This window comes from Xiphophorus hellerii, chromosome 23, assembly GCF_003331165.1.
Source record: "Xiphophorus hellerii strain 12219 chromosome 23, Xiphophorus_hellerii-4.1, whole genome shotgun sequence".
Taxonomy (NCBI): Eukaryota; Metazoa; Chordata; class Actinopteri; order Cyprinodontiformes; family Poeciliidae; genus Xiphophorus; species Xiphophorus hellerii.
In genome coordinates, this window is record NC_045694.1 from 25268006 (window position 1) to 25408695 (window position 140690).

Below are 140690 nucleotides of genomic sequence, written 5' to 3' on the forward strand. Positions count from 1 at the left end.
TGAATTGTCACATGGCTGTGGACATGGTAGAGGCAGTTCCTCTGAAACGTTCCCTTTAGATTTCTGTGATGCACATCATGAAGCAAGGTGTGGTTTTGCCTCAGATGCAGAGATGAGAAGGTGGAGCTGTGCTTCCCTTTCACCAGTGGCTGAGACTGATTAGAGTAGCTGCAGGGCATTATTAGTTAGTCTCCTTCCACTTAGCAGGACGGCGCTGAAGCCCCAGACAGCAAGAGCACAAGGCAATGATGATGGCTGCCAGTTGGCCCCTTTTGTTTCCTCAAAAATACATTTTGGGTTAATTGTTGATACTTTTCCCCAGAAGGTATCAGAACGTCCATCCATTGGTGTTTTGGAAATTAGATAAATACCTAAGCATGCCACTGTTGCATACTGAAAAAAAAAAACTAAAAATGGCAGTCTGTGTATCATATCCTTTTAAAAATAAAAAGGTTAAGGCACATATAGAGTAACGGAGGACCAACTTTCACATCCTTATTCCCACAAATTTGTACAACCACACGCTGAGGGTGTATTCTTTAGTATTTTCTGGGCTATGCCAAGAGAAAGCAGTGCATTATTGCAAAATAGTGGAAAAAGGATAAATGGTTTTAAACTTTTCACAACTATAAAGTGTGGCGTTTGTTTGGATTCAGGACCTGTGCATCAAGTCTCCTTTGAAATGTATATACAAGTCAGGAGAATAAGCCTGCATCATTACATTCAGGTATAAACATAACATGTCAACATGGCCAATTTTTTTCCCAATAGAATAAAAAAAATAAGACAAAAAAAATTGTTTTAACTTTTCAAAGCTAAAATCCCAAGAAACAAAACTGATAACCCATAATCTATAAGGCAACTTCCAATGTTGGTCTTGCAGTAATTTTCTTAGTGGCAATGTTATATAAAAAAAATATAGAAAGGCATTTTAACTGCAAATTGAAAGATGTATTCATTAGTACCAACATCCTGTCCTCTGAAAGAACCTTAGGTTGATGTTTAACCTTTAGACCAGTTCCATTGAAAGTTAAGAGTTCAGCTCACCTTTAAAGGTATTGAAATCATTAAACGCCATTTTAATGGCCAATTTTAAAGAGAACCGCAAAAAAAATCCAAATCATTGAATGAGGGTCTAGGAATTAATTTGTGATTAACCTGATTTTATATTCATTTTGACACATTATGGAGATTTTCCCCCCCAGATTTGAGTAATTATACTTGTCTGCATTTTCCTGTGCACCTCTGGAAAAAGAGAAATTCCCCTTTAAGAATCACAAAAATTACTTTGTACTTTAGTTTTGAAGACTTTATTGAATAATTCAAGTCGTCTGCCTGGACCAGTCATCTGAAGAGAAACAAGGGTTAAGCCAAACTGTGTTTGCCATCTGCAATTGGGACTTGTAATCCATCCTTACCAGTTTCAGAATCACGTCCTCATCTGGTTAGACCTTCTGCTGGCCAGTTCCAGGGTTCTGGGCCATTTGTGGAGCATCAGAGCCATGTTCTTTCTGCTAGTGCCTGGTCTGTAGTAGTTTTTGCTTAAGGTAGTGTAGGTGCCAGGAGGGTACAGACCATAGAGGAGCCTGTAGTCAAAGTAAGGGTAGGGAAAAGGGCATTGATGGGGGTAGGGAGAAGAGTAGCCCCACAAGCCACCCGCACCAAGACTTTGTGTTGCAACAAGTGGAAGACTTTGGCCAGGCCCCATACGACCAGCTGGATAACCAAACTCCTCCGTCTGCTGCTGGTAGTTCCCAGGTTCAGCTTCCTTCACGACATTGGAGGTTTCTCCAGATTGAAGGGTCATTGGAGGCGGGAGAATGGCACCGGAACCCTGAGGTTGTGCACTTGGTGCTTGAGGAGCGATTGTCCACTTTGCTTCTGGATGTTGTGGAAATATGAAACGGATCACATTCAATTCAGCCACAGATTGGTTAAACCAAGTTTGAGACTCATTACCTGGGAGGGAAGACTGACCAGCTGCAGCCTGTGGAGAGCCAGCAGCAGAACCTGGTATGTAGGAAGCACCACTATAGTATCCTGCTGGAACAGAACCTGTAGCGTATCCAGCAGCAGGCATAGCTCTCACACCGACAAACACAGGCTGCACAGACTGGGGCTGTTGCACGAAGACACCTGCAGGATCACTGGAGCCAGAACCTGCTCCGCGAGAAGCAACATTCCCCCCTGCACTGGTGCCACCGCTGCTCTGGTGTTGGGATTGCAAACCTGGGTGCCCAGAAGACATTTTACAATTAGATTGAGTCGCTTTGTGCAAAGGAAAATCTATATTAAATACCTTTCACAGACAAGCCATGAACATCCAGAATCAGCCAGGCAAAGAGGGACACCCTGAAAACACAAGAAAACGTCACCAATCGATATTTAAAAAGCCGACAAGAAGCTGGAGAAACACAAGCACATGTCGTACCCCAGGAGGACCTGAGAAGTCATCATGGTGAAGAGTAGCAGTGAAGCTGTGACAGGATGAGGGTTTAAAACTGTCGGCAGGATCCAGCCCTGGCCAATCAGAGGCTAATGAGCTAACGACACACAGCTGGTGAAGAATCACTTCAAGAAAAGAAGATGAAACATTAGAGTTTAGCTTTTAGTAGACCGGATCTTTTATTAGAAATTCAGTTAATAACATATAGAATTCAAGCAATGGGGTTATTAGTTATATTTACATGGATACCATCACATATAGGAGTAAGAGGGAATGAGTTGGCTGATAAATATGCGAAACAAGCTTCAAAATATAATGATATTGATATATTAGTTCCATTTAGTAGAGAAGAAATCAAATCTATTATTAAACAAAAGGTTAAGGAAAGATGGCAGAGACAGTGGGAGGAAGATAGAACTGGTAGATGGCTGTACAGTATTCAAAGAAAAGTTGGTGCAATGAGGAGAACGGGACGAAATAGAAAAGAGGAAACAGTTATATCTAGGTTGCGGTTTGGACATACAAGGTTAAATAGTAATTTATTTAAAATAGGAAAACATCGAACTGGAAGTTGTGATTTTTGTGGTCAAGAAGAGACAGTAAAACATGTTTTGTTGTTCTGTACCAAATATTCTGTTGAGAGAAGGAAATTAGTTTGCCGGTTACAAGAAAATAAATTACAGTTAAATTTACAAGATATTTTGGGAAAAATTTCTAATTCTAAAGATATAAGTTATTTAATTAATTATCTTAAGAAAACAAAATTGATAGAAAAGATTTAAGTGTTGTTATTTTATTATTATTATTATTATTATTATTTTATTGTTTTGTTTGTATTGTTTTGTTTTGAGGGGGGTGTATATAGTTAGCGTCCCGATCCACACTCCATTCCAGTAGATGGCGGTAATGCACATCTAAAAGTTGCTTGCCAACCGCCATAAAAAAGGAAAAGAAGAAGAAGAAGAAGAAGAGTTTAGCTTGCACAGTTTATCTCTAACAATTCATTGTAGTCTTTTGAACTTAGAGAAGTGTGATGTGAAAGTTTTGCGTTAACAGACTGCAGTGCTGCTCTCTTGTTTCTTGGGCCGCTGGGACTTCCTGGACGTGTTTGATGACTTTCCACTTCCATGTTGGAATTGTGCTGCACATTTTCTCAGGTAACCTTCGCTTAAACCAGCTTTTGTAAAAATAAATAAATAAATAAATAAAATAAAAAAATGCCAGACAGACATTACCGGCTTAATGTAACGTTGTGTAATGAAAACTTTAAAATATTCCAAAATTTTGACCAACTTGCTTCTCCTCCAACCTTGCACATATAAATACAGATGCTCTCTGAAGGCAACATGTGTTGTGGGTATTTTTCCTTCCAAATTTTGATACCATTAATTTTTGGTGCATATAGTGATATCACACTCAAAAGTTATTTTTTGGCAAGCTGAAAAGCACAGCTATATTAACTACATTTGCAGCACTGGGACACATTTCAAGGTGACATGAAGGTCAGTATCAACATTTTCCTCCTGTCATTTAAAACTGAAACTTAAAGAATAATTACCACATTAATTGATTTAATTGTACAGCTTCAAAATTACACATTTCGTCATTCGAATCTTCACAGTTTTATTATTGAAATAAACAGGATTAGTTTTGAAAACCAGGTCAATTCTGGAGAAACAGAAATGGAGAGAGATTATGCATGAAGTCATATGAAACACGTGAAAGTTGCTATAAATGTATAGTTTATGGATTGAAAAGACACGCAGAGCGCTCCTTGTTCACCAGCTGGCTGGAGAGTGACCGTGGCCGGCTTGAAATGGAGACGCTAGCATTTGGGCCGAGTGGGTGGACGGCGGTACCTCGGTGCACGGATGAAGAGCAGTCTATGTAGCTTCCACATGGGTGCAGCGCGGTCATACGGCGCTCTGAACCCTCTTCCTCCCACACTTTGCAGAAGCAGGGGCCTCTGAGAGAGCAGCTTGGGAAGTCAGATGGTCTCCCTGAGCCTGTGATTAATATACTGGAGCTGCTCTCTACCACCTCCACACCACACTGTCCTCACCTCCAATTAGCATGCTAATGAACCTGCATATGTGTGACCATGTGCATAGAAATGTGTGTGTGGGTGTGTGTGTGTGTTGTTTCACCTGAGGGCTATTTCCAACTGTGCAGCATAAACAGAAATAGGCTGCCATTCAAAAAAGAAAAAAATAATAGCAGGCTGTTGCTTGGCTAACAGAGCTGTGTGTGTGTGTGTGTGTGTGTGGGTGTGTGTGTGTGTGTGTGTGGGTGTGTGGGTGTGTGTGTGTGTGAGAGAGTAGAGTTTGCTACTGGTATTATGACACAGGGAATATGAATGTTTTCTCTTGGCATAATCACCACAATGACTGTTTGTATGTGGACATGAGTTGCCACATATTGGGTGAAACGTGTTTGCTATGAACGAGCGCCGATATAAAGATGCTGGGAGCAAATGAAGGGAAATAATTTTAAAGGCACTCTTAAAGCTGCGAGATAAAACCTTAACAATTAATTAGAAATTTATTGAAGTTTTAAAAACTTTCATTTTTGGCACACATTTTCACAACACGAGTCTTTATGACCACAGCCCCGTTTAGTTTGTCTAGAAAGCTCCATTTATTTGTAGGCGTGGCTGAGCAATTGAATTCTGATGCGGAACCGCCTACTAACCAAGGTTTCGGTTCGGCTGACGTGAACTCTGGGAGAGAGAGACCGCCCCAAAAGCAGGAAGTGGATTACAGCGCAGGGCATTGTGGGCAAATACAGTCAAAACAAACACGTGTGTAGCGCTAGCGGGAGAAATGGCTCATGGTCTTTTGCCAAAGACATAAAAAAATAAATCCTACAGCCGCTAAAATCTGACGCTCCTCCATTTTTGCTTACATTTTGTGAAGAAGCAAGTTGCGCTCATGTCTTCTTTTGAGGCTTTTGTGTCGTTTCCTTCACTTGTTCTTGGTGCAGCGCCACCACAGGCAAGGAGAGGGAAAGCAGGTTTTTTGAAGGGTTTGGATCGTCTTCTTCTAAAGTTTTTGTGTTGTTTCTTTAAGTCAGTGGTTCCCAAAGTGTGGGGCACGCCCCCTAGGGGCGGGAGGGAGGCAGTGCCATTGCAGCCCCCCTGGGCGATGAATGAAAAAAAAAAAAAAACTCTCAGGAAGCTGTTCATGTTTTAACCCCATTTTGCACAGAGGCTTTTTAAAAAAAATGTATTTATGAAAGCAAAGTTGAATATTGTTACAAATAAAAAAAGAAATATGTTTGAAATAACACTGACAGCAAAGAATGCTCTACTACAGTATAGAGTAAAATAAAAACAGTTACACAAAAGTGTTTCACTGTAAAGATGGTTTGTGGTTTTGTTGCAACCTGAAGTGTGAAATAAACTTCAGTGGAGTTTGAAAACAAAATATGTGTAAAGGTTTATGTCTGGTTGAACGATGTGTGTGCCCAGTTGATTTTTTTTTCTTTTTTGGGGGGGATTTTATTGTAATCCATGGGGGAGCCCAGAAGAAAATCTTTGGGAGCCACTGCCTTAAGTAGTTATTTGGCGGCGCCTTAACCGGTTTATGTGTTCAGAAGTTTGATTGATAGGTGCTACATGTACCTACGTGTAATATGTAATTGAGCTGTAACTAGCTAGGGACTTTTAGCCAAAGAATTTAAAAAAAAATTTTTTATTTGTGTTATCATCAGTCTAGCAGTTCAAATGCATAGTAAAAAAGGCTCAAAAATAAATATGACATTGTGGCTATGATGAACGCAGGTCAGCTTCTGACTGAAACATGTTGCTTGAGTCACTATGTCTGTGTGACTAAGCACCATGATGAGTAATCACTTTCTAATAGACTGGATGAATCCACTCAGCACATTACTTTTCCACACTTTTCTATATTTTAACATTCAGAAAATGTTTTTTGTTTTTTTTTACACGCCCAAAGCGAGTGAAAACAAGCTCTTCTCACCTCAAAACAACCAAACCGAGGTTGATTTGATTCAGCTCCTGTTACATGACAAAAGCTCAAACCTCAGGGGGAACAATTAGAGCAAGCATTTTGAGATACAATACACCCAACAAACACAATTAATTAATTAAACAAGCACACTTTCCACAGGATCTTAATTATTAGTAAAAACAACAAACTTCGCTTGCAATCTCACAAAGCCCCTGAATTCACTAATCAGGACCAAAATAAAAGAAAGAGCACATGAAAGAGACCCGCTTTGCTTTGATACGAACATACAAGACGCTGACCGCGGGATTATGCGCCGCTGATAAGGTAATTAACAGACTATGATAGTGTAATTAAGCAACCTCGGAGAAGAAAGGCTGCTGCTGCTCATCCAAAGCCCATGGCGGCGCTTTAAAGGCACACCGTTTGGTCCGGTGCCTCTGCGCGGGAAGCGACGCGGGCCCGTGAAGAATTAGCTGACAAACACCAAATAGCTTCATTGTGATGGAAATAAAAGCGCATTTTGGTGTCTTTTTTTTTGATTGTAAAAAAGGCAAAGATCATATCGCAGAAACACAACGTGGATTCTTAGAGAGCCTCTCTCTCTCTTTTTCTCTCTCTCTCCATATGTCAGCGTACGGCCTCAACAGATTTCACCCTACAAATGGCGCCAACTTGAATTCACTTAGGTGTTTACCTTGCATCGCTTTATTGAGGATGCGTCTTCGTAGGGCCTCGCCGAGTGCACTTCCTCCAATCCTCCCCTCGCCTCCCCCCCCTTCTGTGAGCACTGAACCAGCACAAATTCTGTTTTATTCTATTTATTTGTTTATTTACTCTTATCTCTTTTCCATTTCAGAGGCTTGCTATCAGTGACCTGCAAACCTCAGAAGCCGAGTGGCACGGGGAGCCGGGTTTTTTTTTTTTCTTTCTGTGTGCGCGTACGTCTGTGCGCTGCAGGATGAAATTAAAATACAAATAGAAAAGGAAACAGAGGAATCATCACTTTTTGTTATCGTCCGCTGCACGCTTTTTTTTTTTTTTTTTTTTTAAACTTCCCTCTGTTCACAAACTCCTCCGGGGCGCCACAACAGAAAACGCTCAAAATGAACTCGCTTCGCGACTCACGGGATATCTTTTAAGTAATATTATAAACAGTTGGGGGGGCAGGAGGGATTTACTGCTGCAAAAACCAGTGGTAACGGTCAGGACACTTGCAGAACGGTGTGACATTATTCAGCCGAGTCAGAGCTGGAGGACCGTCAAGGCGGAGACATTTGTCTCACAGAAAAGCGACTCGTGATGAAACTGTTTGAAGATGGCGTGAAACTACACATAAAATCGCTGTCCTGCCTTCCTGTAGTAGAAATGCTTTTCACCCCCTTTTTTGCATTTTCTCTCAATAAAATTACAAACTTTTGCGTATTGTTGCTTTTGGTAGCTACAGGCTTGCAGTTGTGTCGTCCATTTCCAGATGACGGATTGTTGAAAAGGTTTTCCTTGTTCTGTCTTCCGTATTCTTTGGTCTTTCTACTGAGTTTTGCTCATTAATGTTTTCTGCCTGAATGCTGCACCTACCTGAGTGAAGTTGCCCACCACCACCTTCTTCAAATCAGACAAAAATAGTGTCAAACGTTTGTGCTGCAAAAATTTCCGTTTGTGCCGCTGCTATTTCAAAGATATGAAAAAAAATTTCTAGAGGTCACGAAAGGTCAACCAACCCCCGCTCCACATTCGGTGTTGATCAACTCAACTACGTTTGTACAGCAATAAAGATTTGTTTGTGCTGCTTTGGCTTTGGAGATATTGATGAAAGTTTAAAGTTCGTTTTGGTTTTGTAAAACTTTCATTAATATCTTCAAGAGCCAAAGCAGCACAAACATTTTTATTTATTTTTTTTGCTGCACAAACCAGCACAAACGTTTGACACCGTTTTTGCCTGGTTTGAAGGTGGCGGGGGTTCGGCTTCACTCAGCTGCTCCACCGCTGTGGGTGAGCATGAACTCAGGAAGCTGGTTGGAGAAATCATGAAACACAAATAGAACATGAGGATCTGAGTAACAACAACCAAACCAAACTAAACCTGAAAACCAAATCCACAATATGAGGTCAAACAAAACGGAGCGACTCCAGAATATGTTGGTGTGATTCTCCATCTGTTTTTGATGAACTGCTACTTCTCTCTCTGTACTCTCCTGGGGATGAATTGAATTGAGTCTTACAGGGAAACATTGGAGCTAAAGAGAACAGAGTCTGTAAGACCAAAAAAATTATCAAAATAAAACTGTACTCAAAACCGAACGCCCTTCAACTCAGGACAGGTTATTTATGTATAGCTTAAACTACAGGTGAGTAAACCCAACTTACTTATTCAGTTACTCTGGGCAATTCGGTCGACTGGATTGTTGTTGTTTTTTTACTGGATCTTTAAAAAAAAAACAACAACAAAAAAAACGCATTACTTGTATATTTTGAAACTTTCATAAATAAATTCTGCTGACTTTATGTATGTATCACATGGAAATAAAAGTAGTTTTACAGATATTCAGATTGTTTTTAGCCCAGTTTTTATATGGTGACTTTTAAAATAAATACGACCTTTTTTTTAACCCAAGCGTAGTGGTACAATAACCCTTGTGATGGGTTATAAGTTTCAACCCAATTTTGGGTCATTTTAGCTTTAAGCAGTGGCCAATTGAACCCAACCTTTGGTTAGTTGCCATAATATGTTGGGTCAAACCATCAACCCAACCCAGTTGAGTTAAATCGACCCGGCTTCGGGTCGGTCCAAATTTGACCCAGCACTGGGTTGCAGATTGGGTTGTTTTTAACCCCGCATCTTTTAGTGCGGGCAGGTATGAGATTTAAAGGGGCCAAACACATGCACGCCACACTTTTCAGAGTTTCATTGTTTAGAAAAAGACCAGTTTGTTGGTCTTTTTAAACAGTATTTCAGTAGAACATGTTGAAGGTTGAGCTTGTATGAAGGTAATAAATACTTTTGAGAGGTTTTGTAAAAAAAAAAATGCTCTGTGAACACAGATGTGTTTATTTTTCTCAATGAACTCATACAGAAAAGGATTCAAACTGTGCAGTAATAAACCATCAATCACTGCCTGATTAACTTGATCGTCCTCACCGATCGAACCCCCGGTGTGTGTGTGCGTGTGTGTGTGTGTGTGTGTGTGCGGGAGTCCGGTCCACTCAGGAGGAGAGCGCGAGCGATCTCACCCAGAATCTGAGGCGCCGCTTTTGATGTTGCCCAAGCCAAACAGGGAGAGAGACGCTCGCCCCTCACAGAGAGGATTAAATATCCCTGAGTCGGGACATCGCAGCTCTCTCTCACCGCACTCCTTCCCCTCCTTCCATCCCTCCTTCCTTCTCCCTTCCTCCAGCTCTGGTTATCACTGAGTCTCCAGAGAGGCTGGAGGGGAAAGGGAGAACTCCAGAGGATGAGAAGAAGGAGAAAAGAAAGTAAAAATGAGGCTTTTGGGGTTTTTAAAGCGAGGAGGACTTGAACTGTCTTACCCACGCAAAGTCACTGTTTGGATGTATCACGGTTCGGTCTTCTTTTTATGTGTGTGTGTGTGTGAGTTCAGAGAGGTATTGTCGAGGTCACAGAGGAATGACTGGGATCTCGCTTGAAGCAGGATTTATTTAAGAGTTAGTAGGTTGTCAGAGAGGAGAGGATTTGTTTAAGAGAGGAGGGATGTGGAAAGAGGCAGATGAAAGAGTGCAGGATGTCCGAGTTGTTGTGCTAACCCCCAGACTCTCAGAGGTGCCCCCTTTCTTCACTTCCGACTCACACAAAACTCTGGGAATCGCTTTTATTAAAAAAAAAAAAAAAAATCCTCTGTGACCACACGATAGTTTCGTTTGATCTGCGAGAAAAAGACGTTTCTTTTTTTTACACTGTAAGACTGTTTTTGTTTTTTTGTTTTTTCTCCCTCCACCTCATTTGTCACCGTTTCAGTGTCTGGGTTAGAATATTCTGGCAAGACGCCACAAACAGTGAGTCAGCGATGAAAGGTCTCCTTTCAGCCCGAGAGTAAGCCTTTTCAGAACGCCGCCGAGAGAACTGGAGCTCTTTAGCGAGGAACCAGCTGTTTGCTTCATGAGACAGGTGCAGGTTGAAGCCTGAAAGTGACGCAGAAAAAAACAAAAAAAACAAAAAGAAAAACACTACAGGGAGAAACTAAGCAGGTCCCGATGAAAATTAGACCTCATGTCTTTACCTGTGCAAATGAACGTCAAATACAAATTAGTTCAGATGAAGAATATCTCTACGAGTCTACGGAAGAGGATTAGGACCAAAACAACAAACAAACAAAAAAGGAATTCTGACTTTAATCTCACAATTCTGTCGTTTTCTGTCTTGTACAAAAATCACATAAATCCATCTTGTTGCTACAGAAAGTTAAAGTCAAAAATGTTTTTGGTTTTTTTTTTCCCGGTGGCACCAATAATCTTCCATAAGTGGAAGTAAAAAAATAAAGTCTCTAATTTACGGTAAAATACTGGAATTTTACAGAATTTGACCACATACCATATAAATATGGTTCTTGTAACCAGGTTGCTATGTATTGCAAATTTTCTTTGCCCAGGTCCCTCTTGAAAATGAGATCTAGATCTCAACGGGGTTTACCTGGCTAAATAAAGGAAAATAAAATAAAATAAATACGAATTCTACCATATTTTTTATATATTTAAATTCTGGCAACCAGACATGCTGGTATTTTACTATAAATTTTACAGATTTGTAAAACAGTCTGGCAGCCATTTTGACAAATTCTGTATCTATTGTCCAAAGATGAGTTTTCTTTTGCCTCTTGTTTAACCCAGATAACACTTCAAGAAAAGAAAAGACACTTGCGTCCATCAAAGCGATGTTCAGTCATTCTTAAAGCGTCTTAAGATTTAAGAAAATAAACATGGAGGCCAAAGGGTTTCGGGAGCAAGTACTTTATTTATTGTATTTCCTGAGGTTATTTTTCCTCGATGAGCTGAATGGTTTAAGCTTAACAAAAAAAAAAAAAAAGAACAGAATAAATCTCAGAAAGTGTAAAAACGTTTGTAAAAAATTTTCACAGCTTTGCAAAACTCTGATTTCTTGGTACAAAAAGAAAAGATCTTTGATGTAACGTTTTCTTTCCCACCTTCCTGACTGCCAATGTTCCTGTTTTGAAGTGAAAAAAAATCCTTTTGTCAAGTTAAATCTTTATTTGAACTAAACTCATGTAAAAAAAAAACTCTCTTTTTTACATTGTTACAAAACAAGAACGATTGTAAAACACTATTTTTGCCACAGACAACAAATCCTAACCTCACTTGACGCATCTCTTAAGTCCAATGAAGTTTATTTACAAGTTTTATGAGCCTGTATGTCAATTTTTATTAGCACAGATTGTAGTTGCATTACAGTCACGTAGCAAGTATGCTGTTTGCTGATTTCCTCAACAACTGTAAAACAAGTTGCCAAAGGAATTACAATTAAAAATGCACAAAATAAAGGGTAAATGTTTTCAGAATCGTACTCCGACGTGTCCTTCAGGTTAGCGGTTTGGACAAGATGGCGGCGGGACGTAAAGAGACCGTCCCCCGGTTTGAAACTGTCCGTCTTTCTGCCTGAATATCGTTCGTTGTCGGCTGGACATCCTCCCAGTTCATCGCCTTCGCTTCTCCTCGTTACAAGCTTGTTATTGTTAACTCATCAGCAGGGTCAAACTCTGGAAACGCACATTACAACACAGTCAAAGGATCACGTTACACAATTTGAATAAATACAAGGCAATTTGTCATTGTCATGTCAGAGCCGGCCCGTTTCTCTGTCTGCTTCGGCCCGCTCTCTCATCCTCCTCCTCCTCCTCTTCCTCCTGTGTCCCGGCCCAGCAGCAGGAAGCAGTAATGGTGATTGTATTAACCTCTCGTGGAAAACGCTGACCTTTGCTGCTGTTCAGCAGAAGGTAATGGTGGAGCAACACTAACCCAGACGTCACGTGTGTTCAGCCGAGGTCGATCGCTTTAGGGGGATTTTATCTCTAATGAAAGCAACAACATCGACGGATAACACGCTATTTTTAATTATTGGTAATACTGTTGTATATGTGTGTAACAGCCACACATTTAAAGTAAATCCGATTATGTCAAAAGTTGTAGGGGAGCACTTTTGTTCTTCACCCCAAATTCCTTGTGGCGTCCCACAAGGGTCCGTTTTGGTTCCTGCTTTGTTTTCATTGACTACGCCACCATTCGTTAAAATATTCAGGGAATACTATTTTTCCTGATGACATGTAATGAAATGAATTTCTCAGTCCCACTGCAGCTTCTCCTTTAACTGTCTGCAACATATCAAAGACTGGTTAATGTAGATATACAGTATGTATATATATATATTGGTTTAAACTCAATGAAAACACAATTGAACTGATCATATTTAGAAATCCCACTTCTTTGTGTAAGTACGCAGACACCCTGTGCCCTCTTGCTTTTCGTTGTCCTAATCTCGGAGAGGTTTCGTTTAATTGGAGAAGAAAGTGATCTTGTGAACGCAGCTGTCACTTTTCATCAGCCACGTCAAAGTGGCTGAAGCAACATATGATTATTATTCTTTCAAAAAGACCCTCAGATAACTTATTCATGCCTTCATCACCTCTAGATTGCACAACTGTAATTTACCGTCTCCCCACTGCGGTTTTAATGTTTTTTGGAAGACATGATGAAATCTCTCTGGCTTGAGCAATTTCTATTTTTGTATTGATTTTCCATCCATCCATTCATCTTCTATCACCCTTGTCCCCAGTGGGGTCAGGAGGTGCTGGTGTCTATCTCCAGCTACGTTCCAGGCGAGAGGCAGGGTACACCCTGGACAGGTCGCCAGTCTGTCGCAGGGCAACACAGAGACAGACAGGACAAACGCACACACACACACCTAGGGAGAATTTAGAGAGACCAATTCACCTGACAGTCATGTTTTTGGACTGTGGGAGGAAGCCGGAGTACCCAGAGAGAACCCACCATGCACAGGGAGAACATGCAGAAAGACCCCGGGCTGGGAATCGAACCCAGGACCTTCTTGCTGCAAGGCAACAGGGCTACCAACTGCGCCACTGTGCAGCCATGTATTGATTTTAATGTTCTTTATTCTTGTTTTGAAAGATTTAAATAGTTTGCTGTTAACTAATATAAATCCCTGAAGGTTCACAGAGATCATCCAGCCAGATGGCGTTTGAGCGCTCCCAGACTCTGGAGCAACCCGCTGCTGACTCTGAATAGTTTTTTACATTTTACATCAAAACTCACATCTTCAAACTGGATTTTAATTTGAGTTCAGTTTGGATGCCATCAGATTTTTTTTATTTTATTACATTTGTTTTTAGCTCATTTTTGGTCAGTTTCAACACATTTCATGTGGAATTTGATTCTCGTCCCCTTTTGCTTTTAACTAACTTTTCAAGACTTACTATCCGGCCCAGTTATGAAAACGTGCTGCAGAAGTTAAATGGGAATGAAATTGAGCCGCTGTAGGGAAAGGAAACGTTGCAAGTTTTGAGCTATAATGATGGAAGCTTAAAAAAGATATTTTAATTTATCTCCAATCAGCTCAAATCGGCTGTTACTGGTTGGACAGGAATGAAATAGTTGTGAGGTACTGTATGTTTTGCAGAGCCGGGTCATGGAGCAGCTACGTTATATCAGTGCGATATCAGTGAGGATTTTTGATTCTTTAAAATAAAACAGCTGAAGAAACAGCTCCAGGAAATATGATAACACGCTTTATTTTTTATTTTTTTACCATTTATACATATTTCTGGACAAAATTCAAGCAAGATTAAGTCAGAGGTTTTTTTCATGGCCAACCGGGATATTCTCAGTCTGAATGTTGATATTTTTCCATGTGGAAAATACACTTGAAACTCTATTCTGCGCATTCGATCAGATTCGGGCCAAAAGCGTTTAGGGAAAAATGCACAAAAGCCCAAACAGCTGGGTTTATAAATCAAACAAATGTGTGTTATTTTTGTTAATCCAGACCAAATAGACTGATTCAACCCTGGGTTTATTTATGTCAACACAGCAGGATTATTAGTTTGTTCCAGTTTGTGGGGAAATTAGCCTAACGTCACAGACTTGGCTAAAAGAACAACTTTTGTTAAACTACATATTTAAATATATTTGGGTTTCATTAAGTCATTTTCCTATTTAGATTAATTGTGCATTAAAAACAGTCATGACATCTAACAAGACTCTTATTGTCAAAGTGGATAAAAACATCTACAATAGCCTACAGCGCTACTGCTAATAAGTTGCTGAACTCCACTAGTTCAGTGCTTAAAACACCAAAATAATATAATTGTTCAATTAAACCAAAACACAAAATAGAAACAACAGCAAGAAAACTAAAAGTAGAAACCAATTCTTTAGTGAATGTGCGAATGTTAGCTAGCTAGCACTAACTTTTGCTAACTGTTTAGCAGCTAAACGGCTAATTGTTATCCTTAGTGATCAGATTCGTTCTCATGTGAACAAAAGTTAACACAACCTCCAGACGCCGTCATCATGATGCAGCATCATTTCTCCGTGCTATTAATACTTATTTCATGTTGTGGAATATTTTCAATGAAGTCTAATCAGCTTGTCCCAGAGTTCAAAATGGCGGACTGTGAAGAACAAGAGGCTCGTTTATTTTCAAAGCAAATTGGATCACAGTTTTGGACCTAGTTTTTCAGCCTGCGTCCCAACATGAACCCGTTTGGGTTAACATAATAACCCAGTGGGTTGTTTAGTTGTTTGCATGGATGTGCCGTAACTTTCTTCAGCTGAATAGAAAAAAAAAGTGAATTAATCGACGAAGAGCCAGCACACAGGTTCAGCTTTTTCAGCTGTAGTGAAATGTTTCTTCCTCGTTTTTCTTTTGTCGTGTAAAACACAATGAATTGCTCTGCTGCTGAAATATTCTTTTCAAATAAACGTGCCCTGCCTTGTTCATTTGTACATTATCTAAGATCTAAATAAGCCACAAACTAATCAGTTATATATTATTTCATATTTTCTTCACTTATTTTTTCCCCCGATTTTTCTATTAGTCACCAAAAGCAGAAACGAACGCCCCTTTAGAGGAATTTGTTGAATTACGTAAGCTTATCTTTATCATGGAGTGCAACAGGAAATCAAATCAATCTCGTTTTGAACATTGACCCAAAAAATATGGAGCTGAAGGCATCTAATCAACTACAGAAGACAGGAGTAATGTAGTCTATTAGTGTGAAATATTGCAGTTTTCTAAATCATGTCGCTATTTAGTCCATTGGCTCCACTTGTAAATGATCATCTCTAATGTAATAATAGCTAAGAATCGTTTTGCACAACCTCTAACACAGCTGATAAGTTAAGAAAACTAAAATATCTCCTGGTTTTCTTCCTGCTGCCCTCAGGACTGTTGACACATGGATGGATCTAGGAAGCCGACTCGTAAGGAGACACGGCCAACATGGAGGACAAACCCAACGCGCCGCCATGAGGAGCTGAGGTCAGTGATCAGGTCGGAAGACATTGGAAGAGAAAGGAAGCAGCGTGGAAGAATAAAAGTCACATCCTGTTCAAAGTGACCAGAAATGAACTGAAATTTAAATTTAAAAATGTGTAACATCAAATGGTCCGACTGGACTTTTCTACTGATTGATTTACAGATTTTAATAATTGCATTCGGGCATTTTATTTTATTCATAGTCGACGTTGAAGATTTCATCTGAAACCACAAGCTGCCACACTTCATCCACCAAACAGGAATCTGAGCTAAGATCAGTGAAAACAGGGTGTGACATAAAGTCTTAGGAAAAAAACATACAGTTCGTTTAAATTAAACCTGTTTTTGAATGTTTATCTGAAAGGTTTAGCAGAATACTTTGCTGTCCAGATAAATAAACTGACTGGTGACAGACACAGATACAAAATGGTTGGTTGAAGAGAAGAAAATGGTAGAAAGTTGAGCCAAAATGACCAAGCGTGGACACAGAGTCGAGGTATGAACTGCTGAAAGGGGATAAACACGGTAAAATCTGTATTTATAGAAACTTCTGGTAACTACAGCTGCTGGTATTTTACCATAAACTTTAAATTTGTTGTATTTTTTTTACAGTGCACAGTTAAAGGGCATTGGCCACCTGTTGGCCACTGGGACGATCTGCAGAGTTCGACTTCTTTAATTCTAGTAGAAAATACAACCAGTCTAAATGAAGGCAAGACATTTTAGCTCAGCGATTTAGGTGTAAATTCATTAGAAATTCTTCAGAAACGCCACATATCATGTGATGTATTTTTCCTTCTCGTTTGACTGGATATTTTCCCGTATTCTCTCCATCCGTCTCCTCTGAGTGAATCCTTATCAGTGCTTCAGGGACTGACTGACATTCACACGGACGCTAATGACACCGCAGGATGTCTCCCTCTCTACTCTCCCGTCTCGCCTCGCTCTGCCTATCTGTTTCTGTTTCTCATTTGTGCTACTTTTCCCCCCTTGTTCTCGCTTCCTGGGCAATTAGACAGAAGGAGAAGTCCCTGTTGGTTCGTGGTGGTAATCAAACATCTTTTTCTTGTCCATTTAACATTGGGATTAATTTCCTACAAGGTTAATTAAAGAGGCCCATCAGATAGAACTGATTACCGCAAAGGTTACTGTAGCACCGCTGGCTGCTCGGCGTCTGAACGTGAGGAACCGGTGGATTTAACAGGGCCGACCTACAGGAAGTACAGGAAGCTGGGTTTAGTTAATGTGTGTGTGCATTCCTTTACAGAAGCATTTTTATTTACTATCAGCCTGGAGAAATTGTTCTGTCATTTATTAATTTTTTTTTTGTCTTTTGCTGTGACTTTTTATTTATTTTATTAGTTGAGATGAATATGTTGACTGTTAATGCTTAACTATTGGCTTTCATATGTTAATTTAAAAGAAGATTTTGATTACCAATGTTAACCAAACCAACCTGTTCCTATGTCTTATGGACTTATGAAGAATTAAATCAACTAAAGTGAAGAATGCAATGTGTTTACGCATTATTACGTATTCTGCTGTGACCGCCTGGATGAACTCTTGAAGTAATTTTAGTTGGTCAGCCGCTCCTGGGAATGGTCGCCGGTGTTCCTGTTTCTTTAAATTGAGACAGGAAGTGCTGCTGTTTGATATTTCTTTTTAGCTTACTTCACTTTGCAAGTTCTGGTTCTGCTTAACTTATTTCTTGACTACAGTTCTGGGAGTAATCAGGCCTGGGTGCGGCTTGAGAAAGTCACATGGGGGGTTAGCTACATTCAGATAGAAACATGTTAGCTTGAAGACATGATGGAGGTTCTTGTTCTGTAACAAAAACACCACACACACTTTTATGGTCGATTTACTGAGCTTTCTACAATGATCACAGGACTCTGGGTTAGCAAGGTTAGCATATATTCATACTGTTGTAGTTTTAAACTTGCTAGTCCAGGTTAGAACCTCTCAAAACCATGCTAACACAGGTTAGCAAGGTTAGAGACATACTCTATGTGTGCATTATACCTGTGCCAGTTTTTGGATGTGTTATACATTCAGTAATGTTTCAAATTTTGTAAAACTTTGAATATTTTCCCCCCTTCTAGTTAGCTTAGCATAGCTAGCTAAAGAAACAATGTTTTTTTAGCGAATTTGCTGATTAGTTTGAGTTGTTAGGTGTTTAACCTAACAACTGGATTGCCAAACTCCATCCATCCATTTTCTGTTCACCCTTTGTCCCTAATGAGGTCGGGAGGGTTGCTGGTGCCTATCTCCAGCTACGTTCCGGGCGAGAGGCGGGGTTCACCCTGGACAGGTCGCCAGTCTGTCGCAGGGCAACACAGAGACAGACAGGACAAACAACCATGCGCACACTCAGGGAGAATTTAGAGAGACCAATTAACCTGACAGTCATGTTTTTGGACTGTGGGGGGAAGCCGGAGTACCCGGAGAGAACCCACGCATGCACAGGGAGAACATGCAAACTCCGTGCAGAAAGACCCCGGCCGGGAATCGAACCCAGGACCTTCTTGCTGCAAGGCACTGCGCCACTGTGCAGCCTGGATTGCCAAACTCTTTATGGAAATCCAAACCAGAGAAAAAAACTATATAAACTTTTCAATAGTTTTACTTTAAAACAGGCATGGTCTGTTACTAATGTCTTTGTTAGCCATTTAAGCTAACCAGTACGACAGCCTATTTCTATTACACTCTTTAATGATGGTTAAAACAACACAGAGCTCATGATGAGAAAATAAAATGTGTAGTTTCTATTTTAGTTTCACAGCTGCACCTGTCAGTAGCCCAGGTTTCTCTTTTGCGTTTCTTTAAGGCTGGAGTGAATTTCTCTGTTTTCCTCTCTCTGACTGGTCGCGTTCAGCTTTCGCTCACACGTGTCGATTCTTTCTCCCGCACTTTTTCGATCGCAGATTATAATGAAGAAATAATTTTGGCAGCCGTGGAGGTGTGAAAGATCCGCATCTAAATGTTAATTTCTCTCACAACGTGCGTGAACCTGCGCAGATGTTAACGCCGGCTCCGCGTTGGCTTCTTTTTTGTTTGTGCACCTCGGTGTTTTCCCGGCTCACATGTGTTCTCACCCTCGGCTCTGTTAGCAGCCCGCCGGATCTGTCAACTTGGGGAAAATTTCCATTTTGCAGCCAACTCTGCAGCCTTTTGATGGGTACGTCTTGCCTACTTTTATCTCTCGGTGCGTCTGCAAACTAATTAATATTTTTTCCTCTCCCTCTCGCTTGCTCTCCTTCAGGCAAATATTTGTTTCCTCAGAAGTGAGCGTGGGCAAACCTTCCTCACAGCTCCATATGCTGCCAGCTGCCAATCAAGTGGCCCAGAACCCTGAAACTAATCGCACAGCCCCCCTCCCTCTCTGCTCTGCCTCTCCTCTTCCTGTCGTTCAGCAGGAATAAGGGGGAGTGTGTGTGTGTGTGGGGGTGTGTGTGTGTGTGTGTTTGCATATGAATCAGTAAAGCAGAAATAACGACGGATGAGTCAAAGTTAAAGGAATATGTTCTGTCAGTTCGCTCCAAACTGTCTGTGTGTCGATTTTACCTAATAATTGTATTATTTGTATTAATACTAATATCAAAGGAACTGAATTGATTTGAATATATTTGGAAGCTTCATCAGTGTTTTTGTCTGCAGTATGTTTCTAATTGTCTTTTGCACAGTCGGTCAATGTTTTATACCAACATTTACAAGACAAATAAAGACATATTGCTAAAGTAGTCACTCCCCCGTTAACTCTTTCCACCAAAAACGTACAGTGTGTGTGTTTTATGTGTTTTTCACCAGCTAAATCAACACAAAGTAGAGCTCTTTTATTTTTGTGACGTTGAAGGAAATCGTTTTGAAAATGTATGCGAACAAAAATCTGAATAGTGTGGTGTGCCTTTTTTTATTCAGCCCTTCCGAATCAAGACTTTGCAGAATCCCGTTTATGCAGGAATCGCGGACGCACGTCTTTATGTCTCCACTGACTAGAACCTGGAAAAAAAAAAAATCTTAATCTCAGTCAGGGTTCACGAAGAACATCTGTAAAAAAAAAAAAAAAAAAAAAAAAATTTTTGCAAGTTTTGTCACAGACCTAGAGCAGTTAGATGTATATCTATTAACTGTTTCATTGTAGCTCTGGCTGTGTGGTTCTGGTCATTGTCCTGCCAGGAGACACACCTCCGACCCGGTCTCGTGTGGATTTGTTATGATTTGCATTTGCAACATAGAAGTTAGATTTTTGTCCTGTCTGACCTGCAGGGCTTCTGGCAAACTGTAAACAGAACTTCTTATATTTTTCTGGCTATTTCTCTAAATAATAATCTCGTTATCAGCTTGTTTTCAGATGACGGCTCGAACGAAGCTCTGTGTTCAAAGCCTGTTTTATAACCTTATTCTGCTTTAAACTTCTCCACTTCTTTCTCCCTGACCGGTCTGCTGCTTGTTCGCTAACGTTATTTAACAAACGGTGGAGGTCTTTCGTAGTTGGGTTACTTATGAACACAACCAGCTGATTTTCAAAGGGGTGGCCGAGCCAGGATGGCAAAAATTTAGTAACTAAGAAGAAACAACAACAAATATCTGAAAATAAACTGTCTTAATCTATATTAACAAATTTTTCTTATTTTATTTTGGATTTTAGAAAGTTATTTATTGAGTCTTATGACTCTGTCTTGATTGAAGAAATTGACTCTAGCCCTCTGATGAGCTAAACATGATTCTCTGGGAGGAGCATTGTGGTTGAGGAGAGGGCCGTGGCCCCCCCTGCCCCCCCACTTGGGGTTGTCCCTGCTGTTCTGGATTGTACTTGCATCAGAATTCAAATGGATCTTTTCTTCCAGATTTTTCCCTTCATAAGTACCAGTATAAACTAACTTGTGCATTGGCTAAAATCTCAATAAAACACACTGAGGTTTGTCGTAATTTCTCATTTTGAACGCTGGTGTTTAGATTATTGCTTCAATTGTTGGGACATTTCACTTCTTTTTATCGCCTCTATTTTCAGCAGCATGTGTTGCTGTATGTGAAGAATAAAAAAAAAAAAAATCTTCTCCAAAGACAGATGATATGACACGATGTCCTTCTCTAGTAAGTTCGCTGTTTTATCAGTCGTTGCCGTGTTGTAAAGGCTGCAACCACTTCCACACACACACACCCACACACACACACGGTCCTCAGTGTCTCCCTCCTGCTATCAGCATCATGAGCGTGTAAGTGATCCTGTCTTTGTGAGGTTAATTGAAGGCAGGAGCGCTGACTGTCTCAGACATAATCTGTCTGCGTGAACTGTGTGGGTTTGCCAGAGTGTGTGTGTGTGTGAAAGGAAGGAATGTGTTCAATGTGACTACACTGCTTCTTTATATATATATATATATATATATATATATATATATATATATATACTTATATATATATATATATATACACTGTATATATACAGTATGTGTGTGTGTACAATAATGCAAGAAGAAACCCACACAGCGACTCTTCTTTATCCCTCCACCTGCTCCTTCTCCACCTCAACTATAACCCCCAACAGAGATTAGCTCTCTCTCTCTCTGTCTGTCTTTCTGTGTGTGTGTGGGTGTGTGTGTTTGGTAAGAAGGGTGGGTGTGTTCCTGGGGATTTGGGGTTTACAAAAGAAACAAAAAAAAAGCAAGAGTGATGCCATAAGGCTTGCTTTTCTCCCATATCAGCTCTTATCAGGGCAGTCATTTTTGACAGGAGAAAAGGCTTTTATCTGCAAGAAACTGTGTCCGTCTGGCCTCAGCACGCAAACACACACACTCACACACACTCACACGGGGTCTGACAGACTGGAACTCAAACACGCGCACACACACAGAGCAGGTAATCGGCTCACTAGTGGAGTTAGGGGGTCGGAGAATGAGAAGAAAGTCCTCTCACCGAGTGTGTCCCCCCCTTTGACTGGATTAGAGCCCACCAGTATTCAGTCCAGGTGCTCCGGAGGGCCACAGGGCCCACGCAGGGTTAACTTTCCCTGCACAGCGAGTCCACATCCTGCTGCTTTGCTGTCTGACAGAAACGCAGAGGAGGGAACTTCAAACCCCAACCTGAAGGAAAAAGAATTAAAACACAAGCTACTTATATAGATATAAACTTTTTAAATAAAACAATTGTGTTTTTTTTATGTTTGTTTTTAATGTTAATCAGACAGGTGGACAAAGTGCCCTTCTGATTTTTTTTTTTTTTTTTAATGCAACGTGCAGCCATTTTTTTTTTTTTTTAATGCCCCCCCCTGTAAAACGTCTGTTCACGCCACTGCGTTACCATAATTGCTCCCACTTCAGACTCAGGATCCCGTCTTCCTCAAACGAAGGGAGTTTTACGTGTTTCTGTCGCTCAGGACGACAGAGGAGAGAGTTCATCAGCCGTGATCAGTAAAAGCCACAGTGAGCGAACAGAAAACCCATCTAGGCCATGTGATCTCTTCCTCTTCCCTTTCCGCGTGTTCACCTCACCGAGCAAAGCCATGCAGAGAGCGGGAGCGCCCTCTACTGGCTGGTCAGGGGCAGTGAATGGACAGATGCTTGTTTGTGGCGTAATTTTAGATCATTTCAACAGAAAATATCTGTTGTGATCGTTCCTTGAAATCCATTTTTATTCCCGAAGCAAAATGGACCTCTGTGGTTTTGTGGAAGCTGTAGAGATAAATGCTAAAAGCCTCAAATAAAGTAGTAAATAAACGAATAAATATGGCAGATTATTCATACCCTCTGCAGTTTTAGGAGTTTTGATGTTTTCATTTTACCAACATGTTTCTTCTGACTGGAAAAACACTGTTTAATATTTTTAGCGTGACCCTGACTGTTAATCTGATGGAAAATCTGTGCAGGAAGTTGAAGATTAGGGTGTTGGAAGGAGGCCAACACCCTAATGTTGTTGCCATGAAGACGTTTGAGCTTAGTGTCATAATAAAGTCTATTGGTTGCTTTTGTACAAACACCAAGAGGAAGGATTGTATTGTCGGCATTTTGCCGCCTTGAAATTATTTTACTGTAGCACAGTAAATATGTCTTTTAAAAAGCAGCTGGCATTTTGCCTCACCTCTGGTTTGATCTGGATTATCGTTCGTTCCCAGTGTCTCATAGACGTGCAGAGCAAACAGGAACCACTGCTGACGATCTACCGCGTAATATTAAATACAGTCTTTGACAGTCCCAGTGAGTGGTTTCCCTGGGATTTCTCTTCCTTCATTTGTTTTCCGTCTGTCTTGCTGTCACTCTGCATCCTCAGATCAGTGCTTGGTGGGTTTTCTTGCAGCTGCCAAGCTGTTTTTCTGTAACACCCTCTTTTCTGTCGGTAGAGTTGAATACCATCAATTTGTCATAGACAAAAAAAGCACCTTGAACGATGATGTTGAGGTCAAAGATTGATTTTATTGACAAAAAAATAGGCTTAAAACATAAATAAACATTATCCAGTTCATAAGGAGAAAGCTAACCAAGAAGATCAAAGGAGCCAAGAAAAACTAAAGCAAGAACCTAAAAAATGCATCTAAGTAAAAGAGCTCTACGCCAGGGTGCCGAAGCCCAGTCCCTGAGGTCTACCATCGTCTTCATATCTGCATAATGCAAACATGGCAGCAGCTTAAAAGGTTTTTGCTTTTAAAATGATGTTTGCATGAATCACTGTGAGATTGGAGAGGAGAAACACCCCGAGGTTTTCACCCCTTAGCTTGAGCCTTTCAGGAAACCGAACTGTATGTGTATTAAATAAAACACCGAGAGTTTTCCACTGCAGGTAGGAAATTAACTGCTTGTCAACCCATCCACACTTTGAAAATCCCGAACTGTCCCTTTAAGAACAAGATTTCACTACATCTGTGACAACAAAGACTTCCTGATAACTCGAGCGACTAAAACGTAAAATGCATTTTCCTTCATTGTTTTCTGTTTTGTTACTTTGACAGAAAAAAAAAATATGAACAAGAAAACACACAAAAAAATGAAAATAATTACAAAACAGATGATATCGCACCACATATAACATTTCTACTGAGATTTAACTTACACACACTTATTACAAATTAAGTGACTTCCAGATGAAAGTCGTTATAGTGGATTTAGTTGAGGAGCAACACAGACTGACACTTATTTGTAAAACATTAACAAATATAGAACCATATATATCATCTCCTTTCCACTACCTGAGAAACGTTGACCCCAGAATCACCTTCTTCAAAATAAACAGAACTGGTTTGGGTCGCTATGATTTTAACAATATTTAGAAATGTTTCCAGAGATCATAAAATTTAATATGGAGCCAACCAGCTGTGCTGCATTTGTGCAGCAAAAATTTCATTTGTGACATTTTAAATCTTTAAAAGATTTCAAAACAAAAGGTTTCCGGAGGTCACCAGAGATCAACCTGCTCTAAACACACACACACACACACACACACATTAAAAACGTGATTCAATCAATCAGTGTCGTTGCTTTTAACCTGTTTTGCAATCCGTTTTAAACTTGTGCGCATGTTTTCATTTGCTTTACTTTGGTGTGACCAGGTTGTTGTGTGTTGCAGATTTCTGCCCAGGTCTCTGTTGAAAATGAGATTTGGATCTCAGTGGTTTTACCCGGTTAAATAAAGCAAATAAAAATAAATTAGCAAACAAAACTGATAAAAATTAATCGTGCTATATTTCTAAAGAAATGTTGCAGTACAGCTGACTGACACCAAACTGTCTTGATTCTGTAAACGTGGGGGACTCGTTGACCTTTGATGACCTCTCTGGAAACACTGAATAATAAATGACAAAATGTTTAACGCCAATTTCATTTCATTTGAAGAAGGTGAAGGTCCGAAATCACAGCTAAATCAAAAAGTAGTTCCCAAATCCCAAATGACATACATCGAAGTTTGTGGCTGTAATGTGGGGGAAAAAGTGAAAAGGTGTGAAAACTTTTGCATGGCACTGCATGTTCCACGATAAAGTGTGCCCGTTCTCGTCTCTCCGGCCGGCCGGCCGCTCGCTCGGCTCATCTGCCGGCGCGCAGCGTGCTGCCCGCCAGCAGGAAGAGCAGCCCGGACAGGACCTCCAGGGGAACGCCGGCGGCGGCCGCCATGAAGGAGAGGCCGTAGTGTACGGAGACCTCGGCGTCCGGACACTCTCCCCTCGCCTCCTGCAGGACGTAGCTGCTCACGTCCACCGCCTCCATCCAGAGCACGAAGAGCAGCAGCAAGAGCAGGAGCAGGCCGGCTGCAGAGAGCGGGAGGAGGAGACAGAGAGAAACAGAAACGGAGACAATCGTCGCCGTCAGCGGCTGCGCAGGAACGCGCAGCGGTGTTTGCCGCCTGCTGTTGTCATGGAGACGACAAAAGCAGAGAGACATCTGCTGCTCTTGGTGTTTGGGTATGTTTCTTTTCTCTTTCTTTTTTTTTTTTTTATGTCACGTGACTCAAATGAACAGCTGACCGCAGGCGAAGCCGTAATGCGTCGAACAAGTCGGACACATGCGCACGCGTCACGGCTGTCTGTGTTTTACCCGCAGTGATGAGGAGCGCCCCGCCCAGCCGGTACAGTTTGCTGCTGATGAAGGGAACGCCGCAGACCAGCAGCAGGCCTCCGGTCAGAGCGGAGAGCAGCCCGACTACGATTAGGACGGTCCAGAACCCTCGGAACACTGCGGGGAACACAAACGCAAGGACTTTAAAAACGAGCTTCGTCTCTTAAAGATTTACTCTGCTTGTCTCGCGTTAGATTATCAAACAGACTCTAGATTTGGATTTAATTTGTAAAAGAAAGAAAGAAAAAGCTATTTGGGCTGAAACGATTAATCGGATTAATCGGCACAAATCAATTCTTGAAATAATCACCCGCCTCGAATTTTGTTAAAGTTCTGAAAGAAGTAAGCACCTTTTGCTGTCCAATTATTAGTTGGCTAATCAAAATAATAATAATCCAATAGATCAGCTCTACCTTGTATTGATTTTAAGTCAAGCAGAAATGGCTGAGCTTTTCACATGTGGATGTTAAAAGTGTTTTTTTTTCTTTAGGTGCAGATGTATCCTTTGCTACAAATGATCAAGCATTCACTAAAGGAATGCCAAGTTATTGCATGTTAAGTAATTTTTTTCTTGTTTAAGAATGAATTGAATTATTGGTGTATGTGCATCTTTTAATGTATTTAGGATCATCTGGTATAGCAAAACATCTTGAGAATGTGCCAGTTTTGATCAGATTAATTACAAAATATCAGATAAATCATCAAAAATAATCGATAGAATAATCACTTACTAGAAACAATTGTTAGTTGCAGCCCTAAAAGCTAACCTGCTTCTATTGCTGAAAAATCATGAAGTGTGAGAAAGTTCTCTTTTTTTTGTTCAATTGCACTTGCCACACCCAGACAGCTATTGATACAATTTAAAAATATTTTAAAAATGACTAGACACACCTTTAATAAATCCTATCAGGGAGAGTTGTTGCCAAAATGTGGAAATGTTCAACAGATGATTGTAAGAATGTTAGGATTGTGTAGCTAAAGTTCAATGTTAGTAATTACTTCAAATTCACTTATTGCACTACAACCCTGTTTAGGTGTCCATGCTTTATGTTTTATTATTCTGTACATCTGTATGGTAAACTTATTGTCAGTAAATTAGTTTTCATAGAGTTAAGAATAAATCATACATTCTCTATAATTTGCTTGTACTCGTGGGGTTTGTAATTGAAAGAAAAAAAAAAACTGTGGCTGGTGAAATGTCTGAGTGGAAATTAAAAATTTTCTCTACCAGCCTGGTAGAGAAAATTTTTAATTTCCACTCCTGGATGTAGGATGATTTGAAGAATGATTCAGAAGAAGTACACACCTTCAAGGGATAAGGTAAGATAAGGTAAGGTAAGATAAGATAAGGTAAGGTTTTTATGACCAGAGTGGAGAACAAACAGGATAGTTCTTTTTAACAGAACTTTGGCTATTGTATTGCTACAAAAACCATTGTGTTTAAGTGAATATTTATATAAGATATAAGTGGAGGGGGAAAGAAATATAAAAATAAAAGACAGAGAATTTTATAATTGCACACAAGGTGCCAGAATGGCACATTAGGAATGTCTGCATGGACTTTTATCAACCAATACCTTTCTAAAATTTATTAGCATCAATTTTTGGGGGGGATGTAACTTGGTACAGTAAATGTCCAGAGTCTGTACTGTGGATTGCAAGAGGTTCTGGATTGCAACCACATACGTTCACGGATAATCCACATCACAAAATGTATCCTATTAGAATACTTTTATTAATTTTTTATTTTACATTTTGCACTACATGTGTATTTGCTCTCACTCGATAATGTTGATTTTTTTTAGACCTCTCCAGAGTATTCTCCGGAGTGGTAGCTTTATTTTGACGCCAGAACCGTTCAAATACATCCTCTAGGTCCTGATATACTTCAAATTCAAATCTCCAAGAAAAAATGTCTATAAAGGGCTAAGTTTGGGGTCCAGTTGTGTTTTTATTTTCTTGTTACCTGCAGTAGCATCATAAACTGTCCCAGGAACGTCTCCGAGTGTGACTGGCAGCGGGAAGAGGTAACCACGGAAACACACCTTAGCCCCCGGCGGGTTTGCTGCAGTTTGAACAGGCGAAGCAAATGGCAAAGAGTCAACAAGTTTCTCTTCACGCGGCTGTCGTGGGGGCATGTTATCGCAACCCCCAATTTTAAAAAAAAAACAAACAAAGTTCAATATATTTTAGTGGAAAAACGGTCAGTCTCAACATACTGATGAATGTGGCCAGGAGCGCCGGCGTCGACGGCTCCACTAGAAACACACAGCGCCTGAAAAACCCCTCGTGGTGCAGAGTCACCCACGAAGGAGCAACAGCGGCGGCTTCACGTGGCTGGATCTGAGAGAGAAACGGGGACAGACATCACAAAAACAAACACTTACATGTATTTCTTTGATTTTTCTTTTGTCAGCTTTCGTCAAACGGACGTCTAGGAGAGCAGCTCCGCGTCGCTCCGTGTCTCGCGGCATCAAACCTGGTCCTGATTACGGCCCGCTGCTCTGAGGAAACTCATAAACGAGAGAAAACTCTCCACTCGCTTGACGGGAGCGTGGCTGGTGGCGCTGCGTAACACGACAACTTCAATCATCGTCCTTTTACTGAAAATGAAAGACTTTGTCGCCGTGGTGAGTTCAGGGGGGGATTAGCTTTCATAAATATGTCCGTCTCAATGAGCTTTGTGGATTTTCTTTTCTTTCTTTTTTCCACATGTGCTGCATGGAAGAATAAACTGGAAGATTAAAGGAGTACTTTAATGGTTTTTACTAAGGAGATCCGTTGATTTGATAGTTCTGGTTCCTCTAAAGCCATGAAATCAGCTGTGGATTGGCTTTTGATTTTTGTAAAGTGTGATCTGCTGCGCGGAGAGAAGGACGGCGTCGCATTTAAATTGAATTCCTCGAGGGATTCGTAACTGCATTCAGTTTCTCCGGCAATAACATATCAGTCGATATCGATTATTCTGACGATTAATCGACTGCGCTGGTCAACAGCCAAAAACACCGTCTGGGGTTTTTCAGCTGTTTTGGGGTCATTTTGACGAGATAAATCCAAAAATCACATTGGTTTTTGCTCAATCACTTCAACTTTCTGAACTATGGAGCAACATGAGCGTCAAAATGCGTCACTTGTTCTCACATATGAGTCGGTTTCCTGAGAATCTGGATCAATGACAGAAGAGCAGGAAGAGAGATTCAGTCAGGACTAACCCTAACCCTCTTATCAGTGTTTATTATTCAATTTACAAAAAATTCAAATTTGTAACATTTAATTAATACACTCTGTTAGAAAAAAAAAAGTTTTCTCCTAAAACCGTTGTTGGATGAGAAGTATCAACAGAAACGACGTGACAACGTCATAAAAATACCATCATGTTAGTCAGAAGATCGGATTTCTGTAAATCAAATTGGAATAAAAATCGGATTGAGACAAATGGATGTCATGTTTGGATTCAGCTGTGCAAAAATAATCCTAATTCAGTTGAAAAACCACAGACAACGTCTAAAAAAAATGTTTGCTGTAACCCAACGTTAATCGGATAAAAAAGAAATCGGCACATTTTTTATTGAAGTTTTTAAAGAAATATTTTAGTTAGATGCAAATAAACAACTCAATTCCTTTTTAAATACACACACACAAAAAGAAACAATTTTATTGCGTAAAATGCAATAACGTAGCATGTTGTAGCAAAGACACATCAGCAGCTAAAAAATACGTCTAACATGGACGTGTGAAAAGCCCAGCTGTTTCTGCTCGACCTAATCAATACAGTGTAGGGATAATATGTTATACTTTGAGTTAACTTATTAATAACTGGACAGCAAAAGCTGCTTAAGAACTGATTTGATTTTTATCGGAAATCAAAGGAGTCATTTGAGGAGTTCTGTGTGGAACCACTTAAAAATAAAGATGTTTTTTTTCCTTCGTCTTCAATGCAAAATGTTTGTATGTTTTAACAGTTTTGGCTTCATTGCTGCACTTTCTTACTGAGTGTTTTTGGCCTTCCAGCAAATTGCATGTTTCAGCGTCTGAATACTTGAGACGATGATTAATCGATTACTAAATTAGTTGACAATTATTTCAATAATCGATTCAACAAATTCAAATCTGGTTAATCATTTCAACTGTAATATAAATATAAAATTGACATTGTGACCCTTCAGACAGATGAGTATTCATGCCGTCTGTTTTCACAAACAGCATTTTATGCTACAACCACAAAACTTCAGTGTATTTATATATATATATATATATACATATGTATGTGTATATATATATATATATATATATATATATATATATATATATATATATATATAGTATATACTGTATATTTTGCCTTTGCAAAGAGCCTGCTAACATGAATTTAGAAGTTTCTCAGTTGGACTTTGTCTAGGCCATGGCAACCCAGCCCATTGTAGTTCCTGCTACATTTTTAATGTCGGGCCTCAGTTTCAAGTATTTTCCAGCCTCTAACATGTTTCATGTCTCTCACATCACTGCGCTGTTCTTCCCTTCCTCCCGTTGACCCGATCAGCTTCCCGATGCTGCCGCTGCTTCATGGTAGGGACCGTAACTTCAGGGCGATGCGGAGCGTCAGTCTTACCAGAGTTTTGAGAGTGCAGGGGCCTGAAATGTAAGCGTTTGCCATACTTTCCAGATTTTATTTATCAAAAATTTAAAAAATGTGTTGCTGTTCTTTGTTCACTTTGCAGTCATAGTAATGCACAACACTGAGTTTTTCTATCCCATAAAAATTACAACTCAATCTCCAAACTTTTTTTTTTCAGACACGTCGAGACGACTCGACACCACCTGCTGTGGGGATTGGAGTCCTGCGCCTCCATATTTATGGACGCGCAGCGCTACATAGCATCGCTGTGTCTTTAAATATCCTAACAGACGTGTCTAGCGCGCCACTGTTTACAAAACATCTGACTAGCTTCCATAGTAGTCTTTTTGTGGTCGTCATGTAATCCATCGCCATGAAAGCGAGCCGTGTCGTTCTTTTGTGACAGAGATCTTGAACTAGGCGTGGCAGAAAGAAGGTGGCCTACCTTTGTCCTGTTAGCGTCTTTGCCCCGTGTTGGGTGGGGTTTGGTGGGCTCATCTGAGTTACAATCTTCTACGGCTACCAGCCAGTAGTCTGTACTGAAGGCCACGAGGAAACACAGGGCACCCACCACCCCAAAAGTTCCCCCAGCCAAAGCTGCAGCTCCTATTTTCATGTTCCTAAACCTTCTTTGTCCCTTGTCCCGGAGCCTGAGGTCCTCAGGTCCTCATCAGCGTCCACCTAAACTAAATCCTCTGTCCCGGCCCCTAAGAAGTCCTGTCAGGCTGTTCCAGCGAGAGGAGGGTGAATGGGAGGGAGGGGGAGACACGAGTTATTTTGGGACGTAGTAATGTCTGTCCTCGTCAGATTACCAGCGAGTGTGCGAAGAGAAGGGTCTGTGGGCGAGGGGAATGTGGACAGAGTGTTAGTGTTTATGACGAAGAGGCGTTGGAAATAAATGAGACTGAAAGTGGGAATGAGCCTGAAAGCTCCACCTGATGCCGTCAAGTATGAGTAGAGCTTTATTGTTTGCTTGCGACACTCAAGAAGATACAACCATTTCCTTCATTTCAAGAGCTTTGTGTGGAATGTGTCCATAAACTGTTCACAGCAGCTTTACGTAGCAGCTACCGCTACGACCGATTCTTTATTAACGCTCCTTCTTCTTCCTCAGTAGCTGCGTTTCCATCCACCACATCATTTTGCAATTGGACATTTCAAAAATAAATGTGCTTATTGGAAACCTGCCAATTTGGGGGGGGGGGATCATTTTTCAATAAAGAAGTTGGTTTTCATGTGTATTGAAAATAGCGTATTTCTCAAAACAGCAATGGGAACATTATTTTTGCATCTCAGGAGCAACAACTGGACGTTACAACTAGTGGAAAAGACGAAGGAGAAGGCGACAGGAAGTGGTTGGAGGATCATGTGGAGGCATGTTTTTGAATGACTTATTGCGTGAACAAACGCATTCACCTGTGATTTCCATTGGCTTTCTTATTTAATGGAAGCACATTTAATGGAATGTGTTTCTTATTTAATGTGTGTGTTTTTTTTTGTTGTTTATTTTTTCGGACAACGGCCAAGTTCTGCGTATATTTGTAATGGAAACGCAGCCACTCTCTCCCTTTATTGACGTGTCTCCCTTTCCAGAACAAAGCTGAGTTGTTTCTTTGTTGCTCTCTCTACCGGCGCCCTGTGCAGCGGAGATTGCTGCTCCTCCGCAGCAGGTTCGGGATCCGATGGCTGAGTCGGAGTCAGAGCAGCCGGGTCTACAGAGTCGGGGGGGTCGGACCGTCTTGGGCTTGCTGAGCACACTGCAAGACGGAGAGAAATCACAGTTATTTTTCACAAGGACAATTGAGCAGACATTGGGACAGCTGGAGGAGTTTCGGCTAATCCAGACTGTCCAGTCAGATATTCAGCCAGATTTATGCAAAAAAAAAAGTTAGTTAAAGGCTACAAAAAATATGTACTTTAGCTGAAACTCATAATTATATGTTTATTTATAATCACTCTGAAGAAAACCCACATTGTGTGACAATCTGTGCAACATTTCAGATAGAAATAGAAGAAGGATCAACACTTTCTGATGCATTAAGCATCTTTTTGTGACCGTTACGTCGTCAGCGTTCTTCCTTACCTGTGTGAGATCTGCTGAGTCGTGCTCTCCCTCTGTAAGACTTGGAGAACTCTCCTTGCTCCCGCTGACATTGGGAATAACAGAGAAAGGAAGTAAAGATGTAGCTTACATCCCCGGAACCAGAACCAAACGTGCAGAAGCAGCATTCAGCTGGAAAGCACCAGAAATCTGGACTAAACTTCCAGAAAACAGCTGAGACACAGAATTCCTTTAAATAAAGACTAAAACCTTTTTAAGATTTGCTCTTGAGCCAAAATAAATGGATTATTGACCAACATATTCGACGTGTATTGATGATTTTGATGATGGCATTTGTCAAAACGTAATGTTAGTTACTTGGTTTCTCAATTGGTGACTGCGTGTTGTTTTTATGACTTTTTGTTTTTGTGATTTTATGGTGTAAAGCACTTTGAGCTGCCTTGTTGCTGAAATGGGCTGTACACATAGACGGGACTGGTTGATCTTCAAATTCTCCTAATTTCTAAATAAATTGCCACCACAAATTCTTTTGAACTAAATCAGCTTGTATTGACGGTCTAATTGAATCGTGTTTAAATTTCATTTCTACACATAAACAGATGTTTAAAGCACTCTGAAACTGAAATAGCTTCTCTCTGGATGTGTGTTTTTTTACCTGTTTGCAGAGCGTGCTTCTATTACAGGTGTGTCTCTCTGGAAGGCTCTGATGTCTGTGCAGGGCCGTCTTTGCTGAGACATCTTGGTGCAAGGTGTGTCTACTGTAGGCTGGAGTCTGCTGCGGTCAGATTTCACATACTGTCACGTTTATTCCCTCCAGTGGCTGGACGCAGGGAGTAACCTCAGAGGAGGGTTTGTAACCTACCTTCTTGTTAAAGTTTTGCAGGTTTCTGGACAGAATACGCCTGATGCTGTCCATTTCCTCCGGCAAGAGGGGACGGCCGCCAGGGCGGGGGTCCACTCTGAAAGGAAAGGTGTGAACGTTCATAAAGTGTTTTCTCCATCCATCCATTCATTCCTCCATTGTCTAACACCCTTGTCCCTAGTGGGGTCAGGAGGTGCTGGTGCCTATCTCCAGCTAACGTTTCGGGCGACAGGCGGGGTTCACCCTGGACGGGTCGCCAGTCTGTCGCAGAAAGTGTTTTCTTTCAGGCATGATTGAGGTTTTATGTGAGAATGGGGATGTTTGGTTTCTATTAGATGATAACACCAACGATGGCCACGAATACCGTAGTAATTGTAAATTTGCCTCACGTGGGTAAAATTTAAACCTGTTCAATAAGATACTTAAAAACCAGAAAAGTTGTATGTTAAACGTTCAGATGTTGGCAGTTCAAATGTGTCCTTAAGGTCCACAGTGCCAGACCGGGTCAGTTTAAAGAAAAGGCTTGGATCAGTTTGTTTTTTTTTCTAAATCTTGGTTTACACCAGGAATCCTTAATAGATCAACTTTCTGAACTCCCGTAGGAATATTGGGTGGGTTCTGCGGTTCTGTCCTCTTACGGCGGCGGTGCCTCCTCGCCCCCCTGCTGCTCCCTCCTCTCCAGCTCCTGGTAGACTCTCAGGATGCTGGAGCGAGCCTGGTGATGCTCGCCGATAAGGAAACGTCGAAGGTACCTCTTGTTGAACTGCTCAAACCTCACACAAACACAAACCACAGATGGAAAAAGTTCCACGTTATGAATTATTTGCTGCCACCTAGTGGCTGTTTTGCGTCACATGATCAGAAAAAACACCAACTTTCCAGAATTAAAAAAAGGGGGAAATGAGATAAACTAACCAGTCTTTCCAGTAATGTTGCCCCCAGTAGCCAACCACATCTTCTATTCCTGAGAGCAGATGGTCTAAGAGCTAAAAGCAGATGTTATATCTTCATTTCCAATCATCACACTTATTATTAAAATCCGCCTTTGCTCAACCTTGCACACACTTGTCTTAACATGGGACTAAACATGGTTTCCTTGTCAGTTGACATGCAATTTGGTTGGTTTAATGAACTTCATTTGAATTATATTGTACGTATTCAAAACAAAGGCAATCTTAAAGTACCTTTTAGGACAAAAAAACCCTAATTTTATATTCAGAAATATGATCAAATCTATGTCTAAGGGTGCCAAATCAATTTCATAGAGACACTGACTATGCAGAAATCCGTCCTCTTGGGTGAGCAATATGGGATAGAATGAACGACTCATTTTTACCAGGAACAAACATCCAGCAAAATCTGTCTCAGAGGATGGAGTAGAAACACACAAAACACAAACGGGTTGATGAGTACTTTCTGTTAAAGGAAAGGTAGTGTCATGGAGTTACTGATAGCAACCGCTACAAGAGGAAAAATAGCTAAACAAGAAGCTCTGAGTAGTAAAAATTATGAGATGAAAATCAGAGAACATGTACTGTAGATGGTGGCAACTATAGTATCATTAAGCTTATGTAGGAGAAAGTTAGGGTTAAACACAAAAAGACAGGGCCAAGTATGTCGTCAAACTGAACATGAAGCAGTTGTGGCTTCCATGAAAAGAGAATAGTAAAAGAAATGAAGTTATTGGCAGCAAAAAGTACAGATGATCCATAATTTTAGAGTAATAGGAAATAGTAGCACAATAATAAAAAGGGCTCAGTATGTCCTGCATCCCAAATATATGGCAACATAACCACAATGATAGCTCAGGGTGAACGTCTCTAGCTGTGAGCATTATCAAAAAGTGAAGCTTTTAGCTTCGTCTTGAAAGTAAACCGGGTTAGGGTTGTCCGACCCCGAGGCCCCTCATCCAAACCCTCAAAGAACTGCTGCCTGTTAAAGGCAAAGAAAGGACAGCATTATCCAGAGACACAGTCAGATGACCCATGGTAACTCTGGAAGAGCCACAGAGATCTATAGCTCCAGTGGGACAATCTGTTGACAGGGCTGCTGTCACTCATATGTTAAACAAATATCGCCGTTATGGAAGAAAAGCATTGATAAGAAGCCAAAATTGAAGTTTTTGGCAGACGTGTAAAATACTAATTGTGGTAGAAACTTATTACTGCATCACAACCCTGAACAAAATGTTCCACGATAAAACAAGGAGATGGCAGCATCATGCTGTGAGGATGCCTTACGTCAGCTGATACAGGAAACTGATCAGAACTGATGTGAAGGTGGAAGAAGCCAAGTAAGGGACAATACTGAAAGGAAACCTGTTAAAGATTTGAGTTAAGGAGAAGGTTCTCCTCCGGTTGTTGCAATAACCTTTAACAGCCAGAGCTGCAGTGAAGTGGATTAGGTCAAAGTACATTCATGTGTTGTGCATCTGAGAATCTGTGTAAGGTGTGAAAATGGCTATCTGCAGATGGAAACTGCAGTTAAGCAGCTGAGCTAGATGTTATGAAGTCTCACCCTGCTGTGGATCTCCTCGCTGACAGTAGGCAGAGCTCTCTTCTTCCTCTTCACGTCCAGCAGCTCCACCAGAGGCTTGATGGTCATCCCCTAATAACCAAGCACGGTGGGTAAAAATCTAAAATCACCCCTTCTGTTGATTGAGCTGTTGTGATGCACACTACATTTATTCCTCACCTGCACAAAGACGGTAAAGAGAATGACCACGATGGTGGTTGTGATGAAGAGCCTCTTCTTCGGGAAGTCATCAATGAGGAAGACCAGAGAAAAGCAGATTGCTCCTCTGAGGCCACCGTAGGCGATGATGAACTGGTCTCTAAAGGTCACGGCGTTCCTCCGAAGCTTGTTCACCACAGCAGTGAGCAAGAGAACTCCTTACACATAGGGGTGATGTTTGAGCAAGAGACGTTCTTTAAAGTCTGAAGTAATTTCGTACGTAAGAAATACCTGTGGCCCTCCAGACGAGGCAGAGCAGCAGGGTGGAGCAGACAAAGGGCCAGCTCCACATGTGAATGTCTTGTATGGCGGACACACCGAGGAAGACAAAGATCAAGGTCTCACTCACGCTACTCCACATCTTCAGGAAGTACTGGATGTTGGTGTTGCTGCGCTCTGACACGTTAGCCTCCACGTACTGTTTCATGGTCACAGCACAGGTCACAATGCTGCAGGATTGTGCCGAAAAACAATACTGATTAATGAAGTTAATATGGTAGGTTCAGGAGCAGGACCAAACCTCCACCAACCCTCTAATCACTCGTCTATAACTCAATTCACCTGGCACTCCACGGCCATAATGCTCTTTCAACACCCACCCTCACTCACCCTACCTGAGTGAGTGAGGGCCCCCTCATTACCCCCTCATACCTCCATCTTTTTATCCCTTCCTCCATCTTTCATCCCTTCCTCCATCCTTCATCCCTTCCTCTATCCTTCATCCCTTCCTCCATCCTTCATCCCTTCCTCCATCCTTCATCCCTTCCTCTATCCTTCACCCCTTCCTCCATCCTTCATCCCTTCCTCCATCTTTTATCCCTTCCTCCATCCTTCATCCCTTCCTCTATCCTTCATCCCTTCCTCTATCCTTCATCCCTTCCTCCATCCTTCATCCCTTCCTCTATACTTCATCCTTTCCTCCATCCTTCATCCCTTCCTCTATCCTTCATCCCTTCCTCTATCTTCAGCCCTTGCTCTATCCTTCATCCATTGATCCAACACCTCATCCCTTGCTCCATGCCTTCATGGCATGGAGCAAGGGACAAGGTTTCATAACCTTGTCCCTTGCCTTCAACTTCATCCCTTCCTGCAGATTGCCTCCTAACCTCTCTCTGTTTCAGGTTCCATCTTGAGGGTCCTTAACAGGCTCAGGAGAGAATAGTTTCTGAAGACTATGCCCCACACTGAGTCTCCATTCATGTCTCCCTACAGATGACTCATCACTCATCCAATTCATTCAACCCATCCATCCCTTCCTTCAGCCAACGTCCCGTCTTTAAAAAAAAAAATCCTTAAATTCGCATCATGGTGTGGCCCTTGCTAGTGCATTACAGTAGCCTTTATAAAGGGTTGGGATGACAGACATCAATACTCACGCCATGATTCCTGAGAAGTGAAGCATTTCTGAAGTCAGGTAGGACAGGTAGGAATACAGGAAGACAAAGAGGGGAGCGATGACCTGGGCTCTGGAGGTGAACCGTGAGGTGAGAGCTGCCACCAAGCCAAAGAACAGTCCCACAAAGAAGCCTCCCAAACCCACCACTATCAGCCTGAAACCTCCCACCAGTACATCCAATCCAGTCACCGAAGGCAGCCGCAGAAAGGACTCAAAGAGCTTGTAGAGCACCTAAGAGGTGGAGAAGTGCACTTCAGTAGGTTCTTCATGTAGAAAATAAACATCTCTGCAAACACCACTGACCACTGTGACAGCGTCGTTGAGCAGCGACTCTCCAAACACCAAGATGTGCAGCTGTTCATTCACTTGCATCTCTTGGAAGACGGAGAGCACGGCCACAGGATCGACGGCAGCGATCAACGAGCCAAACAGCAGGCAGTGGAGCAGAGAGATGTCGCCCAGAGTGTCTGGAACCAGCAGGCAAACACCGTACAGAGACAGGCCAATGCCCAGCACATTCCATAGGGTTCCCAGCACCGCATACCTGCAGGTGGAGCAACAGGAAGGTCTTCTTCTCTCCTGTTCGTGGCTTTTGCAACTTCTCAAGTTACATCTTGGGTAACATATTAACAATTTTATTCAAATCTAATCACAAGCAGATTTGTTTTAGTTTTCTTTTCTTAAAAGAAAACTAAGCAGTCGAGGTACGAACCAGAGGATGGTACCAAGGTTTTCAAAGAACAGCCTCCCAGGCAGGAAGTAACCTGCATCTAGAACGATGGGCGGGAGCAGGAAGAGGAAGAACGCGTCGGCACTCAGAGTAGGTGGAGCAGAGTGGCGGACCCCGTAGATCACCCCTCCCACAAGCAGGCCCACCATGATGAGGACGCAACTTTCTGGGACAACAGCTGGGACTCGACCGGACCAGTGGAAACCTGAGAGGACAACACCAAGAGGGGGAGACTCAGATGGGGTCAGCAGATTACTCTGACTTTCTATATTACCAAGTAAGAATATTCAAAATATGAAGTTTAAAAAGTTTGATTTACTCAGAGAATTTGTTAAACCACATTTTGTCTGATTTGGGCTATCAAGTCACAAGGTCTTATGTGACAGGGTATGTTTTTGTACTAAAAGGTTGGGATAAACTGACTTAGGTTGATCCTAGTTATCAACTCAGTTTATTATTCAAATTAATTAACATTTTTTCTATCTAGGGAAACCAGGGGACACAGTCAGAAAAAAGAAGGAAGGTCAGCGATAGTCTGGTAAGTCTACTCCACCAAATTATCGCGGAGGAGAATAATTTGGGACTTTTATCAGGTGTGGTCTTTGCAACAAAATAATGATCCAAAAATCAACAGAAAGTCTGCCTCTAAATGGCTGAAAGTAACAAAGAAACCACCTAAATGAATGTTTTTGAGTGGACTAGTTAAATAAAATTGTGACCTGAAACAGGCTTTTCCTGCTCAAAAACCAATCAATACATTCGGGAGGTAATTTAAAATTTTTCGTTTCAGAGGTTTGGATAGCTTTCTCCTTCTTGTTTGTCCTTCGGTTATTTCCATCTGGCATTAAAATTTCTATGTAACATTTAAGGGATAAAAACCATAAACGGAGGAAATCTGTCAGGTTCCAAACATGTTTTCTCAGCAGTCTGTCCTGCAGGTCTATGGATTCTGCATTTGGCTACATCTACAACCTTCCACAGTAAACACTGGACTGCTCCTTTTCTCGTTTATCTGAAACCTGGAGAGACGCTTGCCTGATTTTACCATAGTCCTTGACAAATGTTGTGAAATTTTAACAGAATTTCAGTAATTTGGCTGATTTGGCCAAATTGCTGACATTTTTCAGTTATACAATGTTCTGATGATTAATCAATAAATCAATCAAGTTTATTTGTTTAGCACATTTCAGCAACAAGGCAGTTCAAAGTCCTTTAAAGGCACTCTTGATCCAATACCCAATATTTACGAAAATAATGTTAAATTGTTGTTTCTATGTGTGTTTTAAATGTTTTGTTGTTTAACTAGGATCAGTTGGAGTGTATGTACAGATGAATTGAAACGACTGGAGATGACATTTGTTGTGAATTGGTCCTTTACATCCAAATCTGCCATCTTATGGACATTTGATAGTATTCCTGACATTTCACATTTCTCGCCCTGAATTTGAGCAAGTTTTTCTCCCCCCACCCAGTTTTCAACGCTCTGTCAGAGAGGCGCTGCTGTCGGCCTTACCCAGCTTGGCCAGTGAGGCCAGCATTATCCACAGCACAATCTCAAAGGGAGCCTGCACGTGGTGGTAGTCCAAGCTGAACACCCTCAGAGCACCGGGCAGATCCACAGATGGGCCGACGTGGCCGGCGTCGAAGCCCGCCGACGGGGGCCCGTCGTGAGGCTCCTCCGGGAGGGTCAGGGCCAAACAGGCCCAGAGACGCTGGGAGAGCAGCAGAGGGAGAGGCCAAAGCGCAGCCATCCTGCAGCCATGCTGGGACAACAGGAGAGAGGCAGAGAATAGGACGGGGGTCAGAGGGACGGAGGGCGGGCCAGCAGCTCGTGTACTTTCACCAAAACTGTTGAAGCCACGCAGACGCTAATGTGCACAGGAATCCCTGAGCTGGCAGCGACGTTCGGTCCAACGGCTCAGAGCGCAGGTGCGGCTGCTGTGTGCAAACGCTCTCTGTTTTGTTTCTGTCCCATCAGCGCAGTTTGAAATGTGTCCTCTGCAGTCACGGCATGTTGATTAGCAGTTACAATGGCAAATGATTCAGAGAACAGAGACGCTCTCTCCCAAAGGAAGCCAAAACCCAAACACTGGAGTTTCCTCAAACAGGGATGGTGACACCTTATGTAGAAAGAATTATTTGATTTGATTTTATTTAAATTTTAAACATGTTCTACCCAGCAGTCTGAATTTTTGTGTCAAGGTGCTGAGACCCAACAAGTGAAGAATTATGATTTTCGTCGTGATACTCCCCTTGATATTTATTTATTTATTGAAAAGGAACATTTATTTAAAAGCTGGACAGTGAGATGGAATGTTGCATATTTTTTAGCTGTAATTTACAAAAAGTGGTACATAATTGTGGTGCGGAGAGAAGAGCATTCGGGGTTTTTATTTACAATGAACATAAAATGCTAGCACAGTATTTTGTGGTATTTATTGGGATAACAATAAAAGTGCTACAGGAAAATATTTATAACTTCTTTTCTGTCTTTTCTAAGCCACTGTGTGACTACAACAGCATATCACAGCACCCATAGCCCCCCAGAAACACAAATAATAATCAATATTTGAAGATGTTTTCTCCAGTTTCTTCTCCTGTTACATAGAAAAGCCTGATTCCTTTCACTAAACTGGGCACAGTTACTGCATTTAATCCTAATTTTGAATTTAATCACATTTATCGACGTACACAGTATAGTAAAAGTAACTATGCTGACACTACAGACACCCTCAGGCGTTTTCAAACATCATGAATTGGATTTGTTGTCGTGTTAAATCCGGATTCTTATCATGATGAGACAAGAAGGATTATATATGGTATATTATCAACACCATAAATGCCTACACCTGGTTTCTCCCATCACTACAGCAATACACATGCTCAAATAAAGATAAACAAAGAAGAAAATAAATCTTTCGGTTTAATTTTATCTGTAGATACTTTATCAGTATTCAGTTGTTCATATTGTTTTCTAGATATTTTTCTTTTGGGGTTTATTTTGATACTCTGCTGCTGTAATTTCCCCCAAGGACTCTTCTATTCTATTCTATTCTATTCTATTCTATTCTATTCTATTCTATTCTATGTAATTAACTTATAAATATTTTTTTCCCACTTGTTTATGACTTAAACATCCAATACATTACACTAAGGTTTGTGATATAAATCACCAAAATGTGCAAAAGTGCGAAGACCTTGAATACCTTCAAGTCTGTGGATGACAGGTAGCTAAATTACTTTAAAAACTAGTTTTACTTGTTTGTAGATTATTCCTAATTAGTTAGCTTTCTTTCTAAGCGTGCTTCAGCCGGAAACATGGTTCCGTTGTTGGAATGATGGAGAAATGAAGGGAATATTGACGACTGAATTGTCTTTGATTTGGTGTAGCTACTTGAAAACATCCCTGCGAGCACAATTATATGAAAACGGCAACCAAGTGAGTTTATACTAAATTCAAACTGGTTCCTCGTGTTCTCGCTGTTCTTTAAAACTAGTTTTACTCTTGCTTGATTCCCTCCCTCCTTCCTTCCTCCCTCCCTCCCTCTTCTGGGCATCATCTCACTCCTACTCTTTGTCTTTGAATTTAATTTTTAGATTACCACAGATTTACCTGCCACAATCTCTGGAGAGACGTTGCACGATTAGACACGTCTAATCCGCTAATTACTGGCGAAACCTTGTCGAATCTCTGTTTTCCATCTCTGAGTGCAGTGGAGTAGAGCGCCTCAGGCTTTAACAGTGTTGCTGCATGCTAATGGATCACCATCTCCTTGACTGCAGAGAACCTGGCTGTGAGGATTTTCGGCTTCGCGGGTTACAAATCTAACTTAAGCAGCAGTCGAATCCGTGGTAAGTCTTGGTATAATTGCTCTCCTGGATGTGCGGCGTGCCTCACAGTCCTCTGCAGGTAGCTTTGATTCAGGCAGGCTGGGTGGAAGTGGAGCCTGCCAGGTTTCAGTGAACACAACCAACCATTTTTCTGTAGCTCACGCTAATCATGCACCGTTCGAGGCTTCGGAGAGATTTAGTTTGATTTCATGAGTCTGAGAAGTGCTTTACATTTACAATTTCAAACCAGCTGATTGGAGCTGTTGGCGGTTCAGATTTGAATGTTTCTGATGAGCAGGAAGAGAACATGAGGTCCCCAAAAAGCCGCTTGGCACTTATGTTGCATCACACCATACAGAGAAAACACACTGAAGTGGATTTAAAAGGAGCTACTTGATTGCTTTATTATTTAGAACTAGTTTTTTACTGGTTTTAATTAGTTTTCAACCTCTTTTTTGCATCATTTTTGAATCTCCCTGTGTCGATACTGTCAAATTCGTCTCTACCAGCTTTTAATAGTGGCATTTTATAACACAATCAAGTAACTATGGCAAATTCAGTTGTTATAATATAAAAAATACTATTTATATCAAACATGATTTAAAAGAAACATAACTTCGATATTTAACGCCATGAAATTGGGCCTCTGTCTCTTTAAGAAGTTCCTGCTCTTTCTGAAACTCTGCCTTCAGGAAGTCGTCACAACATGGCTCCTCTATTAACCCTTTAATGAAGTTTTCACCAGCGTTGCTCTGAGAAGTAGCTCCCATAATGAGCTCAACTGGTGTTTGCTAATTGCTGGTGGCTAGTCTGAAGGAGCACTTTAACATGATGCGAAGCTCAAAAAAGTAGATTTTACAGAACACTGTCCCTTTAACTTCTGGAAATTGAGTTTTTCACTCGTTCCTGTTTGCGAGTTCAGTCAGACTGGGTGGAGATCATCTACGACAGGAATATCAATCTCATTTTTCAATTTGTGACATATCAAGATTATAAATGTCCTCAAAGGGCCGGTTGACACAGAACGCGACAATAAAACCCATTAAAACTGTTTTTTAAAAATAAACTGTAATTTAATGAGGTATCCTTAAACTCAAACAATATGGAACATCTTTTCACACTGATGTAATCTGTCAATTTACAGGTAAAAACTAGTTTGATTTGATTGATAAAACAACATATAAAGTACACAGCTGTTTTTTGAGGTTGTGTTTATGCATCTTCCATAGGAAGCAGTGTCTTTCCTAGAAGGCTAATGTGTTGGTAGGGTTGCAGCTAAGCTGCACTCTTTTTCCTTTACAGATAATGGATTAAAAATGTAAACTAATCTTGTTTTACAGCCCAATTTCCTCCCTGAACTTCCTGGTAACTAATCTCGTAATCCTTGTAAATCTGTTTATTCACTCACTCCTTAAAACGGCCCATCTCACATATTTCAAACCTCTGAGGCCTCTGTAGGAAAGTGGTACTCAAAATGTGACCAAAATACACTCAGGTGGACTTCACTTACTAAATAGTCAACATGTGGAGTCAGTTTAATTGCTCTGGATTTTATCAGCGTAGAACAGGCTGTACTTTACAGTACATGTAAATGCTGTACTTTGTTTACTTTAAAGTGAAATCCAAGCAAAATTTTCCTTCAGATTCTAAGTCAAGTTCTACTCTGTGTTGGTCCATCTCAGGTTTGGAACCGACGCATCTGGAGCCATAAGTGGCTCTTTGGATCTTACGTAACGGTTACTAACTTTTGCTGAAAACAATTTTTTTTTTTAAATAACTGAAAATAAAAAACATATATACAAAATAACAAGTGCAGGTTTTAGCAAATTTTACGTGGAATTATTATATTGAAATTCCACAGCAGAATGAAACTAAATACACCAATTATGTTTATTTATTTCTATTTATGTTATTACATTTAAAACTGTGTGCAAATATCAACATCCCATAAAGGACATTATAGCCATCTTCTTTTTGCAAAAGTTTTTTTTGTTTTTCTTTGTTTTAAGCCTAAAAATAGAAATGAAATGGTTTCATATTGACAGTTTTTTTCAAAAGTTATTTTTTTATTTTATTTTTTTCCCTAAATGTCGGGTGACCTTTTCTTTTTTTGGCTCTAAACAAGTCTTATTTGGCTAATCAAAAATGACTCTTTAGGTTATAAAGGTTGCAGACCCCTGGTCTATCACATAAAAACCCAAAATGTATATTGAAATTTGTAATATTAATGTGATAAAACATGTAAACATAAGCTCAGTGTGTTGATCTATGATTGAATTAGTGAGTGGCTCCCTTTATACTTTCTTGTTCTCCACCACAATTTTTCCCCAAATATTCCTCTTCTTGGTGTATAAATAATTTCAATCAACAAAATATGTGCGGCTACTAAGATAAAGTTGAAAAGTGATTATTTATTCGTGTATAAAACAGTAAGCAATAACTGACTCTGAAATATCTCCTAATTTAATTTAGCAATGCCTGTGAAATTCAATTCATTCAATGTCTTGTAAGTTCATGTAGACGTAGTACCAGAATCAAACAGCAGATGGCGTGTGGAAGCTGCTCTGATCCAGGCATCGTTTCAGTGGGCAAGAAAAAGGCTTTGCATCATAAAACACACGTTTTACAATCATTTTACATATGGCGTAGGGGTTTAAAAAATCGAATGTCAGGCCCAGATATTAAAAAGAAATTGTGTATTATGATTTTTATTACTTTGATGGATTGTTCCCTTGAAGCTGAGGATTGTCCACCTCTGAAATCCTCAGTATAGGAGAGCTGAAGGTAGATGAGCAGGGCGCTAAGTTATGGGTGTTCAGATAACTAATTTTATCGCCACTGTCTCCCCCGGATCCTTCCTCCAGACTGGCCTCCAGTGAGTACGACCCGTGCGACTGGCAACCGGGCTGCGGTGGCGGCACCAGGCCGTGCAGGAGGCTGTGTCCGAAGTGGGAGTCGCATCGGGCCAAGTTGTCAGTCAGGTGTTGCATGTAAACCTCCTCCAGCTGTTTCTCCAGCAGCCCATTCAACACAGAGTTGGACATGGGCTCCAAGCCGGGCAGATCCAAGCTGATGTTTTCGCTTGCCCCCATCACCAGGTACCCCTGGTCTGGGATGGACTCCAGTTTGGCCTCCGTTTGGAGGCACGCCTCGTTAGGCTGAAAGTGAAAGTCCTCTTGGTTGGCCACGGCTCTGGGGAGGTTGTGTGAGATGCGGCCGGAGTCGGCCACCTGCAGGTCTGGGTAATGCTCCAGCAGGCTGCAATCTTCGACGCAGATGGGTGGGAGGGCGGCTGCTGGCGAACACCCAGGAATCAGGAGGCCTGGAAGCTCAGACACAACTCTCAGTCCCTGGGGTTTGTTGGGGTCCAGCTCTTCCTGGTTTGAGTCTGATCACAGAAAACACATTGAATGATTCCAGTCTAGCATTCACTTTCCCTTCACGTGTCCTTACCAAATTTCAAATGTAAAGCTTTAGACGCCTTAAATTTAGAGAGATGTGGAGTTTAAAAGTAAGGCGGACGTGGATATTGTCAGAAACAACAATATAAAGTAAATTTAAAACTGCTAGAGTTTGTTGGGAAGATCATATCTGGCAAAAGAGGAAGCACTACAGTCATACTGAAGCAGTGCAACTAGAAGAAAAAGTAACACAAGATGAAAGTGGTATAGTGCATTTTTAGATTGCTAGATTCTACTTCCAACAATGCTGCTAGAAAACCGTAGCAACGAGTCTACTCACCTTCTTCGGCCAAATGTATCTGTGGGTTGACAAAGTTCGGCTCAGAGGCAGAACAGATGAGCGGATCGGCACATCGCGTGCTCGTCTGATATCCTTTCCTTTTTAAAGCTGTGGCGAACTTTCTCTCCTCCCTGTAGCACATTAATCTGAGAAAACCTTCAGCCAACATGACTCCAGGAATATCCTCTCCTCTGCGCCGTCCTTTCGGCTTAATTCGAGCGATAATTTCAAATCTCAATGGCGGTGTTACGTTGCAAGTGTAATGATGCAGCTCTTTTGCCCTGTTTCACTTCTGCATTTGAGAACAGACAGCCCCCACCTCCCACTTCCTTTATTAATATCTCACCAAACATCACAGAGTTTAAAAAAAAAAAAAGATCAGTACATTTCTACTTAAGCAGGAATGGAGGCAAAGATTGGCAGTTTGTACACTTCAAGAGAGATTCCCTACTCTGTACAGGAACTGACTTCGTTCTTGGCTTAAAGCTTCAGCTCCATCTCCAGTCAGCTGAAGACTGGGTGGTCACCCCATGATCTCAATGAACTTCTTTGGTCAATGGTTTGTTAATTTAGCGCTGCTCTTTGGATCACTGAAATACTAGAAGTGTCTTTCGCAAACCTTTAATGTTCTGGCTGACAGAAGAAGGTTCTCGCCCAAGGTTTGATGGCACATTGGCCCGTCAGTATGGTAAAACTATCCTGTACTCGTCGCAGAAAAACTGTTTCAAATGTAAATCTTACACCTCCGTGTTTTACTGTAGAGACTTACCTAATATCAGTGTGTTGGGTCAATGCCAAAGAGCTTGTTGTTGAGCAGACCGCTTTGTCAAGGCCAGGGCATTGATGGCGACGGAGGTAGGAGTTTGTCATGTAATCAGTGGGTCACCGGTTTGATCCCGTCCATCTTTGTCGTTGTGTCTTTGATGCCGGAGGAGGGATATGGCATCCTTGCTTCTGACAGACTTATTTTGATCTGGTGTCTCAACTCCAGTCCTTGATGTCCTAAAACTTTAATAGCATCCCACGTCCAACACATCTCAATAAATTGGCTGAATTACCTCCTAAAGATACGACCAAGCTCTGCAGACACCTCTAAGTTAAGTGTGCGTCATAGTTTTAGGCACCATTTTCATGATCATCTTTACCCCGTGAGGCAATTTCTTGCAAGTCCATTATATTTCACGCTTTTCAAAGTCATCATAGGAACAGCTGTTAGCTCTAGCTAGTGGTCTTTTAGATCACTACAGCTCTATTAGATCATCCCTATTTAGTCAGTGACCTACTTTGACAGCTTTTTTATTAATACTCAGAAATAAAGAAGAGGTTGGAGTTGAAAAGATGATTCACACATGATGAGTGGAAAGCAGAAGTAGCTTTCATTGATAGATTAATCTGTGTGCCACTTTGTTGACATGGGAGACAAATACTTATTTAATTCAATGACATGAAAACTAGTTTATATATAGTATTTGCATTGCAAGAATTTATTTTTGATTATTTTGTCTGTACATCCTAAGTTTAGGGCTGCACAGTGGCGCAGTAGGTAGCACTGTTGCCTTGCAGCAAGAAGGTCCTGGGTTTGATTCCCGGCCTGTCAGGTTAATTGGTCTCTCTAAATTCTCCCTGTGTGTGTGTGTGTAGGGGTGTGTGTGTGTATGGGTGTGTGTGTGTGTGTGTGCATGGTTGTTTGTCCTGTCAGACTGACGACCTGTCCAGGGTGAACCCCGCCTCTCACCCGAAATGTTCGCTGGAGCGAGGCACCAGCACCTCCCGACCCCACTAGGGACAAAGGTGTAAGAAAATGGATGGATCCTAAATTTAAACCAAAGAAATATAATATGCAATTGATTTTATTTATTTATTTATTTTTATGCGAGGAAACATACAAATTCATCAGGGGATCCGATCATTATTTCTCCACTGTAAAGGTACATTTTAGCCTAGTTTCAACTATGAAAATGAAGGTTTTTGGATTTGGTTCCCATTCTGCATTTTTCAAAGAACGTGCCTCTTATGTAAATCTCTCTGCTGTTTCCACTAATTATTGTCACTGGATACAGCTGGTTAGTCAGTCTTTCTCAGATGACATACTTGTTCAATCATTAAGAATTATGTGTAATTCCTTAACCTAATATGTTGATCACCACTTATATGATGCAGTTTAATGGCTCAAAAAATAACAGATACTGTGATGCTGAGGGCAAGAGTTGCTTTTCTACATATTCATTGTGTTGCATCTGCAGTACGCTTCTAGAACGAACCCTAATCCTGCTGCTATGAAATATAATCTCTGCTGCCCAGATTTAGCATGTCATGACATTCATATATTGTCTTCAGTCAGAGGTTCCTTCCCATTTGTTGCAAGACTGACTGCTTCAGAGATCCTTCCTTCAACATCCAGAACGACTCTTTGAAGATATTTGGATGATATGCGCTACAATCAGGGCCGGATTTAGGAGGATGGGGGCCCCTGGGCTGGAGTCAGGATGGGGGCCCCTGGGCTAGAGTCAAAATATATATATATAAAAATAATTTAAAAAAAAATATATATATATATATATATATTTTTTTTTTTTGTATGTGTTTGTTTTGTTTTAGAGGATGAGCAGAAAATGACCGAACAGTAAGTTTTGACAACTTACAACTTTAATAAGCCAGTTGTCACAAACTACAAACAACTCTGAACTCTTTTCTAGAAAGACTAAACCACATGTTGGGGTTGAAACTAGAATATGATGCTTGCATCACAAAATAAAATCACTGAATAGTTATTGTTGCCTGGACTTCAACACAAACTATAAAACAGATTGAGTGCAAGAAAGTGCAATGCTCAAATATACTTTTACAAAGCAAAGCGAGTAAAACAATATTTATACAAATATCCCCAGCATTTACAAGTCCATATAAGTACAGCCTCCGGTTCTCAATAAAAGCAGAGGTGGGTGCAAATGAACAATTTTCATCTAGACCAAGGTTTTTACAGAGAACATCTTGAAAAATATGAAGAACAAAATACAGATTTCCATTTATTAATGACACTTTTGCATTCAACTTCTTTGTAGGAACTCGAACCACAAACACGACCTACATTTACTCAAACGCAAACCAAATAAGAAAACAATACTCAACCCTGAAAAGTTTGAAACTTTGAGACTGTCTTATAATGCAGACATGCACAATCTTTGTTTTGTATCTACAATCATTTAAATTTTTACTTTAATTTAGCAGATACACTTTAAAAAAGACCAAGTTTGTTTTCAAATTATTTTACAGCCCCAAAGTTCTTTTAACATAATTTTAACCCTCATGTCAAAAAGTTTGGACACCACTGCCCTAACCAGTAACACCAAGCCCTTTCAGTAATGAGTGAAAGGGTTATCAGACATTTAAGCCTTAGTCTGATATGAAATTTGAAAAGTTGCCCACTTTTCTGGATTTTTTTGCTGCAAATTCCTTGACAAGATCACTGAAGTCCAGCTTTCTCACTAGATCACTCTCAATAGACATGAGAGTCAAATGGTTCAGTCTTTCTTCTCCCATTGTGGATCTGAGTCTATTTTTAACTATTTTAAGCTTGGAGAATGATCGCTCACCACTTGCATTTGTGACAGGAAATGTCAGGTAAAGCCTGAAAGCAATATCCACATTTGGGAAGATGTCCTGCAGTTTCTTTTCCCTAATGAATTGTAAAAGCAATGGAGCAGATGTGATGCCTTTATCACGAATAAAATCTTTAAACTGGACAATTTCCTCCACAAAGTCCATCTCCAAGTCAGCTGAATATTTACTTTGGAGATGAGATGCTTTGTTTCTTAGCTCTGGAACAGTAACACCAGAAAAATTGTTCAGGAAGCCAAAAGTGTTGTTGAGGTTATCATATGCAATATACCTGCGATTGATTTCAGAAAGCAATCTGTCAACAACCACCAAAAATCACTGGTGGAGAACTTTTGTTGAGCTGATAAGTCAACCTCTGAGGTGGCGCTCTCTCCAAAAAATGGTTTTGGAGTCTTTGATCTTCGACCAGTAACTCTGTAAGCTTGTGAAACTGTTGGAGACAACTTCTTTGCTTGAGACTCAAACCTATCAAATTGATCTCTCAGACCTCCAATGTACTCCCGCAAGGATCCCACCAAATCCACAGCTGTACACAAGTCCAGTTCCACAGACTGCAAAGCTGCACTTGCTTTTTCAAAGCGCTGCAAAATGCTATGCCAAAATGTACACATAAAAGCTGTTTCAAGCTTGTCCATTTTTTTATGAAGTGATCTTGCTTCATTTCTTATTGCTGCGTTTTGGTTTGTGTCATTTACAATATTCTTCAATGATTTTTGAATGTTTGCATAGTTAATATGCACTGCCTGTGTGGCATCTGCATGTGCAGCCCATCTAGTGTTCGAAAGGGACTTCAATGTTTCAATGCGCTTGTTTGCATTAGGCTGCAGTCCATCTGTTACCACCTTCCACCTTGCTGTCGACTTGGAGCAAAAGTTAAATAAGTTTTGCACAAACTGGAAAAAATCAGCTGTCTCAAAACAGCAGTTAACACTATTAACTCCAACCAAATTCAGGGTATGTGCAGCACATGGAACCCATTCAACTAGTGGGTTGAGTTCTTTCATACGTGCTTGTAGTCCTTTATATACTCCTGACATGTTGGCAGCATTATCATAGCATTGCCCCCTGCAGTTTGCAATGTCAATCCCCATCTCTTCCAAAACCTTGAGTACAGACGCACATAAAGCTTCCCCAGTATGACTTTCAATTGGTAGAAACTTCAGAAAGCGTTCCTGCGAGTGTCCTTCAGGTGACACATATCTTAACACAAATGTTAACTGATCAACATGTGCCACATCTGGCGTGGAGTCAACAGAGATTGAGAAGTATTTTGCCATTTTTACTTCACTCACTATTTCTGATAGAACACGATCACCCATCAGCTGAATAAATTCCTCACATGTTTGGGAAGAAAGATATGAGGGTTTCCCTGAACCTGCATTTCCATATTTCTCTATGTGAGACTTCAGAAAAGGATCAAACTCGCTGATTAACTCCAGTATTCCCAGATAATTCTCATTATCAGTTCTTCCAAATTTGTCACTGGCTCCTCTCAGAGCCAGTCCCCTCTCTGCTAAAAACTTGACAACAGACACAACTCTTCTCAACACTTCAGTCCAATATGAACACTCAGATTCAAATTGTTTCTGCAGTTCTGTGTCTATCCTCCCGCTGGCTGCTGCAAGTGAAACATATGTCAGCATTGCTTTTCTATGATGTTCGCTGTTTTCGTGCTCTCTCATGCGTTCAGTTGCGTGCTTCCAGTCACTGAAACCAGTCTCAAAGTTTGACTGAGTATTAGCATTGCTGAAAATGCGGCATGCAAAACAAAATGCAGCTCCGGTGGATGGAGAGTAGAGCAGCCACGGTCTTTCGATGTACTCACCATTTAACATCTTGCGTTTAAAGTGAGATTTGGAGAAGTGACGCTTTTGATGCTTGTCCACCCGTTCTGATGCTTGAAAGCCAACATTCATATTTTGACAGCTCTCCGGTCCTCGCTCAGCCCAGTAAGCTCGCACGGACTCGTCAATTTCCCCCCAATGCGCCGGATCGGTACTGTACGGATCCACAGTCGTCTTTCCATCTGCGGAAGAAGATCCCGCTTCCACCGACTCTGACTCCACAGACGCCAGTCCAGCCATCGACTCAGTCACGGTTAAAGGTTCTGGCGGGATCTTAGTGCCAGTGTTAGCATAGCTAAGGGTTCGAGGAGCGGGGGATGACGATGTTTCTGCTCCATCTCCGCTAACAGGTTTAAAAAAGCCTGTCAGTTTAGGCATTTTGTTTGTCGCCTCTTTGGCGCGATGCTCTTTTTCTTTTCTCTTCCTTCTTTTCTGCGCTCCGCTGTCATATTTTCTGTTGTCCGCCATTGTAAACTAATATTCCCTTGACGCTCCTCCTCCCCAATGCGTAAGATGCGTCAAAAGTGGACCAATAACAAGCAAGCATTCAAGATGGACGTTTGCCTGAACAAATTGGAACATTTTTCATCGGTGCTGTCAAAATCATCGTAGTCATTGATTAAATTCTGACACTATCCATTCACAAAAATATAAAACATCCTTCGGGGCCCCTGAAATGCCGGGGCCCCGGGCTGCAGCCCCGGTAAGCCCCTGCTAAAATCCGGCCCAGGCTACAATTTATGTTTATGTTCTCAAATGAAAGGTCAGATTTCTCAAATTGCCTTCAGTGTAATTTTATGCCGTAAAAATGCTTGAATGTTCCTGTAGCTAGGTTTTTGATTTTGCATAACATTTACAAAAATGTATTTTCATTTAGTCACTGAAGGATATATACATTTAGAGTGCAAGAGAGGATATTCATTGAGAATTTATGACGTGAGAAACAGTAAATCATTTTAGTAAAAACAAAAATAGTGACATTCTAAAGCCTGGAAACTATTTGTTGTGCACAAAATATAGAAAAGTGTCAGAAAAAAGTGGAAAATATACATTACTGATTGACCAACAGTCTTTGTGTTTTATTTAAATTCGGGGGCATTATACAGAAATAAGAAACACAACAGGAAATATGATTCCAACTGCAGCTTTCTTAAAAATACAGACACATAATAATAATAAAAAAACCAATCCCTCATTTGGCCATTTTCAGGTATTCTTAAACATTGAAATACAAAAAAAAAAAGATTGCTAATAACCTACCATTAAGACAATACCAAGTAAGTAAAAATAGAGGCTAATAGACCATTTGTCCAGAAAGCAGCTGATGTTTTAATGACTGTCAAGTGCTAAATATTGGATTAGGTGTTTCCAGGATTGGTGGTGTAAATGATTATTGTGTGCTAATATTTAACAATGACATTGGTGGCACCCTGAACTCAGTTACATCACTTTCAGACGCTCGTTTGTGCCTGGTGATGTGGTTTTCACATTCATACTGATGGTAGATGGGCATTAGGCTAACGGGTTTAGCAAGGCTGAGGCTAACCGGAGTGCTCCGTGCTTTTACCTGCTGCTGGGAAGGCACGGCGGAAATATAAGAAAACACACTGAGTAAAGGTAAGAATGAACGAACGGTGCGCTTATAAGCCGAGTGGTGAATCGTTTCTCTTATTAGTTTTTTTGTTTGTTTGTTTTCTTTCGGGTCGGTTCCGGGTCGGTTCTGGGTCTTGGGAAGGCCTGAGGTTTAAGGTAGAAACGGTGATTGAAATGCTACTGCTGCGCCTTCTTCGCTTGAGCCTCTGCTTCCTAGTGACAAACAAGGAGGGAGACAGAAGAAGAGGAAAGGTATGTTACACTAAAATGGAGGATATCGGCTTAAATATCTGCCGTAGAGGACGGCTTTGTTTCTACGGCAACCGCTACGCCTGCAGTTCCTGCTGCGGCAGACAGGAGGTGCCAGTGAGCAAGAGAGTAGATACTGTGGAGTGAGGATGCGGTTTGTTGGACAGATGAATTGTGTGACGATTATAAACGTGTTTTCTGAGCCGGAATTAACACAGTTATATTTAGAGGTGTTCTGTATGGTTATACTGAAGCACTGCCAATTCACAGAAAGGACAAATGCTGATGTGTTTTTGTTTCATGAGCTCACCTTCGAACCTGGAGGAGCAGTCAGACCCAGAAATGCATACACAGCGTTGTCCTCTCTGGCGTCGAAGAAGGCCTCGTAGTTCTAAAGAAGAAAAAAAGATAAGCATCAACAGTTCAGTGGGTTCAGGGTTAGGGCTGTCAACTCATCTATATCTAAACAGCATCTTCTGAAATTAATGTTTCAAAGTCCACAACAATCCAAGGGTTTTCATTTTATTGAGATTTTATGTGATCGACTAATACCAAGTAGCATATAAATGGGGAAAAACAGAAATCTGAAATGTGTGGCATGTTTCTGTTCAGCCTACACTATGTAGAAGGATATTTTGGTGCAGTTATAGTCACAAGTAGTTAAGTGTATGGGAAGGTTTTGCTCATTCTTTTCCAAAGGCAGCTCTAACTCAGTCAGATTTGGTGGAGAGTGCATGACTAGTACTTTGACTAGGCCATGCTAACACGTTTTTGAACTAGGCTGGTCCAATGTCTCCCAGGCAGTATGTTAAATACTACTAATTTAGTTAACATAAATGTTAACTAACATAATGTTAGTTATGTTAGTTATTATGTTAACTAATAATCATTAGTTAATAATCATTAGTTAACATAATGATTATTTATGTTAACTAAATTAACATAAATACTTTATGTTAATTTAGTTAACATTGAAAAATCTGAGAGATTTTTACATTCAGAATAAAAAAAATCTCCCAGATTTTTAAGTTTCTATTTGTTTTCATTGATATTTTTTCTGCAGGTACTTTATTAATACACAGTTGTTTTGACCACAGTAAGGTTTGATTATATTTTTCTTTTATGAGTTTGACGCAGCTGGAATTCCTTGGAGATATGTTTTAGAAGAACATATAGGGGACATTATGATATTTTCATTTGATAATTTACTGTATCTATAAAAAGAAATAGACCCTTTTCACAGTGACGTCAGACAATGGCCGCCATAACTCAAAACTGGGTATCTTTACTTCCGGTGTGATTTTGCCTTGGGAACCAAGCTGAAAACTTCCCGCATTCTCATAATCTTAAGGATATAATAAAAGGTAAGTTTAATAATAACAGCATTTAAGTGTTAGATAGCTGTTACTAATCATTGTAAATTCACCATTCTCTATCTGTGTATAAAATAAACAGCCTCCGATCGGAGAGTAAACCACCTAGCAGCAGCTTTAGCCACATTTAGGAAAAATATACTCTCTGTCAGCGCTGTAACGTTTAGAGGTTCACTTTCTGTGTTTTATAAAACAGTGTTTACGTGCTAGATAACCGTTATAAGTCATTGTCAATTTACCATTCTCCAACTGTATTCAAAGGAACCAGCCTCTGATCATGAGTAAACCAGCTAGCAGCAGCTTTAGCCACAGTTAGGAAAGATATACACGGCCGCCTGTCAGCGCTGTAACGTTAGAGGTTCACTTTTTTATTACTTTTTTATAAGTTTAGAAAAAACAAGACAAAAGCCACAAATAACAGTTGGGCTTGACGACATTTCTGTTTTTCCAGCAACAAAATGCGCATCTCCATGCACTGTTCATGTTTCTGTCACTGCTAACTGTCACAGAGTCTCTCCCAAAGACGCAAAGAAGGAATAAAAATAAATACACAAGAAAATATTAATGTGCAATGATTTGGATAAATAACTTTAATCTGATTACTGGATTTGAAATACGAACTCGTTAGATTATTCGTTACCGAAAAAGTGGTCCGATTAAAGGCATTACAAAGCAGCGGCGGCACCGGACATCTCTGCTTATAACAAACAAATCCCTATTTTATGGGATGAGTGGCAACTCCAGTCTATAATTTAATAATCTGATCAAGATTAGAGCCTAAAACGTTATAGTTCAAAAACAGTAAAAAGTTCTGGTTAAGGAACAGTTATGTCACGTAGTTAGCTAGCTAACAAAATTCACTAATGCTAAGCTAACGGTTACGCAAAACAAAAATACCTACCTTCATAGTCAAACAGGTATTGTTCGGTGAAGAATTTGTAGCCTTTGTCTAATTTAGATTTTTTTGTCAGAGAGAACTGGTTTGCAAATCGTGATATATCTTCAAATCTTATTTTAGGCAAATGTTTTAGAGACTGTGTAAACTCCATGCTCCGGTGATCTGTCTGATCAACATATGCTGTCAGATTTATACCTCTCTCTCTCTCTCTCTCTCTCTCTCTCTATATATATATATATATATATATATATATATATATATATATATATATATATATATATATATATGACATATATATATATATGAAATAGACAACTTTATCATTACTTACTATGTACACCGGAACTAAGGATACACAGCTTCGAGCCAAAACGGAAGTTGTGTGACGTCATGTGAAAAGGGTCAATTGAAGGCATAATAAGGTTATGCTTCTACCTACACATTTTTCGGTCTGCACAATGCCTGGTTTTAGTTTTCAACCTTGTGGGGTTTTTCTTTTCTTTTTTCTTGACTGTAATATATGGAAAGGTTTTACACATCATTTTGCAGCACACTGTGAGTGACTGCCACGCCACTGTGGTTTGATGGATGACGTTGCGTGAGTTTTCACAGCCAGTCTAATCGCAGAGGTTAGAGAACAGCTGAGATGAACAAGCCGCCCGTACCCCCCCCCACGTTCCGTTTGGTCGGACAGAGTCGCTCGCATTCCTGGTTCCTCGCTACGTCTCGGTCCTTTTACATTCCCTCCTTTTTCTCCCACACACTCAAACACGCCCTGCAGCTGCAGACGTCCTGGGAAATCGCTCTGCTCTTTTGTCTGTGACATTTAATACAACCTGCAAGCGCAGTTTCGCCTTCAGCCGCGCAGGACTCCTGCAAACAGCCAGCATGCTTTTAGCGGCAGCGTTCACGCCGTGCTGACATGCTGCGTCGCTAAATAGCGTCCCTGAGCGGAGCAAAACGACAGCGTAATGAAAAAACAGAATTTAACATTTTGTTTCAGAAAATAACTTATGTGTGCATTTGTTTTTGCTTTGGTCTGGTTATGTAGGCATTTTCCTAATAGAGAAATAAGCAAAAACTTCACAGAACTGGTCTCTGGTTAATGTGGGAAAGTTAACTATTCACTATTTACTTTTAATACCTGGTGATGTGACTTAAATGAAGCCCTTGTCCCTGGGTATATTTTCCCTCTGCTCACAACCGAGTGCGGTCAGATAAAGATGTCACAGAATTTGTTTGCAGTCTAATGCTGACTGAATAATATGCAAAACTTTATGGAAATGCTTTTCCTAAGCACCTGTCTTTTATCAGGTACCAGTACACAAAAATCCCAGTTTGGTACGTACAAATAGACAAAAAGATTCAATATGCTTCAGTGCTACAAACCTGGCCAGAGATTTGTTGTTAGTACCTGCGTTCCCATTGATCATATACTTGATGAAAACACAGAAATTTCAGAAACAGATTTTATGTTTTTCTATGTAAAGGTTTTGCGCTAGGATGAGGTAGTTTTTGAAATTAGCGTATTTCGCGACACTGCAGTGGAAACACGTTTTTTCCCCCGCATCACACCAGTCACATGATCAACAACCGGACGTCCCTACTGGCGGAAAAGACAAAGAAGACGACAGGAAGTGGTAATAAGAGGCTGACGGCGTTCCATGTTTTTTTTATGACGTCGTATGAACAGCTTTGTTCACGTGTGATTTTAATTGTGTTTCTTATTTAATGGAAAGACTGCAATTGCACTTTTTTTCTTTTCGACATTAGCTGAATTTTGACAAAATAATTTGTGCACATTTGTAATGGCAAACACAGCTATTTTATCAGTTAATAAAATTACTTCATAACACTAAAATCCCTAATCATGATGTAATTATGGGTTCTTTTGAAAAGGTTTTTTGCAGATATTGGATAGCAGAAAATGCTTAGGTCACTTTAGAGTTTGTCTAATAAACAAACTGCTACATGTAAAAAATGTCCTTGAATGCATCGTAGCAGCACAGCTGGTCATAAAAGACGGCGGCTCTATTTTAAGGCCCTTTACACGTAATTACCAATTTCCAAACCAACAAAACTCAAAGAACTTTGCACAGTTTTTTTTCCTAAACTAACCGACTGAGTTGAGTAATGCTGTTGGATGCAGGTAATGTTAGCTAAAAGACAGTGACTCTGTCTGCCTCACCTGTCATCATGGAAAAATAATATATAATAATAAAATCATTTATATTTCTACTTTCACCCTGTAGTTTGTACTATAAAGTACCTATTTTTCATTTAGCTTATCCAATTCTGATTATTTTTTTTCTTCAAAATCGCTAAATTTTCTTAATTTCCCATTCAAAAGCTTCAAAGAGCAGCAGGTGAGGCAGCAGCGAGCTGAGCCTCACCTGGGATTGATCAACCTCTCGCTAACTGCACTGGCTGCCATTCTATGGGAGCAAGTTCCTCCTGTCTGTACGTCGCCTGGCTAAAAACATTTGATATATGAACTTATTTTCCATAATTTAGCTTATGTATATAATGTACAGTGTTTTTTGTCACCAACTGTGTGTGTGTGACGTGATTCATAAAAGGCAGAGAACAGATTCGAGGTGAGGCAGGCAGTAATGCTGCCTCATGGCAGGGGGCGCTCATGATCCCAGACATTGTGACTCCACAACTGCAGAGTAAGAGACAGTAACAGCGAGCTAGCCATACAGCACAGGTGTCAAACTCCAGTCCTGGGGGGGCCACTACAGCCTCTTGAGCTTGTTAACAAGTAGCCTGTAGGCTAATGGTGTGTATGTTCAAAAGTGGGCAGCACTTGTTACATTCACTTGAATAACCTTTTTGGAAAAAAATGTACTTATAAAAGTAGTTTTACTGCACTGTACCTTTTTTTTAATTTTTACTTGAATAATATTATTATTGCTACGTATTCTCCCCTCCCCCCGTTAAACTCGTCTGGAGCCGGGGCTGACCAAAAGAACTCCTTCTCACAAATGATTTCTTCTTTAATGACTTCACTAATAAGCAAAAAATCAAAATAAGCCCTCTAATGAGTTGCAGTTTAAGATGAATTTGTCGGTGGTTCTAATGTATCCAGTGGGCCTCACCCCGCAGTATTTTTCTTCATTAAAAATCTGAGGGGGCAGAGGGTTCCCCGTGGCAGGTCGTGACTCCTCCGGTACGTTCTCCCTCATCCACTTCCTGTTGGCCTCGTTGGCCGCGATGTCGCACTCCTCGTACTCGATCTTATTGGCCGCCAGGAAGCCCATCACGTCCTGCTGCTGCTTTTTAATCTGCGTTGGGGGCGGAGATGGAAAACAAGCAAGATTAGAGAGAGAGAAAGAAGGAAGCTGTCAGTTATTAGCTGCAAAATCAGGAGGAAGCACAGGGTTCACCGCTCTGTCACTAGTCTGCTGCGGAGAGGAGGAAGCGTCTACGATGAGATAAATACAGCTAAGGAAGTTGCTCTGTTGCTAGGTTACCACGTTTTGCAGAAAAGTGGTTGAAGTTAATGTTATGTTTTACTAGCGGTAGGTAGACATACTGGATTTTATTTGCAAAAAAAACCCAAAAGGGAAATTAATCTACCCACAGTCAAAATGTTACTAAGGAATGTAATTAAAACACTTTGAAGAATAGTTGAGATTTTGTTAGCAACAAAGAAAAAGTTGCATTATTTCTCTTTGCCACATATGCCACATTCTTTGTCACATATGTTAATATTTAGCTTCAATTAGACCACTATTTTTTTTTTTTGTATTCACTCTATTACCCTGGATTTTAGTTGGGGGTATCAAGAAAAAAAGGCTAAACGCATATGTCACACTTTCCAGACTTCTATTAGTAGATAATTTATAAAATATTTTCTTCCACTTCACAATTCTACTCCAGGTATAGCATATAATTATAAACAGTAATCTTCTCATCAGACATTTTCCCCGTGGATTCAAAAACAGCAATTATCAAATTGCTGATGCAGAACTACCTGGCATAGTGATTAACTCTGACCTGAACGTTCAGAGTCACATGAAGACAGTTACGAAGTCGGCCTTCTGTCACCTGAAGAACGTTCCCAGGATTAAAGAATCAATGTTCCAACAAGATCTTGAGAAAGAAAATGTGGCACCATGCTGCAACAGTGTCCTCACAGGTCTGCCTACCAAAAAAAAATCTATCGTCCAGCTGCTGCTGCTCGAGTTCTGACTAAAACCAGGAAGAAGGAGCACATTAGCTACAGTTCACTCTCCGGTAGCTCAGAGAATAGACTTTAAAATACTGTTGTTTATAAATCACCAAACGGCTTAGCAATAAATTATATTAAAGACCTGCTTGTTGTTGTATCAACCTTCCAGACCTTTTAGTTTCTGTGGTTCTGGTCTGCTCTGCGTACCCAGAACCAGAACCAAACGTAGAGAAGCAGCTTTAAGTTTTCATGCGTCACTAATCTGGAACAAACTTCCAGAAGGTTTTCTGGGAGTTTTTAGCTTTTAAAACCATTTTTAAGGCTAAAAAAAAGGGCTAAAATCCATTTTCTTAGTTGACCTTGAGCAATAATAACTGGAACATTCTCACTTCTGGTCTTCGTTTCAATATTCTGTAGTACTTTTTGGATGACTTTGATGATTATGCTTTAGAATATGTAATATTTGCTGCTTGTGTGTTTGTTTTATGTCCTCATCACGTTTATTTAGAGAGACCAATTAACCTGACAGTCATGTTTTTGGACTGTGGGAGGAAGCCGGAGAAACCTGAGAGAACCCACGCATGCACAGGGAGAACATGCAAACTCCACGCAGAAAGACCCTGGCTGGGAATCGAACCCAGGATCGCCACTGTGCAGCCCTGATAAGAAATGTATTATGGTAAATTGATATGATAAACAATATGATGAATTTCCACCACTAAGGCTGACTGAGCAGTGGGGCTGGAATTATAGAGCTAAAAAGGAAAAGTATGATGGCATGTTTCCATGCAAAGCATAGTTAAGTGATTTTGCTGCTGAAATGCTGCCCATTTCAGCAGCACTTTGCTGCTGAAATGGGCTTTACAAATACATCTGACTTAGCTTGACTCCAGAAAGGTAATTTAAAAAAAAAAAAAAAACCTGAACACATGTATTTCCTTAATGTGGAGGCAGTTGAATATTTCTCTTCCTGTCTGGTTTTTTCATGTAGGTGTGAACCTTTTCGACAGGCATTTCTGCCAACAGCCTGTCTGCTCCATCCACTCATCCCGTTTGCCTCTTCTGCTAAATATCTGTCCTGTTAAAATAAAGACAGCAGGCCTCTCCTAACCCTAACCCTAACCGGAAAGGAGGAACAAAGTGCAATTTTTCAGCCAAAAGGAAGTGAAACTGTCTCTGGATTGACGTGGCTTCAGATCGAATCTCTTCTAAAGCAAACCGTCGTGTTTTGTTTTACATTTTAGCACAAAGGATCCTAAGAAGACAGACACAAAGGCTGAACATTAAGACTTTAACTCTTGCCGTCTTTCGTCTCAAGACGTCAATATGTGAGAGAGAGAGAGAGAGACAGAGAGAGAGAGTGTGTGTGTGTGTCAGGGCAGTCCAATAGGCTCCCAGTGGGTGTGTGTAAGAAGGGAGGATGGCCCTACAAGGCCAGACGGAAACAAGAGATCCTCTGGGACTCAAGAGGAGGTAACTGGTCAAACAGGAGCCAAATAAGGCCTTCTGCGAGGAGAAACCCACACATATCCCACTCTCTGCTGCACACGCTGCATTCACACACATAAACGCAGCTTCGCCACAAAACCAACACCCGGGGATCGAGCTGCCGCTGTCGCCCCGGCAGCTCCGACTGCCCCCTCCGTTACGCGGGCTCCTCCCAGTGTTTTATGGCATCCAGATGAAGACAGGTGGATTACTTAACAACCGTCTGCTGAGAAAACACCGAGGCGTGTAAACCAGTGCTGGCAGATTAGCCGTGGCACAGTGTGAATTCATGACCGGGCTGGAAAAGGGGGCAAAGTCCCAAACGCCAGCATGCTACGGGAACCGGCGTGGGGCTAAAGCAGCCGCGCAGAACGCCACACACTCACACGGTTTAACAGACCCTGTCTCCACTAACACACACACACACATTTGTACTTCATTTGACTCAAATCTGCGTCGCCTCCGACAGACTGACCTGGTCCTAAATCCCGTTGATGGCACATTTGTCTTTTCTCCTTCATGTTAGCTAACTCTGGCCGCAGAAAGCATGCGCATTGTGCCGTTGCCAAGTAAAATTAATTTGTGGGACAAACTGGCCACATGCCATCTTCCTCTTGCTCTAATTGCTCAGTGGGAACTCCCTGCTCTGCCCATTCGAAATGCTCTCTGCTGTCCTCTGCCCTGACTTGAGCCTCTGGTGATTTTGGCAAGGAGGGAAACAAACTGTCTTTGTCTTCAGGAACGGTCAGAAGCAGGAATTTTCCTCCTTTTCCCTCATGCTGTGTCAGGTCTATTTCTTCGGAAGATAATTTTATTGGTTTGTCTGGAACTGCAAAGCTAACTAGCATTTGCTTGAAGCGTCTGTAACTCTGACAAAAACCAGCGTTTAGATCTCCAAGTCTGATTTTTCTTTCTTCGATTGATTGGGTTGATTGCTCCGACAATTTGACAAGGTTTTCACACTATGATCAGTTTTCTAGGTTAATCCGATTAAATTTTTGGAAAATCTGGATTCTACTTTTTTTCACCAATGCACTTCCTGGGTTTCCATAGCCACCATCTTGTTTGACAAGTGTCTTTTACAACTTATGTCTATTTGGACTTTGAATTCAGGCAAACTTTATGAGGCAATCTTACAGTCAGGCTTTGATTTGTGTTTTTTTTAATTTAGGAGAATACAGTCATAACATGATGAGAATGCAATCTTAATATGAGGAGAACGAAGCAGAAGTTTTGTGAGAACGACACTAAAAAACAACTAATAAGGAACATCTTGTGAAGTTGCACTTTGGTGTAAGTTTTAAAGATGATACTTAGTAGAAATATTTCATCTTTTACCACATCAGCATCAAATCATTCCTCTGCAGCAGGACTTGGAAACGGCTGTGCAAAAACAACTGCGTCTATTTAGAAGAAAGAACCAGAGAAACTGAGCTGGTCAATCTGATCCTGATAAATCTATCCAATGTTTTTCTCATTGAAAAGTCTTTTTTTATTATCGTCGTATGACTTTTTTTTGTGTGCTAAGATCACATCTCTATTCTGGTAATATTATGACTGTATTCTTGTAATTAAACAAAAATTTCCTTAGCCCGGCCCCAATACGCCGTCGTGCAACTCAAATAATCAAAACTGGGATGATTGAAATGAAACCACTCTTTGAAAATATCTCTCCTTTTGAATTTCTCTTTTAGAGAAGAAAGCAAGAAAAACAAATCGATTAGAAAAAACAGTAATCTGATCTGGTATGAAAATAGTCAGTTGGTTTTTATTTTTAAGCCACATTGTAGCATCCAGTTGATTTTGGTTATCCGAATGTTTTGAGGTGCTTTCAGCAAACACCGCTTCTCTTTATCCCTTCAAATATCCCAAATATTTAGCTGGACTGCCAAGAAAACCCTTTGCCACCAGGGTGCCTGACACTTCTCCTGAGTCAGAACAAACATTCTCTGTTTATGTTTTTTGTTTAATATGTTAGGAAATGTCTTTTTTTTTTTAAGTTGGCCATTTAGTTGAAAATGACATGAGGACATTTCATAATTAAAAAGTGAATATTTAAAGGGATCTCTTTAATTTTTCAAATATGTTTCTCCTCTTTCCTTGTGCAGTTCAGATGCAATCTATTTCTCTAGAATGGTACGAAATTACTCTGCACCAATGGGGGTTTTTTTTGTAACAGGCAGAGACTGTTACACAACTACTGCGGGGCCTCCAGGCTGCAAACCTGCAACGTTTTTAAAGCCTGATTTGCCTGACCCAGCCTTTGTTTTGGAGCGTCTCAGGTTGCACAGAAAACAGGATGCAAATATCCTGATAGATCAACAGAAATGCAAACATGGAACAGACAAAAAATTTTTTAAATCCGAGTGTTGATTCTCTGGTGTAGATGTGTTGTGCGCAGTTTGAAACAGATTCTGTTGCTAGAAGGACAGCGCAAGGACAAACGGAGCGTTATCGTTACATTATTGTTGTGTAAACAAGGATACAGATTGCGATTGACCCACATTTTCCTCTTTATTTCCCATCATCTTGTTGTCCCCGTGGCGACCAGGAGCTTAACCGTCCCGGTTACCAAGATCTCAATCAGGTGTCGGCAGCTGGCAGCTGACCTAAGATTTCTTTAACATGCAGTTTGAATTCATTACCCATAAAATATAAGACTTTACCAAGCATTGCCTTTGTGAGTCAGACCTTTCTGAACCTTGTTACTGTGATCATTGTTTTCATAAATCACACCTGGAGAGGTAAGAAAACGTACTGACAGTTATTTGGCAACAATCTATTTGACATTATACATTTGAATTCTTCAGATTTTTACAACTCTAAAGACATGATTGATTGTTTTTGATGACTTTGATAAAACATGGCATACTTTCAGACCAGTTTAGTTTCTTGTGGTGCGTTCAACAACTACAATTTTCACATGTCCTATCAAATGTCCCAAATCTTCGGAACGAGTAGGAGCTTCTTAAAAAGACGGAGGCCCAGTTTCGAGATGATAAAATGCGAAGTCAAATTTCTTTTTGAATTATGTTTGGTATATGTATTTTTACAACAACTGAAGGTAACATAGTTGCTTGTCTGTGCTATAAAATGGCCCTATGTGTCTGGAAAATACACATTACTGCCCCTTTAACTTGTTGTAGAGGTCCATCAACATAACAGTGCCACATTACTTGGTGGAAAGGCAATGTGATTGCTGAGTATTGGCTTCTGGTGATGTCTGTGAAACGCTATGACTAGGAAGGAAACAGTTCTTTTTGAATATTTACAGGATCTGAAGGTTATGAATACTCATTGAAAAACACTGTGAAGGTTCATGCCACAAGAAAAGACCACTTTGAGATCCATCACACTTTTAGGTAGAGGAAAAAAACTAGTTGTCATTGACAACAAAAACACAAGCAATGTGGACATAAATCTGACAAATCGGAGTTTAATTACAAAGATTTTAACTCATTTTAAAAAATTACGCAATTAAAAGTTAAATTTTTTATTTCCATACAAAAGTTCCAGTCGGAACCTTGTATTTGTACCTTGTTTCTGGCATGCCCCTTAGTCTGACGCACAAGCGACATCCACAAACAACAACGACAGATGATAAGGTTGCTTCTCTTGACTGACCAGTGGTTAATTTTTGCTCAAAAATTGCCTGAATACAAACCTAAAATAGCATCTCGATGCTAAACATGTAGCATCAGTACAGACATAATGCTAACATCAGCATCCACATGCCACATATTTAAAGACTTTTCTTTTTAAAAAGTGACATAAATAATCAGGAGTTACTCACACATTTGAAAGCTGAATAACCTAAATAACAAAAACAATAAATGTCTTTGTTGTTGAGCTCATATGTCTATATATTCAATAATTTGACACAGAAGAGGGTTTTTGAATTGAAAACACTGGGTATTTTGGCAATATATGGTTTTTGATTAAAATAATTATTAATTACAGACCCTGCAATTAACGCTGTTAGAAATTTTAATCGAGTCCCACCACTAGTAAAGTTATAGAGCTACTACAGGGAAAGTACTGTGCATATGTTTTTCTATACTTTTTCTTAGTAAACATTCTAAAAGGATTTCATCGTACCAAGATAACCCTGATTGCCCTTTGAATTGCATGCGGTTTCACACGACAATTGTTCCCCAGAATTTAATAAGATATATTAAGAAACAGTTGTGGATTAACGTTTCCTTTATTTTACAGCAAAATATCCTGATCCGCTAATATTTCGTCAACACATCCAACACAGACAAAATCTGTTGTTCATTTCAGGATGTGGAAAATCGGGCCTTTCTGACAATGCTGCAAATATTTAACATTTTTAAGGAGGACTGTGCTCATCTAAAGGTGTAGGAAGTGGAATGTGCAGCATCATGCACCGTGGTTTACATTCCACCACATCCCCCCCCCCCAGGGAGCTTTGGTCCGGCGTGAGATCAGATCCAGGCCTGATCAATCCCAGAAAAAGGTCAGCTGTTAACTCACGGCGTTAACAGCTGCTAGACAATAGCGGCCATTGATTGGACGAACTGCATCCAACAACGCGGGCTTAGACCAACGAGGCTGAGACTGATTTTTCTGCTGACCCAGAACCAACGTCGGTTTATGTTCGGTTCAATCAGGCAGAAAAGAAAACACATTGAAACAGTGTGCCACAAAGATAAGTCTGAATGCGTTCCTAATTCAACGCAGGCCCAATTTTTAAGCCTGCCGTCTGAGCTAAAGGAAACAAGAATCGACTCCGGCCCTGTGTGTTTCTAAGGGATAAAGGTTTGTTGAGATTAGATGTAGCCTGATTTCCACCATAAACAACAACTTACTGGAATGTGGTGACTGGTAGCCGCTCCCACCCAGTCCTCAGCTCAGTCAGCAATTACAGCACTGCCACAACAGGGTCTTACGCCGACACTCTGGACGGGTTCCCTGCCGCTACCCAAAGGTACGATAAAAAGTAATCTCCAAAAGGAATAGTTTCTAACACAAACTGCCTGGCTAGCCACAGCAGCCATCCTAAACAAAGCTAATTTAGAACCAACAGGGCGCCAAGTGTGGCGTACCTGACACAAATAAGGCCCGAACATGTTCACGAGTTATATTGCTCATTTATTGAGGCAAGGAGGAAGCAGTTCAACTGTGAGACTGTTGAGCATAAATGGAAATAAGAGCAGGAAAGGTTCCTCAGTTGTGGCTAATGTTTTACTTTGTTCCTTCAGTAAAATTTCCCTTTCAGGTTGCCCTTGTTTGTCTACAGACTAGTAGGACTCGTGCAGGTGTACAGAACATTTGCATCTGTAGATTTGGGTAAAACTACTCCTTTTGCTTTCCAAATGCAAACTCATTGTAACCTCGAGAAAGCAGGGTAATATCCAAAAGATAATGTCTGTGCTATTCCAGGAAGAGTGCTGACATTGGGACCTAGTAAGCTGTACCTTGTATGAACTCATTTTTATATACTAGGAAGAAGTATTGGAAGAGCTTCCTAGAGAATTTCCAATCAGACAAGACAACGTACTTCCTGAAGTGACTCAAACTGTAGCTGGCAATACAACAAAAGACGCTCTCCTCAAGTTGGAAAATCGTGTATTAAATGGGAATAACACATATCAAGATTTCCCCTCACCATTTGCCTTTATTACGTCCAACAACTTTTTCACCTTTGGGTTGCAACAGGGAATAGAGACAAAAGCAAAGATGTAAGAGTCTATCAAACATCCAAGAAAGGCATGCAACACTTGGCTATCTTTCAAAATAAGTGGCCCATAGTGAGTTTGACTTACGCCTGAATCATGGACAATATTTCAGACATGACTGAAATAGCTTTTGCTGTAACAAAAGCCTTCCAACTATAATACGCTTAATCTCTGTGATAATCAATCAAAAAATATGACAAAACATCTGGACCTCTCCAAAAGGTGCATCTCTAATTTCAACATGCCTGCGTACGCCTCACGCTGTTGTAGGTTCTTAGTCGTCGAGGACACAGCTATCCTAAGTACCTAAACAGAAAGCAGATGGACTTCGTCTCTTGCCTCACCTCTGACTCAAAAGGCGTCTTCAGTTCTAATCATGGATTAAGAGCTTCAGGTGTATCAGTGGCAGCCAGAACCATCTGATCATTCCACCAATCCCTTTAAATTCATATAGAAGAAAACAGGAAGAAAACTGTCACTTGTTATGGAGATTAAAATCCGTCGGTGAGAACGACGACCGTTGGAAGAGTTTGCCCGCAAAGCACAGGCTCAAGATGGTATTTTGGAAATACTCCTACTCATCTCCGTGCTCTTTACTGCTCCGTCATTCTGTGACACAGAGTGCACCACGGGAAAGAGATGGTATAAAATACGTTTTCAGTCATGCATTTGATCAAACATACAAACCTTTGACTAGATCAGCAAGAATGTAGTTTCATGGCAGAACAGGTCAAGATAACTGGATAGAAGTAACATTATGATATAGATTGACCTATCAAGCAGTGCAGGGTGTGTGTGTGTGGGTGTGTGTGTTTGTGCACACAGAGCATAAGGTCGTCCACTTGCTCCAGCAGACGGTACTGTAGACGGATCAATGAGAGGAAATGCTGCAGCCCAGATGTACAACAGCGCACTGAAAGCATTCTGGACTCTAAACTGCCCACCCTGACTCCACAGGAAGTTCCTGTCATGTAATGCTCCTCATGCGTAGAGCCAATGCAAATGTCATTTGCTGTAATAGCCTCCCAGGATAGTTCAAATGAAAGAGGCTCTGTGTTTGATGGGTTTGTCTGTTGGGAGCTGCTAAACCACAACTTTGGGTGTAGTTTTAGGACTTTACACGATACAGCAATATGAAGTGGGGACATATTTTGAAGCGGAAGGGAAACTGTACGTCCTTCGACGACTGAATTATAAGCTAGCATTTGCATGAGCTGTGCATTTGTATTCAGCCACCTGAGTCAAACTTTTTTCTTTTTTTTTACAGGGGATTTATCTCCACCAACAGTGAAAGTTGTCGCCTTTCAAAATAGTTCAAATTCAGACAAATTGGATGTAGAGTCAACATAAAATTTCATTCATTGTTTCTTGTCCTACTGCAAGTTCTCATTTGGATTCAGGTTAGGAGTTTTACGTCGTCCTAACCCATAAATATGCCTAAATCCAAACCATTCCACTGTAGCTCTATGTTGTATGTTTAGGGTCATTCTCCAGCTGTAGAGGTGAACCTCCACCCCCAAGCTCTAAACCTTTCCAAAGTACCGTGAACGCAACATTTGTGATCGATGTGTGTCAGAAGTAACAGGTTTTTGTCCGAATTCAACAGTAAACTAGTACGTAATGAGGACAAGAACAAGTTGTGGTTTTCAGAAAGTCCTAAACCCTGCTCCTCTGCTGCAGCTGCCTCTCTGAAAGTGAGGCCCTGGAGAATTGCATCACCATCATTCCAATCCACTCCGAAAGAAAGTTGCAAATCCGTAGCAAACACTCCTCAATGCCGCATAACCCCGAGGAGAAAGTCTAACCTCTCTATGCTTTCCGGAGCGAGCCAGACCCAAGCAGCGTGGGCTGGCATCAGGTGACACGGCACTGAATCTCAAGACCGTTATTGATTTCCAGTTGTGTTTTTTGGGGTTTTTTTATAAAGTGATTGTTTTGCTTGTCATTTGGGGCGTTTCAGCTGAATAAAAAGGCCTGAATTGTCACATCCGGAAGCTGTGACTGTTACAAACCGCAGCTTTGAGAGAAGTGAGGTCTGTCATGCCATATGCACTTCCTCTGTGTTTCTGCCTCTGTGGCAAAGTTAGCAAAAATCAAGAGACGAGCCCCCCTGTGAATGCTCTAAACTTCTAGAAGAAAGCAGTCAAAGTCTTTACTGATGATTCAGATGATTCTTTAAACAGAAAAATGACAGCCTGGTGGAAACCAATCCAATCAAAGTTCACCTATGCTGCTCCAGAAAAAAAGGGGAAAAATCCCTGGATCTTCTGAATAAATCCTGCTTAAAGAAAAAGAAAAAAACACAACGAACCTCCAGCAAACAAGTCATGCCATTGTTGTATCTCTTACCGAGGTGGATCCGGAGGACGTTGCTATGTACACTTTGATCACCATCTTTTATCCCTGATGCAGTCTATTATCACAGGCTGGCTGCTGTCGACGCGTGCTCCGTTGCAGGCCGATGGAGCAGCAGAGGCGCAATAACAATAATAATAATAATGATTAAAAAAAAACTAGAAACTTCCGAGGCTGGGAAACCGAGAGTGTGTTCTTGCAGCGCAGACTATCTGCGCAAATGCTTCTGCTCTTAGCTCTGGATGGAGCTTGGCATTCCTCCTCCTCCTCCAGCTCTCCGCCCCTTCGCTCTCTCTCTCTCCCTAACCCTTTCTCTTTCTCTCTCTCTCTGTAAGCCTCCCTCTCTCCGTCGAGCTCGAAGAGGGCGCACGCGCAGACGCGCACGCGCAAGGGGCGATAGGGCTGTCAAGATGGCATCACTTCGAGGTTATGTTGTCTGAGAATATTTCAGCGCGGAGCCCTTTGTCTGAGCCAGACTCCATTTTTTTTTTCCTTGAGCCCTGCGGCGCGTGTTAGAGAATACTCCGGCGTGCACGCGCGTGGATCGTGAATTAAAAGTGAGGATATTTGCTGTGATTTTATTTTTATTTTCAAGCCGTCTTTGTGTAGCAGTGCAGTTTGTGGAGGCAGCCACTTTTCATTAGACGGGCTTTGCAGGCCCCCTGCAGGCCTCTTCTGCGGGAATGTATGGAGGGCCAGAAGTGTCACAATTTAGTACATCAATAAATGACTGAAGTTAAAATCAATACATTGGATCATTTCAATAGAACTAAACAGACATATTTTAAATAAAGAAATAAAAATACATACTCATTTTACATTGATACCATACCTATGTATATCAGTATTTTTTCTTTATTTTATATACAGTATATAGTTTTTTTATTTCCCGGAGTCAAAATGCAACAGTCCAACAACTAAATGATTCGTCTGACAAAGATTTATCCATGTGTATCAGTTTTAAATACATATGAGATTAAATTTAAAACTTTAAAAAATAAGTAAGTAATACATTATTGGTTAACTGCAGTAATAATTATTTACATTTTCAAATAATTTACAAAACACATAATTGAGTGTGAGTGAGCGTAGCTCACTAGGTTTGGATTCGGCACATTAAATTAAGCATACAGAAAGCATATCTAATTGTTATGTATATTATCATGCAATTACTTCAAATTTCCAATTTCATTAGACGAGAAGAATTGCTTATTATCAACTAAAAATACAAAAGTTAATTTAATAAAAATGCAGTGGTGTAACTAACAAAGAGTTACTTACACCACTAACTCTTACACCAAGTTACACCAAGACACTCATGTTAATAAAGTATAATAGATAAAATTAAAAAAAGCACAAATATATGCTAATATACAACAAGTACACTAAAAAGACATCATACCGTGCGCTTTGTGTCATTTTCTCTTGTGGGAGGTGCATCATTTGGCCTGAATGGGATGAGAACAGAAAAACTGGAGTTCCAAGATATTTCAATTTAATATTTTAATTTTGAGGGTCCTGAGCCCTCATCTTATATTCTTACAGATATCGCCATGCGGGGCCAAATAAACACAGAATAGTCAAGTTTAAAGCCAGAGAGACTCAGATCTACATAACCAACACACACAGGGGTAACAAAAACTGCTCGTGTGTGTGTGTGTGTGTGTGTGTGCGTGCGTGTGTGTGTGTGTGTGTGTGCCTCAGCTGGACTTTATTTCTGCTGGCCACATGCGCTCACACCCAAATAAATCACTCAGCACTTCAGAAAGGTAAAAAAAAAAAAATCCTACAGTTCTTTCTGCAAGAAATATTCAGTTTGACCCTGGAAAAGAGAGTATAGGTCTTTATTCACCCCCGAGCAGAGGTTCAGAGCGAGCAGCGCTCACTTCAAACTGCAGTGTAAAAAACAACGTTGTTCATTTTAAACTTCTCAGAAGTGTGAGCAGCTCTCCTAAATGTGTCCATGCACAATATCTTCACTGACTAGCACACACTCTGTGTGTTTGAGGTTAGGACCTTCATGCTGGAAGGCAACAATGCTTCCACCATGCAGCCCAGCTTGAAACCAGATGTGATCATTAAATTAATAAAATATATTTCAAAGAAAAAAGGAGAGTGTCCAATTTGCCTCGTTTTGCTAAGCAAATCTGCCCGACATAGTAAAGCAGGCGGACCCATGATGCTGGTTTCTAAGCTGTCAGAACAAAACATTTGGACAAAATATCAAACTTTGCACTTTTCAATGTTAGCATCTAAATGTTTTCTATTCGACTCTCTACATATTACCAATTTAAATAGAGCAGTTTGTTCTGGTTGGAAGTCAATTGCCACATGTCATCAGGCAGAGTGATGCTTTCTACAGATAGTCTTATAAACAGTCACCCGACTGAAACATCTCATAAAAGATTCATCATAAAGGGTACAAAGAGTCCAAAACTGACAGCCGCTATGCATTAAGGGTAGATATTCCAATTGACCCTTTTATATATTTATTACATGATTTTAAAAACAGTAACACAAAGGTTGTTTAAGCAAGGTTTTGCTATTGGTATGCTTGGCACAGTGATGACCAATACAGTTGAACCCTCGCTGTAACGCGGTTCACCTTTCGCTGCTTCGCGGATTTTTTTGTGCAGTTTTTTTTTTTTCTCACAGTGCATTGTGTTCTGCGTCCTGATTGGCTAAACAGTCTGTGCGCTTCTTCTCTACCTGTGTGTCAACAACGTTACGGTATTTGAATATACGTAATACAACTTGGCAAATTTTGGTAAATGTTTTTGCCCAGAAGAAAGACGAGGGTTCGCTGTACTGCAATTAAAACAATATTGGAACACAAGAAATCTGATTTTTTTTTAAAAACATGGTATCTAACAAATTATTGACTCTATAAAAAAATTATAAACATATTTGTATTTATTTAATGGATGTGTTACAGTTTTATTTAAACAACCAATATAAAATATTCATGTAAACGGTTTATTAAGTTTTTTGGATTGTGGCACTTTGGGCCCTCTATAGAAGGAACCTAAACTATATCTGCAATAGCCTGACTATATATTTAACTCTAAGTAAGCTTTTGCCACTATTTCTATGTTTAGCACAGTGATGACAAATATTGCATTTAAAACTCTATTGAAAACAAAACAAAACTGATTAAAAAACACCGTAGCTAATAAATTACTTTCACTATTAAATAATTATATACACATTCACATTTGCATTTATTTCATGGACATGTTACATTTTTTTAAACAACTTGTATATAAATTTTGAACAGTTTATTTAATTTTATTTGTGGCAGGTTTGGCACTCCATAAAAGGAGCCTAAGACAAATTTAGGATAACAGGACTACATATTTCATTCTAAGTATGTTTAGCACAATCATGACAAATAATTGTAAAGAAATACAAAAAACAGATACAAAAAATATACATTGTATCTAATAACTGGCTGACACTATTAAATAATTATAAACACGTTTGTATTTATTTAATATATATATTACAGTTTTATTTAAACGACCAGCACATAAATATTCATTTGAAGTGTTTATTACATTTTTTGGATTGTGGCCCTTTTGGGCTTCCATATAAAGAGCCTACGACAAATTTAGGATAACCGGACTATATATTTCCTTCTGAGCAAACTTTTTCTACCGTTGGTATGTTTAGCTCCATCATGACAAATATAACAATATAGAAACATTAAATCTGATATAAAAATAAACGTATCTAATTACTTACTGACACTATTAAATAATTATAAACACGTTTGCATATTTAATGTACATATTAAAGTTTTATTTAAACAACCAGTATATAAATATTAGCTGAAATCGTTTATTCAGTATTTGGATTGTGGCACTTTTGACCTTCTATACAAGTAGCCTGTAACAAATGTAGGAAAGCACACTGAGAAGATACAAAAAAAAAAAAAAAAAGTGTCGTAGAGCAGCGGGCGCCATATTGGACAGAAACACAGACGGGATTTGTGGAGAGATCTCTCAGACGTTAGCTCCCGCTTTCACGCTCTCCAGCGGGGGATGCACAGCTTTAAACACCGGGGCATGTGGCCTGCTTTCTGCCGTCAGGGCCTGCCTTAAGCGCGCACGCGCGCGCGCCTGTGCGTGTGTGCGCGCGTGCGTACGCGGCCGAGCGAGGCCTCCGCTTCGCAGTCACACGGTGTGTGTGCGTGGAAAACACGTCCTCGAAGGCACAGAAAGCCCCTCCATTATTGCGGCGGCTTCCTCCCATCCTCTGCCTCGGCGAAGAAGAAGCCATCCGCGCAGACCTCGGAACATCACCGGCTCCAAAATTCCAAGTGTTCTGCGGCCCCGAATGGCGTCACCTGATTGGCCGAGAGCCTATCAATCACGGCTTTAGCCGCACCCCTCCCCCCATTCAACCACTCGCCTCTCTGTTCCAGTGTGTTTACTACACTGCCGAGCATAAGGGGAGACACTCGTCTTCACATGCACTGAACCCACTAAGAAAAGCAGTTTTTAGTTGTATTTGTAAGGAAACCTCCAAGAGATCAACATGCCCAAGAGAAAGGTACGTATTCTCGAAATAATACAAATATTTGGAGGGGCAAATCAGCCATTAATCCAGTGCAAACGATTGTGAAGACATCCCTCAGAGACATTACTTAATTATAACGCAACGTATAACCGTTCTCCGTCGCCGGGGATTTTTGCCTGCTTTCTGCATATAATGTAAATTTTTTGTGTGGTGGAATGGATATTTTCCCGCTCGCGCACGGCCTTTAAAGCGCGTGTGGAGTGCGCGAGCCGCTGTCCTTTGGGGGAGTCAGAAGTCTCTCTCGGTCTCCATGCAGTTAAAGCACAAGCAGCAGCCATGCTTTGCAGCTCTCTTCCACCTTCGTCGCCCGACCTACCGAGAACAAAACGCTCCGCTTACCGCCGCGGGCCCACCGAACCGCCGGCAAGTAGCGCCAGAAAATGCCCCGGAGCCCCCGCTTTGCGTTTTGACCGCGAAATCGGACATTCGCCGCGGCGTTTCGGTAAAATTATATATTTTCTCTCTTTGTTCGTAGTCCCAAATGGCTGCAGTGGCGCGCCTCTGCCGCCGGGTGGAGCCCGCGAGCGTCCCCCGGCAGGCCCCCCCGCCCCCTCCTGAAAGGCTCCCGCGCCAGCGTTCAAATCCGAGCTGCATGCACTGAATGAAGGAGCCGGAGGCGGGGGGCGAAAGCGGGGCCTGGACCCTCAAAATGTGGCTCCGCGGAGCCGCATGGCGCGGCTCCTGCACCCTGCTCCTCAATCTACGCATGACGGCCATATTTTAAGCCCGCAGTGCGTTAAATCCACCTGGATTTGGATTTCTTCTTTTAGTTTTCGTGTGAAATTGAAAAGTTTTTCCAAGGGGTTCGCGACTCACCGGAATGCGTGCCCGAACCTCGCGGAAGCTGTTCTGCTGACAGTAATAAGCCGAACGCTGAGCTCAGGGATGTTATTTATGATTTCTTTCCTCATCTTGAGTTGTTTCTGTTTTGTTTTCCAGGCACAGGGAACAGAAGGAGGAGACAAGGAGGAGGTGAGCGGAGCGGTGTCCTCTGGTTCTGTTTCATTAAAACAGTCGCTTCACCGGACACGTGCTCTTGTGTTCGATTGAATCGAAATGTGTTTTTCCACCAGCTGCCACGTTTTATCCAAACTTTGACCGTATCCTCTTTTGTTTCAGCCCCAGAGGAGATCAGCTCGGTTATCGGCGGTAAGAATCTCTCACTGATCACACTTAGTGTAGCCGGCTCCGTTAACGAACGCGCCGAACATCACACCACGCTTCAGGATACCTGAATAGTTGTAACGTTCAATAAATATCACATGACTCCTCTCAGGGAGTAAAATCAGGCGTCTAACTTTCTTTTTTTTTTCTTTTTTTTTACTTTTTAAACCGGAATCATGTCAATACGAAACAAATAAAAGTGACACGTTCAATGACAAAACTACAGAACGTCCTGAACATACTGCTTTCACAGTACTGTGTAACAAACAAAATAAAGTTTAGTTGTAGGAACCAACTGATCAATTGGCCATAAAAATAAGTGAGATTGATAAAAATAAAAAGTTAAGGAGCATTAGCTGTTATGTGTAAATGGAGGTGATCATTTAAATCATTCTTTTTTTTGATTCAAAACTGCTATTTTTTATCAAAGAACAAGCAGCACATTTTCCTCTCTTCCCTGTTGTCAGAGGAGCAAATCGTCAGATTTAGTCAAATTCAGGAAGTCAGACCTTCCGAGAAATTCAAAAATGATTATTATTAAGCGTGGAAAGTCCTGATTGATGCGTCTCCAATTCGTCAAACGGTTAGAGTTTCCAAGAAAAGCCTTATCAGTAACCCTTAGAGAGTGAAAAAGAGACTTATATCCATTTCCTGACTTCTGAAACTGAAAAATAAACATACAAGCAAACTTTGAAACATAAGAACAACTTTTAAATGCAATACTGGCAGCGCGAGGAACTGTTGGAAACTTGGGAATCGTCTGTGAGATGGTAGAAGCACAACATACGTAGAAAACAAGCTTTGAAATCATAAAAAGTTTAGTTTCTTGCTTTGTACACATTTCAAAGTTATTAAACATGAATTAAAGAAAGAGAAAAGAAGCATTCAGTCGCGTTTTTGCTCTAAAACGTTTTTCTGGTCGTTTAAACTTCCAGCATTAAGAAAAGTTTGGATTCAGAAACAACAGAAAAGAGGGGAGACAAAAAAAAAAAAAAAAGCTGTAAATGTTCAAAATAAAAGCGTTGCCAAGAGTAACCGGGGGCCGTTTGCGTCCCCAGAAACCAGTTCCTCCCAAGCCGGAGCCAAAGGTGAAGAAGGCGGCAAAGGTAAGGGGGCGGAGCCACCCGCTTGGGCCCAACCGCTTCTTGTAACGCTGCGTTTTCTCTTTCTGTCGGCTCAGGGGTTGTTTTTTTTTTTTGTTTGCATCTTCTTTTTTTTTCTCGTTCTCTCTTCGGCAGAAAGAAAAGGCGGTGAACGACAAGAAGGAGGACAAGAAGACCAAGAAGGCGAAGGAGAACGCCGAGGCGGAGGCCAACGAGGAGAACCACTCTGAGAACGGAGAGGCCAAGACCAACGAGGTGAGGCGGCGACCGCGTGACCGCGCAGCGCCCCACCGAACCCACCCAGCTGACGTTTTGCCCCTCTGAACCCCCCCCACAGGTGGAGGCAGCCCCCGAGGAGGCCAAGGACGACGCCAAGTCCGAGTAGCACCACTGCCCCCCCCCCCCGACCTCCGACCCCTCCGGCTTCCTCCTCCTACTCTACATCCACCTCCCCTTCTTCTCCCCCCGCCCCCCGCCCCCCCAACCCTTTACCCCTTCCTCAAGTCTCTCACATGGTTTCCCCCCTCCGAGGCGTATTGTTAACAGAGGAATATTTTTATCAATGATTTTATAAGTATCCGTACAGATTTTTAGCACAAAAAAGCGAAGCTGATAATGGAGCGCCCTGGCAGACTTGCAGTGGTCATATCAAGTGTCTGCAGGCAAGGAATAAAGAAAAAAAAACACACTAAAATCTTTTTTAAATGGCATTTCATGATTGTTGAAGGCTTGTTTGGTGTAGAAAGCGTGTCCCTTGTTGCCGGATTGGCTAATGTCGTGAGTTGTGTATTACTGTGTTTATTTCCCCTCCGACCCCCCGATCTCTCTCTCTCTTTCTCTCTCTCTTTTCCTCCCTCCTTCTCCTGCTCTGTCCCACAAATTAGACTACCCACACCCGCCCCCCCTCCCGACAGATCAGCCTTTGTCCATCTTTTATTAACGGTTCAGCCATGTTCATGTGGGTGATTCTTTTAGACCTCTAAATGTGCAGTGAGTTCCCCGCTCTCTCTCTCTCTCTCTCTATCCCCCTTTTTTTTTCCTTTTTTTTTCGGTTCCCCCCCTTTGGTTTTATGGTCTTGTTTCTTTTCTCTTTTATTTCACTCAAACTGTGTTTTAAACAAACAAAACGAAGAAAAACAAAAAAAAAAAAAAAGGTGTGCTTAAGCGTGTTGTCCATAAGAAAGAGGAAGACGAACAAGTGAAACATTCCGGGAAACAGCGATTGCCTCCGACCCCCGTCTCCTTAGACGACCCTGCGTGTTAAATAAGATTAAAAGAAAAAAAAACTTTGAAAAAACAAAACAAACAAAAAAAAAAAAATACAGCTCCTGCTCCATCCGGGCTGTCGCGTCAGCTTTTCTAAACACTCGGTTTTTGGGTTTTTTTGTTGTTGTTTTTTTTTTCTTTCTCTCTCTCTCTTTGCTTTTCCTTTTGTTTGTTTTTATTGAATTTGGATTCCTTCTCTAACTAATGCAGGTGTCTGGTCCCTCTCTTATGTTCTGAAATTCTCTTAATAAAAACAAGTCCTGGAAATTTTCCTCGAATCCTCGTCTCCAGTGTGCTTTTTAAAAAAAAAGAATACTTTTTTTTATTTACAGGGAGATAAAGAATACTTATTTATCTCCCTGTAAATAAGCTTTTCTCATTAATATTCATCTTAAGCAGTAGCTTGAAGTGCTCATTATGATTAATAAGCAAGATGTAGTAGAAATCGCTACTTTGACAAGTTATTTTAACATGTCAGATCATATTTGTGGAAGGAAAGAAAGGGTGTCTGTGCATCCTTAAAACCTCTTAAAATCATCTATCTAAAGTTAAGACCTTAAATTGTCTTAAATTCGTTAGGAAATATGCAAGGTGGCCTTAAAAACATGAGTCAAAGGTCTCAAATTTTGTTGTGGCAGGGCAAAATTTAACTTTAGTCTTGTTTGTTCTATGTGGTTTATTTTTCTCAGTTTTCTGTCAGGCAGCAGTTTGAGTCGAACACAGACGTCTTCGTTGGGTTCTGTGGCTCAAGGCGGTTGAGGCTACCACCACCTAGCTGCTAATAAATCCTTTCTAGCTAGCAAGCTTTATTGCATCTGTCATTGGCAAGTGTATAATATCGCCAATCAGAGATGGCAACATTTATCTCTGCTACTGGCTCACATCTGTTGCCAATCCATGTGATGCTACTTGCATACTGTGCACACACAAAAAAAAGTTGGCAGAACTGTATAAATGATGTAATTTCATCTTGTACATTTCTGTCCTGATAAAGGGCTTAAATGTCACTCATATCAGTCTTGAGGGTCTTGAGAAGACTTAAATTTGAGTTGTTGAAACCTGACGAAACGTCGACCGTTTCCCTATGAAAGTCCGTCTCCAACCAGCCTGCTTTGTCTAGTTAAGCAGATAAAACACTCCTCTGTGAGGTTTCAACTGAATCAGCCACAGGTTTGCAGCAACAGCTGTGCCGCTGCTCTAACCCATCACTAAATGCTTAAATCCACCCCTCATCCCTCGTCTTTATCCTCGCCAGTTACTGAAATGCCCCAGTAAATGACGGCAGACTCGACGACTGACCGGAGGCCTTCTGCGAAGCCTGTCGTAATCCTGACTCTCAGCCTTTCACCCGCTCAGACGAGGGCATGGCGGCGGGCATCTTTGTCCATTTTTTACCCCCCTTCTTCTCTGGGTTCACTCACTCATGTTAAACCCTCGGTGAACTCACGCATGAGCACCGTGGCCCACATTCACCCCCCCAAACCGACAACCCCATAGCAAAAGATCACAGGCTTATTTAGCAGCGTGGCATAGAGGGAGCTCCAGATTTAGCTTCTGCACAGAGACGTTTGCATGTACGGCCTGATGGAGCAGGCACGGCCTTTTCAGCGTGCGCATTTGCCTGCAGCACTCACAGCGCAGTGTGATCTGAGCGCCAGTGTGTGTGTGTGTGTGGGTGTGTGTGTGTGTGTGTGTACGTTTGCCGCATTCTTTCCCCTCATGTCCGCACCCAGCTTTTCAATTTTTGTTTTTTTGCCCACAGGTGAAAACGCACATGGATTCACACGTGCCATGGTGATGTCAAAGCGATGCATTTTTTTTTTTTTTAAACAGGGTTTCAGGAGTGCAACTGACTGCAGTAAGCCCTCTTGTCTACACTTCAAAGCAAAGCCTTTGCGTTCTTTAAGCCCCGAATCGCTTACAGGTTTTTAACAAACCTTGACTCCATGTTTGTTTGTTTTAAGACGCGCTTTTTCTCCAGCTATTGTGTGCAGCACACGCAGCGCCTCTGACCTGCATTGTCATGGCCGAGCACTGGGCACCATTTTGTCGATACTTTGTGTTTGCAAGAAACGGAGTGTTGCGACTTTCCGCCACTAGATGGCAGCATTGTTCCACATTTACAGCCGCATGCACGGAGCGGTTGAAACGCTCTCTGGTGGACTTTTGGTTCCCGCGCCTTGCGTTTGGTTACAGATGTAGTAGATATCGTCCCTCAAACTGGTTACTTAGAGATGATGGAATATAATTCACATCTCGCTTCCTCTCAGCTGTTTCAGAGATATTGCAGAATTTGCTGTCTTCTAAAACATTTACACTGACAACAAACCTCAACTGGACAATGAAGTGTGGATTTACACTGCAGCATTTCACGAATTTGGTTTTAAAAAATGGGTAGTAGTTAGTGAAAAAGCACACCGAAGAAGGGAAAAAACACACCTTTCCTTCTTTTCTGCTTGGCATTCAGCTAGCAGTCCTGCTAACATGGTAGCTATGGAACAGAATAGAATATTTATTTATTTATTTATTTATTTCAGGGGAAATTCACATGTACCAGCAGCAAAGTGACAGGCAAGTGAAGAAGATAGATTCACACAAAGATAAAAAAAATCAGATAAAATAAAAACAGAAGCTAAAACTAAGAGACTGTACAAGAAGGGCAAAATTGCTTTATTGTAAACAAATATAATAAGTGCAATTAATAAAAATAGAATAAAAAAAGATGTGGTACTGAGTAGAATGCGTAAAAAAAAAAAAAAAAAAGAATCTACAAACTGAGCGCGTGTATTTGTGCATACGAACAACAGTATTTATAAGGCGTGGGACGCAATGTGTAAAATTCAAATACAAAAATTGTACAGTGTGGTTTTTGAAATTTAAATTACTTTTCCATAGAGAGCTTTTGTCACATTTAACTTGACAATGTCAAAAAAACAACAACAAAAAAAACCTCATAAATTACAATGTTTACGTTTCACAAATTCTTAGCAAATCTAAATTCCAGATATCATATTTACACTGAGATTTAAATTTAGCAGGTAGATTTAACTTTGGATGTAGATTAAATATTTAGATTTAGATTTGGCAACATGGTAACATATTCCAGTTTAAATGTGAAGAAAGTACACTAAATGTGAGAAAAGTAAGCTAAATATAAACAAAAAGACTGTCTGTTAAATCTTTACAATCAATTTTTTTACACTGGGTGCCGCATAGGAAGGACAAAAAAAAAAAGTTTAAACAACAGAGATGTGCAAACATCAGCTGGGTTGCAAACATCTAAGGATTTTGTTGGGAGGAGCGATGTTCTAAAGTCTAAGAGCTGCTGGGAGGAAGGACCTTTGATGAGGCTTCTTTGTGCTCCCATGATGCCGCAGCCTGTCTTTTGATAAGCCACTGCTCCATGCTGCACCACAAAAGATGGCTAATGTTTTTGACAAAGATTTTGAGGCATTTTAGCTTGTCGGCCTATCATTAAAATCCTTTTAATGGAACCAATAACACCTGTCATTGTTGCTAATTCTTTCCACAATTTTCTGAACAAAGCCTGAATATGAGGGGGGGGGGGGGGGGGGGGGGGGGCGGAAAATCTGATGAGAACTTGGAAATAGAACTGGGGGGGAAAAGAGAGAGAGAATTATAGGGGATCCACTCAAAATAACTGGTCAGTTATGCCTTGTGTTACATGACGTCACCAATGGGACGTGCACCTGGAAGTTCGTTTTTAAGGGGTACATTTTCATCTTGAATAAATCAGAATGTCAAGCAGATCGAAAAACTGAAACACGACAAACATCATCTGAAGTAAGTTTTAATTGATTTTACAGAAGAGTCTGGCAACAGGCTTTAATCTCCCGTCTCATCATCGACTGTTCAATGCGTTTCACTGTTCAGTTTAGCATTGAGGGCCCATCACACAGTCTACGGATCCAGTGCTCTGTGTGCGGGATCCGTCGATAAAAACGCAGCGATGAGAAGGGGAACCAAAGCAAAATAAATAAATACGACACGTTATTGATCGGGCAGAAAGTTTCAGATCTGTACCCGCCTCTCATTTCTGGACCTCCTTCTCTCGTCTGTTCCTGTGATGTTCCTCAGCGCTCACTGAGCCGCTCATTCATCCCGTCTCCTGTGATCAGCCCTCTGACTCATTAACGGCTTTGATACTAAGACGCAGCCGCATGCAGGCATCAGAGAGCTAATCAGACAGGTTTAGACAGACAGACAGACAGACAGAGACAGACAGAGACAGACAGACAGACAGACAGACAGACAGACAGACAGACAGACAGACAGACAGACAGACAGACAGACAGACAGACAGACAGACAGACAGACAGACAGATAGATAGATAGATAGATAGATAGATAGATAGATAGATAGATAGATAGATAGATAGATAGATAGATAGATAGAAATAATCTGTTAAAAATGTATTTCATCTGCTTTCTCCCAGTGCTATCTAGAAACAACCAATCAGAGACAGGAGAGTTTTATTGCTGTTAATCACAATCTCATGGCTGCTCCCTCACTCCCCTTGCGCTGTGCTATGCTGCAGCTAGTTAAGATAAGTTGTTTCTCCACCATTAGCACATTTAGCAGTGAGGGAATGAGATTGATTGACAGCGCTAAGACCCTCCTCCTGGTTCTGATTGGTTGTTTTGGCCGGAACGTTGCATTACTTTAGCTAGCAATAGTAGTTCAGGGAGGAGGTGGAGGAGATTGATCTTTAGCTTAGTTTGCTTATGCCTTGGGCCGGCCCTGCTGTGGTGGGTGGACAATTTGAACAGAAAAAAATAAATAAATAAAAAGCTGCATTCAGTTTGAACTTCTGTCCAGGGTGGGAGTGGCTGACTGGACTACAGACTGATTCACATATTGTATATGGGACGAACCTACGCTGTCACAATTTAACCAACAAATATACATCAAATATAACTTTTAACGACCGCGACAGCCCATTGGTTGATTTTATTGACGGAGATTGGGCTTATCCAATGAAATCCCTCAGTCCTCCTTGGCCACGCCCCTCTAAGGTTATAAATAGAGCCATTTCAGCTAACGGTCGCTGCTAACCGGAGTCCGAGAAAATGAGAGGATACGAGACGGGACGAGTCAGAAAAACTACAACAACTAAAGCTAAAACGCGTGTAAGTTCATTCAGAAATATGTGTCAAACTAACCGATATGTTAATTACCACACAGTAACGTCACAGAGGGTATTACTACCGTAAAGGCGGGGAGGGAAAGAAACAAACGGGAGGGGTTATAAAATACAGCAGGTAAAATAAAATACAGTAGTTTCCCAGAAAAAACGGGAGACTTGACAGGTATGGGGATAACACAGGAATGATGATGGCCCGTAGAGTTAATAATGAACACGTTTTGTGATGTTTTTAGTAATGGGAATCATTGTGAATTTCAATATAAAACGTAATAAGTAAGGAGCAACAAATAGAACAGTTAGAAAACAGCTATTGATACCATTTAAACATGACTAGACATAAATTAACTTAATACTATCTGGGGGAGTTGCAGCCAAAATGTGGAAATATTCAACATAGGAAATAATTGCAAGAATGTTAGGGTTGTGTAGTTAAAGTTTGTTGTTAGTAATTACTTCAAGTGAACTTATTGCACTGCAACCATGTTAAGGTGTCCATGCATTGTTATGTTAAATTAGTCTGTATACGTACATTTGTACGGCAAACCTATTGTCAGTAAATCGGTTTTCATAGTCATTGTATGTGACATATGTCATTTGCTTGTACTGGTGGGGTTTGTAATTGAAAGAAAAAAACTGTGGCTGGTGAAATGTCTGAGTGGCCCGTAAAACATTTTCTCCTCCAGGCGCAGCAGCTGGTGGAGAAAATTTTTAATTTCCATCCCTGGTGACATCATTTCAGCACAACTCCGAAAAAGCAATGTATGCGTCCCACTTTGATGGACTGCGAAGACTATAAGGTAAATTTCTTCTCCTGTACCTGTCCACTAGAGGCCGCCAGAACTCAGCCCAGATTTTGGTGCCAGCAGCACTGTTGTTGCTGCAGTCCTATTCAAATGGTTGGATCAAAGACGCAGCACACAAAGAAAACTGCGAGTCAGATCATGAACAGAGGAGAAAAACCAGGAATGAAGAAATTGATTATGGGGAAATTAGCTGTTGTGGATAAATTACACAGGAACCACAACAGCTGCATTGTTGTATTTGTTATACTAAATCAATAAAATACATTTGTGATGTTCACAATCTTGAAGTAATTACGTTGTGCAACGATTAGACATGGTTTCTAAAACAGAAGAAAAAGATTTATTAAAGTGATTATAAAAAAAAAAATCCACGTTTAGGGAATGTAAAAATGAGACCAAGATAATATTTTTTGAGACTGTAAAGTAGCATAAATCTTGCAAAATTTAACTACAAAACAAATCTTTTAAAGTGACAAAGAAAAAGATTTTAAAAAACAAACAAACAAAAAAAAGGCTATAGTACCGAGTTGAATAAGTTTGAATCAGTGGACCCTTGCCTAAAAATGGATTTATTTGTGGAACATACCTCCGAATTATTTGCAGAAAATTCACAGATGATGTAAACTATCTAAATAAATCAGCTTGTGAAGCTCAAATACGAGGCAAATTGATACTTGTTATGTTACTGGCTGGGCTTTCCAAAGCAGCCAGTCCAAGAACAGCATTTACTTCCCTTATTGGCTAAGAGAAGAGATAGGGAAGCCTCTGAATCAGTGCTAGGACAGTTTCCACTGTGCGTATTAATTCATATTAGAGCATGTTTGGTGTTTTTAAGCGTTTTAGAGTGTATTTTTCCTCACCACAAACAGCTGTGTTCCCCAACCCCCAGCGAACACCAGGGTTTCCTAGTATTAGCCTTATGCTAATACTTTGTTGAACCCCATTTTGATTCAGTTCTCACAGTCAGTATTGTCGAGTAGACACCTGCCATTAGAGTGAATCATAGTTAGAGTTCAGATGTCCTAATGGGATTTTCTTGACTTTTGTTCATTTGCGTCATTTAGCTAAAAATAAGAAAAGGTACAAAAATAAAAAAAACTGCTTTACATATACACAATATGCCACAGTAAAGACAAAATATGGAACAACAATGGCTCTGACAGTTTCAACATACCAAATAAAAAAAAGACAAAGAAAGAAACTAGTTGAGACTCTTCCATTAGCTTATTACATAATAAACAATTGGAAAAATATAAATGTTAGTAAATGAATTTCTAATTTTCCAGTTGTACTTTAGCTAAAAGATACAAATATGATTTCTTGTTTCCTGGTGAGGGTTTGTTTTAATAACGTTTTTGGCACATTTGGTTTTCTCATTGCCACGTCCTAGACAGATTCTCACCCCCCGCGCTTCCTGTCCCCCTGGGCAGAGAGCCGTACATCAACCATAACAAAAACCACGGCCGCCGCCGCTGCTGCTGCTCTTTCTTTTCTCTGTGTGGTCTCAGGGAAATGTATTGATCCCAACAGCGCCTGAACCCCACTCAGTGCTCGCTCTCATTGTGTCCTCTGATGGTGAACGAAACGGACACCTTTTGGCTTTTATTTTAAAAAAACGAAAAAAACTTTGTCCCACGCATTTTTTTCAGCCGCTGTCTTCTCTTTTGCACTCGTCTTATTTGCGTCCACGTCGTTTTGGCCAAGGACTCGTGCATGCCCGCACACAGTGCGTCTGCGCGCGCGCTGGTGTGCGTGTCGAAAGGGTGGGGGTTAGGGTTGGGGTGTCTTTCAGAGCACAGAGTGAAGATGACCTTTTGTGAGGAAGTGATTTAAATCGCGCTCTGTCGTCAGCAGAGAAACTGCTGTGTGAATGTGGATGAGCAATTGTTGTGGAAAGGACGTCACGCGTTTTTTTTCTTCTTCTTTTTCTTTCTCTCAGGCGTAAAAAGCGAACTGACAAAGCGCACAGGAACGGGTCGCCCGTCAGGTACGCACAGGTCACATTCAGTGTGAGAAAGCTCGGGTCAGATGTCGCCTCTCTGTCTCTCTCTCTCCCTCTGGACCTGTGAGACCCGTGGAGCTCGAAATGAGCAGATGTTTTCTGGCCAGATTCTAATAATAACACGGATGTTCCTGTCTGGCTGTCTTAAGCTGTTTGTGTTTCTCTATCTTGTTTATCTGCTGGGGTGGCTGCACTCTCTGTAAAGGGGTGGGAAGCTGCAAGAACGAATGGGAAGAGGCAGGATCAGACAAAGGAAGTGGTAAAAAAGAAGAAGAAGAAGAAGGAGAGGAGGAGAGGGTTGGGGGTGAAAGTGGAAAAAGGGTTGGGAAGTGTGCAGGGGAGAAGGGCTGGGTGCAGATGGGGATCTATTCTCTCTGCAGGAGACAAGATGGAAATGAGTCGGCGTCTGTGACGTCAATCAGTGTAGACACACACACACCCCACACACACACACAGATAGAGAGAGAGATGCACCTCTCCTCTCCCAGTCCCATGCTAACACACACAACAGGAGTGGATTGAGTCAGAGCCGTAAACATTAGCATGATCACACACCTGAGTGACCTGGTTCATTATGTCCCACTCCCACTTCGCTCATTCATGAACACAGAAACAATTCTTTCCCCTCCTTTTGTTCTGGCTATATATAGCAGAGAGGTGAGTATTTTCAAACCTCTGTCAGGACTGGAAGGAGAAAAAAAAGTGGTTTTATCTATTTCAAGCCAGCCTCTCCTCCCCCTCGCCCTTTTTAAAAAAATGAGATGCAATGACTAAGACTGAGTTGTTAGGTGTTAATATAATAAGCTGACAAAAAAAGTGATGAATGCTTACTTTTTTAGTGTGAACAGGTGTGAAATGAAAAGAAAAGTTTCATGCAAAGGAGTTGACTCCTAAACCCCAAAATAAAATCCTCTACAACCAAAGTCCGTTAGCTGTACGACTTAAATCTATTTTAAAAATAGATTTCTTTTTAAACATTTTTACCACCGTATGTATTTTTGAAAAATTGAATAAATTGAATTGTGATCCTAAAAATTGGAATTGGATCGCACATCTATAGTTGAAATGGCCTAGTCAAACCTCAGGTCTAAATCCAATTGACAGTCTTTGCCTGAACTTTAAATTGTACGCCTAAAGATGCTCCTCGTCCAGTCTGACTGGGCTTTGATTTTCCTAAGAGGAATGGACGAAATGAGCAGAGATTGGTTTTTAAAGTAATAAAAAATCTTACCACACTTTTCAAATCCTTTGTGTTTTAGGAACCAGTTTATGCTCTGCCAATAATATGTTGGGTCCTGAAGTGGGTAGAGCACTGAAAAAGTGTACTCAAGTAAGAGTAGCACTACTTCAACATGTTTTTACTCAAGTAAAAGTAAAAAGAAAAAGAAAAAACACTGCCCAAGAGTAAAAATGTATTTGGTAAAAAGTTTACTCAAGTACTGAGTATAAATCATTTGATATTTAAAAGTTACATCATTAGATGGACCAAAAATATAAAGTTATGTTGAAGTCACGGTATTTTGAAGACTGAAATTAAAATAATTTATATGATTACAAAAGCAGGCAAAAGAAACATTTTTCCAAATCAAATTCTTTCCAAAATAAAACTGATGAAGCTAAATTTTATGCTTAAAACAAGCTTGTTCTTAATCCAGTGACGTTACTCACAGAATCCAGAAACTTTACTCGAGTAAAAGTAGCGATAGTTCATAATAAAATCACTCAAGTGAAAGTAAAAAAGCACTGCGTAGTAAAAATACTCCTAAAAGTACATGTTTTCCCAAAAGGTTAGTCGAGCAAATCCAACTTTATGGTCGTCATTTGACCGAAAGGTGGAGACATGCAGGCAGATAGCCACTAGGTGGTGCTAGAATGCCTTTTCCTTTATCCTTTGGACTAAAGGTGCCCTTCTGAAATCGCCTTTTTTTTTTTTTTTTTTTACAGTGTATTGTGTGGACCTGTGGTACCTTTGACCGGAAGCTCCTTCGCTCACTGTTGTAAAAAACAAACAAACAAACAAAAGAAAAAACCCTCCGCCGCTCCTTGTTCGTCTGATTGATCACCTGTTACATAAGTATGACTCTCTGCCACGTGGCCAACATTGTGATCCATTATGTGGCATTTGGTTTGCATAATTAACAAAGTCAGGTCTCAGTGACCCAGAAGCCCAAAAATAGATTCGGCACCACGGAGACAAGTGAACTGCCGGGAGGCGCAGACATGATTTGCATTGGTGCACACGGCTTCCGATTGGCTGTAAGGTGAGAGTTACATAGATGGCGGCACACTCTAAATATGATGACGGGGGTGGGGGGGTAAAAAAGTGCAAATTGCTTCATTTAGTTTGATTGACAGCTCTGATTCCTCAAGGCTTTGTCATCTGAGGCCCTGCGTCTGCATGTATATAGTTGGCAAGTTTGCCTTTAAGAAATCATCCATGTCACAGAGTCGTGATGACACAAGCTGCTATCTGGAGAAACCAGGGACTATTTTTGAAACACTCCGCATCGCCTTCCCAATTTTATGTTATTTTTTACTTTACATCTATTTATTTTTTGTCTTTTTAGGGTTGAATTGACTGGGTAAAACATGGAGCACACCCATTTCAGTGTGCGAGGGCGATGCGTGTGTGGGTGTGTGTGTGTGTGTGTGTGAGAGTGTTTCTAATGAGGGCTGGGTATGGCATCATCAGCCGCCGCCTTGCCAATCGTTCCATTTCTGTGAGTACAAAAAAAAGGAGAGAGGAAAAAAAGGAAAGATATTCTTGGCTGTTTTTCATCAAGGGTTTTATCCTCATGTATCCTCAGCTGGAAGAGGACTGAGTCATAGCAGGCGAAGAAGCAGGTGGGTGGGAGGCACACTGTGTGTGTGTGTTTGAGGAGTAGGGTGGAGGGTGTGGGTGGGGAGTGTTGTGGTGAATGAAAACAAAGTTATGAATGGTGGATACTATGCTCCAAATTCACTGCCCCGCCGGGGGGGAAATAAAATCTGATCCTAAATGGAATTTCTATTACTGATTACTCAGGAAGCCATTTATATATATGTGTGTAGATATATAGATCATTATTTTAATTTTACTATCCGGTTTCAAGGATCCAGCACGGAGCTTGTTCGGCAGCTGAAGGTTATGAAGAAATTAATTTTCTATATAATCAAGGGAGCGGCGAGGGATGAATTGGCCAGCAGACATAATTATCTGAACTCACACTTCAAACGGAGTAACGTGTTTCATCTCTTACCCAATTAAGACCCGGCGTGACACCGGAGCGCACACCGGCGGGCGCACGCGCAGAGGAGGTTCGCCTCAGGTTTTTGATGCGTCGCGGAAGTGCAGCGCGAGCGAGCGCGCGCACACGCGCCTTTTACATTGCTCACATCTGATGTATTGGGATGTAAAAGTGAGGGACGGGCACTTTTTTTGTTGTTGTTGTCTCTGTTGGTTAGAAAATGTTTGTTGAGCGAGTACCGGTTGGTAGGCCATTAGGGAAATTGATGTGCATGCAGGCGTGTGTATGTCTGTGAGAGAAAGAGATAGAGAGAGAGTGTGTGTGTGTGTGTGTGTGTTCCGGCTCTGACATCACGGCTGCCGTCACTGCAGCCACCTCTCAGTGACTCCCCTGTGACTGAAGACCTGACAACCTCCCACGCTCTCCCCTGGCTTTATCTATCACCCCGCCCCTCATGGACCGTGATGCGCTGTTCCCATCTCATCCTCGCCTCTAAATGTCTCATCCATCCATCCATCTTTATGTCCACTGTCTATATATCCCCCTCCCTCCTCTCAGTATCTGCTTGGTTTTTTTTTTTTTTGTATCTTACTCCTCCGTATTCAATGTGTGGGTCTTCCCTGTCTTCTGTCACGCTCTCTGCGCCCACAGTGCTGCATGTCTGTGTCTCTATGGAAACCTCTAGTGGACAGGAGTGCCTTGGAGGTCTGTGAGACAATGATGCAGACCCCACTGGATCACTGGCTCTCTCTTTCTCTTGCAGGAAAGGAAAACATGTGAACATCGGTGCAAGCAAAAGAAGAAACAAACAAAACAAAAACAGACATTTGTGGCCGCTGGAGGTGCGTCTAAAGCCTTGGAATGAATCTGTTTTTAAAACAGTGACGCTTCTCACACTGAAAAATACTGAAATATTCGACCCTTAACGTGAGTATATGTTAGTCAATGGAAGAGGGTAAAAAATCTATCTTTTAGATATCCATTGATATCTTCTGAAGCAAATGTAACTGAATTATTTTTGCAATGCATGTATTGGTTTTTCAATTAATCAGACTTCTTAAAAATCCATGACTTCCAGAAGTCCAAGTCTGAGACAAAAGAACCTGTTTGAGTAAGGCAAGTGTGTTTTTTATAGAAGTGAGGAAATGGCTACAAGGAAGCAGCCTAAACCTGCCAATTTCTACAAACAGAGCAACAAATAGAACGTTAAAATGATTGGAAATGTGGTAAACATGGTTGGAGCAAAGTCCACGAGAGGCATTTCATGATCACCTTGTCTCCATGATTAGGCACAATAAAAAGCAGGAAGGTGTGGCAGGAACAAATGCCTCTTTTGGTTTACAGGCGCAAACTCAGAGATGGGGAGTTTATGACTGTGGTCCGATCAGACTAAGATTGAGCTCTCCAGGTGGGTTTGAACATGTGGAGGACGAGCGCCTCTCAACCACTCGTGGAGGATCCCTGGGTTTCATTCTCTTCCAAGTTTCCTGGTGTGAAAGGATGACATCACAGGTTTTTTTGAAATACAGTGGAGTTTTGAATGAAAATGTCGTAGACTCTATGTGCTACCGAGCTGAAACTAGGAAGCCAAGGCTCCTTTAGCAGAAAGTGACCCAAAACATCCGGTCAAATCAACACGCCAGACCCAAACTGAACCTTGTTCCAGTTAGGGATAGAGTTGCCTCAGTCCTGGAGAAGACCTGTGGGGTGAGCAGGAGTGAAAATTGCGTATTATTATAGAGATTGTGTAAAGGTAATCGTCTGAACTTTGTGAAATTAAACAGAAGAAGACAATATGCTTTTCAATTGGTATAGTGGGTTATAGCAAGGGTACCAAAGATCGTTCGACTAGTAAGTTTGTCAAAAATATTATTTCCTTTTCTAGATGTACTCATATGAAATGCTGGATTCTGCAGTGAGAGACTGTGCTTCTATGTCCCTGGGCAGAGCTGAAAGATGGCCACTCACCTGAGGAAGGTTTCTGACTGGTGACAAAATGGAGGAAAATCGAAAGCCAACAAGAAAGACAGGAAGTAGCATTATTGCCTCATTACACTGAGGGTCGTCTCAATTACTAGGAGCAGACAGAGGCCACCTGATGCTGCCTCTGGAGGCGGACCCTCCCCATCTGAAGCAACAAGACATAAGCTTTCTATGCCTCTCCCTTCTGCATCACACCTCCCAAACCACATTCCCCTCACATTTACACACTGTTGAGCCCGCCGTGTTGCGTAGCCCGTGCGTCATCTGGCTCCCAACACATCTGAAGGACAGGTAATTTGCGATAAGAGGCCTCAAACACACAGAATCTCGCAGCTTTGGGCTGCTCTCCCGGGCATCGGAGTGATTTGACGGTCACGCCTAAGTGGATCATTGCAGAGCGTAATCATGGGGAAGATGCGTAAGTTGTGCAGTGTGTCATTTCGGGGAATGGAGCTGCAGGAGGGGATTGAGTGTACATCACGGAAAAAGACAAAAAAAAAACCTAAACAAAAAGAGGAATATTAGACTTTTTTTATAGGAAGAAGTTAGCTTCTCTCACACCTTGAGGTTTACTTATTTATTTTTTTCTTTATTTTATCAAAACATACACAAATAAAATACAACAAAGGACTACATTAAAGAAGACATCAAAATGGGCAGCAGTAACAGGGGTCAAACAGCTAAACATAGACCCAGCCTAGCCCTGGTCCCACCCCCTCGAACACCCACAGTGCAGTAAGATAAAGACATGCCGACGATGTCTCACATTTAGGCACTTGTTTTCCAAACCAAACCATCTTTGGCCATAGTTGCTGTTGCGCAGGTTCAAAAGGGCTGTCTGAACTCAATCAGTGTTGGTTATGGTGCAATCAGACAGCAATCATGCAAGTATACGCAAAAAAGTTCTTTCGCTTTGGCAGATCTTCCGTACCTGCCTTGTTTGAAGATGACCCAAAGATGGTTATAACATGGCAACCTCCACTGAGTAAACTTGAACGATATTTAAATCAACACAAGAGGGTACGATAACTCACATGGTTACAGAAAGAACTCCACAAGGGAAAAGGAAACGAGCACTACATTGTAACACAGTTTACCTGAAAGCAATTCATTGTATTTGCACAAGAAATACTGTAACCGATATGCTGTACAGTCTACACCGAAGGCATTGTTGTTGGCATTTCTCTTTTGGAACTAACCAGTAATTTTAATCTCGGAAAGTCTTGCAAAAATAGATCAGTTTCTAATAAATTAAATGTCTTTAATTGACTTTAAATGTGATCTATTAAGCTACTCATGCATCGTCTAACATTGAGTGCGTTACAATGTTTCATCCTCTCATGAAAACACTGTGCACACTGGTCGCCCCGTCACGCACATCCCTTCTGTATAGGACTGACAAAGTTACATAAAACTGTCTGAGAAGCATAGTAGTCACACAGTATTTGGCAGTGAAAAAACAGTCCTAATGTATCCATGCACAATATCAACCACAGGCAAGGTCCACATTCTGAACAAACGCATTAAGAACAACACAGTAGAACATGAAAGGAGTGAACAACAATTTAAGAACCTGTAAGTGTGTGTGTGTGTGTCCACATGTCGGCGTGCACGCACACACCGACATGTGTGTTTGGATGTGTGTGAATGTCAACAGCACAGTTGGTTTCCCAGGGAGACCAAAGACCTATGACTCATGCAGTGCATACGGCATTTTCTGGAATTTGAACAATATCGGAAGAATTATTATTTTCCCGCAAAGCCCGGATATAATTACATATAATCATGTTAGAACCTTATAGAGTTCTCAAGAAGTTTACTGTGAAACCCACTCAATTCCACCCACACAGGTCTATTATAGACCAAACAGTTCATCCCTGGATTAGTTTTCCATTCTCCAGTTCTTCCCTCGCGGTGAGCACCATCCCCTCAATCTTTTGTGTGTTTTTTTTTATGCCACACTGTCTCAGACTAGTCCAGTCTGTGGGTGGAGGTGTAAAGGGTAAGGTTGGTACAGCAGAGTCGATCCCCCTTGTGGTATGTAGTAGCTGCAGTAGCTAGGCTCTGCCAGATAGGGGGCTGTGTGCTCGGCAAGGTATGGGGCTGGCTGGTAGAAGCACGTCACATGGTCTGTGTTGGGTATGATGTTCTGTTCGCCCAGAACCTTCAGAGCAAGAACTGTGATCATGTTCAGAGTCTGACGCCGTTCGTGTCCCATCAGGCACACCGTGCTGTCGTCTATGACCCGGCGGAGGGTCATCAGGTACTGGTACTTACTCCTCTCCTCGCCGATGAAGTGGTTCTTCAAGTAGGACAGAATTTTCCTCTGCTGCTCCTGCACGTCGGGGAAGTCGATGAAAAAGCGCGAGCACATGTAACGCTCCAGCGTCTTTATCTGAGTCTCGCTGGCTGGCCGGTAGTCTCTGACCAGCAGGTTGCTGTATTTCAACAAACCGCCACCTCTGATCTCTTCAGGGTTTCTGGTTGCAATCAGCCGATAGCGCAAGTGGTCCATTGCTGCCTCAAAGTCCCCATACATGCTCTCTGCCAAGACCTCAACTGCAGGCACTGAATCCGATGCTTGAGAGGGACTGCACAGGTCAGTTATTTCTGGGGCTGCTTTCGGAACATCTTTATCGTCAGTCACAGTGATGGATGCCTTAGTGGCTTTTGGAGGGGTTGGTACCGCTAAATCCCCAGGCTGAGGGTGAGGCAGAACTGGTGAGGTGGAACTTGGAATTGTGATTGGAAAAGAGACAGGCTCGACAACCTGAGGCAAAGAGGAGATGTAACTATTTTCCTTTGTCTCCTCCAACTCTAAGGGCAAAACTCCTGACTGAGGAGAGGACAGGTCGCCATGCTCATTCTCATCTGCATTTATTATCAAAGACTCTGTATCCGAAGATCCCTGAGGTAAAAGTTCACCAGACTCCTCCGGCGGGGTGAAGCAGAGGAGGGGAGGGCTGAGGCAGGGCGACGGCGGCGTTGCGCAGAGTGGGGGAGGGCTAAGGCTGAGCATCGGAGGAGTGAGGTAAGGAGGTGAGCTCAGGCAAGAAGAGGTTGGACTGAAACTTTGGGGTGGAGAGCTAAAGCTCGTCGGGCTCATGGTGCTTAACATTGGAGATGGAGGAGTCAAACATGGGGGAGGACTGGGACAAGGGGGTGAGGGTGTATAGTGAGGAGGGGACAGGCTGAGTACTGGGGGGATGATGGCATGGGAAGACGGTAAACTTAGAGTAGTTTCTTGTGAAATGACATTTGGCTGATTCAAGCTTATGTCTCTGGACTGTTCCCCTGTCCCAGCTGGAGATTCTTCAGCTGTTTTCTCAGGGTTATGGGTGTTGGTGCTGGGTGTGTCCACTGAGTCAAGAGGCTCTGATTCTTTGGGTTCAAAGACCCTTTCTTTGATGCAGGACTGATTTTGCTCATCCATCGCTGAGGGTGTGTGTAACGTCTCTTTGAGGCTCGATTCAGACAAATCAGTCGTGTCCATCTTAGAGGAAGATACTTCTTGAGGTAACGGAGATGTGGGGTCTGGAGGTGATGGGAAAAGTGTCTCAGGGTCTGGATCAGGAGCTGAGGTAAGATCAGGGTCTGAAGATGAGTAACTTGAAAGCTCAAGTTCAGGTCCAGAGTTTGGTTTGAGAGAGATACTTGTTGAGATAGTTGAAGGGTCTGAAGTGGGAATCACTGGCTTCACATCAAACTCTTTGTTGGATTCACCTGCAGGGCAAGGGTTTAAATCTGTATAGGCTGCAACAACAAGCTCACTTTCAGACACTCGGCTGGAGTGAGCACTAGGCGTGACCTTTCTGCACATCCGCCTCGGGGGTTTCGGGGATGAATGTTTAAGCACCACCATGTGAGACAGTCTGTCAGAGACCTTAGAAGAAGGAGAGGAGGAGGTCTTTTTGTCAGAAACAAGGCCAGGTGGTGTGGGTAAATTATCCTGAGTATCTGAAGGGCTGATGGGATCAGAAGGGCTGGCTGTTTTCTCTGAGTTACCTGTGGATTGTGCGCTATGAATCTCTAGTGTATCGTCCGTGTCAGTGGGCCGTGTGCTGCTGAGTGGAAGAGTGGAAGAGGTGGAGCAGGAACAATCAATACTCTGTGTGTCTTCTAAATGTTTCTCCTCTGATGCTGAAAACTCCTGTGTGATTTCACACGTTTTTCTATCACTTTCCCTTTCTGCTTCAATCTGCTCCCTGTTCTCTGTTTCCACTTTGCTTTCATCTTCTAACCGCGCCTCTATCTTTGCACATGAAGATATGCATGTGTCCAAGGCAGACACGTGCTGAGTGTTATCTGCCTCATTGCTTCTCTGATCCGCTATGAAATGCTCAGATAAGTCTGTTTTATCAGATTGCTCGGTGCTGTCAGGCTCCTCTGCAAGGTTTAGACACTCTGCCGGAGTTATTTTAGAAGCATTAGGCGTATCAGAACATACCATCTGCCCTGTGATTTCTCTCTTTTTGTCAGGCAGTTTTGTATAGTCAGCCAGTTCTTTTTGGACACTGGCTTCCTTGAGATTTGAACCTGTTGGTTGATGGCCATCACAGGACTTAATTTCCTCTAGCTTGTCTACTGTCGTTGATGGCTGAGACTGATCTACAAGCTCAGCGTTGCATTTAGCTTCTGTTTGAGCCGGTGGCTCGGATTCTTCAGAAGCTTGTTTCTTTTCTAATCCGGCATTCAGAGGTGTCTTTTCTTCATCATTCAGGTTGCCTTTGTGCTCAGACAAGTCCATCTCTGCATTTGCTTTCACTTTGTCTTCTTTGGAGCTTTTCGTTTCTTCTGAATGCTCATCTTGTTGAGAGAATTCGGTCTGAGACTCGTTTTCATGCACTTCCTCCCTCAGCTCTGTCCCACTTAGCTTTCCCCCTCGTTCATCGGATAAGTGGACAGTGGGTTTCTCTGCATCTGGAGCAGAGAAACCTACTGGGTCAGATGATTGATTGGGCTCAGGTGAAAAGGAGTTACTCTCACTTTCTGCTGACTGGTCCTTCAGCTTAACAGCATTTAACTTGTGCATGACGTCCTGGTGCATGTAGGACTCTAGGAGTCGGTCCAGAATGATCTGGAAGGAGTCAACGCTGAACTCAAACTGCCGCCGAAGGGCACTCACGAATTTGAGCTCGAGGTTTTTGCCACTGTTGTTCGACAGCGAGATAAGACTCCAGCGGTCGTGTTCGTTGAAAACTTTGACCATTTTCTGAACATAGGCCTCCTTCATTGTGGCGCTGCTGATCCGCTCCCTGTTGACCCCGACGGGCAGGCAGTCCAGCAAGCAGCCCAGCACTGACTCTTTGATGACCTGGGGGAAGAAGAGGTCAACAACATGACAGTTTCAACCATTGATAGTGACCAGAGTGTAGTTTGGCTTGTCTTATTTAACTAGAGCAGTCTTCGGTCAAACAGAAATATTTTCTAAAATGGAGACAACTGTGTTTGCACCCTTTTTTCCAAAAGCTGAAATTCCAGCCTTCTTTGCACTTGTTGACCCCTAACTTTAGATTTCAAATGTAACATAAAAAAGGAAATGACTAGAAGCATATGCTTAATATTGTTAATTAAAAGAGGAGCCACAATTATTTGAGTGTTTGGCCTACTGCATCTTCAGTTGTTCTCTGAATACTTTTTGTATTTTGTTTTTAATTTTGTTAATGGTGATTGTTATTGCCCCATACTGCTGTGGCACAGGTTTCGCAGTGTTTTTGATTGAAATCTCACAGACTATGATAATTTATTTTTAACAATGGAGAACAAAAACATCTTGAGCAATGTAGCTGTAAGGCATAAATGTGAAACCTCTTGGTTTGCTTATAAGTGCAGCTAAATGATGGAAAGATTCTGAATGTAAAAGAAAGCATGTCACCAAATTATTAACCTCACTCAATATTTCAACCTCAAGTGCTTTGCTAAGTGTAAAGAGGTGCAGCCACCCACAAGGCAGGCCTTACAAAATCAAAGTAAATGTTCCTCAGCTGTTATCGGAGGCTAGCATTAACTTTACTGTCATAGTATAGGACATCTAATGCTGGAATAAAAATAGAAGACCTGATCCTAATGCCTGGTTTTTCTCAAATTGTGTAATAAAAAAAAACAAACACAAGAATTCACACCTGGAACTCCTCTTGGCTCGGCAGTTCCACTCCAAAGATGATGTCCAGATCTTTGTAGCTCGTCCCGTTGTCCCGAACCAGGACATGGCTGGCCGTGGAGCCGTTCAGTCGGACATCTCTGACCGTTATTCCCTGCTTCTGCAGCCTGGCCCGCACCGCTATGATGATATCACGCGGTCGCAGCTCCAGCGTGGGGAAGTTCCCGCGGCCGTGAATGGGCACCACTTCTGAAAGCACCTGATGCAGCACCTCCACCTGCTCTGAGTTCAGGCTGTGAAACCGCTGGCTGGGTTTCTTCTCAGACATGCTTCTTGCCCTGCGGGGGGAGAGCGCCAGGGTGGTAATGAGACTTTATTACAACTCCTCATCAGGAGGTGCTACATGTTTAACTCGCATGCAGTCGCATTTTGTCACACAAGCACACACTTAGCACTCTGTAGCGCTCGGATGCATGCTCCCTGCCAGTCTGCTGTCTGCAAGTCACAGCTTGGCTGACAGCTTTCCTACAATGCTAATGCAACTGCTGTGCTGCTAAACTGACACATGGAGCAAAGCACAGAAATGTGCTTTGGATAAATATCCATCCATTGCCCAACAACAACAAATTAAGGGGTGGTTTTTGAAGCCAGAAACACATTACAGTGTTTACCAGCTACAACTTATGCCTTTTTTTTTTCTCAGTAATTTTATTTTATTTTTAATTTTGTTGTTACCTGATTAGAATTTATCAAACAGAAAATTAAAGGCACAGTTTGTTTTAATGGAAGTGTTCTAAACTTAAACCTTTATTTTTTGTTTTGTTTTCCACCAGGGGAGCAAGGGTTAATCGGAATGAGTCATCACCAGCAGACTGCATTAATCACACCAACGTCACTAATTAAAGACACACATCTGTTTTTGTGTGTGCAGCACATGATGTGCACACGCTACTCGCACGGCGCTCCTGCGAGGGTGGGCAAACTTTACTAAAACGCCTCCCTGAAAGTTACAAAACTCACCAGAACAATTTCACAGCAGCTTATTCATTTTTAGTTCGGCCTTTTATGCGCCTCGTTTCTGCATGAAGTTGTCCTAGAGCTCCTACATCCCCCATTTAATCTGCACACAGCTTTTCCTTTGCATCCAACCAAAGTCTGCCCAGGCGGTATGTGTAACATGATTAAGCGCGCAATTGTCTGAGCCTGTCGAAGTGTTTCTGCGGAGCGAGCGCTCATGTCTGAATGAGCAACTGTGGTTCATACTAGCCCATTATGATCTTTTGTTTGCTTTAATCAATAGCTGTCACTCTGGGCTACAGCTGAGTGCTGCTGATTGCTATGATTTGTCAATACCAGTGGGCTAAAGACCAGGATACTAATGAGCAGTAATGGGATGCTTTCTGGTATCATCTTGACTGACACCAGAGGGCTACAGTTTGGTACAACCGCAAACAATCTATTATGGGGAGTGTTTGGGTATAATTTAATCCACGCTGCATGCATCAACAAACACCGGAGCAGCACTACAGTTTGGGGACTAAAGCAGCAAAGGGGCAGCCCTACAAAAAACAACAACATTAAAGAAGTTATCCGATCTGCTAAAGGCAAGATGAGACAATTGCATCCAACTTCAGTGAGATCAATTGGCGAAACAGTCACCCATCCTGAATCAATAAACAGGGCTCCCATGTGCTGCCTCTGACCACATGCACAATAAAGCAATGTCTTGAGAGGACAAGACAAGGCGGTCTTCTCCATATTCCTGCTGGCCCCTGTATCCCTGTGTCTCTTCCCCTCTCCATCCTCTCTCTCCCCAATCCTCCCATATTCGCACTCTTCAGCAAACTTGCAGGCTGAGTGACTCATCCAGGCGTATCGGCTCAGCACGCACATAATCTATGGCCACTGGAAACACAACAAAAAGCTCAGGCTCCCTGCACCGAGCTGCATGCGAAACAGACGTAAACACATCATCTACAAAACGTGTATTCGGCTTGCTTTTTGAAAGAAGCCCACAGGTCAACAAATCTAGATACAGCTATGCTGTTACTCTTGTTGTTCTTGGTCCTTTAAATACAAAAAAAAAATAACTTGCTAGTTTTGACAGCATAAAGTTTGAGATTTGAACACAAAAACACGTGAGCAGAATATCAGTGTCTAAGAATAAGCAGAGCTTGTAGTTTCTCATTATCTAACCGGCTGCTGCGGGCATTAAAGTTTGGGCTGCTTTGGATTTAGAGAGTTTATCAAGATGAAGCGTTGGGTTTTGCTTTGCCCTCCCGCTAATCATTTCATCATCCACTTATTTACACCTGAGACGCGCCGGGGAGGCAATTAAACAAATCGGCGCAGGGTCCGGGTTAGCAGATTAAAAACTTCACCTATAGCCGAGTGGCGGTAAGGGGGGTTCTTACCTGTTGCTGTGTTGTTGGAGGGAGCGACTGGCTCCTGGCTCGCGGGTGGAGTTAAAACCTTCAGCGTCCACCGAGCTACAGGTTCGGAGAAGTTCGTGTTTGCGCGCGCGCGCGTGTGTGTGTGTGTGTTTTTTAACGTCTCACTCCACTCCGGTCGGACTTGGTGCTGACTCGGCTCCGTCCCTTGTAAGGCACGCGACGCTCGAATCTACGCGCGAGTTCATTCGGGCGCTGTCCCGGAGGCGCGTGGTGCTGAAATGAGGAGTGGAACGACTCCTCGCGCTCTTGTTTTCTCTCCCTCGGCCGCCTGGAGCGTAACGCAGTTTCCATGGCGACTTGCCGTCACTCAGTTATGACTATGGGTGGGGTGGAGGTGCTCGCAACGATAACGATGGGGAAAGAGGGCGTTACCGTATAAGAGCTACTTTGTGTAAGTATGAATGTGTATGACTAATCTGTGTGTGAAGCCTGCGTTTATTAAATAATAACCAGTTAGTTAAGAGGAGAATATACTTTAATATGAGCAGGTGTGCTGCTTAAATTGAGTTTAGGAGTCAATAGGCTATCATAGTGAACAGTGGCGCCGCCATGGAAGAGCCGCGGGACATAATGGCCACCCGTGAAAATCCCCGTGACAGCCACACATAAGACAGTCATTGTGGTGTGTTTTCCTTACTCTCGAAAGCTTCGTTTTCTGAATTCTCAATCTGAAATACAGAAAATAAAAATTGTCAAGAGTTTTACTAGGAAAGTCTTCAGTTAGTGCAGACCCAACTTACTTTCCAATATGGCCGCCGCTCTCGGCCCATCATATCTATCATCTGTAGCAATTTATCAAACAAGCATGGCGCATATATCTGTATGTGAACATGTTCCTGTGGTGATTTAAGAAGAAGAATCCACTAAGTGCATTTTAAAACATCATTTTACAGTTTAACTTTATGAATGTGTTTAGACATTATTATACAGTAAGTGTATGATTCTTAATACATATTCTGCATTTATATTCAACTGTCCGATTTTTGCTAAAAAAAAACAAAAACAAACAAACAAAAAAAGAACCTGCTTCGGGCCATCACTCTTCTGCCCTTCCTGTTTGGCTAACACCTCACACGTCACATCCGGAACACAGGAACGTGCGTGATTGGAGGAAATGAAGGAACACGTTAATTTTGTCATTTTGTACTTTTGCAGTTTTAGTGCAATTTACTGTGAGATCCTATTAGCCGTGAGTCCGTTCAGGTGGATGATTCATACTCCTTTGGACAACTTAGGATTTTAATTGCTTTTTTTGGTGAATATTCTATTCATAGGGTATATCATGGGTATATTTGATTCCAATAAATATATTTCAGCACTTAAAGGCATTTTGGTTTGATTTGGGGTCCAAATGTCATAAGAGTCAACTAGCCAAACATGGATCAGAGATACAGTAAACGGAAACAGGGTGTACTGCAAAGTCTTCAGGGATTTATTTGTAAATGAATGCAAATGCATGAGAACTGAGCAATTTTCTGACCATTTGTTATCATAATACTTAACAGCAGTTTGCAATAGAAAGTAATCTCATACATCCTGGTATGGGTAGGTGGTTTTGAAATTGTTTGTTTACATTTACAAAATGCAAGCAGCACAGAAAGAAACGTGTTGGGACTAAATAGGGGCTTGAATTGAAAAACGTGTGAATCCACACGAAGCGACGCTAATTACCAGTGAGTGGCTCTGCTGCTCTCATTTTTGTTCCAGTTGCTGGATTTGCGTACTCCTGGTTGAGCTGTACATTTTTAAAACAGCTTCTCATTTCAGTTGTGAGAGACTCCATGTGTACTTGCTTCTCATTGAGGACGTAGCTGAGGCTTTGGGGAACTTCAGGATCCACCTGAAGGCGAGCGCAATGTTTTCAAATCAACCTATGACGTATAATATGACAGTTAATGTTTTCAAGTACCTGCATACACAAAAAAAGTAAAGACAAATAAATAAACAGTAAAAAAACAAAACAAAAGTTATAATTCTGTTTTGGGTAAAGTACTTTTAAAATACAAATTGAGTGTTTTGATTTGCCTCCATTGTTTTATTTTAAGATGGTGGCCATTTCAAAAAAAAAAAAAAAAGTAACCTACATACAATTGTTTTGGTATCGAAAACATTATTACAGTGCTCCAATAATTAAAATCTGCCACCAAATGTATGCCCTCCACATTATTATATATGACCGCAACATGGCTGTTCCATGAATAAGCTCCATCTTAGATTTCAGAAATGAAGTTAAAGATTCACAAATCAAAACAGTCTTTTTTTCTTTTAATAATCTGTAAACAGTGTGGAACATGATATGATAGATTAAATAATCTCTGATCAGTGTGATGTAATCCAGTTCAAGGTGGACCAAACTAAATATTTCAAATTTGGATCTAAAGTGAACCAAATGCAGTTGAAATCCCTTTAAAACATTGAAAGTGTGAATAAATTTAATATAGAATAGAAATCAGGGCTAAGCACAACCCACATATGGAGGCCTTAGTCCCCAAACTTAATATGGCCGTCGCAGGTTCGATTCCCGGCCTGGTGACCTTTGCCGCATGTCTTCCCCCTTCTCATATTACCCACTTTCCTGTCAATTAACTATCAAATAAAGGTCACTAGAGCCAATAAAACCTTCAAAATAAAAAAAAGTACAGAATAGTGAATAACACAAAGCTATAATTTCCAGCAGCAGACCGCTGCACTGTTGGCGCCCTGGGTGGTGAGCCTTAAAATAAAGGAAAACCTGAATCCTGTTGGCTGTTTATTTTTGAATTTTTAAAGAGTTCTCATGTACTTCCCCTTTTTCTCCCTCGCTCTCAGAGGAACATCTTTGGGCCTCTATCTGAACTGTGTCTACGCAAAGTGCCCAGGAGATTGTCTACAGTATGAGTCATCCATTCTGCTCCCTCCCCCAGACCAAACCGCTAATCCCCCACCGCCCCGTCCACAGCCCTTTTCGGATGGCCAGTGCGCCGTCCATCCACTGGAACCTTTTTCTATCTGGGCAGTGGTCCTTATTTCGCCCCCTAATACTCACATTTTATGTCCCATGTCTTTAACACACACACACACACACCCACACACACATCTTTTGTATCCCTGTTTGGCCAGCTTTTCTCTCCACAGGCGTAATTAAAAATAATGGATGAAAAAGTAAAATAAACACGACTGAGCGTGTCGACACACGCACACACACGCACGGAAACATCAAAGCAGCCTTGTAGAAAAGGTCAATTTACTCCCTCACAAAAAAAAGCACTAATGACGTCACTAGACATGTCCCACAACCTACCGATGCCGGTTATAAACTATTTTTAGACGCCATAGAACTTTGGACACGCGCGCCTGTCCACTTCTCGAACAGTCGTGACGTAGAGGGCGCGAGCACGTCGTGCAGATCGTGATCATGTGTGACGACGGTGAAATGTTGGCAGAGGCAGCGGCAATTTCATCCAAAGATAATGGCGGGTGAAGATAGCTCACCCAACGTTTTCCAGCACGTCGTACTGGGATCTGGTCGGTCCCAGCGCATCCCGGCATCAGGAAAGTAAAAGTCAAATGAAATCTTGAAAATAAAATCGAGAAGATATAGTCTGTAAGACAAAGCTCCATTTACTGTGCGAAAATGCAATAAGGAGCAGAAAAAGAAAAATACACAACAGAGGAGACGTCAATCAAGGAGGAATCTCTGAAACTAAAACAAAATAAATAACGAAATATTCTAAAATTATTTAATTCAGATACACGGAGTAAAATGTAATCAATCATAATTAAGCAATTTCCCCTTTGGGATCAAAATAGTATGTTCTATTCTATTTTATAATGAAACTGCGGGAAATTTTGCATAATGAAACAATATTTACAAATAAATGTGACGCCGAACGACACGTCAAAATAATATTAGATTAAATTAACTGAAGACGACTTTAAGCTTGCACTAAAACATCATCATTACTTTTTTTTTTTTAAATGCTAGCTATAAAGAAAACCCAAAAAAGAGAAGTCTTAGGTTTACTTTGTATCATTAAACTGCCGCTTCGTCGAACATAAACAAATGCGGAAGTGAGAACAAGCGCACCCTCCCGTTACACTTGCACAAAAAAAAAAAAAAAAAAATCAAAACAAGCCAGCGCTTGACTGAATGACTCTTTGTCTTTTTTTGAACAGCACCTAACTGGTCCCAGAAAGCCACCCACACCATGCCGAACATGGAGAGTATCCTTTCTGTGTACTTTTGTCGCCCACCGCGGAACACTCGCACATTTACACTGTAGCAACCGTTGCTAGCCATAAACCGTGTTTGGTCCCTAGCTAGCGCCGCGGTACTCGCTCCTCGTAACTCCGCCCCTGTTACGTCATTGAACGACGAAAGGAAAACAGTGACAGCTGCCCGCTCGCGGTGTTGTTGCCGAGATGTTTAATGACTGGTTAATTTTTGACTAGTTTCTCAAAAAGAAAAGGGAGGTAAAAAAAAAAAAACACCCTTCTCTCGCCTGCAGTGACCTGGCTTTAATTTACCACATGTTCCACTGTTGCGTCAGTGAAACCATCATTTCCACTATAACTGGAATATTGTCATAAACTGTCCCTTGACTAGCTTTCACAAGAACACTTGTTTAACCTCAAGATTGCTGCCAAGGAGCTGCAGCACAACTCTAAGAAATGTGACAAAGAGGAGAAGGCAGAAAAGGCGAAAGCAAAGAAGGTTGGTTTGTGTCTAACAGATGACAGGCTGCAGTACAGCTGGAGCCTTTGTTGGAAGTAAATGTGCCTCGTTGTTTCTTAGGCTATCCAGAAGGGTAACACGGAGGCAGCTAGGATCCATGCAGAGAACGCCATCCGTCAGAAGCACCAGTCCATTAACTTACTGAGGACGAGTGCCCGTGTGGACGCTGTGGCCTCTAGGGTCCAGACTGCTGTCACTATGAACCAGGTTTTCTCTGTTTTCCTTGCAAATGAGCGGTGGTTTTACATAAAAAAACAGATGTTATCTCTTTTCTGAGAGTAGCGCAACTCCCGTTGTGTCTTTCTGAAGTATTCATCAGCCCCCATGAACGTTTCAGATTTTGTCACAGTACAACCATCTGGGCCAGCGGCAGTATCCCACAACCAACGCAGATTTTTAGTTTCTTTTTTTTTTAACGAAGGCCGTGTTTTGCAAAACATAGACCCATATGAGGCGCATATGAATATAAACAATACTCAAGTATTTTGAAATTATGAAGTTATTGTACATTTTTTGTGGAGCATCTGGTGTATTGGAGGGGGAATGTAAAATAATTTAGTAGATAGGGCAATATCTACTAAAATCTACTAAACTGCCTCCAGCCTAGGGGCCCAAATCCTTGTAAATCCGGCCCTGACAACCATAATGATTTGTTTATTTTGTCCGGATTTTGTGATAGACCAACACGAAGTTCAGCATACATGTGAATTCAAGGACAACTGTAATAATCTGAGAAGTGAGTCAGTACTTTGGAGAACTTCCTGCTTCCTCAACCAGCTTAGCAAAAAATTTGTAAACTGGACATTTTTGCCCATTCCTATTTTTTAAACATCTCAAACATAGTTTGAATGGGGAGCTTATGTTGACATAGATTTTCAAGTTTTGTCTCAAATTGTAAATTAGATTTAAGTCTGGGACTTGACTAGGCCAAGCATTTAATCCATCTCGGTGAAGTTCTGGCTGATTAGGGACGTTATCCTGCTGAAGGCAAAGGCATTCTGAGCCTATGACATGTTTTCTTCCAGGATCTTCCTGTGTTTACCTCCGTCTCTCTTCCCATGAACTCTGGGCATGTGAGGTAGTACCACCACCATCTTTCTCAGTAGGGAACATTTGTCCAGGATGTAGTTTCCTGTCACACATGATGTTTTGCATGAACACACATTTTTAAAGGGGTAGTATTATGCAAAATTGACTTTTATGAGCTGAACTTCTTACCATAATTTTAGTCCCTCATCAAAAACGTACCTGGAGCGTTTCCTTGATTCTTTCATGCATGTTTGAGAAATCCGTTAGTCTCCGTGGCAACCATTCAGCTGTGCAAATCGCCTGGTTGGACCTAGCTCCGCCTTCGAGATGGAGCTCCTCCTCAAAGCTGCAGTTTTTGAGCTTCCACCGCAGAGAGCAGTCCCACTCAGCTCCTACAAACTAGCCAGCAGCAATTAGCAAACCCCTTGTGGAACTGAGCATCAGCTGAGCTCATCATAGGAGCTGCTTCTCAGAGCAACGCTGGTAAAAACGTTGTTGAAGGGTGAATAGAGCAGCCAGGTTGTGATGACTTCCTAAAAGCAGAATTTCAGAAAGAGCAGGAGCTTTTATAGAGACAGTGGCCCAATTTCAAGATGCTAAATTAGGAAGTAAAATTTCTTTTAAGTTGTATCTGATGTATATTGCGTTTTTATGACAACTGAAAGTAACATAGTTACTTGATTATGCTATAAAATGTCACTATGTGGCTGGAAAACACATCATTCTGGCCCTTTAAGTTATGTTTTAACACTTTCACACAGGGCAATGTAGGTGTGGATCTTTTCCTCCCTTAATAATAGACATCTTCATTTAAAAACCGCACTTTGTGTTTGCTTGCCTTGTTTGTGACTAATATTTAAATTAGTTTGATGTTGTGAAATACTGAAGTGTATCCGCTGCATCTCGTACGTTGACGTTTGTGGTTGTGTGATGACAAAATCTGAAGAATTTCAATAGACATGAATACTTTCCCAAGGCCGTGTGTCTTCAGAGTGACTCACACGCTCTCCGGAAAACAGAGCTGTTGCTTAAAAGTATTTCATAGTTCTTCTTTAGCCACGTACAAAAGAACTTAAACCAGACGCTCGTACAAATGCATCCATCCACTCGTTATTTATACCTGAAAAATCTGGTTATTTATCACAAAGAGGGGCTAACTGGGTGAGAAATAAACTTCAGATAGGTTGCCACTTCATCATAGAACCATGAGACAAGCAGCCATGCAGGCCCAATTAAAAACCACCAATTAAACCAAGTCTATATCTTAAGATGTGAGTTCTTTATATAGTTCTTAATTTACTGAGCGTATAGAGTTCAGTGTTTGCTCTGAAGCCCCCCCTTATTTTTCTTTTTTCACAGAAAAAGAAGCCGTTTCCCGAGTAAGCATAAATAAAAAGGCTAGCAGACAGGCATACAAAAAGACAGCAATTACATAATGTCATTAGATGTGCTTCAGGCCATATGCAATTAGCTCGTCGCACTTTAGGAGAGGTGGCCTCTTTCAAAATTGCTTTAATTGAAGTTTTCTATAGCGGAGGCGCCATTTTATAGAAATGATCCTATTTAATAATGTCTGCAGAGACAGTTGGAGGGTGTGAGCTTGTGGAGCTGAAGCCCAGCTCCTCCGAGAGGCTCTGCTCATCGCCGCCTCTCCTTAAGCAGGCACACGAAGGCATCAGTCATAAAACCATTCAGAGCGCCTCATTCAGCCGAGACTGGGCTCATTTTCATCATATTAATCCGTAATCCTCGAGCTTTTAAGGAGGCTTTCAGAATAAGAGGCGCTAAGCGTGATAAGGCGCCTGGATAGAAGAGTTAAAGGGACCCCTAGTGGACAGAGGCAGATACAGCACTTCTAGGTTTGTTGCGTCAGGAGGAATCGTTCTCATGCTTTCTTTTTATTATTATTTGCACGTATTTTGTGTTCAATTTTTTTTTCTCCACAACAACCAGCTTTCTGTGTTGTGTATTTTCCCACTCAGGTCACTAAATCCATGTCAGCAGTTTTTAAATCGATGGACGCGACGCTGAAAAGCATGAATTTGGAAAAGGTAAACAGAGATCCAAATAAAAAAAAAGCTTAAAAAGTGAAACAAATTTAAATAACCTTTTCACAAACGCAGAGACACCGTTTTTGAAGTGTTTCTTTCTGTTAATTTTTTATTATTATGGCTTGCAGATAATAAAACGTTTCTCAGAAGAATGAAACATTGCACACGACCAATAAAAAAATAAAAAAAAAAGAAATATTGTCCATAATAGCCTTCAATACTGCGTCTGCGCGGCACGGTGGGGATCATTGCTGGCCAATCAAGTCCAGAGCTACCTTGATCACTGAAGCAGCTGTTGGTATCTGTGGCAGTGTCGGCCAGGTACTAAGGCCCACTGGAAATTAAAATCAGCATCTTCATAAAGATTTTAAGCAAAAGGAAACATGAAGAGCTCTAAAATGTCCTGCTAAATGGCAGCGGTAGAAAAGCCAGAGAAGCAACAAGAAGCAGATGACATGGCATCCTGACTAATCACCGACTGTGGAAACTTCCCTCTTCAAGTGGCGTTTATTCTTCGCCTCTCCACATCTTTTCTCAATGAAACGTAAAGTTAACTTTCATCTGAAAAGAGGACTTGTCGCTCCAGCCTCCGTCCATGAAGCTGCCCTCAATTCTTTTTAAATATACTTTGCTTGGCAATCCTCTCCAGGCTGCCGTTATCCCTGTTTTTGCCACCACACTACTTCTTCCCGCTAAACGTTTCTATGAATATATCTGGACGCAGCCCCTCTGTGACCTGTCGTGGCTTTCCCTGCTCGTGGAGCGTGTCAGTGACCGCTGGAAAGCTGTCAAGTCAGCCTTCTTCCTCCATGTTTCCTGGGCTACAACACGTTCAAATAATTTGGGTTTTTATCAACTGTGAGCCGTAATTACCAGCAGTATCGAAAAAAAGCTGAAACCTCTCTGTTTGTTTGTCATGCGTCTGTGTGAGCTTAACTTTTTTTTTTGGTCCTTCTGCTCAGATCTCGGCCCTGATGAACCAGTTCGAGAGGCACTTTGAGACGTTGGACGTGCAGACGGTGCTCATGGAAGACACCATGGGCAGCACGTCCACGCTCACCACGCCTCAGGTAACCACCTCGTTAGTTCCCAAACTGCCGACGGGTCATGATTTGATGTCTTTGTCTGCAGAACGAAGTGGACACGCTTCTGCGAGAGATGGCTGACGAAGCGGGGTAAGGTCCTCGGTTGGTCCGTAGCTGACTTTAAACACTGTTAAAGACAGAGACATTAGAGCCGTCTGTGGTGCAGGCGGAGTTTATTTTCTCACATTTGCCCTCCTGTGAAACCATGTTTGTCTCTGTTAAGGTTGGATCTCAGCGTGGCGCTTCCTCCTGGACAGACCTCCCCCGTGGCTTCCACTGTGGCTTCAGCCGAGCAGGTAACGCAACTTTTCCCACCACAGTTCTTCCTTCCACTCAACTTTCCACGAATACGCTTGACTACAGCTCTATGGATAATCAGCTTGACCTATTGTGGCTTACCTTCCACATGAAGGGGAACACGTTTAATTATTTCTTCTCCTCCCACTTTTTATCGGGGGTTTCGCGCTGCACAGAGTTTTTGTAGCCGACCGAAGTTTTGTTTGAAATTGACACCAAAAACAGTTTCTGTAGCGCATGATTGTGAAATGCAAGTAAACTGACTGTTTTATAAGGTTTTACTATACTTTCCAAATGAAAGTCTACAAAGTTTATGAAATTACTTGTTTATTTCATTCATTTACAGTTTAAAATGAACATATGACATGTTCAAATAAAGAAAAGTTTTGAATGAAAAGGAGTAGTTTCAGGAAAAAACTCTTATTATCTACTTTGGTAGGATATTAGATTTTATTTTATTTTAAAGTAAAAATATATCTTTAAAATATTTTTTAGACAGATTTGATCCATAAACAGAAATGCAAAGTTCCATTTGTTTAGTTCAGATTTTTTTTTTTTTTTTTTTTATCTACGATCTTGTCAAATTATAAATGCTGTTTCTTTTAAGCCATATCTCTTGCAGACGTTCTGGTAATACACTGATCTGTATTTTAAACATAACTCGCTGAATAAAATAGTCATGAAATGTCTTTCACTTTACGCTGAATAATAATGGATTTGTTGGATCTCTGCAGCGTTTTAATCAGCCAGGAGCAAACCCATGGTGACGCCAGGAAAAGCTGCAGATTTTATGCAGAATCTGCTGACAGGACAACTGTTACTCATACATTTCACAGTCTGGCTTTTATGATAGACTGGCAAGAAGAAGAAGAAAAACAAAGTCCTGAAGGAGTCCCGTTTGCAGTTTGCCATCAGCTCATTGTCGCAGCTGATTCAGATTGACTGTTTTGCCTCCTGAAGGCTGTTAATCACTGCAGAAACACAAAATCTTACCAAGTTATTTTAGTCTACTTTGTAGTGGCTTGAAAACAACACAAACCTAACTTAGAAGTAGCTTTGAGGACGATATAGGAGCTTTTGTAAGTCAATAATTCATTAAAAGTGATGAAAAAGTTGTAGTTCCACTGGCTGTAAAGTATTGACCTGGCAGGGTGAATACAGATATGTTCCATACTTTTTTTTTTTTTTTAAAAAAGGTGACATGAAAAGCTCTTTTCTTTACCAGTGGAAGGTAAGGTAATTTTATTTGTATAGCCCATTTTCTTCAAAAAGGTAATTCAAAGTGCTTTACATGAATTAAAAGGAAATACAAACAAAATAACAAACCAAAGGAAAGAGCAAAAGAAGAAAAAAGTATCTAATAATGTTGATCCAAAGTATATAAACTAGATAGGTTATAACTAGATCATAAACTAGAAGTTTACAATGTGCCACTTTATGTTGATCTATCACATAAAAAGCTTTGATGTTTGTGGTTTTAAAGTAACAAATTGCAAACCAATTTCACATTCTGAGTTCAAATGGGGTGAATACTCTTGCATGGAGTTAACAAGTTAGAATCAATATTAATAATTATTAAAACAGAACTAATAAATCAGTAGAAATGATGGCAGCAGCTTTTTAACAAGAACAGATGAATGCTGTAGAAGAATTTAAAGAGCGCCCCCTGCTGGCCTGGCGGACCTAAGCTATGCCTTAGTTTGCTCTTGGAATAACAGTTTTACTCTGGTGGTAAATATGTTACAAAAGCATATTTTCCACCTTTTGCAGTAAGAGAAAAAGGCTGAACGGTTTCACAGCGTTAAATTTTCACAAACATTCTGTTTAAATTCCTTGGAAGAAAAAAAAAAGAGTGTCTCATTCTGTTTTTTTTTAATTTTTTAATCACATTTAGCTCCGTGCCACATTCGGTGGCAACAGGAGCGTGAACAGAGCGCGGAGGCTTTCAAGCTCCAGCTTTTCTTAAGATCCAGTCATTAGTAATCCTGAGGGGACTTTCAGTGGTTTTTCGCCAGCTAACACTCAATAATCTTTGCTGGAGGGTGAGAGGAGTGTGTAACCTTCGCTGAGATATTTTAGATCATCCTTGCTTTAGATTTATGAACCGGGATATTTTTTAAAAGTGCTTTGTCTTAATTCTGTTAACCAGGAGGAGCTTTCCAAGAGACTGTCCAAGGTGAGAGGCCAAGCGTCGTAGAGACGCAGCGGAAGAGGAGACGGATGAAGAAATGAAAGGAGACGCAACCGAAAGAAGAACTCCGGCAGAAATACAAGCAAGAACCAGAACACAAAACAAGAGAAGAATCCAAATAGCAAACAGAGCAATGTGCCTACACACTCTGTTCTCTTTTGAGGAGAACAACGATGAGCACGGTAAGAGGATGGCAACAGTCCTGCTTCTTACTGCACAGCTTCATAATAATACTTTACATTATTACAATAATAATAATAACACGTAATACTTTTCATGTTGTCACAAAAGACTTTTTTGTTGTTTCAAGCGATACGTGGATGAGTGTGGAGAAAGATGAGCTGTATTGTGAACAGCTAATGCCTCATTCTAAGTGGATTATAAGGTAAGCACAAAACGCATATGACCATTTTGAAATGTATTTACAATATATTTAGATATTTAAATTGTATTTATTCATTTCCTGTATCGTGTTTCCTTTAGGATATGAAGACTTCTGATGATCCTCTCTGCTTCTTACTGTGACTCTGCTACTGTAACCAGTGTGTGTTTTTATTAGTTGTCCTCTAAAGATTTCAATTATAAACCAGTTAAGTTGCCAGTTTAGTTTGTTCCTAAAGCACCAAATGTAACAACAAATGTAAACAGTGACCCACCTCCACTGAGCAATAGACAGTTAAGTGTGATTAGCCACATTTTGTGTGACGGAGGAGTTCGGTTTTGCTCGCCCGACCCGGGTAGAATTAGAACCCGTCTGATAGCATGAAGTGGGATAAAAGATATGAAAAAGCATCGTATCATGACCCAGTACAAGAAAATGTAATAACAGATAAGAATATTGATATCTGTCTGCCTGAAGACGGTTACAGAGTCATTTCTAAGGCCTTGGATCGCCGCTGTCTCAACTTTATTCTGGAAAATACAAAACAAAATAATATGGTGAAGCTCCTATGGAGAGAACACATAACAAACATGAGCCTAGGAGAGCAGCGACGGCTCATTCAGGAAATCATAACAAAAAGACTCAGAACAACATCTAGTGAACTGCAGCCGTCAGGTCAGTGTTCGTGACTCCACAGGAAGAAAGAGACTGAGCAAAGATGGCCGCCGCTGGAGACTTCCAAGGCCGTGACCAAGGCCGGCTGTGAAACGTTTGGTGAAACTTTTGTTTGTTCTGTTCCATCTGGTGTTAAACTGACTCAGGATTTCAGAGGGCTGTCTTAGTGAGAGCCACATATGATGGTGGAAGTATGAGGGTACGGTTATGTCACTTATTTATTAATTTAAATACATTTAAAGCTGCTCTCCATCCTCTCATTTTCCATCCTTTTCCCTCCTCCTCCTTGCCTCCTCCAACACGGAACAGATGAGAGGTCAAAGGTGTCACCTGAAGAGGAAGTGGCCTTCTGCTGCTCGCATGCCAGCGCCCCATTACACACACACGCACACACCCGCACACACACACACACACACTCTCTCAGCATGTCTCAGCTGCGAGCGATTACAGGTGCCGTCCAAGCACACGGCTATCTGTGCGCTTGGACTCCGGCAGCAGCTGAGTTTTTCCTGACTGACGCCCGTTCACCTCTGACCCTGTTTGTGTCCCGCCCAATCATCATCAGCCCACACTTAACTGCATCCACAATCACCATCAGGCTGACATGGGCCTCCATTTGGCTCATTACTCCAAACTTTGATGAGTTTACGTCCTCGGTGTAAGTCCTCATTGGTCCCTGTCTGCAGCTGACCTCCGGTGATCCGACAGCTGTCAGTCATTTCTGCCTTTAGTTAAAATCACATGAAATTAAAATTCCACGTCCCTCCTTTTTTTCTTCTTCTTTTCTTTTTTGCTGTAAGAGCCACAGAATGTATTTGATGCTCGTTGTTTTGAGTCTGTTTTAACCCTTTGTGGCTTTCTTCTCGGGTTTCCGCGTGATCAAAGCGAGGGGAGTCTGTCAGAGTCCATTTCTCCGTCCGCTCCGTTCATCCCAGCTCATGTGCCGGGGATGTTTTCGCCAGATGTGCGCAGAGACTGCTTCTGGAAGAGTAAAAAAAAAACACAAAAAAAACCCTCTTTGTCTCATGTATGTGAGTGTCATCCAGGTGTTGATGCCCAGGAGGCTCTCGCTGTGGCTCCTTTTAACGCCTTTAATCCGGTTCTTGATGACCGGAGCAATCCGTCGGGCCGATGGTCCCGGCGCTGCGTTCGCGCTAATCTGGTGGAGAAAAAGAAGTTGCTCCACCACACAGAAGAATAATTGATTCATAGAAAAACGTACAGCTAAACCGTGACAGGTTGTGATATTTCACGTGTCTGTGGTTTAGTAGCTGGAAGAAAATGCAAACCTGATATTCTAAATACCCAAAAGTTGCTGGGTTTCTTTTCATTACGATACCAAATACCAGTTGTAACAAATTGTGAATTTGGCAAAAATTGCAACCGACAAATTATTCTCAGGCGTTTCCAACGATGTGTTGATATTTCAGAGGAGTTTCAAACGTTTCCTGGAACAAGTTTTAAAAGAAAAAGTTTTTTGTTTTGTTTTTTTTAAATGAAGGGAGATTCTTTTCTCTGTGAACTGTAATTATTTTTGCTTCCTATTTGGATCGCACTGTGCACAGCTAGACTACAATGAGACAAATTTTTATTTAGTTATGGTCTTTAAAGGTCCAATTAAAGGTGTAATGCTTCATATTGTGGTATCGATTTAAATAAAATGTGAATACACGGGCCGTATTGCCAATAACGATACTAATAACGATTCCGATACTTTTTGTTATTTAAATTTTCTGTATCGCCAAACTTCTGACCTTTTGATGTTTTTGTAGTCCTTCCTTTTAATTGCTTCATTAAAACCTGTTACTGAATTTTAGATCGAATTTATATATATAAAATACATCAATAGCGTGTAAAAATAATAAACAGAAAAACAGAACAAATTGTGTGCATTTTTTCCCACAAGTGTAAAAATATATAATTTGAGATTAAATCAGAGCAAAATCTTTTTGTTTTTTAAGTTAGAGTCGAGAAACTACGGCACAGAAATTAAATAAAATTTCAACACAGAATCTGAAACTAAAGTATCGATCTGGTTCTGATATCGATACTATCGGCATAGATAATATCAACAAGATTGATAATATTGATAAAATCGGCCCACCTCTAATAAACAGTGGAGCATTGCCCTGTTTTATTTTTGTCATAATCATAATAATAACTATTATATTAACCTGCCATAAAATGTTGCAGCTTGTTTGTGCTAAAAAAGCTACAACCTGACTTATCAGTTTTCACTTTGTTGTGATTTTATTTTATTGAATTAAACTTGGGTCATTTCAATAATCAAATAGGTTCCTGCCATTGCTTTGCATGGCAGGCCCCAATATATTAATCTGTGAGGAAAAAAGTTTTAGAAATGTCTGAAAAGTGGAGATTTGTGCCTCACACCTGCAGCTTCTAACGTATTTAGGGATTTCTTTATTTTTTGAACATATGTGCAACATTTCCACCTTCTGGAATTAATTTTGACTCTATTTATTAATTTATTTAGCCAATTCACAAAAGATTTCATCCCGAGGTTTGGTGTCATTTTTGGTTCAAATTCCTCTACTGCTTTTCTGTACTGGCCCGTTCCCGATCAGGGTCACAGTGGGGGCGGCGTCTCGGGTCAGAGCAGCACAACCAGGCAGATCAGAACCAACTGGATTCAGAATTTAACTCACAATCAAACGATCCAGTCAAATTCAGCCGCTACATGTCAGAGAAATTGTCTTTTTTAATTAATAATAGCATTGTTTTTGAATTTCAGATTTCTTTTAATCGCTTCAATAGATTCCTAAATTGTTGTATAATTTTTGACGTCTTTAGGTGAAAGAGCTCAGTTTTGTCGCAAAAGCAGGAAATGTTTCATAAGATAAGGTTAGGAGGTTGTATTTTCTTCTTCTCCTGCTGCTGCTTGTCTCCCTTCCCACCTCTCAGCCTCCCCACTGAAAAAAAATATTCAATTACCAGCCAGGAAGGGTCAGGTCAAACACAGGAAGCCCAGCTGATTGGTTCTGCTCGCATGTCTATGGGCATGTGTGACCAATCACTGCAGCCCTCAGTCACCATATGTTGCTGCTGCTGTGTGTGTGTGTGGGGGTGTGTGTGTGTGCGTGTGTGTGGGTGGGTGGGTGTGTGTGTGTGTGTGTCTAATTGTTCCAGACCGAGGCTTCCCTGCAGTTTCCACTCTCTCTCACCTCTTGACCATCGTACCCGGTCAGACATGTTAACGCTGCTTTAATTCAGTTTTACTGTCACACACACACACCTGAATACAGCTGGCCTTGTCCATCCTTACCCTCCACAACACGCTTCATTAAGATTTAACCAATCTGCTGCTCACACACACACACACACACGCCCACACACACACACACACACACACCCCATCTCGCTCTGTTAACCCCGTCCAGCCTGCCCGCACCTCTCACTCAGGCTCATCTCTCTTAACTGCTCGAGTCTTTTTCTCGGCACAAATCTCACATTTTCATCTAACCTGCAGGCTGCATCAGCTCACGTCGGGGAAACATGTTCAAACCGACAACAACGTCCAGACAGGAGCAGAAAATCACTCTGCATGGAGGAGCTTCACTTCAAACGTCCAGACAGCCTTTAAATCGCCGTCATATGAAATCATTTAATAATGAAGTTGATTTGTTCCAGTAACTCTGCAAGTGAAACACAACATGTCGAAATGTGTTGATTATTTCAACACTGGCTGATGTTTTCATGTTTTTGTATGTATTAGTCATGATGATTTTGCGCCTGCTTAACGGTTGCGTCTTTCAAAAGGTGCGTTTTATAATTTTCCTACATATCTAAAATCCATCAGGACGGACTGTTATCTTTTCAAAAGCTGTCATAATTAATCACTCTAGCTGAATCTCTGGCTCCATGTTTCGTTTTCTTCATTTCTGCTCATGTTGACATTCTTTATCAGAGTTTCCTGCCATACCTGCTTCCTTGCTTATTTTCTGAAGCGTCTTTTGTTACTTGTTGCTTCCTTAAAACGTCTTGCTTTGGTCGTGAACCACCCTGGAGTTATATTCCATTTAGTCGGCCGTTTACTTGGGATTTCTCATCCAGCTTTCTGTGGAACTGTTTGCGTGTTTCGGACTCTCGGCTTTCAAATGTTTTCGTACCGTCACGCTGTGCAGAGTGAACCCAGAAACACGAACAAACAGGAAAGATCAGGGGTGTAATGTCGGTGGGATGACATGTTGGGACCTTTCGGTTGATCCCAAGGCATTAGGAATAAAAACACCTATAGTTTACAAAATGAAAAGACGATTTGAAAGTAGCATCTGCCTGGTAGCCCAAGAGAAGAGTCTGGGTTTGCCTCGCCTGGCAGAACCCAGTCGTTTATCCTACAGAGGGTCTTTGCTCTTGCCTCTTGAGAAAAACTGGCTTTTTAGAGGCGTGGATTCTTTTGAGGTTCTAAATTTTACGCAGTCGCTGACGATTCACCGTGACAAATGTAATGTGCCAGTTCGATGCTATGAAGCTTACCAGATATCACCTGTTCTGTAAACAAAGACGTGCCGATCCAAACGGGGCGGCTGTTCGTGTTAATTCAATGTTTAGAAGCGTAGCAGACACGGACTGAACGGCTTTGTTCACTTCCTCTGCCACCATTTCTAAACCTAATGGCAGGCTACAGTTCTAAAACAATCAATCAGTCAGTCAATCAATCAATCAAATTGTATTTGCATTGCACATTTTATAATTCAGGCATTTCAAAGTGCTTTCCATCATAAAAACACAAAAATACAACGTCATAAAACACAGCAAACAATTGAAACATTCACATTTAGTCGAGTGCCGTCGTTAAATTTTTCATTGGTTGTGTTTCAGAAGCAGCTCTAAACAGGCGGGATTTTAGTCTAGGTATAAAGGCACTCAGGGTTTCAGCTGTTTTGCGGTTTTCTGGGAGTTTGTTCCAGAATTGTGGTGCATAGAAGCTGAATGCTGCTTCGCCATGTCTGGTTCTGGAAATGCAGAGCAGAACCAGAACCAGAAGACCTGGAGTTTCTGGAGGGTTGATAAAACAACAGCAGACCTTTAATGTATCGTGGTGCTAAGCCGTTCAGTGATTTATAAACAGCAGTTGTCCAGTCTGAGCTACAGGAAGCCAGTGTAGGGACTTTAGATCTGGGGTGAGGTGCTCTACCTTCCTGGTTTTAGTCAGAACATCAGCTGCAGCTGGACAATTTGTTAGGCAGACCTGTGTGAAGACGCTGTTGCAGTGCGACCAAAGATAAACGCATAGAAGAGTTTCTCTAGATCTGGTTGAGACTAAAGCAGCGCAGAACATCGACGTCATCGTCATCGGCTTCTCTTTCTGTTCACTGATTGGCCAGGAAGAAATTCTACTAGAGGGAATCCAAGTCCGTGGGAGAAAGCCCAGAGGGAGCAGTGAAGCAAACAAAACTGCATTGGAAGGCCATGGCCAGGGTAGATTTTGCCAGACACTTTGATGTGCAGGTTGTGGTGTTGGGCTGTTTTCAGGAGTTGGGCACGGCTATAAGATAGCTAGGAACATTTGTTGCTCCAAACGTTATGCTAACATTTTGGGGTTGGTTGGCGCACACCAATGCACAAAGCAAGTTCCTCAGCTTGGCGCCCAGCGTCCTGGCCTCTACTAGATAGAACACCTTCCAGATGGATTAGCAGTTCTCGTCCAGCATCAGCGTCCGACCTCAGAAATGCACCCCTGTTACAATATCAAACTTCAAGTCAGTGGATTAAGTAAGAATGTGATGTCAATCAAGTTAATCTGCTCCGCGAAGGCGGGCGAGGAGTGAATACTCTTGGCAACAGCAGTGCGTGTCAGAGTGAACAGTGACGTGTTGTGAACGTGTGTGGGGTGCATATGGTAAAACGCTCTGCGGGTCTGCTGTTTAGTCACACTCCCGCGTCTCAAATTGAATTAGCGTTGACAGCGCACAGCGTCAGCCGCGTGTACGTGTGTGCGCACCGGGGGCCCTGGCTGTTGGCAAGCTGTCTGCGTGTGTGTGTGTAGAAACACTGGGTGGGGGAAGAGGGCTCTCTCTCTCTTTCCCCTGAAATCAATTAAACGAGTATAGATGAGCAGCGGTGGGGGTGAGAGGGGCACATCCTGTAGAGGGCAGCGCAGACAGACAGCAGCATCTGGGGCAGCGGGCGGATCTGACCCGGGGTTGAGACATGAAAGCACCGAGGCAGGGATAAGAAGAGAGGAGAGTGTAGGTCTGCGCTAAATCACTCTTTCCTCCCTCCTCCCTCCTCCTGCTGCTCCATCACTCCATCCCTCCGTCTGCCATCCGATACATCAGCCGCGGCGCATCACTCAATCACCTCCCTACCCCTCACCCAACTCTCCTTTCTTATCCTCCGCTCCCCTCGGAGGAGTGATAACCTGTCATACGCAGGAAGCGAAAGCGGGGGAGGGCGATCCATCCGCTCTGACAAGAGATCGGGGCAAAGAGGAAAAGAATATCTCGCATCTCTTGTTCCAGAATTATAGGATTTATAGGTTTGTCCTAAACAAAACCAGCGCCGGCGTCTTTTTTTGGTGTCGGTCGCCCTCGTGCGCGGACTGAAACGCACACCTGCGTGAAAAGTCCCGTTCGGTTTGGCAGGTGATGGACAGCCCCGGGTCAGAGTGTGCGTTGTGTCTGTTGGTCATGAGGTGAGTGCTGACAGCCTTCAACCAGCCGCTGAAACGCCCAGCTCCATTGATCAGGGTAATCTCAGCTCAACAAGAAACGCTGGATTGCGTTGTCTAAACCACACTGTAAAAAAAAAAAAAGTCTTTAATTTACGGTAAAATACCGGCAGTTCTTTACCGTGTTTATACGGTAAAATTCTGGACACCACAGCTGCCGGTATTTTATCGGAAGTTAGAGATGTTTTTTTTGTTTTGTTTTTTTACAGTGCAGCCTGCAGTCCAAATGGTCCTATTTAAGTTGTTGTGGAGACACCTGGAGCAACTGCTCCACAGACAAAGAACAACATGAGCAATCGATAACTTATAAAAAGCATATTATAAAAAAATTATAACACTTTTAAGAAGAAGCAAATGCATAAGTTCAGGGCGGAGTCACTGATCAAAATATTTAGAACTGCTGGGGAAAAAATGGAGTCAAACTGTGGAATCATTTGAATATTGAACTTATGTCCAAAACTGTTTACAACACACATAAACAAACATATGAGTATAGCTGCTATAAAATATGAGATTTCTATCCAATTATTGTTGGTGCTAGTTTTGTTGTTTGATTGCTCATTCATATAATTAAAATTAAATAGAGGCTATGTTGATTTTATATGCTAACTATGAAATATGTTTTTAGTTGTTATATAAATATGGATTAGAATGGGAATATTGACAGGTTTATACTTCCACCCACTCTCTTGACTATGTAAAGCAAGAGTTTTGACGTTATGGTTTATGTTGTAAGTATTATTTTTTTTGTACATATTTAAAAAACAAACAAACAAATATGCAGGGGAGTATGGGGGAAAAAAAAGGAACATGTGGAGAAGAAATACGTGCGGACGCGGACAGGCTGAGGCTGTTGTTGACAGAACTGGGAGCCACAGAGCTGCTGGGGCGATTAGCACGTCGTCTGATGAATGGCGTTGGTTTGAGGGCCGGATGGATCGCCCGCTTAGAGGAAACCCGACAACACACACACGTTTTCATGTGTACAAACACGCAGAAACACACTCCTCTCTCCTCCAGGACGTTTGTTAATACACTGAGCGCCTCGCCAAAGTGTTAATCAACCGTTCCTCAATTAAGGTTGAAATTCAAGCTGTGAAATGGAGGATAAATAACGCAAGACCGTAAATGGTTTTTACAAATCTGAAAAGTGTGGCCTGCATTTGTATTCAGCTCCCTTTGCTTCAGCCCCCTAAACACACCAGACTGGTCATTATTAAGCATGATTAGATCATAAAACAATGTTCTACAATGTTTGCTCAGTCCAAATCATTTTACATTTTAAAAGGCTCCCGTCAAGAAAAAGCTTTTATTAGTCATAAGAGAAGCAGCCAATGAGAGAATGGAGGAGTTGCACATATCGGAAGAGTGTCGGTCGCAAAGTCGTTAAACGTCCAATTTAACGTTTCTCAGCGCCGAGAGAAAGTTTTCTGTTAGTTCACACCAAGAGTCTGAAACTTTTACAACCACAGAGCCGTTTTCGCTTAAAGATTTTTAATAGATATATGCAATAGAAACTTTGTGGTCATTTTTTGTTATAAAGCACGAGTTTATTTCTGCTTTTTTTTTTTAAGTTTTAAAATAAAGAAAAAACATTTACAAAAAGAGGACTGATACGTTTGTTGATATTTGAGGAAATTGATTCTAACAAACAAAAAAGCCAATATTTATTTCTGATGCTTGAGTCATTCTGTTGTGGAAATTGAATGCAGATTTGATCTCATACAAAAAAAAAAAAACAAATAAAATCTGAATTACATACTTATATTTTAAAAGAAATTGTTGTTTCTGCACCGTTTTAGTCAAATTATTAAGAGCCATGGTAGAATGTCCAAAGAGCCATTTGCTCTTGAACATTAGACTAAAACTGATGACCAACATAGATAATGTTCTGGAGGAAAACTAACCCTGAACATGTTTTAACACTGTAAAACACGGCGGTGGCTTCATCATGCTGTGGATGATTTTTGTCAGCAAAGACATGGAAGCTAATTAGAGTTTATTTTGGAAAAATAAGTGACATTTGAGACCGGGGGAGGAGCTTACCTTGCAAAAGTAACAATTGTCTATTGCAAAAAAAAATCCTAATAAAGCACATGGAAGTTTGTGGTTCTCACAAAAGGTGATAAAATTCATAGTTTATTATACTTTTGTGAGGCTTTTTGCAAAGTTCTTTGAGCATTCAGACAGTAAAACCCAAATATCTTCCATTTTACAGCTTCATATCCTTTTTAACAGAACTTATGATCAAGTGTGAAATCAGCTCTTTGAATTTTTAGAGAACGCTCAGTAACTGTTAAACTGCTCTTGCTTTTCACATTGCACTCTGAGTGAAATTCAATTTCAGACACAGCTGGTTTCACTTCCAAATTATTATTTTTTTGTTTTACAGCTGTGCTCAGTCATGTCTCATAATTTGACTTGATAAACAGCCAGATTTTATTGAGTTTGCAGAGAAAACAGCGTCCAGCCTGCGCAGAGGGCCGAGCCGCAGGGCGCCGAGCGCGGCGGGCGCAGCGAGGTGGAGTCCTGCAGGAGACGACCGACGCGCGGCGTGTTTGTGCTGCGCCGCTGTGTGTGTCACGCATGCTAATCTAATGAATGAGAAGTATGTTTACACTTCTAAACTCGCCGCAGAGCCTCTCTCCTGTTTCGAGATGCCATTTCACATGATTGGAAGCAAATGACTCCCGGGGTCAAATTTCCCTCCCTTTTTCTTTTTTTCTTTCTTTTTTTTACTGCCCGTCAATCACCGCCGGAGGGCCCACAGACGTCCGTCCCCTCCTCGTGTTATTCCAAGCTGGAATCGGAACGGGTTCCGTGTTATTTCAGCCGCCACCTACAAGAGGATCATGTTGACACGCTTTACGGCGCCGGAGGAACAGAGGAGGACATTCACCATCGGCAGGCTGATAAAAGCTTCACTCCGCAGCCACTTCCAGGCAGACTTTTGTTGTACTTTGCATGTCAAGAATGAAATCAGAGGCTCTGCAGCCAGACAGAATGTCATGTTATATTGCGTAGGATGGTAAATGTATCTTAGAGGCGCTGGGATTCTCGCAAAAATGATTGTACCTCCCATAACTCCTTGCAACTCAAACTAACACCCCGTTCTCTCTGCAGACGATTACATCTTTTTCGTTTTCAGCAAGTTTGGGCGTCAGCTTAAACCACGCTGGACGGAGACAGGTGCAGAGTTCAGGTCTCCTCGGATGAAAGCAATTAGTATAATTGAAAGATCAGGAATTAGTTGGGAGTTTAGAATGATTGTCCTACAAGGTAGGCAAACATGGAAATGACAGACAGTATCGAGTGACCCGGTGCTGATTGTGTCTGCCTGTGCACAAAGGGCGAGCTGTCTGATAGTGCTGCTGCACCTGACCGCTGGCTGAAACCGAGGGGCCATCCCCCTTTAGCCCGAGTTCCTCAATTGACTCCTTCCTGCTATTTTCCCCTCTCCGCCCCGTCCGGCCCACGTTAGCTCGCTGACACGCTCGGCTATGACAAGTAAATTGCTGTTTGGTTATGACCGTTTGTCGGGAAACAGTCCATTTCCAGCCACCATCCCCCCGCTTTGCCTAAACCACCAGAAGAAGAGAGGGAGGGTTGGGTACCGGGCCTCGAAGTCGAAGCTGAAGGCAGGAATTATCACATCAGCGGCTAAACAGGCGTGTCCCATTTGGTACACGCAGTCTCACATTGGGTCTATTTCATTTGATTTTCATAAACTTTCTTAGCTGAAAAGCCACAAGAGAAAGTCTGCACCTCTCCAACAATGACTCTTTGGACTGTGTTGGTGAACAAAGGTCTGTTTTCTGGTGCATCTGGGCCCAATAAAGAGCTCTGCAGCACAATCACTTCACCTCCAGGAGGCTCTGATTAGTCGTAATGGTTGTACGGCTGCCTGAACTCTGGGAGCTGTTGCACCGAGCCGAAAACCACAGAGAGACTTGATGAGCTCATGGTATCGGTCGGAGCCCGACACCGAATCCTCAGAGCAAACAGAAAACACACTTTTGTTCGCTGTCAGAGAACTCCACGTGATGAATGCAGGGCCATTTGTCATGCAAAACCGGAAAACACTTTGCTGATATGTACATTTTTATGTCTGCGTCGGCATGTGTCTGTGTAAGGTACGTACATAAATACATATCGTCACCTTCGTAGAGTAATGGCCCAAGTCAATTTTTTGCCAAAAGTGATTCTTTTGTCAAAAAAATTATACAAGCAATTATTTTAGGAATTTGACAATATATACATATTTGCAAACATACCTATAATTCCCCTGTATGTTTCTGCGTTGGTATGCTAAAAAACATTTTGAACCTTTTTGACCAAAGTAAACTTTAATTATTTGACATAACCCAGGCTCCTCTTATCGATGCACTTTGGTAGCATTGTGTGAAGAAGTTGGCTTAAATAACTATAACCTCACAGAAAGACTATGTAAAAAAACAACAACAATCTACTGCCACCTTGAAGAGAAAAGTTTGTACATTTATTCCAACTTTGGGTGTTTTGGCTCAGGATTGACCAGCTTCAGGATCGTTTTTTTGTGCTTGAGCTTCCAACACGTCGTTTTGAACCGTTCTTAAATACAAAGGTCCACCTCCCAGTCAGTTACTTTCTCCCCGTTCGGTTTTGCTTGGTCCTAAGAGTCCAGCTGTCAGAGGCAGTGGTTGGAGGTCTGCTGCCAGGCGGGGTGCCGCAGCAGGCAGTCCGTGGTGTCTTCGCTCAGTTTGCCGTGTCTAGAAATAGCTGTGAGTTGGGGACTCAGGGGAAAGCTGTAGCTGTAAAGACAGTAGGGGGTCGTAATGTCAGAGAGATGAGGCAGGAGGGACGATCCCGGGGGGCTCAGGGAGCTGTGTAGGGGGACGAGGCACGGGGAGCTCCCGGGGGACCTGTGCAGACATGGATCCCTGCAGTGAAGGGGTTTCTTCCCCTGCAGCGCCGTCAGAAGTGGTAGGTCCGCTAGAGGCGGCAGAGAAGGAACGCCTTTCAGTCCGTCCGCTCCCAGGGAGGAGAAGACTCTGCCGGGCAGCTGAGAAATGGAGGGCGAGGCGGTGGACGCCTTCCCGAAGAGGGGCAGGGTGAGAGCGTGGAGAGCGGCGTCCGGGCAGGAGAACGGAAGAAGAGGTGAAGGCGACGAGAGAGGGAGGAAGTTCTTCGCACTGCTGCTCGGCGACAGGGAGCTTCCTGTCAACAGATGTCACGAACTGGAGTCACTCCGTTATGTGAGAAAGCGTAGGAAACTTTAGACAAGAAATCTAAACAGATTTTCAGATTAGTACCTTGGAGCTGGATGGAGAAAGGCTTAAAGTCAAAGCTCAGAGGGGCTCTCCAGGGGTATGACTCCAACAGGCCGTCCAAAACCCCCCTACACACACACACACATACACACACACACAAGTCCTGATTTACTGTGTAAACATTAAAAATCCTTACGTAGGAATTCAAATGTTGATTCTGAAAGGTGTGAAATTCTGCACTGCGCTACTCAGCTTTATTTGAAGGTTTTACACGGCTTCACATTTCAGTGGTTAAAACTGAAATTCCCTCATGACTCGTTTAGCCAAATGCTAACCGAGTCAGGTTAGCATGACGCTAACCGACCTGCAGAGTAAAAGCGTTGGTGTTCTGCGTCTGGCGAGGTGCGCCGTACCTGTTCCGTCCCGGGTCTCTGAAGCCTTTGGCGAACGGGTTCCTGTCGATCTTCAGCTTGGTGATCTTGCCCAAAAGAGAGGAACAAATTCAGAGCGTCAGCTGGCCATCTGTTCTCTGACAATGAGCTCGGCTTCACACGGGAGGGGAAACGTGGCAGAACTCCCCTCCTTTCTGTTTGGATTTTATCAGCCCTGTCAAACATTGTTCAGAGAGAGGAGTTTGTACGCTTTTATGCCCGGCTTTAACGGGCCATGGACCCCGGCAGCTGTAGCAATCCCATCTTGTTACTAAGCTGCTGTAATAATATGTTCCCTGGTAGTAAAACGAGCCCTGATGAAAAGCCCCACAGGCGGCTCTGTTACTGCAGGAAGGGCAGCAAGCGGCAGGGTCAGGGTCAGGGTCAGGGTCAGGCTGGCCTCGCAGATGAAAACACTGGACTTATGGTTTCACCGAGACCACATTCAGTACTGAAGCTCCACAAACTGGAGGTTCATTCATTCACATGTGACGTCGACCAGACAGGATCACAGCTACCAACATGTTCACAACAAAGAGCAAACCTCTGCTTTCTGGTCACTTCCGGAGAAGACGACGCACGCCCTCAGTTTGACCTAGCCGTGCTCCGACCAGCTAGCATAGCATATGTAAGCTAACTACAACTGGGATGTATGAGAAACAACAACTTTTGGTGAGGAAAGAGCTGCTGAGAGAAACAGACTCAAACCCAGTCACGTTTAGTTGCTGTCAGGTGTTTAAAAATAAATTTAAAGGAAGAAGTGAAAGTAAACACTGTCCCCAGTTTTCTATGGAGGCAGGTTAGCTGTTCACACAGGCTGCTAACACAACCAGCTAGCGTTAGCATGTCGTTTCACTCTTAGACATTTTTCGTCCTCTTCCTGTTTTAGTGCCAACTTGATGATTTCTCAGGTAGATAAGAAACGCATCTACCTAAGGCAGTCAATTCTCACCGAGGTAATATTTGTGAATATGGAGTGAATAACCTTTAGCAGCTAACAGGAAGGCTAAACATATTATCTTACAGTTACTCTGCTTCATGCTTGTAAGGTTTGGGAAGCTCTATTATGGAACATGATGGATTCTGAGATGTTAGCAGTTTTTAAAAGAATTAGAGTTAAGGCAATGATCTACGGACTTAACTCATAGTAATAGTTTTATTGTCTATGTGGCTCATTGAAGATGCAAAAGTTTTAGGTTTTAAGCTGATAGTTTTAAATGACTAATTCCTGTTTTGCAGTTTTACTCTCTTGCACATTGTAGCGATGCAGCTAATGACCGCCTGCAGCTGGAAAACCTGGACTTATTTTCATGTTGTTCCTATGTTGTTTTAAATTACAGCTCTTAAAGAGAAATCAGAATCAGCTTTAGGACGCTTTGTTAAATCTGCAATTATTAAATCAACCACAAAGCTCTGGCAGGCGGGACTAATCATTTCTGAGCCCCAGAAAATCAGGAAACCCGTGCATTACTGACGCCCTGGTTTTAGTTTAGTTTTCTTCTTCTTCTTCTGAACATGCAGTCCAATCGAAGCTCGCTTTTATTATGTTCAGATCAAAACGTTTCAAAGCAGCAGCTGGTATTCGCCAGACTACCACAGAGTCTTTGTCGGTGTCAGTGAAGCGTCACCTGTTGGTTCTGGTAGGCCGTGACGGTGGTGAACTCTGTCTCCGGGAAGGAGAAGGTGTCCACCCCTTCAGCTGGCAGGGACTGGATCTGGGACAGGTCCATCCGAGGGTCGTGCCGGATGATGTGCACCCGGGGCTTGTACTTGTGCATCGACTGAAGAATGATCTGCTGGCCGACAGAAGGAAGACACGTCGAGATTCGTTAAGTTAATTGGACGGGGTGTTTTCTTCGCTGACATTTATAAATGTAGCAGGAGAATTGGATTAGCTCTCTACCTGAAAGTAATGGAAAAATCCCCAAAAGCTCCATCACCACTTTTATTTTGAATGAGAGCGGGCATTTAATTTTTAATTTAAATATTACAATAAAACTAAACAACTGCTGTGAAATAAAGGGAAACCGTGTAGCTTGTCGGATTACATTGATAAAAATAAAAGGAACTATATGAAAGCTTAGTTATTCTACAGAACCAATAATAATAAAACACTTGGATTAGAATAAGTAAGTCTAAATATAAAATGCATAAGGGATTCAACTAAACAATTTGGATCCAAAACAAAAGAAAATGAAAAGAAAATTTGTTCTCAGCGCTCAGGTGTGTCATCACTGCAGCTTAGTAATTTGTGAAATTGTTTAGAATAGACTAACTAAATCGGTTTTATTTGTTAAATCTCCTGTTTGAATTTAAGTTAAACAAAATTACAAACATGAAAAGTTAGTTCAACACCCAGAAAAAAATGATTATTTTCACGTCAGTTGATGAAATGAAATGAAATATTTATGAAATTAACACAGTCAGTTGGTTCTTTAATACGTTTTGGGTTTTTTTTAACCCATAATGTGTTAAAAATGTATTAATCGTATTAATTTAGCCCATGGGTTTTTGTCAAAATTCAACACTAAACAAAATTCTTAAAAGTCACGCATATTTAATCAATCCAAGCCACTTTTTTTTCCTTTTTTTTTTCACCTACATTTGAACTCAACACAAGTCTTTCTGTTGGCGTGTTTTCGATGGAAGGGAACATCATCCACTTTATTCCTGTTCATCTACATTTTTGACTGATTACAAACAGGGAAACCAAAACCAAAGGTCCAGCAGCTGGTGTAATAAAAAAGTGTTTTTTTGTTTTTTTTTTAAATAGCAGAATTTGATTTCCTTACGAAGTGCTTTTGTGTTTCAGCTTCTAGCGTAAATATTGTTTTGTGCCCAAACCCTCCCGGACTCCACATCTGTGCCGTTTCCACGTTCAGCTCTCGGAGCCCAGAAGGATTTCCACTTCCTTCCTCTTCTGCCCCTCAGCATCGGAGCGGACCCGGCCGGGAAAGGTGACGGTGACTTAAGGAGAGCTGAAGCTAAGAACTGACTCTGACGTCCGGCACGACTTGCAAATGTGAGGACAGGCCGCGGCCTCAACATGTTATCAAAACAACAACAACAACAACAACAACAAAAAGAAATCCGCTTTCCATACACTGCAAAAACAAGTCTAGGAGATGCTTAAATTTGAATGACAAATATCAGTTTATTTTTGTTGTTGTTGCTGTTTTGGTGTCTGGTCCTACCTTGACATTAGGATCTAATCGTCTTCGCTTGTGTTGTGTTTTGAAAAATTACAGAAACTCAATAAAATGTCACAGGATTTGTGGGAATCGCTAAAGTCCAACTTGGCAGGAAGTCGACAGAAAGTCGAACCCTGAGCCACGAATTTAACCAATTTGTGGTTCTCTTTTAGCTGTAAAACTGAAATAAAGTTACTCAAAAGCCCAACAAAAAAAATCTACCCTTGTAAAACATAGAAGAAATTCTTCCCATCAGTTTTAGTGATTAAATTCAACTTGGTTTTTTTTTTTGTGTGTTTGTTTTTTGTTTTCGTCCCAGATCGACAGGACAGATGTGGAGGAGGAGGAGGAAAGCGACCCCGGGGGTCAACCTACATGTCCCTTATCGTCCATCTCGTTGTTGGTGAGCTTGACCCGGTCGAAGCTGATCACCTGTCGCATCCACGTCTCCCCCGTGCACGGCGAGTCCGGGTGAACGTAGAGGCGCGGAGAGATGCACGAGTGGTCCGTGTTCCCGGCCACCATCCACTGCGAGCTGTGGTACACGTACCTGCACAAAAACAAACAAACAACAACAAAAACAAACAAAAAACAAAAAACGTCAGCAAGTAAAGGGCTAAAAGAAAAGCTACACTGTAAAAAAAAAAAAAAAAAAAGGAATTTGGGAAAGTTTAATGCATCCTTTCTATTTTACTTTAATTTTAACGATAGCCTTCTTCCAACGTCAGCTGCTTTATTTAGGTGATAAATCACGCGAGAGCGAAGCAGCAGCCGCTGACCTCACCGAGCAGGTAAAGCCGACGCGTTTCTCCGGGTTTTTATTAGGAATGAATGTTTCAGCTCACTGAACGTTCTTCTGTCAGAAGAGGTGTGGCTTGAAGGATTTCACTTTTCATCCGGCTTCAGATATTAGCAACAAAAACTGAGGCCAGACATGCTGGCTTAGCACAACAACAACAAGATGTATAAAAAGAAAAGAGAGAGAGAGAGAGTTGAATTTATGAAAAGGGGATTTTGAGAGCAAAACGCAAACTCGCCATCTGAGACCAGGTGAAATATAACCACGTTTATGATCACATTTATTGTTATTTTTGTTTTAATCACAAACCAGCGCTGTTTAGTTTTTCTCTTTTTTGAGAGAAACTGTGAAGCTGCTTCTTTGCACTTATTAAACTGTTTTTTTTTTTGTTTTTTTGTTTTTTTTCTACATTAATATCTTCAATTTCGAGTGTTTCCCTAATCAGGTGTATTTTTATATAAGCTTCTTGACTGAATATGTTAAACACATTTTCATATTTTCTGCGCTGCGTCCAAAGTTTAAGCCAGTGAAAAAAACAGAACAGTTGGAACGACGACTCGTTTATTTCAGCCAATAAAAACAGACGTTATTTGGTCGAAATGGTCTTCAAAAAAAAATAAAAAAAAGTTTGAATTAAACAAATTGTATTAAGTACATTTATTAGAGCCTTTTAGCTGTGAAGCTATAAACAGCTGCTAACTCGTTAAGGTGCAGCAAAAAGAAAGAAAGCATTGAGTTGAATCTCCACGGTTTGTTTCGTGACTCCACTCACCTGTAGCGCTTGGAGTCCACGGGCATGACGTCCATTGCCACGTAATACTGCTGGCAGGGGTCCAGGTTGCGCACTTTGACGCGCACAGAAGGAAACATTCTTCTAAAGACAAGCGCAAAAAAAGAAAAAAGAAATGCATTAAATCAAATATCCCGATAATATTGGCAATTTTGCGATACATTTTGTGACGTATTAAAACTCAATACGGTGTTAATTTTTTATTATTATTCTTCCGAATATTTTTTTGTTTGTTTGTTGTTTTTTTTGGAATATAAACACCTCTGGGAAAAATGAACCCCATAGAAAACCTGCAACCAGACCCTGACTCCTGAACCCTTCCTGAGTTCAAACACCAGCGTTGTTGTCTCTAAACGAACATGAACTTGTTTTCTTTGCATTAATCTGAGGACTGAAGGCGCTGCATCCTTTTCCTTATTTTGACCATTTCTCATTGTGCGCTGTCAGTAGTTCATAGAATAAAAGAAAAAATTGTTTTCATTTCACTCAAACGTAGACGTATAAAAACGTAAAATCGGAGAAACGGATCATTTTAAGTGGTCTCTTAATTGCTGCATATATACATTTATATCCACAAAAACAAACTTTGACCCACTTTCTGCCCTTTTCGCTGTAAAACATGGACGAAAGACGGAAATGTCTCCCAATATCCCGATTGGTTTCTGTTTCTTTCAACTCGCGCTACAAACTGATAAGCCGCTCATTTGTTTGGAAAACCATCAGTTTTCTTTATTCATCCCTAAACGGCCGCAGCGCGTTGGAAGGTCTTTTTTTCCCCGCCTGATAAACGCGCACCTGTGACCGCAGAGCAGTTAATGTAAATGCCGGAGCGATACGTGCTGCTGATAATGGCCACTTTGGAGTTCATTCGTAACTGACAGCGATAACGTGGACTGTTCACTGTTCATAGATGGGGGTTTTTTGTGTGTTTGTTTTTTTTAGACAACGCGTTGTCTGATTTAAACAGAAAAGTCCGCTGGACGGTTTATTTTTCATTCATCTGATCACAATCTGATGGAAAAGTTTCGCTTGTCTACCAGATGAAACGTTTTGACGGGCTGCATTCATTCTGGAAACTGGAACAGCCAGTTGTGTTGAACGGTCACTAAGTCAGGCCTGTGGTTTGGTTTTGTTTTTTCTTTTTTCTTTCTTTTTACCTGCCGGCTTTGGTGATGATCATCTCGGTTCCGATTTCATAGAATCTCTTCCACAGCTCGGAGCCCTGCAGCTCCGCCCGGACCTCTCTGTCCGGCCGGGAGTCGCTCTCCGCGGCCCCCGGCTCCGACTCCTCCGGCCCGCTCTGTCCCGGCGCGTCTCCAGGCCTCCATGAACCTGCTACGGTCATCTGTCTGGCGGTGTGTTCGGACAGGCCTTGAAAAATAATAATAATAATAGTTTTAAAAACAAACAAACAAACATATGTTTGAGTTATTTGGGGTGTTTTTAAAGGTGGTTAAAGAAATATCGGGACGCCTTCTTAGGATAACTCCAGAACTAAAGCTCTATTTAACATGACACGCGATGGACATATTTGCTTTTGAATCATATGTTTCAGTAGCCAAGTGGATTATAAAACAAAATAGATTATTTAAAAAAATAAAATAAAAATCTAACTTCTTCCCTCCACTTTGCGTGGAACTTTGTTGCATCCCCAGCTTTACGCGCGTTCTCACCGCTGTGGATGCCGCCGGCCGCGTCTGCAGCCGCGCTTGACTCGCGCCTCTCGGACACTTTCATCCTCTTGGAGGGTTTCCCCACCAGCGCCTCCACGGAGAACGCGTGAGCCCGGGAGCTCAGGCCCTGCATCCCGGGCGACAGAGGAGACAGAGGGGGAAAAAAAGAAAGAAAAAAAAACAGGAAAAAAAAAAAAAAGCAGCGTGTAACCGGCCGAATTCCCAAGATTTATCCTTCCGGGTCCCGCTAGAAAAGGAGGCAGGACGGGGCACCAGAAGCGGCGGCGGCGCCTCAGGGAGTCCCTTCTCTCTCGCAGCGACTCCTGGACGCTGCGTAACGGATCCGGTGCGCTGCCATGTGTTCTCTGAGACGCGCGCTGCTCTTCGTCCGAAATCGTTGATTGTTGGCACGCCTCTCCACCTCGACACAAAACTCTCCCCACCTCCTTCATCCATGCCCCGGTCTCTCTCCCTCTTTTTTTTTTTTCTTTGCCTCTTTGCTTGTTCCTCTGGTCCCTCTGCGTGACGCGCAGAGGGAGGGAAGAGGATCGCTCCACACAAATATACACAGGATCTTATAGTAAAACCTATTGTTCAGCTATGTTAAATGGTTGTTGAGGGCTTAGATGGTTTATTTTAAGCATGTTGGAATTGGCGGCGGTCGACGCGGATTTAAAGTTTTATCTTAATGTCTTGTGGCGCTATTGTGATAACGATGAAAGTGAGAATAATAAGTATTTATTACTTCTGTTTAGCAGCTGTGTGACTGACATCAGCTAACATAAATACTGCTGTTGGGGAAACCTGCACACGGACAGTCCGGTTCTTTAGGAAACTCCTAAAGATTCTTTACGATTTGTACAATAAATCGCACTTTTCGATCACTAAATGTGTTTTAATGACTAAAATTTGAAAGAAAGAAAAAATAGATTTAGTCATATTTTTCAAATTTATTGACAATTATTTATATGCTCATTGAACAAATGTTGAAAAAAAAAACAGTAAGACTAAAAATCCCAGGTTTTTTTAATTGTAAAAAAAACACACAGTTCGTTTTTTAAAAAAATGTATCCTTGTTGTGACCAAGATAAATCAGAATTATTATAATGATAAGAAACTTATCATGATAAATTAAATAATAAATGCCCACTCTTACTGGAAACACAAGATAAAGCCAGTCAAGCAGCACTACTGCCATTACTACTAGTAATATAGCAGCAGTAGTAGTTCATAATAATACCTGTTCAAAAAGGAAATGGTGAAAAAAATCTTCCCAAATCAAGTTGTTGCTTTACAGTCGATCTCCAAAACCAGCGGCATGGAGGATATTAATAAATATTTTTCATGCACATCCACAAATACATCTGCAGCAGGCAGGAAAAATCACACGCCGATTCCTTCTTTCGCTTTTCACTTTCACAAACTTTAGGGATTTTATGGGAGCAGATCGACTCAAAGCGCCTGCAAAAGTTGAGACATGGCGGCAAAAGGACGCGCGGGTCTTTTACAAACAAAGATCTGAAAGGTGTGGCGTGCATTTGCATTCGGCCCCGCTCCCTCTGATAGCCCCCACTTCAACCGACTCCCTTCAGAAAACTCCCGATGTGGAATATGATCTATTTCCACGCCTCAGTGGTTCGTTTGAGAACATCACATTCACGCTGAGTGCGGCGCGACTGGAAACCTCAACCGACCTGGCAAAGACTGCAGCGTCGATTGGATAAAGGGGCCCGGGAGTTTCACGGTGTCACTGGAGGAGCTGCTGCGAGCTCGGGTGGGAAAATCGGTTGACGGGAGAAATATCGGTCATGCGCTTCACAAATGGGACGTCCGTGAAAGAAAGAAGGAAGTCAGTGATGAACAAAACGAGGAGAAACAAAAAAAACATTTAAAGTTTTGGTCACATGAGACCAAAATGGACATTTCGTTTGTCGGTCAACTTACATCAAGTCGCCCCGCAAGACCCTGAAACATGGTGGTGGCAGGAGCATGCTGCGGGAAGCTTTGCTACAGTAGAGCGCTTGATCAAAGTCGATGGGATAATTAATAGGACTAGGGGGAAAAAAACCTGTTAGAGAATGCAAAGGACTTGAGACTGGGGTCAAAGTTCACCTTCCAGCAAGACGACGACCCTAAAGACAACAGCCAGAGAGACAACTCAGATCAACACATTTGACTTATTCAGGTTTTCTTTCTGTCTTTCTTTCTTTCTTTAGGAATAATTCAGGAGCTCCTGGACTAAAGCGTTGTGATTTTCGCAGATGTTGAACCTTATGAACACGTTTCTATTTCTAATCATTTTTCTAATAGTTACAGAAATGATTTTATTGAGTTGGGAGATGAGTGTCAGTATGTGGAAAGTCAATTATTTTTATGTTTGTCTTCCACTTTAGCAATCTTCATTTTGTTTGTAGCATCAGTGAACGACTCGCTGCTCCAACCCCTTCATTCATTCACTCATTCATTCATTCATTCATTCACTCATTCATTCATTCATTCATTCACTCATTCATTCATTCTCTGGTTCGTTTTATGACAAATGGGTTATTTACGTCTCACTGACTTAACAAAAACGATTATTATTGTTAGCTGAGGACGGACGTTGTAGCTGATTCAGTTGCACGTTACAGGAAACGCGTTTATTTAATTTGAGCTTCGTGTCATAAAGAGTTTGTCAAATAATGTCACTTTCGAATAAATCTGTAAATCTTAGTCTCGATTAAAGGCGATTCGATTTGATGGTCTGGAGTTTGAGCAGTTTTTTTTTTTTTTCTTTCTCTCTTTTCCTCATGAACCGTTTTCTTTAAACGAGCCTTTCAGTTTTCCCCGGGATCGCCGCTCCACATTCAGACAGCCGATATCTAAATAAAATGGGTTTTAAGAGTATTGGAAGGGAAACAAAGGGCCAAATATTTAAGTCTGCAAATTCAGGACATCTGGGGGGGGGGGGGGGAATATCTCCGTGAAACTCGCTGCTTCTCTGTTGAACTTAACATTTCCCATATTAATTTGAAGGGTTTCGTTGAGGCCCTTTATGTAGGTGGGACCTGCTAGTTCTCTCTCTCTCTCTCTCTCTCTCTCCTCGGTCAGGCCGTGCGTCAGTCTGCTTCTCATAAACGCGCGGATCGGATGGAGATCTCGGGCCATAATGACAGCTCGGGATTATTACATTACGGCTCGACATGAAATAGATCCGCTTTACACAAATAAAATTGAGCGAGGGCTCTGTTTAAAATGGTTTTAATCACATGCTATAATTGCTCTGAGGAGAAAACAAATGAGGGCTGTGTTTACGGCACGCTCGGTTTGCCCGCTGATGGAAATCTCCCGACAACAGCCGGGAAATGGAGAAGCTATGACCAACCCGAATCACATGCTGCTCCGCCATCGGAACCTGGACGGGAGCCCCTCCCCAGAAAACGTCTCCGTCTCCCGTTCAAGTGTTGGGGAGCCAAAGCGCACAACGTGGGCCAAGCCTCCTGCACGGCTGCAGAGCCGGACTTAAGTACAAGCGAACTTTGCCACTTCGGTCCTGGAACCAGAGATGGTGCTGGAGGATATGGCTCACCGCCCAGGGGAACGCTCAAAAATAAAATGTTTTCTATTGCTTAGCTGCAATGTGTTGTGCTTGGGGTAAGCTAATGTCGCCTTGCTAATACTGATAACGAATTTGTAGTGCTGGATTAAAGAGCTATTTCACCATTTTTTCTCTCAATTCTGCGTCAAAAGCCTTTAATCTTTAAACCGAGGCTTGGATATACGCTGAAGAGAGATTCTACGCAACACAGTTTGAGATTTGCATAACTTCAAAAAGATGTAGCTTAACGCATTACTTATTCTGATACGTTTCACTATAAAGCGTACGTTTTGCTGAACACTTTGCTACTCGAGTAAAGATGCCTTTTCTGGTCGAAAACAATTTTCAGGTCTCTGATTTTGGAGAGATCCTGTTTGTTTTCGGGGGGGTTTTGTAAGAAGAACAATGAAACGTAAAAGAGGACAATGTGTGCGACAGGTGGTCCAAAACATAACAGAAAAATAAACAATTACGAGATTATCCCAGGGGGACGTCCAGAAAGGTCAATCTTTGGAGTGTCTGGCGGTGCTCAATCGTCAAAACGGATTTATAGGAGTTTTATTTTGATGTGTTGCTGAGGAGAGAAACTTTGAATTCAAAGACAAAAATCCTTCAATATTTTTGGAAAAATCTGGTGGTTTGACTGGATTGCACCAATTTAAGCAGCATGACAAAGGTGTCTCTCTGAGAGTTATTAATGACCTTAAAGGTCATCAGTGTACAAAGTGGTAAGTCCATGCAGTGATATGTAAGGACCCCAGTGGTGCCCGTGGAGAATCCTGCTCATAAAAAGGCACTTATGGTCTCATCTTCGATCTAGACTTTAACGTAAAACGCCAATTTTAATTAATTTTATTTTTGAGGAATTTCAAAATAATTTAAGTTTACATTATATATATATATACTGTATACATACAGTATATATATATATATATATATATATATATATATATATATATATATATATATATATATATATATATATATATATATATATATTTATTTATTTATTCATTTATATTTTTTTCATTCTGTCTTCAGCAGTCAGCTCATAAATCTTCCTCTCTCCATCAGCAGATGTCGGCGGCGTGAGGACGGCTGTCCTGGTGGCCCAGCTGGAAACGCCTTCCCCTCGTTGCTTTTCTAATCCAGCGCAAATCTGAGTTTGTCCTGTCCGGGGATGTTTGGCACACATGTTTCCTCTTATTAGGCCCAACACGAGCCCTCGGCGGAAACGCGACACTCTAACCCAATTTGGTTGAGATCCTCGGGTTCCCGTAGAGGCGGAAGTCTGATGCGCGGCTGAAATCAGGAGCTCCGCCATCATTTCACGCCTCCGAGCCAGTCGACATGTTGTTGATTAATAACAATTAGCTAATTATTTGCTCGTTGTTAAAGCCGTGGAGGTGGCCTTAAATGAAACATTGCGGGTTAAACGGTAACCTCAGTACTGCCCCACAAACATAAAGGACGTTAAAACGGAAAAATCTCAGGGTAGCAATGATGAAATTACAACAAAACCTACATATCCCTCATAACTAATCCAAATGAGATTAATTATCTCATTTGTTAGAATTTAATTGTAGATTTTAACCAAATGTTACCATCAGTCATGTTCAGTGCCCAGCAGGTAACAGAGAAGGGCAAAATATTGACAACATAAAACAACCAATATAATGTTTTTTACCCCTATTAGTTTATGATATATAGTTTAAATGCAGGTACTATTTGAAATGCCTGGGAATCTGTTAATATAAGGTTGTCTTGATGCTAGACAAAAAAAAAATCACAGAAAAAGCTTTCTTTTTGGGTCAATCGGAAATATTTTATATTCTGAACTAAAAATCAAATGTATGCCATTCATTTTCCCACTGTAGATAAAATGTGTTCAGCATCTTAACCTAGCGGCACATTTAAAATATATATATATATATATATATATATTCCCAACATTGAGCACAACGCAGAGAGGTCAGGCAGAATCAATGTTCAATTTTGTGCTTTTGTGCCTCCCCTTGACAGAGTGGTTCCCTGCGTGGGCAGCCGCAGCGCTCGCATCCGAAGAAAACACCGCCAGGCGGTGAGTTCGGATCCCTTTCAAACCGCTCTGGTGTGAAAGACGTCGGCGTGGCTGACCAGTTAGCGCGGCTGCTAATCGGCTTCAGCCAGACGGTGTGTGTTAAAGGCAGCAGCTGGAGTGTGTGTGATTTGACGAGACGTTTCTTTATGGCAAACTGGGGGAATCAAACTCCCACCGAGAGAGTGTGAGCTGCTTTTTACCGCTTAATCACGAACCAATTCTTATTTATTTACATTAATACGAGAAACAAAAAAAGAGTATCTCAATAAAATACATTTTTAAAAAGCCATCATGGGACCAACAGTGTCCGGATTCTCTGCATCCATAAAACTAGTTTAAACAATTATTATTATTATTATTATTATTATTATTATAATTATTATTATTAACCTTTATTTCACCAGGAAAATCCAATTGAGATTAAAAATCTGTTTTGCAAGAGAACCCCGACCAAAACTGGCAGCAGCACAGAGTTTACAGAACATTCACACAAATTAGTGAAATGAATGCCTGGTTATGTAGACGTGTCTGTGCCTCTATCTACCAGATATTGATCTAAATTTGTTCAATGCGTTAGGGAGATGAGCCTCATGCATACATTTTTAACTCGTTGGTCATACGGATTCCTCATACATCCCTTTGATTAACGAAATACAAATTAAAATACAAAAGCTGCTTTTTCTGTCTAATGTTTAAGTCAATACCAAACATGGCAGATTTTTTAAAATTCATTTAGGTGAGCTCAGGTGGCAACTCGATGGGACTGAACTTATTTCATTCAGAGGGTCCGGTTTAGGAAACACTAGAAGTGTGTCTAAGTGTCTTTATTCCCATCGGTAAATGAAGTTTATTTGGGTAAAACGTTTCAGCAACGGGGCATTTCAAAGTGCTTTGCATCACAGCAACACCAAAACGCAAAGTCACAGGAACACCAGCGGTCAACAGCTGAAAAGCCACATTTTTCCAACTGTCGTTAAACGTGACGATATGAGTCGACGTTTCATTTGTTATGATTCAAAGGCAACTCTAAACAGGCCAAGGCGTTTTAAGTCTTGATTTAAAGGAAGTCAGTCTTTCGGCTGTTTTGCAGGTTTCTGGAAGGTTCTTCTAGACTTGTGGTGCATAGAAGCTGAATGCTGAACGTTTGGTTCTGGCTCTGTTGACGTTAATCTACCTAAACAAAATGCAGCAAACCATCACACCAATTCTTTTTTATTAAATGCTAGCACCTTGTTTTATTAGTGTAATATCCATCTCTTCTTTTTTTTTTTAACCCTTACATAAAGTCTTTTTATATATATATTTTGGGTTACAGCTGAAGCTGAAATGTGTGTGTGTGTGTGTGTGTGTGTGTGTGTGTGTGTTTGCAGCTGCAGAGCAGAGCCCAGAGAGTAATCACGAGCAGTTGCACGGCCATGCATCTTTGCGTATACAGTATGAGCGCACACACCCTCCCAGCTGGCAGTGTTTGCGTGTTTATAAACAGGCCTGTCCGCCTGTATCTCAGGGCTGAATGGAAGTGACGGGGCCCCCTGATGGTTTGTTTTATGTCGGGACTGTGATGCTGAGCAGTGTGTGTTCTCTCTCTCTCTGTGTGTGTGGGGGTGTGTGTGTGTGTGTGTGGGGGTGTGTGTGTGTGTGTGTGTGTGGTAAGGGTTATTCTAGGCACGGAGTGCTGGAGCGGATGCCCGCTCGCTGCCAAACGTCAAACTCCCTCCAACCTGCCGAGTGTGACGCGTGTGAAGGGTTTGATCGCAGAACGCTGTATGCACTTATTGTACGGTGGCCCTAATGGGACGGGAGCTCTCTGCTGGGAAAAGTGAAGGCTCACTTTAAATACGCACACTGCAAAAACACCAAATATTACCAAGTAATGTTGGTCTAGTTTCTTGAAATAAGACAAAACTAACTTATAAGTAGCTTCTCAGCAAGAAACAGGAGCTTGTTTGGAGTCAATAATTCCTTAATGATGAAAAATTACTAGTTTCATTGGCAGATTATTTCACTTATAACAAGACATTTTTCCTATATTATAAGTGAAATAATCTGCCAATGAAACTAGTATTTTTCATCAAAATAAAGGAATTATTGTCTCAAAACAAGCTCCTGTTTCTTGCTGAGAAGCTACTTATCAGTTAGTTTTGTCTTATTTCAAGTGAACTAAGATATTTGAACAATAAACTAGACCAAAATTACTTGGTAATATGTTGTGTTTTTGCAGTTGACCAAATCTAGTTTCGTACATTTCAGAACAACGTGTATCATCTGTGCTTTGTTTGTGTAGAAGAACAAAGCCAAGAGGTGCAAGTCCTCTGAGTGTTTCCTAACCTTGTGACAAATTCATTTGACCCTCAGATGTCGTCGGCTGGATGATGAGTGAGTGTGTGTGTGTGTGTATGTGTGTGTGCGTGTGTGGGGGTGTGTGTGGGGGTGTGCGTATGCGTGGGTGTGTGTGTGTGTGTGTGTGAGAAGTATCACATCTGCTTCTTATAACCTCTGCTTTAAATTTGGCCCTTCTTCGTGGTGAAGGTCTGCAGCGTCCCCTCAGCCGGCTGATTAGAGGTAGAGATTTTAGTTCAGTAGGAAAAATGTCTCTTCAGAGAATGTGAAGGAAAATCAGAAAGATGTTTCTAAACGTCAGTCGGCTGCCCAGTTATGATGCTAAAAGAAAAGTCCACATGCTCTCCTCCAGGGACGTATCGGAGGATATTTTAAAGATACAGCAAATGAATAAAATAGTATTTGAATGTGTATCATTAAATGTCTCAACCAAAACCAACAGCTCCACAATTCTTACAGCAATTTCTCTAAAATTATAATTCCTGACACATGTTTAATGGGTCATTTTGCAGTTCAAACTGTCCATGAATTCATTTTTTCCTTGTCGTCTCTATAAGTTGCCGTAAAGAAGTCAGTTTTTTCTTCATCAGTCAGTGATGTTGGCGAGACCAGAGTCCCGAGTTATTTAATTAGGACGGTGTGTTTTTGGTCTTCATAAGTAAATTAAAGGAGCAGTATTATGCGTTTTCCAGGCACAAAGTGCCATTCTACAGCACAGTGAAGTAACATTCAGTTGTTATAAAAATGCTGTGATCAAATGTGATTTAAAAAAAAACTGACTTTGTAATTTAAAGCCCTGAAATTGGGCCTCTGTCTCTTTAAAAGGGAGGGGAGGCTAAAAAAATGTAATTCACGTCTAAAAACTAATAAATACATTCATAAACACAAAAACAAATTACATTTGTAGTTTAAATATGTTTTAGTTAGTTTCATAAACCCACGATATGGTTCCAGTTAGGTATAATTTTCACAAATTAATTGCCGTTTTTATTTAATTCAGTAAAGAAAAACTATTTTCTCAATTTCAGTTTTTATTTTTTATTAGTGTTAGTTAACTATAATGACCTTATGTGCTTTGCTCCTTTAATGAAATCACCTGGAAATTGCACAAAAGGCGCACTCTGCTAAAAACCACATTAGCATTTAGCTCATGAGAAACGGAGATTAAAGGCCTATTAGAGTTTCGCCTAATTTTAGAGAAATGCAGGCGTTGAGCTGCACAGAATAAACATATTAAAAACAACAATAACAAATCAAAGTTCCTCCAGTGGTTTGGGTAAGACAGTGGGAGTTCCTCTTTGCTTCCTGGATGCCTTGCAGCTCCCCGCTGGCTACGTTTGGGACCCCGGGCATGACGCCTGGTACCGCCGCTCCTCCCTCCGTCTCCCCGCTGCCCACAGTGTTGGAAGATTTAATGGCTCATGTGCCACGGCATCCAGCCTTCACCGGCCCCCGCTGCCTCAGCCTGACCGGCGGGTAACGAGGGACGAGGACGAGAGGAGAGGAAGATCTCTGCCAAGTCTCTGCCTCCCGCTCTCACCACAAGTGTGTTGTGAATTATCTCCTCCCTCCTCTTCCCTTTCCTCTCCTAAGCCTCCAGTTATCCCTTTGCTACTCACCCTCTTCCCATTAAACATATATAGATCTTCATCTGTCCACAAAGCTTCCGGAAGGCCAGCTGTAAATCCAGGGCTCGACGCCACACCCATCTCACTTGTTTAGAGAGCTAATTCTTTTCGATGAAAATCGCTTTTTCCTTTCGGTCTCCCTCCCTTCTCTGGTTGCCAGTAACTGTGCGGTTAATGTTGTGGTAAAAGGAAACAAAAACAGCCGTAATTGATAATGGGAGTCAGCCTCGGCATGTGGGGATGTCTCTCTCTCTCTCTCTCTGTGTTTTTTCCTCCGGGAAGCTCGAGCCAATCCGGGGCCGGTGATTGACCAGGATCCACCAGGGGGATCCACCGGGGGGATCCACCGGGGGGATCCACCAGGGGGGATCCACCGGTGGGGTGGGAACTGTTTTCACCCAGAAAGGATGGACAGGTTTTCAAAACTACTCCGAAGAGTGTTTGGTGTACTTTACCAGTACCAATTTAAAGGGACAGTTCAAACTTTTAAAGTGAGGTTTAGCTAGGTTTAGCTAGCTAAAAGGATCTAAGTACCTGCAGTAGATAACTTTCTCTGCTTCTTCTTTTAGTACACTGCAAAAACACAACATTTGGTTTCTAGTTCAAATATCTTGATACATTTGAAATAAGACAAAACTAACTTACAAGTAATTTTTTTAGCACTTGCTTTAAGTCAGTAATTCCTCAATATTGATGAAAAAGTCCTAGTTCCACGTTTAGATCATTTCACCTATGACGTGGGGAAAATGAAATAATCTACCAGTGGAACTAGAACCTTTTCATCAATATTGAGGACTTATTTAATCAACAAAACTCCTAACTTGCTGAAAACTTAGAGTGACATCAGAGTCTCAAAAGGTCTGAAATAACAACAGGAAAATGTCCCTTCATTTAACTTGTACAGCCATTTCAACTAAATAACAATAATAATATATAAAATCTTGTCAGTGCAAGAAAGCTAAAACGTTTAACACTATTTTATCAGTTTGTGTTTACATGTTATATTCTCAGGACATTTTGTACAGTGGAAGAATTTTGGCGGCGCACAGCCTCCAACCTCAACTTCCTGTGTAAATAATCTTTGCTTCATGTGTGTTTTGCCATGGAAACATGATCGCGCTGTAGTTTAAAAGGTTTATTAAATATTGTTTGCATAAAGCCCCGTCATGTTTTTGAAGTAGCAGTTGTTTTAAGGTGGTTAAGGTCTTTTATTTTTTTCTTAGCCAT

General features: G+C 41.5%; 9 protein-coding genes and 5 long non-coding RNA genes across 16 annotated transcripts; 4 read left to right on the forward strand and 10 right to left on the reverse strand.

Moving 5' to 3' along the window:
• Positions 1-1294: 1294 nt before the first annotated feature.
• LOC116714769 (uncharacterized) lies at positions 1295-2564 on the reverse strand. Its single transcript, XM_032555506.1, has 5 exons — positions 2432-2564; positions 2300-2352; positions 1960-2229; positions 1419-1881; positions 1295-1348 (listed from the first exon to the last, which is right to left on the reverse strand). Exons 1-4 carry the CDS (start codon positions 2455-2457, stop codon positions 1430-1432), a joined length of 801 nt encoding a protein of 266 aa, XP_032411397.1. The 5' UTR covers positions 2458-2564; the 3' UTR covers positions 1295-1348; positions 1419-1429.
• Positions 2565-11362: 8798 nt separating this feature from the next.
• Positions 11363-22529, reverse strand: LOC116713982 (uncharacterized). The gene is made up of 3 exons (XR_004337969.1): positions 22235-22529; positions 21851-22017; positions 11363-12140 (listed from the first exon to the last, which is right to left on the reverse strand). It is a non-coding gene; the product is annotated as an uncharacterized LOC116713982 (long non-coding RNA).
• A 794-nt stretch (positions 22530-23323) lies between these two features.
• Positions 23324-30859, reverse strand: LOC116714935 (transmembrane protein 182-like). Its single transcript, XM_032555756.1, has 5 exons — positions 30534-30859; positions 27693-27816; positions 27440-27538; positions 25453-25590; positions 23324-25166 (listed from the first exon to the last, which is right to left on the reverse strand). The coding sequence occupies exons 1-5, from the start codon at positions 30702-30704 to the stop codon at positions 24946-24948; spliced, it is 753 nt and encodes a 250-aa protein (XP_032411647.1). The 5' UTR covers positions 30705-30859; the 3' UTR covers positions 23324-24945.
• On the forward strand, positions 25205-26611 carry LOC116714937 (uncharacterized). Its single transcript, XR_004338148.1, has 2 exons — positions 25205-25319; positions 25459-26611. It is a non-coding gene; the product is annotated as an uncharacterized LOC116714937 (long non-coding RNA).
• Positions 30860-31032: 173 nt separating the features above from the next.
• LOC116714936 (sodium/hydrogen exchanger 2-like) lies at positions 31033-40323 on the reverse strand. Its single transcript, XM_032555757.1, has 13 exons — positions 39385-40323; positions 37854-38076; positions 37445-37685; positions 37122-37372; positions 35977-36194; positions 35707-35903; positions 35530-35619; positions 33928-33998; positions 33651-33785; positions 33013-33109; positions 32806-32925; positions 32172-32235; positions 31033-31845 (listed from the first exon to the last, which is right to left on the reverse strand). The coding sequence occupies exons 1-13, from the start codon at positions 39620-39622 to the stop codon at positions 31658-31660; spliced, it is 2133 nt and encodes a 710-aa protein (XP_032411648.1). The 5' UTR covers positions 39623-40323; the 3' UTR covers positions 31033-31657.
• Positions 38038-39483, forward strand: LOC116714938 (uncharacterized). The gene is made up of 3 exons (XR_004338149.1): positions 38038-38148; positions 38359-38409; positions 39344-39483. It is a non-coding gene; the product is annotated as an uncharacterized LOC116714938 (long non-coding RNA).
• A 3770-nt stretch (positions 40324-44093) lies between the features above and the next one.
• LOC116713942 (uncharacterized) lies at positions 44094-46921 on the reverse strand. Its single transcript, XM_032554221.1, has 2 exons — positions 45444-46921; positions 44094-45090 (listed from the first exon to the last, which is right to left on the reverse strand). Exons 1-2 carry the CDS (start codon positions 45610-45612, stop codon positions 44414-44416), a joined length of 846 nt encoding a protein of 281 aa, XP_032410112.1. The 5' UTR covers positions 45613-46921; the 3' UTR covers positions 44094-44413.
• Positions 46922-52579: 5658 nt separating this feature from the next.
• Positions 52580-68983, reverse strand: sh3bgrl (SH3 domain binding glutamate-rich protein like). The gene is made up of 4 exons (XM_032554661.1): positions 68735-68983; positions 58120-58305; positions 53058-53138; positions 52580-52711 (listed from the first exon to the last, which is right to left on the reverse strand). Exons 1-4 carry the CDS (start codon positions 68777-68779, stop codon positions 52676-52678), a joined length of 348 nt encoding a protein of 115 aa, XP_032410552.1. The 5' UTR covers positions 68780-68983; the 3' UTR covers positions 52580-52675.
• LOC116714242 (uncharacterized) lies at positions 56784-58109 on the reverse strand. Its single transcript, XR_004338029.1, has 2 exons — positions 57994-58109; positions 56784-57098 (listed from the first exon to the last, which is right to left on the reverse strand). It is a non-coding gene; the product is annotated as an uncharacterized LOC116714242 (long non-coding RNA).
• A 3895-nt stretch (positions 68984-72878) lies between the features above and the next one.
• Positions 72879-77132, forward strand: LOC116714241 (non-histone chromosomal protein HMG-14A-like). Its single transcript, XM_032554662.1, has 6 exons — positions 72879-73294; positions 74261-74293; positions 74441-74470; positions 75544-75591; positions 75724-75843; positions 75926-77132. Exons 1-6 carry the CDS (start codon positions 73280-73282, stop codon positions 75971-75973), a joined length of 294 nt encoding a protein of 97 aa, XP_032410553.1. The 5' UTR covers positions 72879-73279; the 3' UTR covers positions 75974-77132.
• A 13467-nt stretch (positions 77133-90599) lies between these two features.
• Positions 90600-99550, reverse strand: tent5d (terminal nucleotidyltransferase 5D). Its single transcript, XM_032554992.1, has 3 exons — positions 98552-99550; positions 96160-96475; positions 90600-95351 (listed from the first exon to the last, which is right to left on the reverse strand). Exons 2-3 carry the CDS (start codon positions 96463-96465, stop codon positions 92004-92006), a joined length of 3654 nt encoding a protein of 1217 aa, XP_032410883.1. The 5' UTR covers positions 96466-96475; positions 98552-99550; the 3' UTR covers positions 90600-92003.
• An 82-nt stretch (positions 99551-99632) lies between these two features.
• Positions 99633-116265, reverse strand: LOC116714423 (uncharacterized). Its single transcript, XR_004338054.1, has 3 exons — positions 116008-116265; positions 101373-101377; positions 99633-99643 (listed from the first exon to the last, which is right to left on the reverse strand). It is a non-coding gene; the product is annotated as an uncharacterized LOC116714423 (long non-coding RNA).
• On the forward strand, positions 102668-110546 carry LOC116714422 (charged multivesicular body protein 1b-like). 2 transcript variants are annotated; one of them, XM_032554993.1, is made up of 10 exons: positions 102668-102793; positions 103186-103283; positions 103365-103511; positions 106316-106384; positions 107347-107454; positions 107516-107559; positions 107693-107765; positions 109916-110139; positions 110249-110342; positions 110441-110546. In XM_032554993.1, exons 1-8 carry the CDS (start codon positions 102778-102780, stop codon positions 109961-109963), a joined length of 603 nt encoding a protein of 200 aa, XP_032410884.1. In that variant the 5' UTR covers positions 102668-102777; the 3' UTR covers positions 109964-110139; positions 110249-110342; positions 110441-110546. The 2 variants fall into 2 exon arrangements, with proteins under 2 accessions (XP_032410884.1, XP_032410885.1); XM_032554994.1 differs by lacking the exon at positions 106316-106384.
• Positions 116266-119407: 3142 nt separating the features above from the next.
• Positions 119408-130270, reverse strand: tbx22 (T-box transcription factor 22). 2 transcript variants are annotated; one of them, XM_032554327.1, is made up of 8 exons: positions 129839-130270; positions 129323-129536; positions 128148-128249; positions 126952-127126; positions 125014-125178; positions 123368-123432; positions 122997-123082; positions 119408-122901 (listed from the first exon to the last, which is right to left on the reverse strand). In XM_032554327.1, exons 1-8 carry the CDS (start codon positions 129969-129971, stop codon positions 122372-122374), a joined length of 1470 nt encoding a protein of 489 aa, XP_032410218.1. In that variant the 5' UTR covers positions 129972-130270; the 3' UTR covers positions 119408-122371. The 2 variants fall into 2 exon arrangements, with proteins under 2 accessions (XP_032410218.1, XP_032410217.1); XM_032554326.1 differs by having other exon boundaries at positions 125014-125181.
• Between the last annotated feature and the right edge of the window lie 10420 nt (positions 130271-140690).

Excerpts from the sequence above, each read along its gene's own strand:
- LOC116714769 (XM_032555506.1), bottom strand. The coding sequence starts at position 2,457 with ATGATGACTTCTCAGGTCCTCCTGGG. Across the intron at positions 2,353-2,431 it reads ACTTCTCAGGTCCTCCTGGG|GGTGTCCCTCTTTGCCTGGC; the intron begins GTACGACATGTG and ends TTGTGTTTTCAG. Across the intron at positions 2,230-2,299 it reads TCATGGCTTGTCTGTGAAAG|GTTTGCAATCCCAACACCAG; the intron begins GTATTTAATATA and ends CTGGGCACCCAG.
- LOC116714936 (XM_032555757.1), bottom strand. The coding sequence starts at position 39,622 with ATGGCTGCGCTTTGGCCTCTCCCTCTGCTGCTCTCCCAGCGTCTCTGG. Across the intron at positions 37,686-37,853 it reads AACCTTGGTACCATCCTCTG|GTATGCGGTGCTGGGAACCC; the intron begins GTTCGTACCTCG and ends CTCCACCTGCAG. Across the intron at positions 36,195-37,121 it reads CACTTCTCAGGAATCATGGC|CATTGTGACCTGTGCTGTGA; the intron begins GTGAGTATTGAT and ends ACAATCCTGCAG.
- LOC116713942 (XM_032554221.1), bottom strand. The coding sequence starts at position 45,612 with ATGTTGGCTGAAGGTTTTCTCAGATTAATGTGCTACAGGGAGGAGAGA. Across the intron at positions 45,091-45,443 it reads GATACATTTGGCCGAAGAAG|ACTCAAACCAGGAAGAGCTG; the intron begins GTGAGTAGACTC and ends TTCTGTGATCAG.
- tbx22 (XM_032554326.1), bottom strand. The coding sequence starts at position 129,971 with ATGCAGGGCCTGAGCTCCCGGGCTCACGCGTTCTCCGTGGAGGCGCTG. Across the intron at positions 129,537-129,838 it reads GGCCGGCGGCATCCACAGCG|GCCTGTCCGAACACACCGCC; the intron begins GTGAGAACGCGC and ends TTATTTTTCAAG. Across the intron at positions 127,127-128,147 it reads GTGGACTCCAAGCGCTACAG|GTACGTGTACCACAGCTCGC; the intron begins GTGAGTGGAGTC and ends GTTTTTGTGCAG.
- LOC116714241 (XM_032554662.1), top strand. Across the intron at positions 74,294-74,440 it reads AAGGAGGAGACAAGGAGGAG|CCCCAGAGGAGATCAGCTCG; the intron begins GTGAGCGGAGCG and ends CTTTTGTTTCAG. Across the intron at positions 75,592-75,723 it reads AGGTGAAGAAGGCGGCAAAG|AAAGAAAAGGCGGTGAACGA; the intron begins GTAAGGGGGCGG and ends TCTCTTCGGCAG.
- LOC116714935 (XM_032555756.1), bottom strand. The coding sequence starts at position 30,704 with ATGAAAATAGGAGCTGCAGCTTTGGCTGGGGGAACTTTTGGGGTGGTG. Across the intron at positions 27,539-27,692 it reads GCTCCTGGCCACATTCATCA|CAAACCCGCCGGGGGCTAAG; the intron begins GTATGTTGAGAC and ends TTCAAACTGCAG. Across the intron at positions 25,167-25,452 it reads GGCGCTCCTCATCACTGCGG|CCGGCCTGCTCCTGCTCTTG; the intron begins GTAAAACACAGA and ends CGCTCTCTGCAG.
- LOC116714422 (XM_032554993.1), top strand. Across the intron at positions 103,284-103,364 it reads AAAAGGCGAAAGCAAAGAAG|GCTATCCAGAAGGGTAACAC; the intron begins GTTGGTTTGTGT and ends GTTGTTTCTTAG. Across the intron at positions 107,766-109,915 it reads CTGTGGCTTCAGCCGAGCAG|GAGGAGCTTTCCAAGAGACT; the intron begins GTAACGCAACTT and ends TCTGTTAACCAG.
- tent5d (XM_032554992.1), bottom strand. The coding sequence starts at position 96,465 with ATGTCTGAGAAGAAACCCAGCCAGCGGTTTCACAGCCTGAACTCAGAG. Across the intron at positions 95,352-96,159 it reads CGAGCCAAGAGGAGTTCCAG|GTCATCAAAGAGTCAGTGCT; the intron begins GTGTGAATTCTT and ends TTCTTCCCCCAG.
- sh3bgrl (XM_032554661.1), bottom strand. The coding sequence starts at position 68,779 with ATGGTGATCAAAGTGTACATAGCAACGTCCTCCGGATCCACCTCG. Across the intron at positions 58,306-68,734 it reads CGTCCTCCGGATCCACCTCG|ATTAAAAAGCAGCAGCAGGA; the intron begins GTAAGAGATACA and ends CCCCCAACGCAG. Across the intron at positions 53,139-58,119 it reads ATGAAGAAAAATACTGCGGG|AACTACGAGGCCTTCTTCGA; the intron begins GTGAGGCCCACT and ends TTTCTTCTTTAG.